General features: G+C 36.1%; 3 protein-coding genes, 2 long non-coding RNA genes and 1 other non-coding gene across 6 annotated transcripts in view; 3 read left to right on the plus strand and 3 right to left on the minus strand.

The window, feature by feature from the left end:
- Positions 1–4,653, plus strand: part of LOC141480330 (uncharacterized) — a 9,117-nt gene extending 4,464 nt beyond the window's left edge. The window contains exon 4 of the long non-coding RNA XR_012464272.1: positions 3,918–4,653. This is a non-coding gene — a long non-coding RNA (uncharacterized lncRNA). The remainder of the gene's footprint in view (positions 1–3,917) is intronic.
- Positions 4,654–42,318: 37,665 nt separating this feature from the next.
- Positions 42,319–45,030, plus strand: LOC141480334 (uncharacterized). Its single transcript, XR_012464273.1, has 2 exons — positions 42,319–43,692; positions 43,781–45,030. It is a non-coding gene; the product is annotated as an uncharacterized lncRNA (long non-coding RNA).
- LOC141480331 (uncharacterized) lies at positions 44,269–65,772 on the minus strand. The gene is made up of 2 exons (XM_074170240.1): positions 60,807–65,772; positions 44,269–59,821 (listed from the first exon to the last, which is right to left on the minus strand). The coding sequence occupies exons 1-2, from the start codon at positions 61,233–61,235 to the stop codon at positions 59,240–59,242; spliced, it is 1,011 nt and encodes a 336-aa protein (XP_074026341.1). The 5' UTR covers positions 61,236–65,772; the 3' UTR covers positions 44,269–59,239.
- On the minus strand, positions 45,263–45,339 carry TRNAK-CUU (transfer RNA lysine (anticodon CUU)). The gene has a single exon. It is a non-coding gene; the product is annotated as a tRNA-Lys (tRNA).
- A 21,515-nt stretch (positions 65,773–87,287) lies between the features above and the next one.
- LOC141480332 (uncharacterized) lies at positions 87,288–89,852 on the plus strand. The gene is made up of 2 exons (XM_074170241.1): positions 87,288–88,120; positions 88,180–89,852. The coding sequence occupies exons 1-2, from the start codon at positions 87,538–87,540 to the stop codon at positions 88,440–88,442; spliced, it is 846 nt and encodes a 281-aa protein (XP_074026342.1). The 5' UTR covers positions 87,288–87,537; the 3' UTR covers positions 88,443–89,852.
- Positions 89,853–96,456: 6,604 nt separating this feature from the next.
- On the minus strand, positions 96,457–116,068 carry LOC141480333 (uncharacterized). Its single transcript, XM_074170242.1, has 2 exons — positions 112,537–116,068; positions 96,457–112,477 (listed from the first exon to the last, which is right to left on the minus strand). The coding sequence occupies exons 1-2, from the start codon at positions 112,549–112,551 to the stop codon at positions 112,073–112,075; spliced, it is 420 nt and encodes a 139-aa protein (XP_074026343.1). The 5' UTR covers positions 112,552–116,068; the 3' UTR covers positions 96,457–112,072.
- Positions 116,069–144,179: the final 28,111 nt, after the last annotated feature.

A 144,179-nucleotide genomic window follows, 5' to 3' on the forward strand; every position in this document is an offset into this window, starting at 1 on the left:
TTATTTCTGTTTTATTTTATTTTGTAACCTATGCTAGGAATTTCTTATACCTAATAATTAGTTTCAGTTTTTACAACTTTTATTTTTGTTAACATTAATTAATTATTAATATTGAAATAAGTATTTAATATGTGTTTTTTCAACATTATTTTTTAGTATTTTGTGGTTTTTAGAAATGCACGTTATCCATATGTTTTTAAACAACAGATAATAAATTAGTTTTCAGTAATATTTTTTATTGGTGTATAAAATACACCACGCGTGTACTTGTTTATAATTTTAGGGCGCGTGTAGTTAAAGGTTAAACCTAATAAACAGACATAAGAAAGTGTAATTTGGCAATGGAAAAAATCAATTTTTCAGTGGGGAGAAAAAAGAAAATCATAAGTAAAATTGGGGAATTGAAACGGATTAAATATTTGATTATCAATATGAAGAATGATAAACAAGGTTCGGGTTTGAAACGTAGCAGCAGAGTGAAATGGGAAAATGTTAATGCAATTTTCAAGGGTCGAGTTAGGACGGGAATCATCATCAATTTGACGCATAAGGAGGTGCGGAAATTTTTAGCTGACGCATATTTCCTTTTCAAATCGAAAGTTTCAAAAATTTTAAATGAGATGCAATGTCTTAAAGTTAATTTCACTTTGTTGGGGGATTTCATAAAGAATTCAAATGAAGGGGAAATATGCGATCGCAAATATTTCAACACCCCTAATGCGGTCATTGATTTGGGGACGGATTTGCCTGCGTGGTTTCAGGAACACGTTGTCGATATTATTCTAAATAAACTTGAAGAATTTCAGGAACGTGATTCGGGTTGGGCGTTGAGTAAAATTCTTCTACTTGAAATTGCCATTAATAAATATGAACTGAGTGGGCATGGTAGAGCATTCATACGACTACCTGAAAAAATTCAAAACAAAGGTGCCTGCATAAATATTGCTAATCAGGCTGATGCTTGTTTTTTCAGAGCAATTGTGAGTGCGTTGTACCCTGCCAAACATAATGTTACACGCTCATCTTCATATCCCCATTATGACACGGTTTTGAATACAAACGGCTTGGAAATTCCCATGAAAATTCCCCAAATAACAAAATTTGAGAAACTAAACAACATTTCAGTCAATGTATAGTTTGGAATTGAATGTCACCAAGGAAAAATCATTTTACGAAGTAGTACCTGCACGATTAACTAAACATAAATTGGATCGTCACGGTAATTTACTTTTAATTCAAAACAAATACTTTCCCAAATTGAATGAATATGATGCTTTACCTTTAGATACAGATAGTTCTGAAATCAAGTATCATTATTGTTGGATAAAAAACATGTCCAGACTTCTTGCAGCACAGGTTAGCAAACATTGCGGAAAAAAATATTTTTGTGATAGATGTCTGAATTATTTTTATAGCGAACAGAAATTGAATGAACATGCAAACAAATGCAAAATTTCCTTTCCGAAATTCGATCACATAGAATTTCGGAATTACGTTTACAAACAAAAGTGTCCTTTTGTTTAATACGCGGATTTCGAATCAGTTCTACAGAATTGTGAGGAGGAAATTTCAGACAAATGTAAAAAATATCAATCACATAAAGCTTTCAGTGCAGGTTACTACTTGAAATGTTCATATGATGACACGCTATCCAGATTCAATAGCCATCGAGGTGAGGATTGCATTCAATGGTTTGCTGATGAAATGGCCCATATCGCCAGATTTGTTGAGTCCAAAATCAAAAATATTGAACCGATGATATGTCCTCTTAATATGGTCACTGCTATGATATGTCATATTTGCGAGAAACCCTTCACGAAAAAAGATATCATTGTAAGGGATCAGTCATTTTACAGGGTTGTTAAGGGGGTGGAGTCATCAAGAGTGCAATCTCATTTAAAAAGCTATTTGTCGTCCCCATGTCATTTCACAATCTGTCAGGCTATGATTCTCATTTCATAATTAGAGATGTCGCTAAAAAAGGGCGTGTAAGCATACTTCCCATCAACAAGGAAAAATACATTTCATTTACCCAATTTGATAGTGAAATTAACATCAAAATCCGGTTTATAGATTCTTTTCGATTCATGGGAGCCAGTCTCGACGAGTTGGTTTCAACATTAAATCCAAACAATTTGAAAATACTCAAAAAAGAATTTGCTTTACTAGATGACGAGAAATTTGCTCTTTTAACAAAAAAGGGTGTATTTCCGTATGATTATATCAATAATATTGAAAAACTCCGCGACACTAAGCTTCCATCAAAGAAAAAATTCTACAATAAACTCAATGACACAGAAATTAATGATGAAAAGTATGCTCATGCGCAAAACGTTTGGCGTCAATTCAGTATCGAAAATTTAGGTCAATACAGCGATTTGTATATGAAAACAGACATTCTTCTTTTGGCTGATGTTTTTGAAAATTTCCGTAAGATTGATTTGAAGACGTATGGGCTGGATCCTGCTTGGTACTACACAATGCTGGGGTACACGTGGAATTGCATGTTGAAATATACCGGTTGCAAATTACAAATTTTAAAGGACGTCGATATGGTTATGTTTGTGGAAAAGGGTATTAGGGGAGGAATTTCAGTTTGTTGCAATAGATATCGGAAGCAAATAACCAGTATATGCCATCATACGATCCCACGAAACTGTCCAAGTATCTCATGTATTTTGACCTCAATAATCTATATGGATGGGCAATGTCAGAGTTCCTACCATATGGAGGTTTGGAATGGACGGATACGAACATTGATGTAACTCAAATTCCTGACGACAACCCCGAAGGCTATATTTTACAAGTTGATTTAGAGTACCCTGCACACCTTCATGATTCACATAAAGATTTCCCTTTTTGCCCCGAACATCGGACACCACCAAACTCGAAATTAAAAAAATTGATGCCAACTCTCCACAATAAATATACTCTTCATTACAGAAATTCAAAGCAGGCTCTAGAACATGGTTTGATACTTGGAAAAATTCATAAAGTTTTGAAATTCAAACAGTCTGCATGGCTGCGTCCTTATATCGAGTTGAATACTCGATTGAGGACTGCAGCTAGTAGTTCTTTTGAAAAGAATCAGTTCAATTTAGCAAATAACGCGATTTTCGGTAAAACAATTGAGAACATCCGGTTACACAGAATAGTAAAATTAGTCACCTCCTACGAGGGTCGATATGGTGCCAAAAATCTCATCGGTAGTCCTCGATTCCATAACCGTACAGTTTTCGATGCCGATTTGATGACTATTGAATTAAAAAAATCCGAACTTGTATTCAATAAACCGATGTATGTGGGAATGGCAGTTTTAGATATATCAAAAATTTGCATGTCCCACCTTGGGGGTGGAGAAATGTAGAGTCCTCTATAGTGATACTGATTCATATATATATATATATATATATATATATATATATATATATATATATGAATTGGTATGTGACGATGCATACAAGGAAATCATCAAAAAACACATTGAGAAATTTGACACATCGGATTATGGCACAGATAACATTTATGGAATCACTCGTGTGAATAAAAAAGTGCCCGGCCTCATGAAAGATGAAGCAAACGGCAAAATCATCACGCACTTTGCGGGGTTGCGTTCAAAAATATACGCCTACAAAGTGCAAGGTGGTAAAGTCATCGAAAAGGCAAAAGGGGTGAAATATGGTGTGGTAAAGAATAAAATCACATTCGATGACTATGTCGACTGTTTGAAAAATTCCAAGCAGAAAAAAAACATTTCTCAATGTACAATAAGATCTTTTGCTCACAACGTGTTCAGTATCGAGCAGGCGAAAGTGGCTTTAAGTCCAGATGATGACAAACGTTATCTCATCCCTGAGTCCTATGAAACCCTGCCGTGGGGGCATTACAGCTTAACTTGAATATTTTTTCATTTCTAGGTGCACACTCTCAGCCATGAATTTGGAGCAGTTGTGCATCAAAGTCATTTGCGAGAATATATCCTCTACGTGGGATTTCATAACATGGTCACCATTGCCATTGAAATTAACAGAAAAAGTGATTCAAAATTTTAGCGACTATAAATGATCTCAAATAAATAAAGTTAAAACTCCATATGATGTGAACATACTTATCGATTTTGAAATTGATACCTCAATTTGTCGAAATATACTTACCAATTTTCGCAAAGCCTTGTTAGATTCTAACAATTTGGAGTCATACCTCAAGTATGACTCATATTGCGTTTGGGAAAAATTTTATGAAAATGAACATTTTAATGTCAGGTTTTGCGAGAGTTGTGCAGACTTGTTTGATATAATGTACGATGTAATGCACAAGTAAAAAACAAAATTTCAAATCAGTTTCTACCATGAAAATTTTCATTCTCATGAGCTACATACTTTGTTTAAGGATAAATCACGATGGTGTCAGAATTGCTTCACCCACGTTTTATTCAAACTCAAAAATCAAAACGATTGTATTTATCATTTACATAGTAGGAAAAGAAAGAAATAATTTTGTTTCTTCACTTCAAGTATCGGCTATCTTTCAACTACGTGCAATAAAATATTCATGTATTTTTGTATTCCTCTTTATGTATTTCTTTATATATTTGCTCATATTTCTCTCCATGTTTTTCTTTATATAGTAGGAAAAGAACAAAATTCTGACAAAAAAAAACTGGGTTTGGTTTTACTCCGTATTCTGCTCTTATTTTAAAAATTCGCATTTACAGGGTTGGATTTCAAGATTAGCTTTTCTTAATCGTTTGAACACTTCGGTTAATCGAGAAATATGGTCTGGTAAGGTTGCAGAATATATTATGATGTCATCCATGTAAACTAGACATCTTTCGTTTTGGATTCCTAGCAGAATGTTATCCATTACACGCTGAAAGGTACTTGGAGAATTTTTTAATCCATACGGGGTTCTAGTAAATTCATAATGTCCGTTTTCTACTGAAAAAGCTGTTTTTGAAATATCTTTTTCATCTACTTCAATTTGGTGGAAACCTGAAGCAAGGTCTAAAGTTGTGAAGTCCTAATTGATCTAATAAGTCACTTATATTCGGCAAAGGATACTTGTCGTCAATAGTTACTTGATTTAGTTTTCTATAGTCAATGACTACTCTCCATTTTTGTTTTCCGGAGGCGTCAAGCTTTTTTGGCACTACCCATACAGGGGATGACCATGGTGAAATTGAGGGTCTTATGATATCTTGTTCAAGCATTTTTGAAATTTGGGACTTTACTTCTTCTTTAGGGACATGAGGATATCGATAGGATTTTGTGAATATTGGTTTTGCGTCTTTAGTATCAATTGTGTGTTTGATCTCATTAGTAAAAGTTAATTTATCACCTTCTAAATAGAAAATATCAGAGAATTCTAAACATAAATTTGTTATTAGTTCTTTCTCTTCGTCATTTAGATGTTCAAGTCTAAGGTTATTTTTTATTTCATGTCTACGATCGATAATAGGTTCATTTTGATATTCATTGAAATGCATTAGTTCAATATGATTTTTTGAATTTTCAATTGGTTCTAATTTTAAATCAGAAAAATCAATTGTTTTCGAAATTGCATTTGGGTTTATTATTGTTGTAAGAAATTCACCTTTTTCATTGATTTTTATTAATGCGTTTGGTAGGCGTACTTTTTCTTTTTCAGAAGCAAGCAGTATTGCTTCGAAATTTTTTAAGTTGGCATTTAATTTGAGAATTTTTTCTGTTCGTGATTCAATTTCAATTATATTCGTTACTTTTGGAATTTGAGTTACAGGGGTATTTATTTGGATTTCATTTTGTTGTTGTTCTGCAATTGGGTCAATTGCTTTTATTAATGGAACGGTTTTATAGCTCAATATTAATTTACGATTTTTTATATCAACAGTTCCTTGATAATGTTCTAGGAAGTCACATCCTAAAATTCCATCAAATTCGATGTCTAAATCACAAATATACACTTTATGTGGATCATTTGGTTGGAAATGAACGAGGGTTGATTCTGTTACAGGAATTTTTTCTTCAGTGATGCCTGAGATTGTTAATTTTTCTGGAATTCGTTCTATGAGTGTTGCGGCTGTTTTAGGTTTTAAAATTGAAATACCTGCTCCCGTATCAATTAGTAATTTGAAAGTTTTTGTTATATAATGAATATAGTATAAATTATTGGGACTAACTGTTTTTATTCTGGTATTTATATTAGGAATTTCTGGGTTATCACTTCTTGTGAGATGTCTTTGTCTGAAGTCTCGCTGGACATTTTGCTGATAGGCGGTTTTATTGATAGGTGGTCTATCTGAAAATCCCGGTATTGTTCATTGTTTTCAGTAGGATAGTCATTAATTGGTTCAAGGTTGGTTTGGAAATAATTAGAAGCGTCATCATATTCTTGTTGATAATATTGTTGTGTGTCATATTGCGTTTCAGATTCATATGATTCTTGATTAGCAGTATAATCAATGCATTCATATTCATAGTTGGGTTGATCATAACTTCGTAATAAGCGTTTTCATTTGTTTCATAATAATTATATTCAGGATTCATACAGTGTGTTTTTTGAATATTGGGTCTTTGAAAATTCGGATTGGGTTGAATGACAGAATTTCTTTGTTGTTGGAAATTCTTGTTGGCTCTTGGTTGAAAGTTTGTTTGTCTTTGTGGTTGTGCATTGTTAGAAAAGTTGGGGTTTACTTGGGGACGTACTTGAGTTTGGAAATTGAGTCGATTTTGATAATTTGTACGTTGAAAATTCATTTGATTTTGAAAATTATTCCGATTTGGACTTTGTGGGAATTGTGTTTGTCTTGAATATTGATTTATTTGTCTTGGAAATTGATTTGATTGTATTGGAAATTGTGACCTGAAGTTTTGATTCGGTCTTTGTTTTTGTGATGGATTGAAATTTGGTTTTGAGGCTTTTTGGGACTCAAAATATGAAAGTTGTGTTTCTCTTTTTATTCTTTGTGCGGCTTCCGTCATGTTTTGAGGGTTGCTTGCACGTATTATTTGTCCAATTCGTGGTTCTAAACCTGTCAAAAGGGTGTTTAATGACATATTATTTATTAATGTAATTTGTGCGTCTTTTTGTTCTAGCGTAAGGTTTGATTTATTAACGCAAGAAATCATTTTAGCATTGTGAGTTTGTATGCGTGAGTGGAAAGCAATACTTGATTCTCCATTGGATTGTTTCATTCGTTGCAAATCTTGAATGAGTGAATTGATATCACGAGAATCACCAAAATGAGTATTTAATAATTGTTTAATAGCAGTATATGTTATAGGATTTTGAGAATTTACCAAAATTGCTGCTTTTCCTTTTAATCTATTTTTGAAATGTGTGATGAGAAGACGTTTCTGATCGTTGGTAGCTAATGCGAATGCTTGATCACATGCATTCAAAAACGTGTTCAATAAAATACTGTCGCCATCATAATCTGGTATTAGTGAAAATAATTCGGACAGTTTGTATGGTTCGACTTCTGGATCTTGATTTGGCATTTTAGAAAGTTTTGTAATATAAAAGTTTCAGATGTTACTTTCACTTTTTTTCAGCAGTATGAAGAAATTTCTTTTTCAGTTGTTTCAGTTGGTTTTGGATGAAATTGGGTGAGAATGGAATGGATAAGAGAACTTCGATTACAATCAATTAAGATGATAATTCAAAGTCACTTACATTTGCGATGTTGGGTTGCTGAAATCTTCTGTCAGGGGCTTCACTGGGTGTTCTTAATCCACAGGAGGTTTCAACAGGGTTTTGACGATTGGGGTTGTCTTGCGATTCGCTGTCAGGGGCTTCACTAGGTGTTCCTAATCCACAGGACTCTCAAGACGGGGTTTTGGTTTGGTTTCTTCTTAATCTATGCGGTTTCGTTTCTTGGGCTTCCCTTCGTTGTGGATGATGAAATCCTACTTCATAAGGCAGAATTCCACTGCGGATGAGTAACGGCTTGCGACTTACACGTGTTTCCTCAGTGTTGAAGAGACCATCCATCCACTTGGGTTGCTTTTTTGGTTCTTTTTTCTTTGAAGATCTGGAGATCACCGTAGGAACTTCTCTGGTGCCTCTCTTCTTTATTGGCTTGGAGTTTCTACGTTTTTAGAAATCCTACCGACTGCGCCACTTTGTTATATTTGGTTTTCAAATATAAGCTTTTCAAAAACACAATTTATTTTGGTTCACAAATACAAATACAATTATTGAGCTTCATGAGCTGAAGTGAATTACACGAGTAATAATAACTTATGAACGCTGGCTTCGAGTCTTGCTTGCTTTTATAGGTAATTCCTACTGGAAGTCATTTGTGTTCTATTTCTAGACTGGTAAACAGGAAATGCTGAGTCTTTGCTGATTTCAAGGTTCTTCTATAACTGCGCCATTAATACGACGTAGTTCTGGATAATGAGCCATTGTATATTTTCATAGAACATGTATGTGGCTTAGTATTTCTATGGTTGTATGGAATTCTAATAACTCCAATATTGGTACAAAGAAAAAGAGGCGCTTGTTAGTAGTTGTTTACAGCTGATTCTCGGCCTCCCCCCACCACTATGACGTATTAATTGATTTTTTTATTGGTTGTTGTTTGGTGAAGTCAAGGTGATGTGACCTTGAAGGGTGTGGTGTATGGATCGTTCAGAAATTTTTTCCCGGTTCTAATCCTCCCCCCACCAATATGACGTGTTATTTGCTTTTTTGTTGTTCAGTGAAGTCAAGGCGTTGTGACCTTGAAGTGTCTGGTGCATGGATCGTTCAGATTTTTTTTTCATATGAGATTTTGTGTGTGTATGTGTGTAAGAGAATGCACGGTACAGGGTTTCATCATGTGCTTGTTTGTCTATGTACAAACATACGTCTGCATACTTCGAAGATCCTCCAAGTAATAAATGCTCCATCTGTGTGAGGGCACCAAGTTAGTAGTGGAGTGACGTCACAGCAATAACCGTTCAACGGCTAGAGAGCGACATGTTCACTCCACGACGTGTGGCAGAGTAATGCGTATTCATCGGTAGACCTGTAGCAAACTGTATGTATTCGGTACTGAGTAACGGGTGCGTCCTCTGGTACCGAGAAACGAAACGTTACTCTCGAATGTATTTGGTTAATCGCACGATTTCGTTCCTCGCATTTATTGTATAATGGATGGGTTCATTGATGGTTCATTGCAAGCATTGCTTGTATTGAAACATTTGCCGTTCGTGTACGTTTGTTACTTAATCTGTGGTTTTACGCATGCGCACCTTGCGCGCTCTTATTCGGTGAATTCAAAACCGTTCGTTACAAGCAAGTTACAATTACAAAATAACGATGTTTGTTTATTATTAGTGAAAGTTAATTGTTTATCCAAGTTATTTCCTTTACTGCTTTTGATAGTTTATTATTTGTGTTTGAAATTTGAATAAGGTAAGAAAATATTGTTTACGAATTATAAGTAACTATATAAAGTTTTGTTTGGTACCTATATAAAGTTTTGTTTAGTTAATATTAGTTTGTTACGATTTTTACATAAGTATTTTCGAATTTTAATGTTTTGTTTTGTTATATAGCGATAATATCTTTGTTCGAATTACCAAATGTACAAAAATGTATTGACTTAGTTCAAAATATAAATAAATTTTCTTAATAACTCGTAAAAACTTTGAATTATAGAGAGGTTCGAAGTTTGAATGAACATGAGTCGACTGTATATTTTATATTATTGAACTCATTAATTGAATATCATCTAAAGTTTGCTAAAAAAATTTAGTTTAAATAAATATAAAACTTAAGCGAAAATTCTACGGCCTCGTTTAAAATTGCTTTTTTGTTACAGAAATATTGATTTATTATTCAAAAGGGCTTACAAATATGATTTATTTGGTGTTTTTATATTATATAATGATACTCGTCGCATGTGCCTACACTTACATTATTATTATTATTTTACAGTATAACTTCACCGGTACATACAATGGATAAGAAAAGAAGTAAACTATGGAGTTTTTTCACGGAGGATAAAGACGATAAGGTAAAATGTGATCTTTGCAAGTCATTGTATTCCGTGAAAGGTGGCTCTACTACAAACTTGAAAAAGCATCTCATAAAAAACATAGACCAACTTATGAATCTATTTTTTTGTGTTCCGCGTCAAATGCAACAGTTCTGGAAGCTCCAATACCATCAACTTCAACAAGCACAGTGTCTAATCCTGTGATTAACAGTAATGAAAAGAATTCAAAGCAGACTGATTTAAATGACTTTATCAAACGTCCAGTGAGTGTAGTAAGAGAAAAGAAAATTAATGATTTAATTTTTAAAATGATAGTTAAAGACATTCAACCTTTTTCTATGGTTGAGGATGCGGGTTTTAAAGACCTTATTAATTTTTTACAACCAGGATATAAAATACCTACACGATATATATTAAGTAATACTTTGTTGGATGCTCACTATTCTGATGTTCAAAAAAAATTAAAAGCAGAATTGGAGAGCGCTAAATATATATCAATCACTACCGATGGCTGGACTTCTAGGGCAACAACGTCCTATCAAGCCGTAACAGCCCATTATCTAATAAATTGGGAGATGAAGTCTGCGTTACTTGGCTGTTTTGAATGCCATGAGCGACACACGGCCGAATACATAAAAAAAGAGCTGCACAATTTGTTCTGCCATTGGGACATACAGAATAAAATATTTGTCTGCGTTACAGATAACGCAGCAAATATGAAGGCTGCTATACGATTGACAAATTATGAGCATTTGCCGTGTATCGCTCACACTCTCAATTTAGTGGTGCGTGCAGGACTCCAAGAAAGTGACCTCGAGGCCCTGATAAAAAAAATAAAAGCTATTGTGGAATATTTCCACAGAAGTCCAATAGCTAACAATAAATTAATAGCCATGCAAGACCAGCTGAGGCCTGGTCAAAAACCATTAAAGTTAAAAATGGATGTAGTGACAAGATGGAATAGCACTTTGGATATGATTGAAAGGATTTATTTCCTTCAAGAAACTTTAGAAGCATCTCTTGGGATCCTACATAATCCAGTAGAAAATCTATCAGAAGGCGAATGGCAGACACTGCCAGAAATAATAAAAATCCTAAAACCATTAAAACTACTCACTGAAGAAATGTCTTCTGAAAAAAAGGTGACTGTTTCAATGATCTTGGCTTCGACGGAAAGTTTGACGGAAATTTTTTGCAATTTGACTTCGAATATTTTAACAGAGACGGGAAAAAAACTGGTTAATAAAATATTAACAGAATTTAAAAGTAGGTTCAGGAATTGTTACAGGCATCCCGTATTATCGAAAGCAGCTCTACTAGACCCGCGTTTCAAAAAGTTGGCATTTCGATTTGATGTGCCAAGTTATGAGTCTGCCAAAGATGCATTGAAAATTGAGCTGCAAAACGAGTTTAACTGCCAACAGCAACTTACAGAACCTACTCAGTCAATGTTAGCTATATCAACTAGCAACACTGACGATGATAACGAAGATTCAATTTGGAAAGGTTTTGACAATCTGGTAATGTCAGCGTCAGCTTCAAACTCCTTAGTTAGCAGCAGTATTATTACTATGAGGCAATATTTAGAGGAAAGAATTATACCTCGAAATGAGTGTCCTTTGAGATGGTGGCAGGCGCGGACATTACTTTACCCGGAGCTCTCAAGCTTGGCTGATAAATATTTATCAGTTATGGCTTCTTCTGTACCATCTGAAAGGACTTTTTCGAAATCGGGCCAAATATTAAGCGAGAGGCGCTGCTCTATTAAGCCAAAGAGAATGGAAAAGCTTTTATTTTTAAATATGAACCAGAGATTTTTCCAATAAACTAGCTATTTGCTTCGCCTCCACAATTACGAACTTTAAAATCATGGCTTCCCTTTTTGTCTATGTCAGATAAAAAAAAGAAAGACTTTTTACTTACGGGCTAGTCTTATTAATTTAATTTTATAATTAGGGAACGATATCATAATTAGGGATAAGGCTTAAAAAAATAGTTTTTGATTTGTTTAACGTTATGTTTTTTATTTAATACGTCTAATTTTAGTTTAAGAACACAAGATTTATTTAAAATATGTTTTATTTAATATGTACCAATTCAGTTTAAGAACAAAAGAGGCTGTTGTTTAATGTTGTTTTTATTTAATATGTCTAATTTTAGTTTCAGAACAAAAGATTCTGTTGTTTAACGTTATGATTTTATTTAATATGTCTATTTTTAGTTTAAGAACAAAAATTTATGTTGTTTAAATGTTTTTATCTAAATTCAGTTTAAAAACAAAATATTCTGTTTTTTAAAATATGTTTTTATTTAATATGTCTCAACTCAGTTTAAGAACAAGAGACTCTGTTGTTTAACGTTGTTTTTATTGAATATGTCTAATTTTAGTTTAAGAACAAAAGATTCTGTTATTTCAAATGTTTTTATTTGTCTGAATTCATTTTAAGAAGAAAATATTCTATTTTTATTTAAAATGTTTTCATTTAATATGTCTAAATTCAGTTTAAGAACAAAAGAATCTGGTGTTATTCTTTAATATGTCTAATTTCAGTTTAAAAATAAAACATTTTTGTTGTCGAAATGTTTTTGTCAATAAATTTCACAGTGTTGCTTTTTCAATGTAATTTAGAGATACTGTCAATACTATTAACTCAATAGTCCATTTGCATTTCTACACTCGTATCAAACGATACAACATACGAATCGATTCGTTTGGTTGGGTTGGGTTATACTGAGGTATCAAAAGTAACGATCAACGTAACGATACGATAGTAACGAGTACTCATTTTCATAGTAACGAATACATACGGGTTCGCTTTTTCTCGTTACTTTTACATCGTTATTCATCGGTCTGCCCTCACCTCTCCCGAAGCGATGAAGGTTGTGACGTAACGCATCGCTCTAGCCCCGCTATCGATGGTGACACCACGGCAGCCGAGGACCGTCTGCCTAACGTCTACCCTCTCCGAGACCGCAACGACCACTGCTTGCTCGTATATCGACATCTGTTATCGCATTCAGTTGGGAGGTAATCTTGGCGCATGTAGTTGAGAAGTGGGGTTGGCTATGACGTCTTGACGGGTCCTGTCAGAGTGTATTTAAGAAGCGTACGAGTGTTGGCTATGTCAGTTTACATCAAGTGAGTTAGTGAGAACTATTATATAAAATGTATTCCTGTGACTGTGGTAAATCTTTCACTCGTAGTGATAATCTTCGTCGGCATCAGCTCCAGAGTTGCCAAGGAGGGCCTGCAGTGAAACGGGTGAGAGTGGATAATGCAACACCTATGTATACGTGCAATTGTTGTAATGTGACAATTCCTATGACCCAAGTGAATTCTCACCGAAGAACCATGAGACATAAAAATAATGCATGTGTTCAATTGTCTGACGGTGTTCAAATTATAACGAATGCATTCAATTGCCGCATTGCTACATACAGGGTGGAGAGTTCGATTGTAACCAGTGACTACATGTCATTTTTCAATGAGATTAGGCAGAAGGTCATTGAATTACTGGAATCAGCCATCAGGATCCATAAAAGCATCAAGGTGAATATGGAAGTTTTTGGGAATTATATTCTTCAGACTGATGATTCGAGGGACACGAAGTCATTTAATTCCCAAAATAAAATAGTGGACCAATCTTCAGATTTGAATGCTGTTTTTGATGGATTCCGTGATGTAATTGTGGCCCAAACGACTGAGTTCCAAGATCGTGACTCAGGTATTTATTTTTTAAAAATTTCAATGAGATTGAATAGTAATTTTTTTTTTCATAATTCAGGTTGGACTTGTGAAAAAATATTGTTTCTCGAGGTCAACATTAATAAATACAGTCCACTGGAAGGACGTTCATATGTGAAGCTGCCTCAATGTATTCAATGGAAGAAAGCTGTTGTGAATGTTCGTAATGAAGATCAATATTGTTTTGCTTGGACTATAACATCAGCATTATATCCTGCAGATAGTCGAGTGTCCGAACTTACGTCATATCCACATTTTTCCACTGTTTTAGATGTCACAGGTATGGATTTTTCGGTTAAAGTTAATAATAAGAGTATTGAAAGATTCGAAGATAGGAATGATATTTCAATTAATGTTTACGGTTTAGAGAGTACATTTGAGAAGGGTAAAATGAAGTATGAAGTGATTGGTCCATTGCGATACTCACAGAGAAGACTCCGGAGACATGTCAATTTGTTGTTTATAACTGATGACTCCGGTAATGGTCACTATTGTTGGATTAAAGATCTTTCAAGATTAGTTTCCAATCAACTATCAGCTCATAGACAGAAAAAATATTTTTGTGACGGATGTTTGATATATTTTTCTGATGAGAGATTGCTTTTACGTCATAATATGTATGATTGTAATCACATTAGTACCACAACACCAACTACTAATTTAAAGATCAATAAATATGGTAGAATGGTTGCGGAAAATAAACTAATGTTTGAAAACTTTGAGAGACAAATGAGGGTGCCATTTGTAGTGTATGCTGATTTTGAATCAGTGCTTAAACCGATTCATGTGAATGAGCCAAATCCTGAAAGTTCATACACGATTAAAACATTCAAACATGCCCCATATTCATTTGCTTATTTGATAAAGTGTTCATATAATGATGATTCGTCAAAATTTGTCACATATAGGAGTGTAAATGCAGCTCAGAAATTTGTGAGTAGCATTGAAGATGATTTGAAAGAGATACATGAAAATCATCTCAGAAACCCTAAACCAATGGATCCACAAACTGTCGAAGAAGAAGAACAGTTTGCTGCAGCCAGAACTTGTGGTATATGTAATAAAGCATTTACTGATGGTGAAGTCAAAGTAAGAGATCATTGTCATGTCACAGGAAAGAAAAGATCACATGCCGCTCACTCGAAATGTAATTTAAATTTCAAAATACCAAACTTCATACCTATCATTTTTCATAATTTAAGTGGTTATGATTGTCATTTATTCATAAAAGAATTGTATAGGAATAAAGAGAAAGTTGATGTTATCCCGCAAACTAAAGAGAAATATATATCTTTCACGAAGCATCTCTTTACACACAGCTATACCGATAAAGATGGTGTGGTTAGGAAGAATTATCTCAAAATGAGATTCATCGATAGTTATAAATTTATGACTAATTCGTTGGAGAAGTTGGGTGCAAACTTGACCTCCGATCAATGTTTGGAGATGCACAAACATTTCCCACAAATTGAGAAATTCAATTTGATGAGACAGAAAGGTGTATTTCCATATAGTTTTGTTGATGACATCGACAAATTGAATTATCCATTACTTCCGACAAAAAATCAGTTTTATGACACACTCAATTGTGAACATATATCGGAAACTGATTATGATAGGGCTAGAAATGTTTGGAATTTATTCGAGTGTCAGAATTTGGGGGAATACTCTGATTTGTATTTGAAGTCGGATGTATTGCTACTATGTGATATTTTTGAAAACTTCCGCACCACAAGTTTAGAGATATATAACTTAGATCCGGCACAATATTACACTGCACCTGGATTATCATGGGATGCCATGTTGAAGTTCACTAATGTTGAATTGGAATTACTAACTGACATTGATATGATTCACTTTTTTCAAAAAGGTATACGAGGTGGAATTAGTTAATGTAGCGAGAGGAAACATATAGCAAATAATAGATTTTTACCGAATTATAATCCCAATGAACCTTCCACATTCATTACATATTTAGATGCAACAAATCTATACGGTCACAGTATATCACAACCTCTACCAACAAGTGAATTTACATGGTTGACACCAAATGAAATTCTTAATCTTGATGTGATGGATGTGAGTACTGATAGTCCGTATGGGTATGTATTTGAAGTGGACATTCATTATCCACAAGAGTTGCATGATAAACATTCTGACCTTCCATTTTTAGTCGAAAAAATTATACCACCTCGTACACAATCGAAAATTCCCAAATTAATTCCAAATTTGAATGATAAAAGAAAATATATTGTTCATTATAGGAATCTACAGCAAGCTGTCAAAAATGGATTGATTGTAATGAATACACATAGAGTATTGAAATTCAAACAATCATGCTGGATGAAACCCTATATAGATCTTAATACTGAAATGCGTAATAGGTCTAACAACAAATCTGTTAAAGATTTCTATAAACCAATGAATAATGCGGTATATGGAAAGACAATGGAGAATGTAGATAATCGAATTGATGTTAGACTCGTTACACATTGGGAAAATATAAAGAAAAATATAGGTGCCAGCACTCTCATAGCCAAACCAAATTTCAAAAATTGTTCAATTTTCACTGATAATTTCGTTGCCATTCAATTGGGTAGAGTGAAGGTTCATTACGATAAACCATTATATTTGGGATTTTCCATATTAGAATTATCTAAAACAGTCATGTATGACTTTTTCTATGGATGCATCAAACAACACTTTGATGAAAATGTCTCTTTACTTTACACAGATACCGACTCGCTCATTCTTAAAGTAAACACAGAAAATTTTTATGAATTCATAAAAACTAACATAAGTAGATTTGATACATCCAATTACAGTATAGTTAACCAATTCAATATTCCAGTAACAAGTTCAGTATTGGGTAACTTCAAAGATGAATTTCCAAATGATCCAATCATGAGTTTTTATGGTACAGGTGCTAAAGCATATTATGTGAAATCTGTTGATGGTGAATTTAAGAAAGCCAAAGGGGTTAAACGATCGGTAATAAAGAATGAATTGACATGCGAAGATTATCAAAAAATCGTCGAACAAGGTGGTATGATATTCAGAAAGATGAATTCATTTAGAAGCGTGTTGCATGATATGTATACTGAATTGAAAAATAAAGTTGCATTATCATATCACGACGATAAACGATTTATCATTCCGAATACTACCCACACTCTTCCTTGGGGTCATAATGATATTGAATTTTATGAAAACGATCCAAATGAGAACATTCGTTGGATAAGTAATATTATTCAACAATCACAATCTCAGGAGACTCCATTGGATCAATTGATTAATTTATTATCTGCCGAGATCAATGATGAAATATCATTCAATATCTTCAAAACCGGAAAATTCAATATTGATATTTATGTAGCCATTTATTATTAATAATATATGACAGAAGTAATGTGATATCAATGTATTATGTATGTATGTATATGTATTACTGTAATGAATATAAAATGATTAAAATTTTATTTGTATTATTTCTATTTCCCTAATCAATTACTGCAATATATAGTATAATGTAAATGACAGAAATATCAGTTTGAAGAGAATCATCGTAGAGTGCACAATGTCTAAAACAATCGATAAGTTTGGTAGAAAAAGAAAATGGGGTGGTAATGTCATTCGAGGTCCTCCCGGGAATGGTTTTAAATTAACAAAAGATGGTCATTATGACATGCAAAGGAAAATATTGAAAAATACAAGTGAACCAATTGACAAGAGTGATTGTGTAACTGTATCATATCTTGAGGGGGAAATTAATGGAGCAAAGGAAGTTATTTATACTTCTAGCCCTACAAGCTGCAATACAATCCACAATAGGCAATATTGCTCGGGACGCCCGGCAAGCATTTGACGATAAAATTGCAGAGGCTCGGATAACTTTCACTCGTAAATTTGACAAACTTACAAGTGATGTAGACATAAAAATGTCTGACATAACAGCGTCTACAAATAAAAAATTTGATGCTATGTCAAACATAACAGGGACTACAATGAAAAAGTATGATGTACTGGAACAGAGAGTTGAAGTATTGGAGAAAAACCATAAAGAAGTTTTGGAGAGAAACTATAAAGTCAGGCCATCATCATCAGGTGGACTGGGATATCCAGGACTGAACATTAATCCAAATCATAGAATAATACAACCAAAACCAAAACCAACTGATGATGTATTAATGGAACCAACATGGTGAATGTATTCCCTCGTTAGGTTAGGTTAATAGTTACGTTAGGTTAGCTGCATAGTTACGTTAGGTTAGGTGTTAGGTTAGTATTCCCTCGTTAGGTTAGGTTAATAGATACGTTAGGTTAGCTGCATACTTACGTTAGGTTAGGTGTTAGGTTAATAGTTACTGTAGGTTAGGATAGGATCATAAATATGTTAGGTTAGGTGTTAGGTTTGCCAGCCCAGAACTTGTGGATCAACTGTGGCTTGAAGATCATCAAATCACTCCACCAAATATCATCGTGGTGGTTGATTCTGCCGAACCTGACATCATCATTATAGATGATGATCAGGTAGGTTAGGTTAGGTTTTCCTCGGAGTGCACATAGTACCTGGTTGGTGCACACGGAATGCTGCGTGGATGGGGCAGCATTCAACCTAACCACTCTATTTGGTAGTAGTGAAAAAAATAGGGCTATATCGGTACACCCTTGCGGTGAAACGTTAGTTGTTTCGCTATAAAACGAAGAAAATGGAAACAGTTAATCATTATCTTTGGATATCTTTGGAACATTATTTTAATAATGTTGATAAAAATTCGTATCATAAAGAAATTTTAAGCAATGTATATTCGGATAAGTAACGAAGGGAAAGGTTGTATAGGCGATCGCGAAGCGATCGCTCAGCAGGCCGCTTCGCGGCCTGGGGCGCTCAACATCCACCACTTGCATCCGGGGCGCGTTTTTTGCGCGACCCCCCCTGTCGCCACCCACTTTTCAGAGACCCCGCCCCTTCTCGAAGCCCCACCCCCTTTTCGAAGCCCCGCCCCTCCCCTCCCCGAAGCCCCGCCCCCCCGACTCCCAACATTTGCGCATGTACACCCCTACCCTCAACGCGCATGTGCGCTCCCACCATTTTCCCACCACTCACGCATCGAAGTCGATACCCTCCGGAGAGCACTCCACAACATTCAGTTCGAGAGCAGTCCACTCCACAACAAGGCAGTACCTTCCAACGACCAACTTGATATTTGAGTAAGTAAATTAAGAATGTTATTTTTTATATCAACTAACTTTGTATTATTTCTTCTTTTTCAGAATGGCAACCAATACACAGGAGGTGAATAATGATGTGGCGTCTATTCTGCCGGTGTCCGCTGACCAGGATGAGGCAGCATCTTCGGGAGTGGTGCCGGGTGACCAGGCAACCACTTCGCGTTCGCGAGTTAGGTGCAGATCTGCTAGCCCTGACTTATTCGAGGAGGAGGAAGTCAGGCCTGTGAAGAAGGTTTGCCAACGACCTGCAGCGAAGGTTGGTCCTATTTCTAAGTACCGAGCTACTTGCAATAGGACTAATCCTTATGCAGGTAGTTGGTCGACCTCTAGTAAGAGGGCCTCCACACCACCACCACCAGCAGCAGCAGTGGAAACTCCGAGGATTCCTTCTCCGGAGTTGGTGATATTGTCTCCGTTGGTGACGCGACTACCACCGCTGCCAGCGACACCGGCGGATCCTGAGGTGTTGGTGCCACAACCTATCGGAGAGGTTAGTGAAAAGTTGAGTGTTTTTCTGCAGAGATGTAAGGAAGCAGAACGAGCTTCCCGATCTAGCGAGGCCGCGTTGGTTACCATGAACCGGCAAATGGCTGAAATGGATAACTGACGGAGGGAACTCCAAAAGGAAATGGCCGAAATAGATCGGAATTATGCATCTCTGCAGGAAAGGTGTAAAGCAGAGACCTCTTCGATAGAGCTGTACAAAAAATTAGTGACAATTATGGACACTTTTTTTGTAGATAAAGTGTAAATATAAGATTAGTTTTAGGTTAGTTCGGAATATTTAATTATGGTAGTTTTAAGTTTATATTTGTAATTTTAGGAACCAAAAAAAATAAAATAAAAAAAAAGTGAAATAAAGGGTGTACATTGTTTTGGTTTGGTACACATTGAACAATGCGATGGTTGGAGCATTTTTCTTCACTTCCTCTTATTATTATTTTTTTTTATTTCAATTCCAAGTTCTTCTAGACAAATACCTCACATCAATTTTTGTGTTCTCTATTTTATCCATTCAAGTATCTCTTTCATTGAATATGTCTTATGTCACTTTGCAATTTACCCCTACTCATTGAATATGTCTTATGTCACACTGCAATTTACCCCTACTCAATGTCCCACTCCTCTCCCACTCCCTCTCAAAAAGTAGGAATCATCTGATGAAACATTCAGTTGATCAGCTAGCATCGAGATGGAACCTGATTCAACTACTGAGCCCTATAGTGTCCCGGTGCCTCAGATGCCTTACTATGCATCTATACAGGAAGGATTCGTGGACTCCACAACGGCACCTCATGACATTCCCTTCGAATTCATGAATAATGACTATAGGGTGCAGGTTCAGCATGTCACTGGGAGTGATGAAGCTGACCTATCGGACGGGGATTATCCGGATCCCTACCAATGGGATGACGAATGGGGTGACCCACCACCTGGAGACACCACAGATGATGATGACGACGACGACGACTCTGGCGACGATGCTGATGACGAGCTTGACGTTAGACGTCCTCCACCATCCCCTACCCTCATCGAGGATAGTCCTCCGCCATCCCCAATCCTGATCGATGATGATGTCCTCAATTCCGATGATGACATATAATCATCTACTCGTCCATCCTTTCCTTCCACGGAGTACACACTTTTTGGTTGGTGTACACGAGGCACTGCGAGGCTGGGGCAGTGTCTTCCTCCCTTCCTCTCCCTCTTATTAGTTTTTTTTTCATAATAATCACTAAGAATTTCTCCTAATAATCGCTCAGAGTTTCATTCTTGATGTTTTCGAATCTCAAACACTGTTCTACATTTACACTTCACCCCCTCCGTTTCATTTCTTCCAATATAAATATAGCAACAATCCCAGTTCTATATCATTCTTCCACAATGTCGAGTACAGGACCCATCCAAATACATGAAATAGATTCAACGTCTGATCATTTGAGTACAACCTTCGCTCAATTTCTGCAGCGAATCTATGATCTTCCTGAAGATTTCGCAGAACGAGTGGAACAAGGTATTCAGGACGACATAGATGCTGTTGACGATAACAATGCGGATGATGTGATTAGTATATCATCTGATTCAGATGATTATGACGACGACGACATCATGAGTATATCATCTGATTCAGATGACTATGAGGATGATATCATTAGTATATCATCTGATTCAGATGACGATACCATAATTATTGTTTCTGATGATGAGGAGCGTTAGTCCATATCATTGCATGGATTAATAAAAAAATAACAGCCCTTTTCAGGGCTACAATTAAAGACTGAAACAATAAAAAAAAATAACTCTTTTCAGAGCTACCATTATACTTTCAAACAGAAACAGATTCATACCATTGTTAACATTATGTTAACTTTATAATCTCAAACGAAATATATGTATGTGAAAGTATTCATCATTATATGCATACAATGATTGACAAAATGCCAACTTCAACTTTCATTTAAAGTAGTACTCATCATATGCATAGATATTCAATGACTATCAAATTCCAAATTTCGACTTTTCAGTCAAAGTAGTAATTTATTTGTCATATAATGAATAGATATTCAAAGACTAACAAATTTCCAACTTGGACTTTTATTAGTCAAAGTATTCATTTGTCATATAATCTATGAATACTAATACAACTAACTACTGTTTGTGTGAATAATGTAGCCCTGAAAAGGGCTGTTGTTTTTTTTTTGACCAGTAGGTCCACGGTTATTGTGCCACAGGTTGGACATTATTACATATAATACATGTAGATACTCGGGTGAAGTTTGTTAGTGGCCTCTCGCAAGCTTCACACCAATTCTGTCCCATTTCCATAATTGAGACAGTGTTGTGAGTGTTGACATGGGCATACCACCCTCCATTATTGTTTCTATGCGAATAAAACCGAAAGCAGCACCAACATAGTTTTTTGTTCGCTCCATCTATTGTGCTGATCAATACGTATGCATCCATTGCACAATACAAATCCAAGGGATCTTCCAGTGTCTCACTGACATTGAGCGTTCGCATACCGATCCTCAAAGCACCATCGCCTTCAGTTGTGTCAGCTTCTATCCCTTCATCATCTCCTTCTTCATCCATGACCCTCTCAAACTCCATCACGTCATCATCTTCGTCGCTTTGGTTGGCCTCGTTTTCAACTTCGTCTATCTTATCTTCATCGACTCCAACATCTGCTTCAACTATCACTTCCTCTAGCGGAACATTGACATCCTCATCATCTGATTCGTCTATCCAATTGTTTTCATCAACAGCAGATATTCTATTTAATGCAGCATTTATTTTTGCAGAATTCATCTTGTTGTTGTTTGCTCACAGTTGTAGAGAGTGAATGAATGCGTTGTGATACATATTCCATGAATTGTTGGAATCATGTATGCAATGCATGTAGAAGTACTTGGGATCTGTGTGAGAAGGTTGGTCAACTCTACCCCAATAGGAGAATCCATTTTTTTCAATGTTGGTGTTTGACGCACGAGCAACAACTATTGAGGAATAGAGTCAAAGAACGTTCCACATCCACAGAGACATATTAACATTTTTCATTTTATATTTTTTATTATCGTTATTGTCCTCTATTATTAATAAATATATATATATATATATATATATATATATATATATATTTTGAATTTATTTGTATTATTTTCTAACATTTAAAAATACATGCATGCAACACAAAGTTTTCCTCTTAAATGACAAAGATTGTTACATGCGTGAATAGTTTAGTGAGAGAGCGCATGTGCCAGTTGATGAAAGAGCGCATGCGCTAGTTTATTTTCTTCTATAAATGGTGAGGTCTCAGTAACATCATCACCTTTCCTATCCACATTCTATTGCTATCACATATCATTCCTCAGACCTTAATAATCATGAGCTCTATGCCGCTATTGATTGCTGAAGATGGTTCACCACTTGTTGATATCGATCAGACTGATTTTGAAAATATTCCAGTATTACATTTATCGAGTCAAGATTCGATAAATGATTTTGATATTAACGACTTCGTTAACTTTGCAGATGTGCCAGAACCAAATGAGCAAATTATTATTGAAAATCCGATCGTTTCGCAATTATCATCACTCAAACACTCTTCATCTACCCTTCCTCTTGGTGTTGATAAGAAATCTAGAACAATCAAGAGGAAGGTTACTAAGGCATCTTCATCGATTGTCACTGACTTTAAAGAAAAGAAAGAATCCAAAAGTGTCGTGCGACAGAAAAAACCCGCAACGAAAAGTGACAGATCGAAGAGGAAGCCAAAAGGTACTCCTAAAGAAATGAAGAGTGATTTGAAAGCTGAACCGCTATCTTCTTTCAGTCCCCTCCATCGGTTTGGGGAAATGAAAAGGAAAGCAAAATGCCGTCTTGTAAAGGCACAGATGACTATTGCTGAACTTGAAAAGAGTGAGCGAGCTATTAATGCTGATAATAAAACTCTTGAAGCATTAGATGCCAAGATTGCATTAGCGAAGGTTGAATTGGCTAGAATGTCTAAAGATGCTGATGAACTCCGTTCAAAAATTGGTAAAGATAAGCAATTCCATCAACGTTCGAGAATGCAAGCTCAGGCTGAGCTTGAGGAGTCGACTAAGCTTTATGAGACAGCATTATCAGTGAGAGATAATTGGCAAAGAGAGTTGGATATTGCATTTCAAAGTGACGGCGATTAGTTTTGGGAATGATAATGTGTTTTCAATATCGTGAGTTGAAAAATATAAGCGGGAATGGAGTATACAATTAATTTGGTTTGGTATACACAGAACATTGCGAATGGCTGGGGCAATGTTTACCGCTGCAATATTTTTCAGTTCACATACTTATAATTGAAATGAAAACAATAATGAACTTTAATATTACTTTATTCATAAAAGTCACTATTATATACATTAAAACCATATTTGATTCATCAATCCAAGAATTTTGTTCGCTAGGAAGGCCTAACCACTTTACATATACTTTATTTTTTCTTCTCTTCAACACCTTCTCAATCAGATATACGTCAGGATTCTCGGTTCGTAATAACTCTTCTTCGTAAAAACATCCTCTAATCGGCTGTTCATTCATATCTTCAAGATTATATGTCGTTGGGAAGGTTTTATTAATTTTAACAATCTTGAATAGCTCCGTGGTAAAATTCGCAGTGTAAGACTTTTCAAAAATATTTTGGTATTTACTTATACGTACAATATCATTCAATTGGAATTTGGGTTTACTTTGTCTTCCTCCAATTCCATTGATACCCTTGAATTTCAATTTTGTTGTTGAATCAACATTGATGGGTGCCATACCTATTGTACGATGAACTTTATTATTATATCTACTAGTTATAATTGGAAGAATATCAAGCCATTTGTGGTGACCTCTCATCGAAAATTCCTTGTAGAGCCATGCCTTTATTGTACGAATCACTCTTTCTGCTATAGCTGCCTTCTTTGTGCTAAATGTTGAATAATGATTGATATTATATTCTCGCATGAGAGATGAGAAGCTTTTATTGAAAAATTCTTTCCCTTGTTGCTTTGTATGTGTTTGGGGGAGTATTTGGCTTCTTTCAGTACATGTTTCATTGCATTAGTTACTGTACTACCTGTTTTATCTTTAACTGCTACAGTCCACAGATATTTGGAGTAACAATCTATCACTACAAGTATATATCGGTATCCTCCATTACTTTTTGCATAAGGTTGCAGTTCAGCTAAATCTATTTGCCATAGATCTGCAAAACCTTCGATGGTGGTTATTCTTCTACGAAAATTATGTCTTGCAGGTTTATGTAATTCATTAACAACTTGTCGTTTGACATCACTTATTTCATTAGTCATTCTATTTCAATATGATTAAAGAGAAAAGGTGATAATGTTACTGCATTGAATGATGATGTGACAGTGATCATTACATGTGAATATGTTAATATATTATACCTTCTTCACGTAATTCTTCAATTATTGAAATTATTTCATTATCATGTCCGGTATGTCCAGCTGACTTTGAAGCTACCAATAGTCGTAGGCGAGCAACTAACTCTTTCGGTGAATTCCAGTACACATAATTCACAGGTTTAGAATTATATATTTTCTCCATTTTCACTCGTTTGAGTGCTCCACCAATTTTACTTCTACTTCTTATTGGATATTGTCGTGAGTCTAATAGAGGTTTGATAACTTCACGAAATTTTTTAGAATTTGTATTTTTAAAACCATTCTTCAGATGATATTGTTTATATGGAGCATTCGTTATTTTCAATATTTTGGAATATACTTGACGAGTTTCTTCATTATCAACATCTTGTGGATTCTTCAAAAAAATCATATCATACAATTCTGGACTACCTGCGCATTCATATTTTTTCACTTTATTAGCATTCCAAAATGAAATGTTTCCATCTTTGAAATGCACCACTACACTTCCCATTTTCAGCTTTTGTGTAATAGGATCCATACGTACGCCAAATGTTCCATCATATGCTGGATTTCTAGATTTTACATTATTCAAATGTTTCATCAAAACATCTTCACCACTTTCATTCATATCAGGTGAGGTGTCAGGATCCGAGGAATCGATGTGGGACGATGATGGTGTTTCGAATAGAGTTGTTCTCATATCGTCTTGAAGTGTGCTCGTGTCACTATTCACAGATGATACACTACCAAAAGATTGTTTTCTTCCTATTGGAGTACTCATGGGATAATTTGAAGTAGATTGAACAGTTCCATGATTTGGTGATAACACTGGTGATTTAGAAATAGCGTTTGATGATAAAACATTCAATGGTTTCATTATGGGCTCATACAATCTTTCAAGTGTCGTACGATTTTCAATATTATCATTCTTGATAGAGTTGAATTTCTGCCTGACAGCTTCTGTTGTCTCTACTAGTTGACGTTTCAAATTCATTTCATTGTTTTTATTTTCAGAATCTTTTTTTGTATTCATAATGCCCTTTTTTGAATTAAAGCTTAATTCGCTGATGAAGTGACCTCTACAATATTCAGTGATCGAATAAGTTCCAAAAACAAGATCATGGGTATATAAAACTATCGAATCCTTTGCGATATCTACCTTCATCTATTTTTCTATCCTTATCAATGACTAGAAATCCATATTGGTCCTCCCAGCATTTAACACACATCAATTGGAATTGTTTGAATGTTACATCGGGTGAAACATGATCTGAATAAATGTGATGTAAATTCGTCTCATCTTGTTTGAACATTATAATGAAATTGGTATTGTCACGCACTAACTGTTTGGGTACCCGTGAATATGTCTGTGCTAGATAAAAACAATCAACATCCTTATGACGTCCCATACAGAAATATGATCTAATAATATCTTGCTTTTCACATATCACATCATCGAGAATGAAAACAGAATTAGGCTTAGCGTCGGAGGGTTCCACTATTTCTGCATTATTGCTGAATGTATAAAACCTAATCCTTTTATAGGTTCCAAAACACTTCGCAAGTACTGATATTTAGGTTGATTGAGTGATTTCGAATAGAGATACACATTTCTAGATCTCAGTCCTTGTGGATGTGTTAATAGTGATATCATTGCATTCGTCTTTCCACAATTTGAAGGTCCTATAATGAGTCCTCGAACTGATGATGGAAGTAGTGGACCATGTCTGAATACCCTTTGTCCATTCAATCCACACCCAAATTTCTTATCTAGATTATCTACAGCAAACTTTTCTTTCTGTTTTACAATGCGCATCGTGCCGTGGTTGGAGACTATATAAATGTTATTAGCTTATTCATTTCAATGTGTACCATCAAACGATACGGACGTATTGAAAGTGATCGTAAATTTAAAAGAGGTTGTGGTTTTGTTAATGATTTAATAAACAAACTTCCTTTCGAATTACATCTACCCGGAGGTTATCAATACTGTGGACCGGGTACAAAATTGAAACAACGTTTAGCTCGTAACGACCCTGGAATCAATAAATTAGATATTGAATGCAAAAAACACGATATTCAATATTCTAAGCATCCATCCGATCTTGCAGCAAGACATTTAGCCGACAAAGAACTTGAATACAGCGCTTGGGATAGGGTTAAATCGAAGGACGCGAGTATTGAGGAAAGAGCAGCTGCATTACTTGTCACCAACATTATGAAAGCGAAAAGACATATGGGCATGGGTTGTAGTACCAATAAGAAAAAATGTAAGAGGAAACAAACGAAGAAAAATAAAATTAAAAAAGTTGCATTTGGTGCTGGGATAGTCCATAAAGTGCGAAATGTATTGAAGAAAGCTGGTGGGAATCAATTTGTGACGAATAATAGCAAAAAAGCTATCACTGTGGCATTGCAGGCGGCACGTAAATACCTTAAAGCTGCCGGTGGAAAGAAGAAAATCCGCACACCACGCATAATTCCTGTTCCCAAGATCGGTGGACTTTTACCATTGATACCAATTTTTGCTGGACTATCCGCACTAGGAAGTTTGGCGGGAGCCGCTGCTGGTATTACCAAGGCCGTGAATTCGGCAAAAGCCAGCAGAGCGGCTTTAATGGAAGCCAATCGTCACAATAAAACCATGGAGGCTGTAGCATTAGGCAAACGCGGAAGTGGAATATATCTCAAACCATACCGTAAAGGTTTAGGACTATATTTAAAACCATACAAAGCCACAAACAAAACAAAAAACTAATTGAACCCCAACCTCAGAGGCCTCTTACTGATCTCGATCTCAGTTATTATGCACAAAAAATGAAAATTCCACATTTTCGTGGTGTTTTTATGCGTGATAGATTACCATCTTCAGGTCCAAAACAAAACGAGACAGCTATTGTTAATTTAGATGGAATAAGTGGACCAGGAACACATTGGGTGACATATAAAAAATGTGGGAAAGAAGTCACATATTTCGATAGTTTTGGAGATCTACCCCCACCATTGGAATTGACTCGATTCTTTCGAAAATGTTCGAATGTAAAAATCAAATATAACTATGATCGACAACAGAAATTTAATAGTTCTCTGTGGTCACTTGTGCTTGCAGTTTCTCTCTAAATAATTTTCCAAATAAAAATGGATTCAACACCAAAACTGGATCGGGAGGCTATCAAGGGAATGAGGTTTTCACTTAGAATGTTTTCAAAATATGGTACCTTGAAAAAAATGGATAAAGTGATGCTTGCAAATATGCCTAAGGAAGTGATACTTGCATGTGTTGCACATGAGATTGCATATGTTTGGGAAAAGTTGCCTAAGCATCTGCAAGATGACATCGATATAATGAAACATAGATATTGTTATGAGCACCACCACCACGATCAAAATTCAGAATCGGATGTTAATGACGGTCCTATACCTCGGAAATCTATGTGTTGTATTTGTAATATAGAGGATGTGAATATTGGTATCAATAAAAATGATACTTATTACAATACAACACCTTCCAAAAAGTGTAAATTGTCTCAAATGTGCTGTTGCTGTGTATAATAATAAATTGAAATGTGTTTCAAAATATTCATCAGTCATGTCACGAAAGTTCGAGCTACAAGCTGTCGGGACAAGTGTCTTGAGTGCGGATTTTTTTCCACCAATTGAATTGGATAGGAACAGTCGTTATGGATTAGGACTTTTGGGATTCTATGGATGCAATACAATCAATAATATAACTGAAGCTAATAACTTAGTTAGTTTTAGAATCAGTAATGACAACTCGTCGATACCCCAAAAGTTGACAATTGAAATTCCATGTGGTGCTTATGAAATAGAAGAGATCAATGCCGTCATACAGAAACATATCATGTTCAGATTGTTTCATGATAAAAAACCAAATGATGTCGTTGCAGATGATATTTTCTATCTACACGCCAATAATAATACATTCAAATGTGAAATGCGATCCAAATATGAAATTGATCTGACACATCCAAATTCAATAGCAGAAATGATGGGGTTCGCTCATGAAATATTTCCACCAAATCAGATACATGAATCATCATTACCAATAAACATTACAACTGTGAGACTTATCCGCTTAGATTGCAATATAATATCTGGTTCATATATAAATGGTGAAGAATCCCACATTCTTTTCTCATTCGATATTGATGTTGAACCTGGCTACAATCTTACTAAAGAACCACACAGTATTATATATATGCCTGTCAGTCCAGAAGGTCGTCAATTGATTCACATTACAGTGCGTATTTTGGATGAAAAAAATAACCTTATCGATTTTGGAAGCGAAAAAGAGATTTTCATTATTTTGGAATTGAAGAAAATCGAATAACTGTTGTTATGGGTTTCATTTATAATAGACAAAATCGCATTGAACAATCCCAAACGAGTTGCACTATCAAAAAGAAAGGTGTGCATAAAAAGAAGCTCATTCCACAAGTGTATGCTAAACAGTTAGCACATAACGCTCTGTCTGTGAGTGATCTTAAATTTTTGAAATCGATTGGATTGAAAGTGAGAAAATAACAATGGTGCTCGAAACAAACAATGAAAAGTTGAATATATTCAATGAACCAGTGCTCGATCATTCTCTCATAAGTTTACATGAGCACACATATAAGCCCTATGGATCACCGCTATTCAGGAATTCGGATGAAATCAGAATTGCAATCAATAATCAAGATGTTATACTAGATATTGCCGAGAGCTTCATTTACATAGAAGGTAAATTCACCCCCAAAGATGTAGCGAAAACATGCTATCTCTCGAATAATGCAATTGCATTTCTCTTTGACGAAATTCGTTATGAAATGGGTGGTGAACAAGTGGCTGTTGTTAGAAAACCTGGGATAACATCTACAATGAAAACCATGATATCATTTGGACAATCTCATGCTAACACATTATTGACATCTGGTTGGGGACTTTCACAATTGAAGCAAGATATCTTGGATACAAACAGTCATGTTTTTAGTGGAAAACTACCACTGAAATATTTGATGGGTTTTGCTGAAGATTACAACAAAAGTATCTTGAATGCCAAACAGGAATTGATTTTGATTATCGCTCGATCATTCAAAAACTCATATATAGGTGAAGTTGATGCTGATTTGGAAATAAATAAAATCGAATGGAAAATAAGACATATTGTACCAGATGATAAACACAAGCTTAAACTTTTGAGTAGAATAAACAAAAGCGGTCTGAATGCCAAAATCAAGTTGGCGTATCGTATGTGGGACCTCTATGAACTACCATCATTACGTGGGACTTCTTCAGACATATGGGCCATCAAAACAACTAACGCATTGGAAACTCCTCGTTTTGTCATCATCGCATTCCAAAGTACTACCACATCTGAAGATAAAACACAAGATATTACAAAATTCACAACTGCTGATATCAATAGTATTCGAGTATACTTGAATTCTGAAGTTTATCCATATGAGCGTTGGAATTTGAATTTCGATAAAAAACTTGATGCTCCTGCTTATTATGCTTTTGAGAGTTTCCAGCGAAGTTATTATGATAAAGATATGAGTGAACCTCTGATGGACATTGGACAATTTAGAGAGAATCCACTATTCGTCATCGATTGTTCCCATCAACCGAATGCAACAAAATCTTCAACTATTGATATAAAGATTGAGTTTGAGACGAGGAAGACCAAGTTTCCAGACAACACTAAAGTATATGCATTAATTTTGCATGATACAGTTTTAACATACAATGCATTGGATGGTTCAGTTCATAGCAGATATTGACACTTTTTTTCACTCTATCATGTATTGTTTTATGATCTTTTTTTTTTCATTTGTAACTGACTTATATCATGTATTGTATTTTATATCATATTTATTGTTTTGTAATCATTTTCTATTGTATTTCATGAGATTTAAATAAATAAAACATGAAAATAATACAAAGTTTTTTATTTGACATTATTTATGATTTACAGGAACATACAGACTATCTAAAATAACTTCTTCCTCATAATCATCATTTTCGCGACCATCTTCAATTTCCTCTCGATTTTCATCATTCAATTCAAAGTGATGAATAATCCATTCTGGCAAGTATGGTTGGAGGCTATACAGAAATCTTCTTAGGTTCAGTTCAATCATAACCTCACAAAGTTGCCACAATTCCAATTCATTATCCAAAAATTTGTTACAAACTTCTGCACCACTCCAATAGTTCTCAGCATCACGAAGGCATAATTCGATTTGTTTTTCATCATAGCATACACTCATATCATAATTGCTTGCATGTTCGGCTCCATCACCCAACACCTTCAATTTAGACGACAAATGTTGAACCGATGATTTGAGATCTACAACATCGACCCAATCTTGACTTGCATACTGCATCCACATCTTTAAATGGTGGAACTGAAATCGAATAAAAAAAACAATAAGCAACCTCCAATTTTTCAGTGATATAATACTCACATTCCCATTTTACTTGTAGTTACAAAGTGAGTGTATTCAACTAAGTTAGTAATGTTTATATTTCCATATAATTATTATCATCTAATATATGAATATTATAAAACAATAAGAAATTCATTATAATTACTATTATTATTCAATCATATTGAATTTGACTAGAGTTAGCGTTTTCACACCAAAAAACTTCGTAAGCTATGACCTAAAGAAATTCACTATAAATTATTACTATTATTCAATCATATTGAATTTGACTAGAGATCGCGTTTTCATGCCAGCAAAACTTTGTTGGCTCTGTCCTAAATACATCATCGTATATTTACCACCTGATGAGTTGATACAAGATATATCGTCATCACTGAATTGCAACGAAATACGTATTTCAACCTCCTGTACAATCAAATTATTAATTTTATTCAAGTCTACTTTTGAAACGGACATGATGAAAATATATATGAAAATATAAACAATTTCCAACAGACAAATACACTCACCGTCTTCCTTCTATTACGAACTGAATAACACTCTACCAATTGCTAACTGCTGCAGATATATTCGTCTACTGATTTCATAGTGTGCCAGGCATTTCTTTTATATTAAACAGTGCGAGTCACCCCCACCATGAAACCGTGAAAGGTTCACATTGCTAGTTGCTATCCACTAGAGATGCCTGACGTCACAGCCAAGCCCATCTCCCAACTTGATGCGATAACAGTTGCCGGTACGAGCAAGCAGTGGTCGTTGCGGTCTCGGAGAGGGTAGACGTTAGGCAGACGGTCCTCGGCTGCCGTGGTGTCACCATCGATAGCGGGGCTAGAGCAATGCGTTACGTCACAACCTTCATCGCTTCGGGAGAGGTGAGGGCAGACCGATGAATACGCATTACTCTGCCACACGTCGTGGAGTGAACATGTCGCTCTCTAGCCGTTGAACGGTTATTGCTGTGACGTCACTCCACTACTAACTTGGTGCCCTCACACCGATGGAGCATTTATTACTTGGAGGATCTTCGAAGTATGCAGACGTATGTTTGTACATAGACAAACAAGCACATGATGAAACCCTGTACCGTGCATTCTCTTACACACACACACACACACATACACACACAAAATCTCATATGAAAAAAAAATCTGAACGATCCATGCACCAGACACTTCAAGGTCACAACGCCTTGACTTCACTGCACAACAAAAAAAGCAAATAACACGTCATATTGGTGGGGGGAGGATTAGAACCGGGAAAAAATTTCTGAACGATCCATACACCACACCCTTCAAGGTCACATCACCTTGACTTCACCAAACAACAACCAATAAAAAAAGCAATTAATACGTCATAGTGGTGGGGGGAGGCCGAGAATCAGCTGTAAACAACTACTCTTGTTTCTGCAAGGTCTAGCATTTGATCTAATAAAGCTCTACTTACAAGTTCGAGGACAGGTACAAAATCTTGCAGTAACATTAAAAACTCGCATTTATGAAATTTGTGGTCATCAAGGGCAAATCCAGGAAAACGAAAGGAGAAACGGCCGCTGTAACTTTTGCAGCACAAAAAACCAGGCGTACTCGATACTTTTGTGTGAACTGCAGTAAATTCATGTGCTTAGATCATTTACAGGCAATTTGCGAAATTTGCAAACAAAATGCTTTTAATTAATAATATTTTGTTGTATACTTAATGCAAGAAATGTTTTTTTAGTTTTTTTTTCAGTGTTTGTAATTTTTTTAGGATAAGGAAAAAGTTCTTAAGTTACATTTTATTTGTCAATAAACATAATGAATTTGAGTTGTCTTATTGCTGCATATTAGTAAAATAGAACCACTCAATAGACAAATTTCGACTGAACTTTCCTAAAAATTTCTAGCGACTAACAAAGGGTTAAATACTTTACTGACAGGATTAGAACCCAAACTAGGTCACATTATACGAGCAAGCAACCCACCAACGATGTTAGAAGCATCAATCAGAATAAAACGTGGGAAACAGCTGTCATATTTTGAAAATCAAAGATTAAATACACGTTTACCCCCAAATCAGAGTCAGAATAGACCAAGACAAATGACAAACATCCAAAATAATTTCCAGAGAAATTATACACAGAATCAAAATCCAGTGAGACCCTTTGGAAATCAAAACCAAAGTTTTCAACAATGTTTTCAAAGACCTCAAAACTACCAACAATCATATATTCCAAGACCAAACTTCCAAGTACAACAACGTACACAACCTAATCAAACGATTCAACTTAGACAACAGAATTACGGTCAACTGCAAAATAGACCCACAGTAATTCAGATAAATCCCCAAAATCCAATAAATAATAACATGAGAACCAGTTATCTCGATTATAATGGCGATGATGAGTATGACAACCAATATCAAGATGAATACAGTTTGGAGGAAAACAATTCTTACAATAAAAAAATTATTATTTTCAAAATCAAAACCCAATATGAAGAAGAGCAATTCTATGAGGATTTTCACAATAAATACCCTGTCTTTAGACAACCCTCTTATAGAGAACCATCCTATAGAGAACCCATGTATACGAACTACCAACAGTCATTCAGACAATATCAATCCCCAATTACGACAAACCCAGTATACAGACAAGTTATTAATAGACCCATCATGCATAGCACAGCCGATAACCGAGAAATTTGCGGCAGTCATCAAAACGAATATCAGTCCCCTGACGAATATCAGTCAGGTATAAAAGAACAACAATTAAAATTAAATTATGGCACAATCCCGCTAATAAAAGCAACAGAAATGATTGATGACCAAAAACCGGAAGAGAAACAAAATCAAAATAAAGTCACTCTTAACCCTGAAACATCAATGGATGAAATAAATGATATTTTTGAGTATGACCCTGATAATTATTTTTTCAAAAGTAAATACGATTATTATAAATACCTAACAACATAAAAATCGAACCAAGAGTAGAAAAAGTATTCAAATTAAAATCGAAACTTAGAAATACAGAAGTTATACTGTTAGTTGCTGAAAAAGATAAAGTCAGACTTCCAAATGCTCTTGTAAAAATAAATGAAAAAGGAGAATTTTTAGTAACAGTTGTAAATGAAGGGCGAAAAATGGCAAGAGTGACTTGAGTCCATAGAAATAAGCTCAAGAACATCCGCCCTGCTAGGGAAAAACGACGTGAGTCCTAGCGCGCCATGGGAAGAACGGCTTCAGTCCTTTTTTACCATTGTCGTATGTGTAAACTACAGTGATCGGCGTGCATCACCCAACATGTTCTTATCAATCCTCTTGTGTTTTGTTCTAGTTCATACGTCGTACCGTAACAATTTCTCTTGAAACTTCACTGTTATTCAAACGTGTGTGATTCTGCAGTATTAAAGTGCAATGGACAGTGACTTTTCTGCGTCCAGTGAAGAAGATAGAGGACCTTCGAGCAGCGGAACGAAAAAAAAAGAAAAAACAGGTAGGGTTAGAGATGTAATGAAAACCTTGCGAGCTACCACCCACGAACTTGGGCCTGACTGCCGGTGTACACGATTTCACTGTTTCACTTTGATTTGTGAGCCAGAACGCCGAAGAATAATTCGCGATTTTAACGATTTGAGGGACACCAATGCTCAAAATGCTTACCTTGCTGGTCTTATTACTGTTCTCCCAGTCATGCGTCGACGTCCACGAAAGAATGAAGATGAGGCACGAATTAATACAGCTTCATTCAGCTATCGGGAATGGGGAAAGGCCATTGACTTCATCAAAAGTCTGAAGGGCCGTAAATCCCATTATTTATTGAAGGATTCGAGGAAAGTATATTTACCTGATACACTAAATATATCTAAGCTACACAGAATATATATTGAGCAAAACCCCGATCATAAAATGCAGTATGAATCGTTCCGCTGCATATTTGAAAATAATTTCAACATTTCATTTGGTTATCCGCGCAAGGATACATGCAGCACCTGCGATACTTTGAAAGCTGACATTTTTTCTGTAACTGAGAAATCGAAATCAAATCTGGATGGTCCCGTCAAAGAGAAGGCACAGAAAGAGCTAGACGTTAAGCTACGAGAAAAAGAACTTCATCTGAGGAGAAGTGAGCGCTTCTATCAGCTGAAGAGTTCCTATCGTAAACGCTGTATGAAATCCAGAAACATGGAAGTGATCACAATGGACTACCAAAAAACCTACCAACACCTAACATAACAACGAACGACGTATACTACAAAGGTCAACTGAATTTTATTAGCTTCAACATCCATGTTTTATCGAGTTCGCAAGCAGTATTCTACACTTACGACGAATCTATTGCTCGAAAAGGAGCTGACGACGTGTGTTCAATGATGTACCACTTCTTTTGCCACATTTTGCCAATGGAGGTTAGAGAGCTGGCAATTTTTTGTGACTCATGTCTGGGCAAAACAAGAACTTCACTGTTATACGATTTTTACACTATATGGTTGTGCAAGAAAAACGATTTGAAACAGTGAAAGTTATATTTCCGATTCGTGGGCATTCCTACCTGGAATACGATCGGAACATGAGTCTCATCAATCAAAAAACATATACAGAGACGCCAGATGAATGAAGGGTAGAATTCAAAAGCTGTCGCTTAAAACCGAACCCTTTCCAAGTAATCGACTGTGTACAAAATAACTTTGAATTTCTGAATTGGACTGCTTTTCTTGTTTCACAATACGATGCTAAATGCCCCTTCCCTACCCGGCCGGTCACAATGCTGAAAGTCGGAAATGAAAACCCCAGTAAGTTTTTCCACAAGGCAACATTCACAGGCATATACCAACAATCTCCGTTATTAGCAAAAAAGTCTACACAAACCACATCAAGAAAGAGAAATAGCGCGGTGATGTTGACCAAATTGTACCATGGCCAGATACCCATCAAGAAGGCAAAGTGGGACGACTTACAAGCGCTTACATCATTCCTCGTAAGACCAGAAGCGAAGGACTTCTACAGACGTTTAACATACATCAACCAACCAGAAGAAAGTGAGGACGAATACGTTGATGATCCACCGATTGACGCCTAAAGCCGGGGAAAAGTGATACCAGTCCGTATATTTCTGAGAATCTTTTGAAATGATTGTGGAAAATAACATCAAAAACTTATTTTGCTTGGTACGAGTGTTAATAAACATATTTTCTGATCAAATGCTGATTTTTGCATATTTTTTTCATGAGTTTGACATATTGTTTTTAGTTGGGAAACTTTGAATTTGATTTTACTCAAATTCCGTCTGATGGGACCAAGGTCGTTTTTCCCCTGGAGTCTTCAATTTTAAACCTCTAAATCAACCGACTCCAATGTCCATAAGAACCAGACTACAACGACAAGGCCCACAAAGAACGAATAATTATTTCACACCTCATTCTAGACCAACATTCAAAACCGAGAAATTATATTAAATAAATAACCCCTCAAATGAAAACGAAACTCTTGACCAAAATATTGATTTTCAAAATATTGTAATATCTGATTACCAAAATATTTTCAATGATGAATATTCAGATCAAAATAGGCAAGACTTTGATGATATGCCATATGATCAAAATTTTACTTATTTTCAAGATATGATATTAGAGCAAGAAGATTCAGAAACTCAAGAAAATATAAATTTTTCGATACAAGCTTCTTCAAGTCAGGTAACTTAGAAATAATGTAATTTTACCCTTCATTACTATAGCACTGCCTGACGGCAAACCCCTACACCTTTTATTAGATTCAGGCAGTCACCTTTCAATAATAAATCCAGCCATAGCAAATAAATACTTTTCCGAATATATTGTCATCAAACCGAACTCTCTCAAAACATCTTGTGGCACACGAAATATGTTGCAATTTTACCAGCCTTTGCAGAATTTCATTCAGGACAGCAGATTTCGTTCAAACTATTCGATTTTCATAAATTCTTTGACGGTATAAGTTTTAAGGATTTGAAAACCACGGGATTTGACTGGAGTATTCAACACGGAATATTATATTGAGATATTACCATTAAAGTTCATCAATGTTCACCTAGCGAGTACTCATCCTACGATTGGAGGTCACGAAATATATCCCACTCAGATACCAGTAAATGCAACTGCAGATGGAACCTATTATACTCCTGAAACAAAATTATTTACAATTGTTTCATTCCAGAATGTATTACCACAATAAAAAATTTCAATGCGGGTGTCGAAATTCATAATTATAATGCTTTTGATGTGCATTTTTCATTACGAGCACCTCTCGAGGTGTATTCAACAGAACATTTGATTGTCTGTAATTACGAGTTAGATAATTCCAACAACTGTTCTTACTCTATACAACTAGAACATTTACTTCGACAAGACCATCTGAATTCTGACGAAAAAACAAGACTAACGCGATTATATATACAATTCCATACTGTTTTTCAAAAACCAGATCAACCTTTATCCTCCACAACTCAAACAACTCATAACATTAACACAACAGACGAAGAACCCGTCTAAAACATATCGATTTTCCCAAATCCATAAAAATGAGGTAGATAAACAAATTGCTCAAATGTTAAACGACGGTATAATTCGAGACAGCACCTCTCCATGGTCTAGCCCAATTTGGGTAGTTCCAAAAAACCGGACGCTAGCTGTACAACAAAATGGAGAATCGTCATTGACTACAAAAAACTTAGCGAAAGAGCTATTACAGAACGCTTCCCGATCCCAAATATAGACGATATTCTTGATAAAATTGGTAGAGCACCTTGGATTTAGCCAGCGGCTTCCACCAAATAAGAATGCATCAAGACAATATTTCGAAAACTGCTTTTTCAACTGACCGAGGACATTATGAATATCTTCGTATACCATTCGGGTTGAAAAACGAACCCTGTATATTCCAAAAAATGATTAGTGAAGTTCTCAAGGAACATATAAACCAGAGATGTTTCGTCTATATGGACGACATCATCATTTTTTCCCCAACGTTGGATGAACATTTACACAGTTTGAAATTAATCTTTCAGAAATTGCTTCAACATAATTTAAAAATCCAACCTGATAAAAGTAATTTCTGAAAAAATCTGTTGTTTTTAGGACATATAATAACAGCTGAAGGCATAAAACCAAATCCAAAAAATTCAATGCAATACAAAATTTTCCAATCCCTAAAATACATAAACAAGTAAAAAGCTTCCTTGGCATTATCGGGTTAAACAGAAAATTTATAAATAACCTCTCAAAGATTACAAAACCATTAACAAATTATATAAGAAAAGGCAAACAAGTTGAACATACACCTGAATTCATAAACGCATTCAACTTATGCACGAAATTACTTTGTAATGAGGAGATTGACTTTATAGTCGACGAAGATGAAAACGAGGCTAACGAAAGCGAGAAGATGAAAACGAGGCTAATGAAAACGACGAAGATGATGACGTGATGGAGCTTGAGAGGGTCGTGGATGGTAAAGGTGATGATGAAGGAGTTGTAGGTGATGATGAAGGAGTTGTAGGTGATGATGAAGGAGTTGTAGCTGATTCATCTGAAGGTGGTGGTGGTTTGAGAATCGGTCTCCGATTGCTCAACATCACCGACAGATTAGAAGATCCCATGGATTTATATTGCGTGATGGACGCGCATGTGCGGATCAGAACAATTGATGACAACATCAAAAAGCTATGTTGGTGTTGTTTTCGTTTTCACTCCATTAGAAACAACAATGGAGGGTGGTATCATCATATCAACACCCACAACACCGTTTCTATGATGGAATTTGGGCAGAATTGGTGCGATGCTTGCGAGAGACCCCTAACAAACTTCACCCAAGTGTCGACATGTATAATATGCAATAATGTCATACCTGTGACATAATAACCGTGGACCTACTGGTCAAAAAAAATAACAGTCCTTCTCAGGGCTACTATATTCATTGCGCGCGCCACTGTAATGGAATAAAGATCGTTCGCTAGTGCTCTCTGATTAAATTAAATATCTCATGGTTAAAAAGTTAATCAAAAGTGAAATATACTACGGATTATCCTTCAATAACTTCTGCAAAATAAACTTTACTTATTGTGTGAATATATCTTTGAATCATCGCATAATTAGTAATTATGTCGTCCTCAAGGAAAAATGTTAAAATGGATGAAGAACTACAAACCATAGTGAAAACATTAGTGATGAAACTGTGAAACTCTGAAGAGTTCGTGAATCAAATTATCTATACAAACATTTGTAAATACATTGAATGACGAGTACGAGGGTAGATTGAAAACTCTGGAAAATGAAAATTCCATATTAATGAAGAAAATAAAACTTATGAATTCGATAAGAAGAAGAAATCATTGAGATTTTTTGGAGTCAAAGAAGTTGAAAATGAAAATTGCTCAGAACGTATTCTTCAAAAAAACTTGCCAAAAATATAAAAGCAAGTATAACATTGACTTCTGCTTCAGAGTTGGACAGCATGCTAACGAAAAAGTACGTCCAATATTTGTGAAATTCACTCAACTTGATATCAAACAAGAAATATATGGTGCAAAAAAGAAATTGAAAGGAACAGGTATTGTGGAAACTAGGAAGAAATGGATCGGTATGGACGAACGGTGGAAATGTATTCGGCAAAATTTATGATAAAATTGTTCGTATTGAAAACAGATGATATCAATAATATTTAATGATAAGATTGAATGAATCTCATTCACACTACACATATCTCAATAGTAAATATACTTTTAGGTTCAATAGTAGTAGACAAGTTTCAAATGTTTTGCTTTTGATTTTGATAAAATTAAAAAAACACTGAAGCGTAGTATTTATACAGATTCTTTTAGGTATCATAACAAAAAAGTTTTTTTAAATATTTCTGCTTTCTGTTCTCTCATTACTTTTTTCTTTTTTACAAAAAGTCGAGAGGGGTTCTTGATCTTCAATTACTCACAAATATTAAAATAAACATTTTATCAGAGTTTATTTAATTTATAGTTTATATTTCACTTGACAGGTTTCAAAATTAGGAACGTTAAACCTACAGGTGATGTGGATAAACGTCGTAAATTGTTGAGAGGACTTTTGAGTCAAGAAAGTTCAAATCGTAGCTTTTCAGGTGGTCCTGTTGCTTGTTATACTCATGCTGTGGATGTTGTAGGAATAAAATAAACGTTGCAAGATTTGAGAGCAAAGATTAATGTTTACACTCATACAAGTAGCTAATATAAAAGACTATCTACAACATTAATACATATATCTGGTAGAATTCATAGATTAGTGGCAGAGGAAGAAAATGAGGGGAAAAAAAAGTAATCTTAATTTGGAACTGATTGAACTTGAATGAGATTTAGCTTCAAAAGTATCAGGAGCTACAAGTGCTCACACATCTACTCCAACAACTTCTAATCAACTTCCTCATTTTGATTTTCCTAAGACAATTCCACCCTACAAGTGGAATATTCATTTTAGTGAAGATTCCCGAAATGAATCATTAGTTTCTTTTCTAGAAAAAGTTGATGCTTTCAGTTTTGCACGTAACTTATCGAAAGATCTATTTTTGTCTGCTGGAGATTTGTTTAAAGATCATGCTTGGACACGGTATAACAATAACAGAAAGAAATTGAAAGATTAGGATGACATAGTTCAAAGGCTCAAAGAAGATTTCTTACCATATCATTATGATGAAGACTTAAAGAGAGAGATTGATAATAGAACTCAGGGTACGTCAGAAAGAATCACCACGTAAATTTATTCAATGAAAGGTATTTTCAATAGGTTAAAAAAGAAACCTAGCGAAAAATAAATGGTAGACATTATACAGAGAAATCTATTACCGTACTACGTTTCTCACCTTTACAAGAAATAAATACAATCTCTGACTTGAATAGATTATGTAAGAGATTAGAGGAATCTCGCGAATGGTCTGATAGATATAAACCACCTCCTACGCGTAAATCAAATCTTTTAAGTTGTCCCGCTTATCAAGTTTGTCATATTGTTTCTTACAAGAAAAACTTCAATTCACAAAGGGAAGTATCTACCGTGAATTCTATTAAATGTTGGAACTGTTCTCGAACTGGTCACTCTTATAGTAAATGCCGCTCTCAAAAAACACTGTTTTGTTATGGTTGTGGAAAAAAAGGAATAACCAACATTAAACGTTTCAAATGTAATCCAAAAATGAAAATCAATATGTTTTAGTAGTTGTAAAAAAATGTTAAATTTTTACCTAGGTATGCTTAAATGGAATAAAAGTATATTTTTTGAGAAAAAAAATGTGTCAGTTTCTGCAAGTCATTCAGCCCCAGAATGAGCAGTAGTCAAAGTGTTGAATAATTTTTATAACCATTTTCACCTGTCTATGATTTCTTCAATTTGTTATGAAACCATCTTACACATTGAGAGTGTTCTTTGTATTATTATTATTATTATTAGTTAAGCGATATTGTCTATTATTTTTGAATTTTTCATCTGTTTCAGGGATCAACAAAACAAAAAGTCCATGTTGTCCATAGTGTTGAGCTTCCTGACATGTACGATATGCTGTGAGGAGTTTTTCAAAAACTCCAGAAATATCCTTCAGTGTATCAACTGGCATTCTCTATGCGAAGAATGTTCTGCGAGAGTAGAGGCATGTCCGGAATGTAGGGTCGCGATGGCTGTAGGGAGAGTTAGGAATTGATCTCTGGAATCTACGAGGGAAGAACTACAGGCCCACTTCCAAACGGTTTGTTCTATTGAGGATGTAAGCCCAAGCGGTTCCGAAACATCGATAATTCTCAATATGGATAATTTCGAAAATAGGGTGGAGTCTGAGTTAGTTTCACAGGCAGAAGTTATTCCGGAGCCTTGAGAGTCAGTCAGAACAGCCCTCCTCTCCCTACAAATGGAGCACCAAACACCGGTCATTTTCGTAGTAGATTGCGAAAGTGACGATGAACCTGAGCATTTATCGTTTAGTCAATTAATGGAACTCGGCACTATGGACAATAGTAGATGTTTACAGCTGATTCTCGGCCTCCGCCCACTGTAACGGTCTAAATTTACTTGTAAATATTGTAGATATTGTTCGTTTATTTACTATGGAATCGACAGAATTGTCATTTATTGATGACGAACTTTTCGTCACAGCTAGGGACACATCTGGTTTGTCAGTGTGCCCGACCTACATTTTCAAAGAAGTTGTTACGTTTCAATTTAGCACTAGATCAAACTGCTCTTATGTGACCTTTCAAAACCACTACCTTACCTTTTAAGATCTTTATTCAGAGGATATTAACAATGTAATTCAGTTACAAGTTCATTTTATTCATTTAACATCATAGTAATGGGAATCTTCCGTTCCATAGAAAACCATACCTGAAATGTATAAGAATAAATGTATGCTCCCTGACTAACTGCTTTGACCAGTACTTACGCATTCTCCTATTGCCAATCGACGTTGGAGATCCGAAATTCCTCGCTAGGTTGAAATAGTTGTTATTGTTTGTTTCTCAGTTTTCTTCACCTATCATTTTTTTTTCAGCCGTTGTCTGCCTTATTCCCTATACCTTTCCGAGAATATTTCTTGCATAGATTGTTATTCATCACTTCCAGAAGGTTTACTGACATATTAGAGCCATATCGCCTGAAAAACAATATTAGTTACCTCTGGGTTTCTGAATACTGTTTGATATTTTCGGTAAATAATCTGAATAATACGAATGCTCTAATATTTGTACTGAAAGGGAAGGATGTGGCGACTTACCTTGTATGTTTCTATTCCATCGCATGAATAAGGATTGGTAAATAGTTGAAAATAGGTTGGAACAATATATTTTGTAAATATTCGTAAACAAGGTAAAGAGACAGCTGTTGGTTGACATCTGCCGAACTTTCGTAGTGTCGTTCCGTCGACTTACACCGAACTAGTTCTACAGTTGTTCACGGGTGAGGGATTGATCGGTTACTCAAGTTGTCAAGGGTTGTTTTAGGGTTGCATTGCTTTGAGAAGGAGTTTTGATGGGTCATGGACTTGTTGATGATGTATCAAGTGGCTGTGGAGGAATTGTTAGATTTATGATGTTGTGCACAGCGCCCCCTTGGTGCTTGTAGTGTAGATTGGATGCACTGTGGCAACAACTGGTTAGCTGTCAGATGTGGCATTCTCTTAGTATTTGGAAGTTAGCTTTCGGTGAGCTTGGTTCGGAGTTCAAAGGGTATCATCAGACTGATTGTAGGATATATTTGGTTGTATTTGTGCCATCCTTCACGGGGATTATTTCTACAAGTCAGGATTGTATAGTGGAAGACTGATTGGTCATTTTGGTGTGGATATTTGCAGTCGGAAACTTAAGCTCTTTTGAGGATTTGTGGTGGATACCGAACTCGTGCCAGGTGGAAGGATTTCCGAAATTAGGTATGTCTGAATCACTGTCGCATCTCTCATGTGATCTTAGCTATGATATCACTTCTTCAATTCTACAACCTTCGTTTCTCGTCTCTAGATTCATAAGAAACAGAAGGCCCTCAGTCACTCATCAAGTCCCAGCAGGACTTCCGTGCAGAACACCGCACACGAAGAATCGTATAGAAAACCCCTTGGCCAGGGTAAGAATTTTACCATTAAATGTGTTTTAAATGATTTTAGTAATTTCTGGTTCCATCGTTATATCTCAACTGAATATTAGTATTGAAGAGAGGTTTCAACACTCATTCAATTTTCTTGATTTTTACGGGTCATATGGTTATACAGGGCACCCAAAAATATACTCTTGTTATCTTGCTACTTTGCTTGATGAAAATATACCAGGGGTATTGATTAGTCAAATAGTCCTATTGAATGGGGGTTGAATCTCACCTTGTTTTTATCTGATTCTGATTGAGAATTTTCTTCCGTAGGGTTTTTCTTCCTGCTTTTTTTCTTCCTGCTTTTTTTCTTCCTGCTTTTTTTTCTTCCTGCTTTTCTTCCTGCTTTTTTTGTCTTCGTCAAGGGTTCCTGTTTTCCTTTATTTTCTTTCTGGATCTTATTTGGTGATCCATTACTGGTCCAGCTTGTCGTGCCCTACAGGGTGATCTATCTTGGTGGTGCTACAGGGTGATCCATCTCCGCCGTACTACAGGGTGATCCACCGGTGCTACAGGGTGATCTATCTTGGTGGTGCTACAGGGTGATCCATCTCCGGTGCTACAGGGTGATCCATCTCCGCCATACTACAGGGTAGCCTAACACCATATACCGGGTGGCCCAAAAGGAGCACGCAAGTTATAATTGATTTAATTGAATATTTGTGATATACTGAGATATTTGAATAATTGTTGCCCTTATGTTTATTGATACCTGTTGATATAGTGTTTGTTTATCGTTTATTGATTAAGAGTTTGTTATTGATACCTGATTGACATAGATATTTGTGAAACGGAAATTGAGGTATATTCTTCCTTTCACGATTGCTGATTGACACCGATGCGCCTACGCCTGAGCTCACGCGACGCAAACGAGTTTGTCTTACCATCCGATACTAGTATTTACGATTTCACCTACTCAATTTTCGTGGTAGTTTACTCGACGTATTGTAGTTTTTTTGAGCGTCGTTACTACCGTAATTTATGGCTGATTGAATTCGTGGTTAGATACACCGCGCTCTTGTATGGACATTTGAACATCGCGTAGTAGTGTGAATATTGCATTGTTGTCTTAGAAGCGTTGTTGGTTAATCCATGTAAGTTAGGATTACTGAATAAATCATATTGGGGATTTTTATCTTTTATTTCCAATATTAATTGGTAAGTTATTGATATTGTGAGTTACTTAGGGTATCTGGAGGATTAAATTTACCTGGCGCCCATTAAGATCTATTTGAAATTTGCTAAGTTGTTTAACCCACTCCCGTCTCCACTGTTTAGCTTAGCCGCGGATACCCATCTGTCTTATTTGTTACCGACAGATGATTTAGTCCCCTCTTGTGGTTTGTGAGGTGACATTTTGGCGCCCAACGTGGGGCTCGAACCCACGACCCTGAGATTAAGAGTCTCATGCTCTACCGACTGAGTTAGCCACTATGACGTATTGATTGCTTATTTTTGTTGGTTTGGTGAAATCAAGGTGATGTGATCTTGAAGTGTCTGGTGCATGGACCATTCAGAATTTTTTCGAGATTTTGTGTGTGTGTGACGTAATGACGTAATTGCATTTGGTTGTTGGGGCATATTTCAAAGATCATCCAAGTAATGAATGTTCCATCGGTGTGAGTCCACCAAGCGGTGTGACGTCACAGCAGGCAAGGTACAGGGTTTATCATGTGCATGGCTGTATACAAACATACGTCTGCATACTTCAAAGATCCTCCAAGTAATGAATGTTCCATCGGTGTGAGCCCACCAAGTTAGTGGTGTGACAGCTGCAACCGTTCAGCAGTAGGAGAGCGAGATGTGCACTCCACGGCGTATGGCTGAGTAATGCGTATTCATCGGTATGTCCTCACCTCTGTCTCGATGCGGTGAAGGCTGTGACGTAATGCATCGCTCTACCCTCACGGTCGATGGTGACACGCAGACGGCGAGGAATGTGTTAACGTCTGCCCTCTTCGAGAGCGCAACGACCACTGCTTGTTCGTATCCTGACCTCTCTCGATGCGGCGATGGCTGTGACGTAATCGCTCTACCCTCGTTGTCGATGTTGACATGCAGGCGGTGAGGACTATGTCGACATCTGTCCTGTACGCAACGCGCAACGCTGTCTGTTCGTATCGGCATCCGTTAATGTGTCCAACTCAGAGATTGAGTTGGTGCATGTAACTGAGAGGTGGGGATGGCTATGTCGTCTTGACGGATACGATCAGAGTGTATTTAAGAAGTGGACCAGTGTAGGTTATGTTAGTTTACATCAAGTGAGTTAGTGAGAACGTATCATAGAAAATGTATTCCTGTGATTGTGGTAAATCTTTCACTATCTTTCACTCGTAGTGATAATCTTCGTCGGCATCAGCTCCAGAGTTGCCAAGGAGGGCCTGCAGTGAAACGGGTGAGAGTGGATAATGCATCACCTATGTATACGTGCAATTGTTGTAATGTGACAATTCCTATGACCCAAGTGAATTCTCACCGAAGAACCATGAGTCATAAAAATAATGCATGTGTTCAATTGTCTGACGGTGTTCAAATTATAACGAATGCATTCAATTGCCGCATTGCTACATACAGGGTGGAGAGTTCGATTGTAGCCACTGACTACATATCATTTTTCAATGTGATTAGACAGAAGGTCGTTGAATTACTGGAATCGGCCATCAGGATCCATAAAAGCATCAAGATGAATATGGAAGTTTTTGGGAATTATATTCTTCAGACTCAAGATATGAGGGACACGAAGTCATTTAATTCCCGAAATAAAATAGTGGACCAATCTTCCGATTTGAATGACGTTTTTGATGGATTCCGCGATGTAATTGTGGCTCAAACGACTGAATTCCAGGAATGTGACTCAGGTATTTATTTTTTAAAAAATTCAATAAGATTGAATAGTAATATATTTTTTTTATAATTCAGGTTGGACTTGTGAAAAAATATTGTTTCTCGAGGTCAACATTAATAAATACAGTCCACTGGAAGGACGTTCATATGTGAAGCTGCCTGAATGTATTCAATGAAAGAAAGCTGTTGTGAATGTTCGTAATGGAGATCAATATTGTTTTGCTTGGGCTATAACATCAGCATTATATCCTGCAGATAGTTGAATGTCCGAACTTACGTCATATCCACATTTTTCCACTGTTTTAGATGTCACAGGTATGGATTTTCCGGTTAAAGTTAATAATAAGAGTATTGAAAGATTCGAAGATAGGAATGATATTTCAATTAATGTTTACGGTTTAGAGAGTACATTTGAGAAGGGTGAAATGAAGTATGAAGTGATTGGTCCATTGCGATACTCACAGAGAAGACTCCGGAGACATGTCAATTTGTTGCTTATAACTGATGACTCCGGTAATGGTCACTATTGTTGGATCAAAGATCTTTCAAGATTAGTTTCCAATCAACTATCAGCTCATAGACAGAAAAAATATTTTTGTGACGGATGTTTGATATATTTTTCTGATGAGAGATTGCTTTTACGTCATAATATGTATGATTGTAATCACATTAGTACCACAACACCAACTACTAATTTAAAGATCAATAAATATGGTAGAATGGTTGCGGAAAATAAACTAATGTTTGAAAACTTTGAGAGACAAATGAGGGTGCCATTTGTAGTGTATGCTGATTTTGAATCAGTGCTTAACACGTTAAGCGCCACAATAGAATAGGATTTTCCGGTCCCATAGGCCATGCTAATATTATTCACTAATTCAATTTCTTTTATCATCAGTATAATATTTACAACAAACATTTTCAAAAATCTATTATTATTTTTGTTTATTTCCGTTAAATTTTTGAGGTACTCGTTATATGTCGCGCGGCCCACTAAGCCAAATAAACATTCAAGGGCCACGCGACACATACGTTGTGTCGCATATTTTGCGAGTACGGACTTGTTTAGCATCTCTTTCTGTTGCGTTATTCCGAATGTAATACGTTAGTATGAATTTTGTTTCTGTTGATAGAGGTGCTCTGCAACTTTTATAATGTCTTACGAAGCTGAGCAAAAAAAGCTTGAAAACTATTGGAATGAGTTATTATCCGATGAAGAAAGTGAGTTTGGCGATGTATATCTGTCCGATGCTTACTCACCGAGTGATATTTGTTCTTCAGACAGTAATTCTGAAAATAATTTTGTCCAGTCTAAGCGTACGAAAGTTGACCTTTCAAAGAGAGAACTGCCGGTTCAACATGATGGTGCTTCAACCAGTGCACAAAAAAATATTAGACCAACTAATGAACTCAATAGAATGGATCAAGTGATAGAAGATGTTATTTTGCAGTACACTGTAGATAGCTCCGATAGTGAAAAAGAAAACGATCAATACGAAGCCAAGAACGATGACCTTTCTGCTTTGAAATGGTGCTCTGTTGATGGTTCGTCTCTAAAGCAGTTTAGATTTTTGGTTCAAAATGTTGGAATTGATACTATACTATATGAAAAGTTCTATAATAAAAGGCCGATTGATATTTTCAAACTATTTGTGACAGATGATATAATTAGTCATATGGTAGTGGAGACTAATCGTTATGCAGAACAATGTTTAGCCAAACACAATAAGCCAAAATCTCGTATAAAGAAGTGGATTCCTACAAATAATTTAGAAATGGAAAAAATGTTGGGTATTCTTTTATGGATGGGTTTGGTCAAATATCCTTCACTGAGGTCATACTGGAAACAAAGTTCTTTATATTCTAACGAGATTTCTAAAATTTTATCTCGTAATCGATTTGAACTGCTTTTGGCTTTAGTGATAATGAGGATGTTTCGCTTGCGAACGATAGACTGCAAAAATTGACTCCATTGCTTACTCAACTCGTAGAAAGATTCCAAATATTTTATACTCCCGGCTTACAAGGGTGCGTAGATGAAACCATGGTTCCATTTCGTGGACGTCTCCACTTCAGACAGTATATCAAAAATAAGAAACATAAGTTTGGTATAAAAGTGTATAAGTTGTGCTGTGCAGGTGGCTATACGTACAATTTCAAAGTTTATTGTGGTAATGATACTGCCCAAGGTGGACAGGCGTCTGCGAATGTAGTATCTTATCTCATGGAAGGACTTTTCAACTGTGGTCGCAGACTATACACAAACAATTATTACACGAGTGTTTCTTTGGCTACTGAGTTGCTGACTAAAAAAACTCACTTGATTGGAACACTCCGTAGTAATCGCAAATACAATCCCAAAGAAGTAGTACAAAAAAAACTGAAACCCAAGAAGTAATTGCACAGGAAAGTGGTACGGGAATAGTGGTCATGAAATGGCGTGACAAGAGAGATGTTCTCATGCTGAGTACGGTTCACACAGATAATCTAAAGACCGCACTGAATCGAGGTGGCCAAACTGAAAAACCTGAAGCTGTTCTGGATTACAATCAAGCAAAATCTTTCATTGATCTTTCGGACCAAATAAAAGCATATTCGCATTGTTTGCGTAGGGGTACTAAATGGTACAGGAAACTTGCTGTGGAGTTGTTATTAGGTTCAGGCGTCGTGAATGCTCATTTAGTTTATAAGGAAGTTACTCAAGATAAAATATCTATTACAAATTTTCGGGAGCAACTTTGCTCATCACTTTTGGGACTAACGGATACTCATTTATTTTCTAATCAGCCCGATGTAGAACATAATATAAACATATTTTAGTGGAACATGATTCACGGTTACGTTGTGTAGTGTGCTACCGTAACCTGAAAGAAAAAGAGGGGCGCAAAATTGCACTAAATAAAGCAGTGCGTTCGAAATGGCATTGTTCTGTATGTACTAAACCTTACTGCATTTCTTGTTTTCTCGTAGATCATAATGCAATCAAAAGTTGAAAAGTTTTGCTCAGAATATTCTCTATTTTTCTTTTTATATAAAGAAGTTTTATAATGTTTCTTTTATTTTGTGGTTTTTCAAAATTTTCCTAAAATGACCCGCTGTATTTCAGAATGTCATTGTGTACAACCACAGTTATACTTTGTATTCATGCTGTAGTAGCCATTATTTTTGGTAATAAATTTGTTATACCACTGAAAATGTTTTATTTTCATTCCAAAAATATAGGATGATGAAAAAGGGCTTATAAAAATCATATATAAAAAAAATAATGGGCCAACATAAAGATGAGGTTCGCCAGGCCACACTATTTCGATTTCCATAAGCAAAGCGTATCAACGAGGTATATACGGTGTACCACATTTCCAAATAGAACTGCCTTCTATGCGACATAGCATGTGTGTCGCGCGGCCCAGAAAGCAAAATGAGGTGCGACATGCGCATTATACCTCATGGCGCTCAACGTGTTAAACCGATTCGTGTGAATGAGCCAAATCCTGAAAGTTCATACACGATTAAAACATTCAAACATGCCCCATATTCATTTGCTTATTTGATAAAGTGTTCATATAATGATGATTTGTCAAAATTTGTTACATATAGGGGTGTAGATGCTGCTCAGAAATTTGTGAGTAGCATTGAAGATGATTTGAAAGAGATACATGAAAATCATCTCAGATACCCTAAAGTTTAGGGCCTAAACCAATGGATACACAAACTGTCGAAGAAGAAGGACAGTTTGCTGCAGCCAGAACTTGTGGTATATGTAATAAAGCATTTATTGATGGTGAAGTCAAAGTTAGAGATCATTGTCATGTCACAGGAAAGAAAAGATCACATGCCGCTCACTCGAAATGTAATTTAAATTTCAAAATACCAAATTTCATACCTATCATTTTTCATATTTTAAGTGGTTATGATTGTCATTTATTCATAAAAGAATTGTATAGGAATAAAGAGAAAGTTGATGTTATCCCGCAAACTGAAGAAAAATATATATCTTTCACGAAGCATCTCTTTACACACAGATATACCGATAAAGATGGTGTGCTTAGGAAGAATTATCTCAAAATGAGATTTATCGATAGTTATAAATTTATGACTAATTCCTTGGAGAAGTTGGGTGCAAACTTGACCTCCGATCAATGTTTGGAGATGCACAAACATTTCCCACAAATTGAGAAATTCAATTTGATGAGACAGAAAGGTGTATTTCCATATAGTTTTGTTGGTGACATCGACAAATTGAATTATCCATTACTTCCGACAAAAAATCAGTTTTATGACACACTCAATTGTGAACATATATCGGAAACTGATTATGATAGGGCTAGAAATGTTTGGAATTTATTCGAGTGTCAGAATTTGGGGGAATACTCTGATTTGTATTTGAAGTCGGATGTATTGCTACTATGTGACATTTTTGAAAACTTCCGCACCACAAGTTTAGAGATATATAACTTACATCTGGCACAATATTACACTGCACCTGTATCATCATGGGATGCCATGTTGAAGTTCACTAATGTTGAATTGAAATTACTAACTGACATTGATATGATTCACTTTTTTCAAAAAGGTATACGAGGTGGAATTAGTCAATGTAGCGAGAGGAAACATATAGCAAATAATAGATTTTTACCGAATTATAATCCCAATGAACCTTCCACATTCATTACATATTTAGATGCAACAAATCTATACGGTCACAGTATGTCACAACCTCTACCAACAAGTGAATTTACATGGTTGACACCAACTGAAATTCTTAATCTTGATGTGATGGATGTGAGTACTGATAGTCCGTATGGGTATGTGTTTGAAGTGGACATTCATTATCCACAAGAGTTGCATGATAAACATTCTGATCTTCCATTTTTAGTCGAAAAAATAATACCACCTCGTACACAATCGAAAATTCCCAAATTAATTCCAAATTTGAATGATAAAAGAAAATATATAGTTCATTATAGAAATCTACAGCAAGCTGTCAAAAATGGATTGATTGTAATGAATACACATAGAGTATTGAAATTCAAACAATCATGCTGGATGAAACCCTATATAGATCTTAATACTGAAATGCGTAATAGGTCTAACAACAAATCTGTTAAAGATTTCTGTAAACTAATGAATAATGCGGTATATGGAAAGACAATGGAGAATGTAGATAATCGAATTGATGTTAGACTCGTTACACATTGGGAAAATATAAAGAAAAATATGGGTGCCAGCACTCTCATAGCCAAACCAAATTTCAAAAATTGTTCAATTTTCACTGATAATTTCGTTGCCATTCAATTGGGTCGAGTTAAGGTTCATTACGATAAACCATTTTATATGGCATTTTCCATTTTAGAATTATCTAAAACAGTCATGTATGACTTTTTCTATGGATGCATCAAACAACACTTTGATGAAAATGTCTCTTTACACAGATACCGACTCGCTCATTCTTAAAGTAAACACAGAAAATTTTTATGAATTCATGAAAACTAACATAAGTAGATTTGATACATCCAATTACAGTATAGTTAACCAATTCAATATTCCAGTAACAAGTTCAGTCTTGGGTAACTTCAAAGATGAATTTCCAAATGATCCAATCATGAGTTTTTATGGTACAGGTGCTAAAGCATATTATGTGAAATCTGTTGATGGTGAATTTAAGAAAGCCAATGGGGTTAAACGATCGGTAATAAAGAATGAATTGACATGCGAAGATTATCAAAAAATCGTCGAACAAGGTGGTATGATATTCAGAAAGATGAATTCATTTAGAAGCGTGTTGCATGATATGTATACTGAATTGAAAAATAAAGTTGCATTATCATATCACGACGATAAACGATTTATCATTCCGAATACTACCCACACTCTTCCTTGGGGTCATAATGATATTGAATTTTATGAAAACGATCCAAATGAGAACATTCGTTGGATAAGTAATATTATTCAACAATCACAATCTCAGGAGACTCCATTGGATCAATTGATTAATTTATTATCTGCCGAGATCAATGATTGAAATATCATTCAATATCTTCAAAACCGGAACATTCAATATTGATATTTATGTAGCCATTTATAATTAATAATATATGACAGAAGTAATGTGATATTAATGTATTATGTATGTATGTATATGTATTACTGTAATGAATATAAAATGATTAAAATTTTATTTGTATTATTTCTATTTCCCTAATCAATTACTGCAATATATAGTATAATGTAAATGACAGAAATAGCAGTTTGAAGAGAATCATCCTAGAGTGCACAATGTCTAAAACAATCGATAAGTTTGGTAAGTAATTCGTTGGATAAGTAATATTATTCAACAATCACAATCTCAGGAGAGTCCACTGGATCAATTGATTAATTTATATTCTGCCGAGATCAATGACTGAAATACCATTCAATATCATTAAAATCGGAAAAATTCAATATCATTAAAATCGGAAAAATTCAATATCTTCAAAACTGGAAAATTCAATATTGATGTTTATGTAATGTGATATTATTGTATTATTATTGTATATGTATTTCTTTAATGAATATAAAATGATGAAAATTTTATTTGTTTTATTTCTATTTTCCTAATCAACTAATGTATATAGTATAATGTAAATGAAAGAAATATCAGTTTGAAAAGAATCATCGTGGGTGCACAATGTCTAAAACAATCGATAAATTTGGCAGAAAAAGAAAATGGGGAGGTAATGTCATTCGAGGCCCACCCGGCAATGGATTCAAATTAACAAAAGATGGTCATTATGACATGCAAAAAAAATATTGACAAATACAAGCGAACCAATTGAAAAGAGTGATTGTGTAACTGTATCATATCTTGAGGGAGAAATTAATGCAACAAAGGAAGTCATACTTCAGGCCCTACAAGCTGCAATACAATCCACAATACTACATGGATCAATAAGTCCCGAGACTAACCCAGAGATGGCGCTCTTAGTAAACCAGTAACCACGTCTTTCTAGAGTACTAACCTTTGCTTGAAACGTGTCGAAATTTTAAGTCGATCGGACCAGAAACAGCTGAGTTATCGAGGTTAGAGTAAAGTCGTTTTGTAGTTTGTTTAAAAAATGGAAAAAACCGAGTTTCGTGTTCTGATAAAACATTGTTTTTTAATGGGTAAAAACACCGTGCAAGCGAAAGAATGGATTGAAAAATGTTACCCGGACTCTTGTCCATCAAAAGCAACGATTTGTCGGTGGTTTGCCGAGTTTAAACGTGGTCGTACCGACACAAATGACGCAGAACGCTCGGGTAGACCTGTGGAAGCTGTTACACCGGAAAATGTGAGTGAAGTGACAAAAATTGTAATGAAAGATCGTAAAGTGAAGCTCCGTGAGATTGCTGAGATGACACAGATATCATATGGAAGTGTATTTACTATCTTTCATGAAAAATTGAGCATGAAAAAGGTTTTTTCTAAGTGGGTGCCGCGATTGCTTTCGATGGAACAAAAACAGCAACGAGTCGATGATTCAGAAAGCTGTTTATCGCTATTTACTCGCAACAAAAAAGATTTCTTGCGTCGTTACGTGACCATGGTCGAAACATGGATACATCACTACACTCCAGAGTCAAAGCGGCAGTCATCTGAGTGGCGCACAGCTGGCGAAAGCCGTCCGAAACGTCCGAAAACGCAGCAGTCAGCTGGCAAAGTGATGGCGTCAGTTTTTTGGGATGCGCATGGCGTGATTTTCATTGACTACCTCAAAAAAGGCAAATCGATCAACAGTGATTATTATATTGACTTACTGGTACGTTTGAAGGAGGAAATCGCAAAAAAACGACCGCACATGCAGAGAAAAAAAATCCTTTTTCACCAAGACAATGCACCTTGCCACAGGTCGATGAAAACAATGGCAAAATTAAACGAATTGGGCTTTGATCTGCTTCCCCGCCCCCCATACTCACCAGATTTAGCCCCCAGTGACTACTGGCTCTTTGCTGATCTTAAAAAAATGCTCCAGGGAAAAAGATTTGGCTCAAATGAGGAGGTCATCGCTGAAACTGAAACTTATTTTGAAGCGAAAGATACATTTTTTTATAAACATGGTATTGAAAAATTGGAAAAGCGTTGGAACCATTGTATCACCCTAAAAGGAGATTATGTTGATGAATAAAAAAAATTTGTTAAAAAAAATGTTGTTTTCATTGTTAGTCTCGGAACTTATTGATCCATGTGTTAGGTAATGTTGCTCGCGATGCACGTCAAGCATTTGACGACAAAATTGCAGAGGCTCGGGTAACTTTGAGCCGTAAATACGATAGTCTTAAAAGTGATGTAAAAATGAAAATTTCCGATATAACAACATCTACGGCATCTACAGTGAAAAAATATGATTATTTGGAGCAGAGAGTTGTAGTTCTGGAGAAAACATAAAATTAATTCAGGTAGTTCAAGTAGTGCACATGGTCCGTTACTGTGGTATCCAGGAATGGACATAAACCCAAATGTCAGAGTATTAGAACCAAAACTAAAAGCAACAGATGACGTATTAATTGAACCTACATGGTGAATTGTGAAGTGGAATAGCCTGCCTGGGTAGGTTTATCAACAACTATTATTATATATATATTACATTTCCATGTCCCAGAACCGGCATTAGTGATCTACTTGAATTCTGACTTGAAATTTTCCCAAATGCTAAAATTTGAAGAAAAAAAATTTAAATTCGAAAAACAAATTTAAATTTGAAAAAAAAATTAAATTTCAAAAATCTATTTTTTTTACATGTCTATACCCCCCTCTTTCATATTATGTTTTCTAGTTTTTTTCTAGTTTTGCCATTCGTTTCACCAAGATTCGAACTTGGATAGTCTGCGTGGTAGGATAATACCTCAACATTCACGCTGCCACAGGCCCACTTATAATGGGTGTTTTTTATAGAGGTATAGAACTTTAAGTTGGCATTACTTTTCAAGATGGCGACCGATTCAACAGCTGTCAGGTGATTTATTCTCAGTTTGGTTTGGCAATTCATCATGAATAGACTCACGCCTGAACAACGCTTGCAAATAGTGCAATTTTATTTCGAAAATAATAGTTCTGTGCGGAAAACGTATCGCGCACTACGTCCATTTTATCGTCGACAAAATCGTCCATCAGAGCAGTTAATTCGATTAACCATGGAACGTTTTCGCACCACGTTTACTCTTATTGATAACTCGCATCCCCAGAGACGCCGTACGGTGCGTACAGAAGAAACTCTTGCTGCTGTACAGCGTAGCATTGAGGAAGACCCGGAGGAGTCCATCCGCCATCGAGCACAGGAATTGGATCTGTGTCCATCCACTTTATGGAAGATTTTGCGGAAGGATCTTGGTTTGCGTGCTTACAAAATCCAACTCGTGCAAGAATTGAAGCCAAACGATCATCAAGTAAGGCGTAGATTCGTCAAATGGGCCCAAAACGAGATTACCGTTGTTCCCAATTTTCATAAGCAAATTTTGTTTAGCGATGAAGCGCACTTCTGGTTGAATGGCTACGTCAACAAACAAAACTGTCGCATTTGGAGTAAAGGTAATCCTCAAGTGTATGTCAAAACACCGTTACATCCACAAAAACTGACTGTTTGGTGCGCTTTATGGGCTGGTGGAATCATTGGTCCGTACTTTTTCAAAAACGATGGTGGCCAGAACGTTACAGTCAATGGTGATCGGTATAGAGCCATGATTACTAACTTTTTCATTCCTGAATTGAATAACCATGATGTCCAGGAGATGTGGTTTCAACAAGACGGTGCAACATGCCACACAGCTCGTGCCACAATAGATTTATTGAAAGACACGTTTGGTGACCGCCTAATTTCACGTTTTGGACCTGTGAATTGGCCTCCAAGATCTTGTGATTTAACACCTCTAGACTACTTTCTGTGGGGCTATGTAAAGTCATTGGTCTATGCGGATAAGCCACAAACGCTTGACCATTTGGAAGACAACATTCGCCGTGTTATTGCCGATATACGGCCACAAATGTTGGAAAAAGTCATCGAAAATTGGATGTCCAGATTGGACTACATCCGCGCCAGCCGTGGCGGTCATATGCCAGAAATCATATTTAAAATGTAATGCCACAAGATTATCTTTCGGATAAATAAAATTCGTGTCAATCGAATAATCCATCGTTGTTTTATTGCAACTTAAAGTTCTATACCTCTATAAAAAACACGCTTTACTAACAGTTTAAATTCTATTTAAATCACAAAGAATAATGGTGAGAAATAAATAAAAAATTTTTGGTTACACGGATTTGAACTCATCTCATACGTCTTCATAGGCTAGACTGGTGTTAATAACATTTATTATTCTATATAAGATATGAAAGCTTCATTTATATAAAAATAATTGATTTTTTTATGGGTAATCCGGGATTTGAACCACTAATATCAATATTTTACTTTTTTATGAATTATTAAAGGTTTATAATAAAAAAAAATTTGATCGTCAAGATTCGAAATCTTTCTCGAGATTACAACCCGTTCTTTTCTCGAAAAATATCGATCCTACGAAAAAATTAATAGAGACCAAATTTGTTGGAAATTGAATTCTCTACAACTTTTGTCATTACTATTTTTTGTGTAAAATTGAAAATAAGTAATAAATTTAATATTACATAATGAGATTACAACCCGTTCTTTTCTCGAAAAATATCAATCCTACCAAAAAATTAATAGAGACCAAATTTGTTGGAAATTGAATTCTCTACAACTTTTGTCATTACTATTTTTCGTGTAAAATTGAAAATAAGTGTAATAAATTTAATATTACATAATGAGATTACAACCCGCTCTTTTCTCGAAAAATATCAATCCTACCAAAAAATTAATAGAGATCAAATTTGTTGGAAATTGAATTCTCTGCAACTTTTGTCATTACTATTTTTTGTGTAAAATTGAAAATAAGTGTAATAAATTCAATATTATAATAATGAGATTCCACCACTTATTTCTCAAAAAATATCGATTCTACATACACACTGATTATTAAATACCCCCATTATTGATTTTAATAATATAGATTTACAAAAAATAAAAGATTTTTTTCTCCAGTCACAATTTAAGTAGATGACAAATGCCGGTTCTATGACTGAAAATTTTTAATTTTGTTTCATTAAAAAACAATTTTTAACAACACACTGTAGTCCCCGCCCACTCTCCTCCACTTTTAGCCCCGCCCCCTTCCCACCATTGCTCGCCTCACCCCACCATTGCGCATGCGCGCCCCCACCTCACTCCCACTTCTGCCTACACCCCGAGGAGCGCACTTCTCGGCATTCAGTACGACAAGTCTTCTCATCGAGTGCAGTCCAGCTACAGCAGTCTACTACAGCAGTCTTCTACAGTCTACAACAAGCGAATTTTGAGTAAGTTATCAATGTTACTTTTTTATAACAACTAACTTTGTATTATTTTACATTTTCAGAATGGAAAACTACACGCAGGAAATCGACAACGCTGTAGCATCGATCATACCTGTGAATGTTGAGGTGGAGCGACCAGGCAGCCCTGACAAAGCCAAGCGGCAACCTGCAGCAAAGGTTGGTCCCATTCAAAGGTATAGGAGTAAATGCAATAGGACTAACCCTTATGCAGGTAGTTGGCCGACCGCCAAAAGGAATCCTCCGAGACGTCCCGCACCGCTCGCATTGACAGTGGAAAGACGGAGGGTATATAAGCCGGTGCCGAGGATGCCATCTCCAGGTGAAATCCTCACCCAATTCGCATCATTAGCGATGTTGACCACCCATGGAACTTACACCGGTGCCAGAGCCTGCCATGGAGGTCGTGCCACCAGTGTCGAAGCCTGCCGGGGAGATCGCGCCACAAGTGCCACCAGTGCCGGAGCCTATCGGAGAGGTTAACCCCCAGGAGATGGAAACTTTCCTACAGAGGTGTAGGGATGTTGCACTCGCTTCACGAAATAGTGAGGCCGCGTTGGCTAGCATTTCCCGGGAGGAGAATGAAATTGATAGCCGACGGCGCGAGTTGTTAATGGAGATGGTCGAGCTAGATCGAAGGACTACATCTCTGAAGGAAAGGCGGAAGGCAGAGACCTCTTCGATAGAGCTCAATAATGAACTCAACATATTTTTTAGGATAATGGTAGTTTTAGGTTTGTAATTATAATTTTAGGAATAAAAAAAACAAAAAAAACAAATGAAAAAGAAGTGAAATAAAGGGTGTACATTGTTTTGGTTCACATTGAACAATGCGATGGTTGGAGCATTTTCTTCACTTCGTCTTTTCATTATTTTTCTTTTTTTCAATTTCAATTCCAAGTTCTTTCATCCCCACTACTCCCCACTCCCTTTCAAAAGTATAAAAGTAGGAATTATCTGTTGGAATATTCAGTTGATCAGCCACCTCCAGCATGGAACCTGATTCAACTACTGAGCCCTATAGTGTCCCGGAGCCTCAGATGCCTTACTATGCATCTATACAGGAAAGATTCGTGCACTCCACAACGGCACCTCATGACATTCCCTTCGAATTCATGAATAACGACTTTACTATGTTCTCTGGCTCCAGATTGATTTGAGTATGGAATATGCGAAATCTGGAAGCTAGTATTCCAAACGCATTCTCGACAACGTGCCTTGCCCTGGAAACTCGGTAGTTGTAGATTTCTCTTACAGCTGAATCTAGTTGTGCTTGTCTGAAAGGTTTCATCATGTTAATTGACAGGGGAAATGCGTCATCTACCACAAACACGTAAGGCACCTCTTTGAAATGTTCAGTAACATTGCATGGTTTTGGGATCTCAAGTTCATCACTCTGTAACTTTTCATAAAACTTAGTTCTTTGAAGAACACCTCCGTCAGAAACACGCCCATTGGTCCCAAAATCCACTAAAAGGAACCGATATTTAGCATCCACTATTGCTAAAAGTACCATACTGTGTCTGCCTTTATAGTTGTAGTAATATGATCCGGAATCCGCTGAAGGAACTATGTCTATATGTTTGCCGTCCATGGCACCGAGGCAGTGGGGAAAATTCCATCTCTCTTCAAACTGTTCAGCATTCACTTCCCATTTCTCAGTGGTGTTAGGAAACTGGAACAAAATAAAATTCATAACAACTTTTCTCAACGTGAGTAAACAATGTTTAAATTAGGGGTTTAAAAATCAAGGATAAACCATTAAATCAACAATTTCCAAACCAATGTAAAAAAGAGTATTTGGTTTTGTAAAAATTGGATGGGTACACCTAGTACATAATTTTTTTTTCAGGAGGACGTTGGTGAAGCAGCTACAACACCGAGCAGAGAGAAACATCAATCAATAGCGAGGTCCCTTCGCCTGTGGTCCCAATACCCAACTCAGATACACGTGCGGTAAGCCTATCTCCTTATTCCCGACCTAATTCGGCCAAAAAAAAAAAGAAAGTTGAAGACTTGACAACTGGTGTCTTAGTCTCTGTCAGAGACCACTTTCAGAAACCATCACGCCAAGACGACAGATATAATATACTGGGCAAATCCATTGCAATGCGAATTAGGGCATTAGAGAAACGCCAGGCTTTGATCGTAGAAAACAGAATCAACGACATCCTTTTTGAGGCTGAAATGAGTACGTTTGGCGTACCTAATACTGGCACGTACTACTACGAATCTTTGACCAACACCCCTGGGTCAAGCAGGAGCACAACGAGTCCTGTAGCAGCTGTATCTTATGGCCAATATCCACAACAAACTTCAACAGCTGAAATTGTTAGCAATGACGTGATTCCACATCATCAATCAGTGGCAGATTACTTTGCTAATTATGAAAAAAAACAATAGTCTGTTTTGTTTCCTTATTTATATTCAATGTCACTACTAAACATTTCTGTTTTACCAAACAGTTCTTTTTTATGTTCTACCCACTATCAAATATCATGTCTCTGTACTCAGTTAAACATTCCCTTTAAAAACTGTAAACTGTAACGTTGCTATGAAATAAAGTATAAATGTTTAATAACATGTGTATATTTCAATTGTAACCTACCTTGACATTTACAACATCCATAAAACATTCTGTGCAATATTGCTTGACGTACCTGTAAGACGTTTTTCAGCACTTTATAGATGGCTTCACACGTCTCTGGAATTATTTTGCCTAGAGCTTGTGGTGATATCAACGTAGAATACTTGAGACACTCGTACGATCGGCCCGTTGCAAGGAACCTCAAAGTCGCAATTAATCTCTCATAGGGAGAAATCGATTTCCTCATAACCGTGTCTTTCTTTTCAATTAATGGAGTCACGAGTAACAACAGCTGTTTATAGGCGTCTTCATCCATCCGCAAATAATTACGGAAGTCTGAAGGCTCACCAACCAAGTCTTTCAATAATCTTGTATGAGTGTATTCATTTCTTTTAGTAAGCCACTTTTTACTCCACATTTTACGTTTACACTTCTTCTTCTTGTTTAAAACCACACACAATCCGACTAAAGCTATCATATCATCTTCATCTTGGCTCGCCATCTCTCAACTGAGCTAAACGTACGGTATACCGTTACGTGTGTGGACTCTAGTTTGCACAGGTATACATGACAGGTAAACCTGCGCAGGTTTACCTGTCATGTATACCGTTACGTGTGTGGCCAGCCTAAAGGAGGAAAGGAACATGCGGCAAATGTTGTGTTGCATCTGATGGAAGGTAAACTGAATTGTGGCCATTCCCTTTTCTTGGACAACTTTTACAACAGTTGTGACTTAGCAGAAACTTTACTACAAAAACAGATTTATTGTACTGGGACACTTCGTGCCGATCGAAAAAATAATCCAAAGGAAGTTGTTAAAGCAAAACTGGGAAAAGGCGAGACTATATCCAAATATTCAAAGAAAATATTGGTGGGAAAGTGGAAAGACAGGAGGGATGTTCTTTACATATCAACAGAGTTTGAAAATGAAATGATTGAACATACAGATAAAAGAAATAGAGCACGACTAAAGCCTCTGCCTGTTCTTGAATATAACAGGTTCATGGGGGGTGTGGATAGACAGGATCAAATGTCCTCGTATTACCCAGGTGAAAGAAAGACGCTTCGGTGGTACAGGAAATTAGCTCTACATATTATTCAGCTAATGCTATTGAATGGATATTAATTGCATGGAAAATATTCTTCACAGCAAAAAATGTCATTGTATGATTTTAGGCTGGCGGTTATAGAAGAGCTATTGAAAATGAAGACAAAAGCCACTCCGGATTTCAAAAACACAACATTTGTTTCTCATCACCCAACAAAAATTCCTGACGTTTTTACTAAAAATGAAACCAAGAGAAAGAGGTGTAGGGTATGCTCGCAAAATAGGATTAGGAAAAGCACTATATATCACTGCGAGAAATGTCCTGATGCGCCTGGCTTGTGTCCGGGAAAATGTTTTGTAATATACCATGTCAAATAATGCTTTTTATTTTGGGAAAAAATATTTTTCATGTTTACTTTGCATTTTTTATTAATGTATTTTATGTTTGACGTTTTTATGTTCAATATATTTGTGTTCTACAATAATTCGTTGATTTTTTTATGGGAATGTAGATTGCATTTTTACCACCTACAAGAAGGAAAAACAATAGAAGACCGACACGGATCCGTGTCGGTCAGCAAAAAGCAAGAAAAATTTTGCTATATGCTCATGACACGGATCCGTGCCATGCTTGAGAAGTTCACAAGCGCTAGATATATGTCGATCTAAATAGTGAATTTACATTTACAACAAGAACATAAAAGAAGAACATTGAAAAAAAAATAGCACCTAGGTTCAGCAAGCTTAAAAAAATCCGCAGCGAAAGTGTTAAAAATGGTAGAATTGAATATGAAGTTGTGGGCCCGTTACACCATTCTAAACGTAGATTATAGTCATGTTAATCTGATTATTATTATTATTACAGATGATTCTGGTAATAGTCATTATTGTTGGATCAAGGATTTATCGAGACTAGTATCATCACAAATATCTGCCCGTGGTCATAAAAAGTATTTTTGTGATGGTTGTTTATTGTACTTTGATAATGAACGAACTTTATTGCGACATCAGTTGAATGATTGTAATCACATATCGACAACGACACCATCCACAAATTTCAGGGTTGATAAATTTGGTAAAAGGGTACCTGAGAATATTTTGAAATTTGAAAATATCGAGAAACAGTTGCGGGTTCCATTCGTTGTATATGCTGATTTCGAATCTATTCTGAAACCAGTGCATACTAATGAGCCAAATCCTGCTAACTCTTATACAAATCGAACATATCTTCATGAACCATATGCTTTTTTTACCTCATAAAGTGCTCTTTTGATGATTCTATATCTAAATTTGTACTATATAGAGGTGCTGATGCAGCTAAAGTGTTTGTGTCAAACTTGGAGGCTGATGTCACCAATATTTATCACAAATATTTGAAGAATGTCATTCCAATGAGTCCATTGACTGATGAGGAAGAGCATGATTTCAATATTGCCGCCACATGTGGTATATGTGGAGAACCATTTGGTGATGGTGATATTAAGGTGCGTGGCCACTGCCATCTAAGGGGGAAAAAAGAAATGGAGCTGCACATAGTATTTGTAACCTCAATTTCAAATTGCCCAACTTTGTACCCATAATTTTTCATAATCTCAGTGGGTATGACTATGACTGTCATTTGTTCATAAAAGAGTTATGCACAAACAAAACAAAAGTTGACGTCATTGCTCAAACTAAACATATAATTATGGAGAGAATAGTAGATCACAATGGAGTGATGAAAAATAAGTTTTTGAAATTAAGGTTCATAGATAGTTTTAAATTTATGGATGCTTCCCTTCAAGGGTTAGGTGACAATTTAGATGAAAAACATTTTGTGGAAACAAGAAAATATTTTCCGGAACAGGATAAATTCAAACTTATGAGGCAGAAAGGTGTTTTTCCGTACAGTTTTATCGATTCTTTAAATAAATTAGATTATTCTAGTATACCATCAAAGGTGGACTTTTATGATAAATTAAATGAAAAACATCTTTCTGATGAGGATTATGATAGAGTAAAGCAGGTATGGAACACATTCAATTGTCAAGATTTGGGTGAATATTCCGACATATACCTAAAATCTGATGTTCTACTGTTGTGCGATATTTTTGAAAATTTTATAAATACGAGTTTAGATACATATAATTTGGATCCTGCTCACTATTTCACTTCTCCAGGTCTTTCTTGGGATGCTATGTTGAAGTATACGGGTGTCAACTTGGAATTATTAACTGATATCGATATGGTGCATTTTCTCCAAAACGGTATACGTGGTGGTGTAAGCCAGTGTTCGGAGAGAAAGCATATTGCAAACAATCAGTTTCTTCCAAATTATAATCCGGTAGAACCTTCATCTTTCATAATGTATTTGGATGCAACAAATCTGTATGGTCATAGCATGTCTCAATCATTACCTTTTGGTGGGTTCACTTGGTTGACCGCCAGTGAAATATGTCAGTTGGATATCAATAGTATTCCAGATGATAGCCCCCAAAGATACATATTTGAAGTAGATGTGCATTACCCTGTCGAGTTACACGATCTACATTCGGATTTACCATTTTTGGTTGAAAGTATTATACCACCTGGTTCAAAGTCCAAAATACCCAAACTTATTCCTAATTTGAATGATAAAAAGAAATATATCGTTCATTATAGGAATTTGAAACAAGCGGTCCGTAATGGTTCGATGGTGATGAAAACTCATAGAATTCTCAGATTCAATCAGTCACCGTGGCTGAAAAAATATATCGATTTGGAAACAAATTTGAGAAATAAGGCTACCAATAAGTTTGAGAAGGGTTACTTCAAATTGAATATAAATTCCATATACGGCAAAACGATGGAAAATGTAAACAATAGAAGAGACATTCGAATTGTCACACATTGGGAATCCATAAGAAGAGCTATGGGTGCCAATGCTTTGATAGCTCGTCCCAATTTCAAAACATTATCCATATTTTCGGAAGACTTCGTCGTCATACATATGGATAAAGTTAAGGTTTGTTATAATAAACCATTGTATTTGGGGTTCAGTATATTGGATATGTCGAAAACAGTCATTTATGATTTTTTTCTATGATGTCATCAAAAAACATTACGGACCACAAGCTTCTCTTCTCTATACCGATACGGATTCTTCGATACTGAAAATAATGACGGATAATTTTTATAATTTTATGATTGCAAATGTTGATAAATTTGACACTTCTAACTATAGGTTGGGTAATAAATTCAATGTGCCAGTTAGCAAATCGGTGATTGGAAATATGAAGGATGAACTTCCGAATGATCCCATCATCAGTTTCCATGGCACCGGTGCGAAAGCATATCATGTACAAAGTGTGTCTGATGAAATAAAAGCAAAAGGTATTAAAAAATCCGTTATAAAAAATCAAATTTCAATTGAAGATTACATTAGGATTGTTGAAACAGGCGGTACAATATTTAGAAAGATGAATGTATTCAGGAGTGATTTACATGATATTTACACGTTGATGTGCAATAAAGTCGCGCTGTCACATAATGATGATAAGCGATTCATCATTCCTAATACCACCAAGACATTACCTTGGGGCCACAACGATATTGAATTCTATCAGACGAGTTCCGAACAAAATTTAAGAATTCTTTTGAATGTACTGAAAGATGAAAACAGTATAAGTGACAAGAAATTAAATCTACTCATTGCCTTATTGGAAGAGCAATCGAGTAATTGAATTTTTTCACCCATTATCTGGTTTGTTCAACAAATTGTAAAATTCATACTTGTCGAATATTTCAAACGAATTATCCTACCCCACTTCCACCACCCACTCCCATTCCCACCCGAAGTGGTAGGGAGCATATGGCTATAAAACATAAGGAGGAGGCCACAGTTCATAATTCGATTGCAGTCTTCCTTCGAAAGAAGCAGCCAACCCGAGATACCTGCCAGCCAACTTAGTTGAAGTTAAAAATTCAAAGCAGCTTGATGCACACTTCCATACTATTTATATTATATTGTCTAATATTTTCATTTTCTCTTTCTAGAATCATGTCTTTTCTAAGGAATGCTCTATTGACCCCGAGTACCCCTCTCAATGAAAGACAGTTGGAGGATGTAGAGCGGAGGAGGGTGGTTGTCCTACAAGACATCATGATACAACCACCAGCTGCACCACCAGCTGCAGCTCCCATTCCACCACCGAGGATGACTTCCACCCAGGAAGTGGCGGCTCCCATTCCACCACCGGGGATGACTTCCACCCAGGAAGTGGCGGCTCCTGACTTGAAGTTCTTTTTCGAGGACTACAAACCAACCCCCGAGGAGGAGATTGACCCCCCACTGCCACCAACTTTGTCGACATTTAGGCGACCAACTTCTTCGTCAGCACCCTCCATCGAAGATTTACCGAGTGTCTACAACCCGGACCTGGACAAGTCTCTGACGGATTTATCACAGCTTCAAAGTTTATTATCGCCCATCGAATTATTATCGCCCATCGATTCAGGGGATGAGTTCGAGAAACCGGTCAAGAGGGCCAAGAAGGTGAAGAAGTCCGGACCTGTGAAGGCATCCAAAGCCAAAGGTAGGAGGGGTGGTAAGTTGAGTACTTTTCGCAAAAAGTGTGAAAAGAACTCACCTTACGTTGGTTGGCCTACAGCACCCCTTCCAGTGATGGAGGTGCAGAACTTGGTGGAAGTCGTCGCCCAGGTCCATCGGGATGCGTCGCCCCCTCCAGTCACCCCCCAGGTACGTGTTGAGCATTCCGAACAAGAGGTTGCCCCGGAAAATGTCCTTTCACAGACTGTGGTAGAGGGTAATAATCTCAAAGAGTCTATATCCTATGCGAAGTCTGTGAAAAAGAGATATTTGGAGGAAAAGGAGGTCGTGGATGGTTCTGATTCCAGAAAAGGGGCCTTGATGGCGGAAATTTCCACCATCGAGGCCCAGAAACTGGAATTAGAGAAGCGACTCTCTTTGCTTAGGGCGAAACTTCAAGAAGAAGATTCGCAACAAGGAAAGAGTTTGGCTTACATCCAAAAACATGGACCTCTTGTTCAGGAATGGGATGCCATCTGCCAGGGGTTCCTTAATACCTGACCCCTTTTGTAAATATAATTTTGTTTAGTTTAAGTTAGATGTATGTTTAGAATAAAAAAAATTGTAATTTTAAGAATATAATAATTCAAATTGTACAAATAATAAAAACTTGCATGTTAATTTTAAGGTTATTTAATAAAGTCTATGTTATGAATGAAAAAATAAAATAAGGAATATTGGAGTGCATATCTATTTTGGTTGTTGCACAAAAATACTGCGTGGTTGGGGCAGTATTTATTCCTTCATTCTAGTCATTTTCTAGTCACATGTAGTATATAGAATAAAATTAGTTAAATAGAATAATTGTATAGAATTTCCATCATTTGAAAGTGTGTGAATTGTAAAATAGTTATTTTTTCTAGAGAATAAATAAAGGTGATTCTAGTAATGCTCTGAGTATAATTCCAAAACCTTTTGACACTTCTCACATCATTATTCAAATAAATGAATTTTGATATTGCCAAACAAATAGTATTGGTAAATGTGGGGAAAAAGGATATAGTTAATAAGCAATCAGTATTAAAAAAAAATTGATACTTCTTACAGCGTCATTCAAACAAATAACTGCGATATTATCAAACAAATAGCATTGAGAAAAGTAAAAAGAAAATGAATGGTGTTTGTAATGAGCAATGTCATTCAATGAAAAAAAAATTTGATACTTCTCTCAACATTATTCAATCAAATATTATTTATGTGAATGTGTAAAAATAAAATCATGAATCTAATGAATATTATATTGGATTTATTCCTCAATTCTCACAGCAATACTTAAATATATAACCTAGTGGGTCTTTATTTTTCACATATCCCCCCTCCCTTACTCTACCCCACTTTCTTCAAATCATATAAATAAGATTGTATTCTCAATATTCCTCAACTTGTTCGTTCATCATGAATCAAGCAACACAAATTATTCGGGAAGCTGATTCCACCAGTGAACCTCATTTTGCCCCACCTGAGAATTGGTCCTATGGTGACATTCAAGTTGCTGTAGTTGATTCAACATCTCCCGATGATGAATTCGATGGGTATTCAGATACAACAATAGATCTGAATGAAGAACAAGATGTAACCTCAGACGAAGATGAGTTTGAACATGATGAATTTGCCAGCCCAGAACTTGTGGATCGACTGTGGCCTGAAGATCATCAAATCGCTCCACCAAATATCATCGTGGTGGTTGATTCTCCCGAACCGGACATTATGGAAGCGGATAACCCGGTCGCATCTGACATCATCATTATAGATGATGATGATCAGGTAGGTTAGGTTAGGTTTTCCTCGGAGTGCACATAGTACCTGGTTGGTGCACACGGAATGCTGCGTGGATGGGGCAGCATTCAACCTAACCACTCTATTTGGTAGTAGTGAAAAAAATAGGGCTATATCGGTACGACCTTGCGGTGAAACGTTAGTTGCTTCGCTCTAAAACGAATGAATTAGAAAATGGAAACAGTTAATCAATATCTTTGGATATCTTTGGAACATTGTTTTAATAATGTTGATAAAAATTCGTACCATAAAGAAATTTTAAGCAATGTATATTCGGGTAAGTAACGAAGGGAAAGGTTGTATAGGCGATCGCTTCGCGATCGCTCAGCAGGCCGCTTCGCGGCCTGGGGCGCTCAACATCCACCACTTGCATCCGGGGCGCGATTTTTGTGACCCCCGCCTCCTCCACTCCACCTCCCACTCTAGCCCCCCCCACTCCGCCTCCCACTAGACCCCCTCCTGTGCAAGAGTATAAATGTAGGAGTTCCTCAATGTAATCTTCAGTTGAGTAGCTATCGTCAGCATATCAACATAACAGGAAGCCGATTCCACGACCGGACCCCAGGCAGAAGAACCTACAGCGCCACTCCCGGATCTTCAGTTGGAGGATTCCGATATGGAGACCGATTCAACCACCACGCCACATCACCCTTCCACATCTTCGGTCCAGGTACTGCATGTGACCAGTACCGAAGACCACTCCGAAGACTCGAGCAGCTCGGATGATGATGACGATCTCTGGGACGACGACGCATTTGCGGAGGAAATGGCGGTTTCTGAGGGTTCGGTGATGTGGCAGTACTTCCCCCGACCCGATGATAGCGACGACGACTTGTAATCCTTTCCTTTTTTTTCCCTATTTTTTTCCCTATTTCACCCATCCTTTATCCTTTCCTTCCTCGGAGTACACATTTTGTTTGGTTGGTGTACACGAGACACTGCGTGGTTGGGGCAGTGTTTACCTCCCTCTCTCCTTTCCACCTTTGAAATGAATATTCTGAATTACAATACCAATTACTCTTATTGACTACTCTGAATAAACACCCCTCGAATTTGAAATAGTGTCTTATGTATTCTTGTGGTGATACTTGAATACTGACTGAAGTTTACAATCACTCACCGATTTTTATATGATTTTTGACAGTGGTGCTGGTGGTGGTAGCTCCCTCCACTCTACCCCACTCTTCACGGTACCTGTTTATAAGAGGGAAACATGGGGGCGTGAGAGTGTAGTTAAATTCATCGATTGAATATTTGTTGTTTCTCGCACATAACATCATCAAAAATGAATATCGAATCAGGTTTGGCGTCTGAAGGCTCTACTATTTCACCTGCATTATTGGCAAAAGTTTAAAAACCCAACCCTTCGATTGGAGATAATACTTCACGTAAATACTCGTATTTAGGTTGATAAAGAGACTTTGAATAAAGATAAACATTTGCGAATCGTAATCCTAGAGGATGCGTTAGCAAAGAAATCATAACATTTGTCTTGCCACAGTTAGAAGGTCCAATAATCAGGCCGCGAATAGAAAGTGGAAGTAAAGATCCGTGACGTTGTTTGACACCGCTTCCCGATCCACCACCTACTTTTTCATCGAAATTATCGATGGAAAATTGCTGCTTCTGCTTCAATATGCGCATTGTATGACAGTTGGAGACTATATAAGCAGGGTTCCACATCGATTCCTTTATTTAAATAGGGGTTATGAGTCGATGCAGATCTACTGAATTGCATTCAAATAAAACTGGTAGAGGATTGATCAATTCCCTCATCAATAATCTACCATTTGAATTACACTTACCTGGCTATCAGTATTGCGGTCCGGGCACCAAATTGCAGAAAAGATTGTTGAGAGGTGATTCGGGTGTCAATCAACTGGATTTTGCATGCAAAAAATACGATATTGCATATTCACAGAACCCCGATAATCTTGCAGCTAGACACATAGCGGATAAGGAGCTTGCAGAAAGTGCTTGGAATCGTGTCAAAGCAAAAGACGCTACTATTGGAGAAAAAGGAGCTGCTTGGCTAGTTACGAATATAATGAAAGGGAAACGCCGATTTGGTATGGGTTGTGACTCTTCATCCAAGCAGTCACACATACCGAAGAAAAAGCGTTCTATTATTATTAAGAAAAAAAAAAGTTAAAAAAATATTGAAAGCTTCTAAGGTGATAGCTTTTGGTTCTGGGATCGTTCAGAAAGTGCGTGATGTTCTACACAAAGCGGGTGGAAGTGAATTTTATGTCAAAAATTCTAAAAGAGCAGCTGAAATTGCACTCAAAGCAGCACGCAAATATATGAGGGCTGCAGGTGGGAAAAAGAAAATTCGCACACCGCGAATCATACCGATTCCTAAAATTGGTGGAATACTACCACTAATTCCAATTTTTGATGGTTTATCAGCACTAGTTAGTTTAGCCGGTGCCACTGTTGGTATAACGAAAGCAGTTCAAGCAGCAAAAGCGAGTAGGGAGCAGTTGAGCGAGACAAATCGCCATAATAAACACATGGAGGCAATTGCTATAGGTAAACAAGGAAGTGGTATCTACTTGAAGCCTTACCGCAAAGGATTAGGAGTCTATTTGAAACCTCAAAATTCAAAAAACTCATAAATTTGCTACTTAAAAGAGCTCTCTCCAATATCGACCTCAACTATCACGCTAAGAAAATGACGATTCCATATTTTCGGGGGGTATATATGCGTGAAGATTTGCCAAAATCAGGACCACTCCGATATAAATCTGCCATAGTAAATTTGGATAGTCGACATGGTCAAGGGACACATTGGGTAGCATATAGAAAAAGGGGAACTTCGATAAAATACAGGGTGTCCCTGGACTTCCTCTTTTCCTCTCGGGAATGTATAGATGGGGTCAAAATATCACCAGTACTTCATATAACTTTTTTTCCTAGAAGTCTCCGTAACCAAGTTACGGGGCCTCGAAGTTACAAAATGAAAAATGTTTTTCTTTGATAACTTTTCAAGTGAATATTCAAAATCATCCAAATTTTGGTAATTGACTAAACAAATGAATTCCGTCGATGAGCTTTCATGCAGGAGTCAGTTGTTTTGCTACAAAGTCAGGAACGGACTACCCCCGATGGTCCACACCCCAAAACTTTGAAATGACAGATATTTTTCAATATTTTTCAACAAAATAAGGTTACTTGGACAATTTTATGAATAAAAGTGCTCGTGTGGAAAGTCGATCGGAGCAACGAGTCTTGATAAAAATGTAGTTCTACTCGACGACAAAAACCCGTTCGTCCACCATTATTTGAAATGAATAATTATCAAAGCAGAAATAATAATGATAACGTTAATTCAACAACATTTATAACAGGAATAATACAAAGTATGCTAAAATGAAGTCGTAAACAAAAAGTACAGTACCTATATGGAAGTTTAAGTCACAATTGTGATAGCAGATATTTTTTCAAAAGAAATATCAAGTTCTGTAGATTCGTGGTGTTTTTAAACTAACAAGCTACTCTACTATGAAATATCGAATTCATTCCATATTTTGTATGTACATAATACGTGTGGAATAATCACGTTTCGTGTTGATCAGTTATCTGAATCTCATGAAACTCAACATTCGAATGTTTCAAATTCTTCTTCACAGCTAAACTGTTGAGGAGTTTCACAGATAATTATAATTTTATGGGAGAAATTCTTTAACACGAATCTAAATTTAGCTGAAAAAAACGCACATGGGTCAATCCATATCAAGTGATCAAATCCCAATTACCTCACAATTTTTTTCTGGGTTGATATTGCTACATTAGTTACACCGGTGAAAAGGAAACTTAAATATGAAAAAGAAAAAAATATATCTCTTTTAGTTTTTTCAAAATCTTATTCCAAAGTTTAAAAAAAAAACGTTTTCGTACTTACACGAATTTACGTTTTAATTAATATCTCTTGATTGGATTAAGATAGAAAGGTAAAATAAAAGAAATTCTGTTTAGAATTGAATTAGCTTTAATTTGATATACAACATGATAGTATTCAAAACATTTAATATTTTCAACTTAAACTCAAAATTTCAAAACCAAATTCCAAAAAATGCATATGATTGAAAATTTTCAAAAAAATACTGTATATTCCTCATGTTATTACTAAGATGTATACAAAATTTCAGGTTGGGATCTTAATGGAATCATATCCAAAACTGAAATTGTTTATATTAAAACGCACAGTGTTCAAGATTGTTTAAATCAAACTTGACTTTTTTGTGATTTATGGAACTCTTAATGCTTGTTACTAAACAGATTTTATTAATAGGTGATTTTAATTGTAATCAAATATTATTAACCATTAGGCCTAATTACAGTGTGTTATACTTTTATATAAAATCAGTCTGCATAATTTGAATTATCTGAATATCTTTACAGCAATATTACTTTTGTTCAATGTCATTTATTACAAACTAATTTTTATTTAGAATAGGCCCTTAGTTTCAGATCCACAGAAAACAAATTTACTGTTTAATACTGATAAATGTGATTATTTATTTGTTTGTTGTAAAACAATGTGGGATGAGTCAGAGGAGTGTGGGAGATCTTTTCATGTCTCTACATGAACTTAACTTGTAGAGACAGGAACTCTCTGCCATTCAAGTTGTACTTCAGTTACAGCAGTCAGTATTCTTATGCACTAGTGAGGAGTGAGTTGTGATTGTGAAAGTAAAGTGAATATTAAGTTTTACAGTTTTAATTCTTAATAATTATTAGTAACTATGAATTAATTAGTTGTTAATTAATGCCACACCTAAGATGGAAATGATACACAACAAATCTGATACAAGGTTTACAACAATTTATTGTTGTAATCCATTTGAAAAATCTAATCATAAAGTTATAAAAAGTCTGAGACCTGTACAAGGATGGATGTTTGAAATAAATCGTGTGGTAAGGCCAGGGATGAAAATTTGTGACAGTTGTCGTAAGCAGCTATTAAGAGAAAAAAATTATTTAGATACTGTAGCGTTAAATAAACCATCATCTTCCCAAATGGATCCAAACTTTACTGACCCTGATTTGTCTTTAGAATATTTAAACAAATCTCTTTCAATTATTGAAGAATCGCCTATTACAAAGAAAAGGTTGCACTCACCTGGTTACTGCAGAAAAAAAGTAGAAAAAGTCACTAAAAAGCTCACTAACGAGTTGGTAGGAGATACAAGCTTCCCTGAGAATGATGAGCCAGTTGATCCGGATTCGGAAATGATTGTGCAATTAAAAGAAAAATTCCAGAAAACTACAAAAAATACTGAAAAATTCTTGATCCTCACAACATTACCTAAAAGTTGGACTGTAAAAAAAGTTGAAACTGAGTTCGGTGTCAGTAACAGGATGGCCCGAAAAGCTAAATCGCTCGTTAAGGAGAAGGGAATAATGTGTTGTCCAGATCCAAAGCCAGGAAAAACTTTAGACCAGATTGTAGTGGATAAAGTAAAAGATTTTTACAACTCGGATGATGTGAGTCGACTTATGCCAGTGTAGGAAAGATTTTGTTGCAATGATAGTAAATGGAAAGAAGGAACATGTGCAAAAGAGACTGGTTTTAATGAATTTAAAAGAATCTTATGAACTATTCAAAAAAAACTGAATCTGCTGCAAAAATTGGCTTTTCAAAGTTTGCAGAGTTAAGACCGAAGAATTGTATCTTGGCTGGAGGGAATGGAACCCACTCTGTATGCGTATGCACAACGCACCAGAATGTCAAACTCATGATTGTCGGAGGAAAACTAAAAGAGGTGAAGATTGATGAAGCTAGTGATCTTGGAGATTACAAACAATGTATGTCACAAATAATGTGCCAAGAAAAAACCACTGACTGCTACCTCAACAAATGTGAAACATGTCCAGAAGTTTCAAATCTGAAAAAAGTACTTCTGAATCACTTTGATGAAGGTATGATAGAAGCAATCACATACAAACAATGGGTTTCTGTTGACAGATGCACATTCGAGACATTTTGCAAGACTGTGGAAGAATTCATAGAGAGTTTTTGCGAACAACTTGTTGCACTAAAGAAACATTCATTTATATCTACACAGCAATCCAAGTACTACAAAGACTTAAAAGAACAAATCCAAGAAAATGAAGCAGTTGTAAGTTTGGACTTTTCAGAAAACTATTCTTTCGTAGTGCAAGACGAGGCACAGTCCTTCCACTAGAACAATGATCAAGCTACTGTGCACCCTTTTGCTGTGTATTACAATGAAAAGGAAGAAATCAAATACACAAGCTTTGTAATTATTTCAGAATGCTTGATTCATGACTCGATAGCTGTCCATTTATTTCAAAGAAAATTGATATCATTTTTGAAAAGTAATGTTCTACCTAGTTTGAAAAAGATTTATTATTTCTCAGATGGATCTGCAGCGCAATACAAGAATCGAAAAAACTTTATTAATATCTGCAGTCATGAACAAGATTTTGGAATCAAAACAGAGTGGCATTTTTTCGCAACTGCCCATGGCAAAGGAACCTGTGACGGACTGGGAGGGACAGTCAAACGGCTTGCTGCAAAAGCAAGCTTACAGAGACCCTACGACAAACATATTATGACTCCTCTGCAACTATTTCAATGGAGTGAAGAAAACATTACCAGTATTAAATTCGAATATTGCTCAAACTTGGAGTATTCAGAGGAAGAATCTTTGTTGAAATACCGTATAAAAGAAGCTGAAACTATTAAAGGTACTCAACAATTTCACACTTTCATTCCTCTAAGTTTGACTGAATTAAAGTGTAAAATATTTTCCTCAAGTGATGAATCAAGCATACAAGGAATTGTGGAAGGTGGTAAATCATTGACATTGGATGAAGTTTCAGGTTATGTCACATGTGAGTATGATAGGCGTTGGTGGCTGGCAAGTGTTTTATCAAAAGACAACAACAGTGAAGATGTAGATTTGACATTTTTACATCCTTCTGGCCCTGCTCCCTCATTTGTTTTTCCACACAAACCTGATATCTTGAAAGTGAAAATAAGCCAGATATTAACTAAAGTGAATCCCAAAACAGCTACAGGAAGGACATATGTGATTTCTCAAAACGAAGCAGTTGCAGCTACAAAGAGCCTAACTTCAAGACTGCGATTCACCAGCATCTAATCATCAGCTCATTCAGTACCGGTACATAGTCATTAACTATTTCATATGTACGCCTGTTATATTTATAGTGTTTACATGTAAAATTCGAATTTTATAAACTGTTAGATTTTTATTGCCATTACATAATTTTGACATTTGTTCAACTAAACTAATTTACGCATATCTATACCATTGGACTCTGATGTATTTTAATTTACTTTAATATGATCCCATAATGATCCCACCTTAAAATTTGGATCACAACCTAAAGATAGTATCAGAAGTTCATGGTATTTTTAAAGAAAATTTTTCATCATATGCGTTTTTTGGAATTTGCTCTTGAATCTTGAACATTGTGCGTTTTAATATAAACAATTTCAGTTTTGGGTATGATCCCATTAAGATCCCAACCTAAAATTTTGTGTACATCTTAGTAATAACATGAGGAATATACAGTATTTTTTTGAAAATTTTCAATCATATGCATTTTTTGAATTTGGTTTTGAAATTTTGAGTTTTTAAGTTGAAAATATTAAATGTTTTGAATACTATCATGTTGTATATCAAATTAAAGCTAATTCAATTCTGAACCGAATGGCTTTTATTTTACCTTTCTATCTTAATCCAATCAAGAGATATTAATCAAAACGTAAATTTGTACACACGCAAAAATAAGTTTTTTCCAAATTTTGGAGAAAAATTTTGGAAAAACCAAAAGAGATGAAAAAATTTTTCCTCCAAATTTTTATTTTGTTTTATGTGATAATTCATTAAACCAAAAACTATAGTGAAATAAAAACATGAAGGAAAATTTTATTTTTAATTTTGATCACTTGATATGGATTGACCCACATCGGAAAAAATATTTACTATACTAATAAAAAGCAAACGAATGAACTACAAAAACGGCTGCACATGATCAGGTGAAAAATATCCAGGGAATAATTATGTTCCATTTCTTTCACAGATGTTGACAAAAAAATCTTTTAGAAAGTTTTGATAAAGAATGAGAAACTGGAATGCGATTTTGTTTTGTTGAGTGGTGCGTTGTCATATGACTATCATTGTATTGTCAATATTCTATAGGATATTTTGAATTTTTTTGATATGGCCGAACAGTTTACATTCAATGAATATGCAGATATGCATGTATTTTATGGACGAGCATTTTGTAATGCTGCAGAAGCTCGTCGTCTGTATTCCGAGCATTTTTCCAATCGAACGGTACCGTCAAGAGAAACATTCGAGCGTGTCGATCGCAGCTTGAGGGAGACAGGTATGTAATAATTGATAATTAATTTGAACACGTTGTTTTATTTCGATATTATTGTAGGTACAGTTTTGCCAAAACGAGGTGGTGAGGGCGCTCCTAGGACTGTACGTACCGTTGTATTGGAGGAAAATATTTTGGAAGCCGTCGCTGATGATCCTTCAATGAGAATCAGAAATCTATCAGAACAGTTCCATACATCCAAGTCCACTATTCATAGAATAATCAGGGAACAACTGCTCCACCCATTTCACATCCAGAAGGTACATGCCATGACACCTCAAGATTTTCCAGCACGACTGGAATATGCCAATTGGTTCATGGATAGGCAAAGAGAGGATATGACTTTTGTTAATCGAGTTTTATTCACTGATGAAGCAGGTTTCAGTAGAGATGGAGTTATCAACTCTCATAATCTCCATATATGGGCCGAAGAAAATCCCCATGGGATATTGCAAACCAAACACCAACGGAAATTCAACGTGAATGTTTGGGCTGGTATCATAGGAAACCATCTTATAGGACCATTCGTTCTACAGGACCGATTGAATGGAGAACGTTATTTGGAGTTCATTCAGAACGATTTGAATGGACTTTTGGAACATGTTCCATTGCAAACCCGAAGAGATATGTGGTTTATGCATGATGGCGCTCCTCCTCATTTTAGTTTGATTGTGCGTGACCATCTGAACCATATTTCCCACAATAGATGGATTGGTAGAGGTGGGCCATATTCATGGCCATCGCGGTCTCCGGATTTAAATCCATTGGATTTCTTTCTGTGCGGGCATCTAAAAAGCCTTGTTTACGCTACACCTATTCACACAAGAGATGCATTGTTGAATGGAATAACATTACATTGTGAAGCCATACGAAACGACCCTGGAATGCTATTTCAAGTACAGAGACGGTGTCTTCGCAGACTAAGAAAATGTATAGAGAGAGAAGGTGGTCATATCGAGCAGTTTCTGTAGCGGATTTTTCATTTCTGTTTGCTCTTGAGGCTCTTGAGTTTCGTTAGTTAAACGTGTTTGCATTATAAAAATTCGTTATGAACATTTTACCTATCATTTCCATTTTCCTTAAAAACTAATATTTTCGAATAATGGTAGACATCTCAGGATAAATATTGTTGAATTAACGTTATCATTATTATTTCTGCTTTGATAATTATTCATTTCAAATAATGGTGGACGAACGGGTTTGATGTCGTCGAGTGAAACTACATTTTTATCAAGACTCGTTGCTCCGATCGACTTTCCACACGAGTACTTTTATTCATAAAATTGTCCAAGTAACCTTAATTTGTTGAAAAATATTGAGAAATATCTGTCATTTCAAAGTTTTGGGGTGTGGACCATCGGGGGTAGTCCGTTCCTGACTTTGTAGCAAAACAACTGACTCCTGCATGAAAGCTCATCGAAGGAATTCATTTGTTAAGTCAATTACCAAAATTTGGATGATTTTGAATATTCACTTGAAAAGTTATCAAAGAAAAACATTTTTCATTTTGTAACTTCGAGGGCCCGTTACTTGGTAACGAAGGATTTTAGGAAAAAAAGTTATATGAAGTACTGGTGATATTTTGACCCCATCTATACATTCCCGAGAGGAAAAGAGGAAGTCCAGGGACACCCTGTATACCATAACAAATATAAAATAACACCAATACATTTCACATCTGTTATTCTGAAAGAGAATCATGTATCTTGCGATTTCCAGACACAACCAAAAATTGTATTTCAGTGTGACCGACATATTCCATTTCATAAGACAGTGTTTTATCTCGTAACGGATATTACGATTCAGCAAACTTCACATGTTTTCCTCAAAAATATTTGTGGTCTTTGCAATTTGAAGACACGTTCAATATTAATATGAAATATAAAGGATATAATGCTTTTCTTATCAGCTCTCTTGACAGAATTCAAAACATAAATTGTTTTGTGTTCTATATCCTATTTAGACAAAGTTATGGAGAAGAAAACTCAAGTTCATAATACTTGATGAAAGTGGTCACATTCAGTGCACTGAGAGAAAACTGAAAATATGGAACAAGTTACCAGTTTACCTGAAGTCTGAATTTGATGGAAATGAAGACAAGAAATATATAACAAAAAATTTTGATTAGGAAACAAATATTGATGAACCAAAATATAAATGATTATATTAACCTCCGCATATAGAAAATGAAAACACAAATACACTCACCGGCATAAGTATTGCATTAGACCAAAATTTTATGAAGAATCAGATTTCAAAGGTACGTTTAGACCAGAGATTTATTTTTTGAAAGATGTCTCCGCAATAAACTATATCGGGTGTAAACCTTAGCGATAGATCTATCAGAGATTCATTCATATCGCTCAAAATAAAACACAGAAGTTCAGAGATGCTAAGAACAAAGAAACGGATAACACCATAATGAGTGGAATATTTGCTAGACTGAAGGTTTCTGACCCGACCAGTGTCCCCAGCATACCCATTGCCAACGAAATCCACCCAGCTACGGTTCCAATTACAATATTCAAATTATGCCTCATCAACTGTATCGTGTATTTATGGATGATAATGCCCCACCACATCCAACACTGACTGCAAAACGCTCTGGAGGAAAAAGGAATTGAAAGGATGGATTGGCCACCGAACTCACCAGACAGGAATCTGATAGAACATGTTTGGAGTTACATTTCGAAGAGGTTGCATACCAGAAATGATCCACCTGACAGCTTAGAACAGCTTCAAAATGCTATTTTGGAAGAGTGGAACAATGTTTCTCAGCATGTTATCGACAGCCTCATCTGTTCTTCTGAAAGACACATATATCTTGCGATTTTTAGACACAATCAAGAAATTGTATTTCAGTATAACCAACATACTTTATTGTACAAGATAGAGTGTTATATACCATAATAAATATAAAATAACACCAATACATTTCACATCTGTTCTTCTGAAAGAGAATCATATATCTTGCGATTTCCAGACACAACCAAAAGTTTTATTTCAGTGTGACCAACATATACCATTTTATAACATCGAGTGTTATATTTCATAACAAGTATAAAATGACAGCAATCCATTTCGAATCTATTTTACTGGAAGAGAATCGTGTATCTTGGGATTTTGAGACACAATCCAGAAATTGTATTTCAGTATGACCAGCATATTCCATTTTATAAGATCGAGTGTTATATTTCATAACAATTATAAAATAACAGCAATACATTTCACATCCATTATCTGCAAGAGAATCATATATTTTGCGATTTTTACACAATCAAGAAATTGTATTTCAGTATAACCAACTGCTTTATTGTACTAGATAGAGAGTTGTATACCATAACAAATATAAAATAACACCAATACATTTCACATCTGTTCTTCAGAAAGAGAATCATGTATCTTGCGATTTCCAGACACAACCAAAAGTTTTATTTCAGTGTGACCAACATATACCATTTTATAACATCGAGTGTTATATTTCATAACAAGTATAAAATGACAGCAATCCATTTCGAATCTATTTTACTGGAAGAGAATCGTGTATCTTGGGATTTTGAGACACAATCCAGAAATTGTATTTCAGTATGACCAGCATATTCCATTTTATAAGATCGAGTGTTACATTTCATAACAATTATAAAATAACACCAATACATTTCACATCTGTTCTTCTGAAAGAGAATCATGTATCTTGCGATTTCCAGACACAACCAAAAGTTTTATTTCAGTGTGACCAACATATACCATTTTATAACATCGAGTGTTATATTTCATAACAAGTATAAAATGACAGCAATCAATTTCGAATCTATTTTACTGGAAGAGAATCATGTATCTTGCGATTTCCAGACACAACCAAAAGTTTTATTTCAGTGTGACCAACATATATCATTTTATAACATCGAGTGTTATATTTCATAACGATTATAAAATAACAGCAATACATTTCACATCCATTATCTGCAAGAAAATCATATATTTTGCGATTTTTAGACACAATCAAAAAATTGTATTTCAGTATAACCAACATACTTTATTGTACAAGATAGTGTTACATATATACCATAACAAATATAAAATAACACCAATACATTTCACATCTGTTATTCTGAAAGAGAATCATGTATCTTGCGATTTCCAGACACAACCAAAAATTGTATTTCAGTGTGACCAACATATTCCATTTCATAAGACAGTGTTTTATCTCGTAACGGATATTACGATTCAGCAAACTTTCACATGTTTTCCTTAACCCTTTGAGACCTGATGTGCATAATTATGTACACATCTTTCATGAATTATTTTTGGTTTCAAACATAAATTGTGTGACGTTCAGACTGGTGCTACATAATTATGCACATCACTTTTGCAATATGCCAGACTAGTATCGCCATCCTGTGAGAATTTTCAGAATTATCACATTTTGACAGTTCAGTTGTTTCCATGATGGAGCGTACACAAGGTAAGTGGAAACTAATCTTTCATCATCGATGAACCCTCAATGAAAAATTAAGAAATAATTGTATAATTTTGCAAACGAAGCTTAGAAGTATACATATAAATGAATATTTCGTCAAGATCTTTCATTCAGTTGTAATAAAATGGCGCTATTTTATATGAGGCATAATTATGCACAATTGGTCATGACAGAAGTTCACCACAAAATATGACTAATTATCAGGATCCATAATTCTGCTCAATTGGTAATAATAGGTATTTGCTTTTTTGCAGGACGAAGATATAATCCAGAAAATGAAGAAGATGCTGAAGTTTTATTAGATTTTCTAGAAAATTGTTCTGATTTGGAGTTGAGCGATGATGAGTTTGGGGAAGAAGAAAACGATTTCCAAGCTCCCACTACAAACATCGTACGTATAGGAGCGGACAAAGTAGGACCAAAAACAGTCGAAATTCAAGAATCTCATTGGGATGATGAAGATGATTTGCCTCTATCCGTATTTAGAGAGACAGCGGGGGAATCAATATTCAAAGATATCATAACTCAAAAAAAGGATATCAAATGGTGTAAGCGCAATTTTCATACTCCTGATACAGTGTGACCCATTTAAAATGGAACCACCCCTGTAGAATGTGCATTTTTCAATCAATCTCAATTTTTTTTTATTGAAATATTAAGCATGAAAAACTGTATCTTGACACTAACTTTCACAATTTTAGTTTGATTTCCAAGGCACTCTATGGTTTTTTTTGTTTGTCAAAAACGGCAAAAGTTCATTAGGCAATTTTTGTTTTCAAATTTGACTACACCACTGGATTCGTAGTCGTTATAAATCAAAACTGTCAAATTTTCATTAAAAAATATTTGTTAACAACGAAGTTACAACAACTTCAATTTTGGAAACAAAGTATTGGTTTGTAATTTTTATTCAGATTATAGACATATTTGAGATCTGACAACACTGTCATTACCAAGTAGAACACCAGTGAATTTGTACAGTGAAAATCCGAAGTCAACAGCTCAATGCGTTCTACAGTTATAACTCCTGAAAATATGGTAATGTGAGAGATTTGTGGTGCAAGCGTTTTGTAATAAAAATCTGACTACGCCACTGGATTTGTGGATAATATTCCCTTAAAATCATTCATTTGAGTGTAGGTTACGAGAAGTGTATTCTAGAATAACAGAAAATTAAAAATTCATTTTCAAGTTATGCAGTACTTAGTACATTCTTCCGCATAGCCGCTAAAATCAAATTGATTTAAAGCATGGAAATCATTTATTCAATAATAAAACAGAGAGCAGGACAAAAATTGTTCCCTGTAAATTCTTCATAACTCAGCTAAAACAATCTTTTAGAGGAGATATCAATAATTTGAGGAAGCTGAACTCATTATGCAAAGGTTTTATAATAAATCAACAGTAGGCTGTGATTTTGACAGTTAATCATAAATAAAATAATAGTTGTTAGTTACGTGCATTTAATAATGGCTTTGCAATTATCATTAGAAGAAAGAATTGAAATTGTGAGAATTTCTGGGGACAATTATCATAGTGAAAGAGAAGCAGCTAGGATATTTAATCACAGACATCCAAATCGACTTCCCATTGACAGAAGCACCGTCAGTAAAATTAACAAAACATTTAAAGAAACCGGTGCAGTCAGCAAACATATTTTAAAAAATAATCACCGAAGAAGAAATTTAAACGAAGGTGCTGTTTTAGATTATTTTAGAAACCACCCAAACAGAAGTTTACGAGTCGCCAGTTTGGATTTAAACTTACCGAGAGAGACTATTCGACGATGTCTTAAACAAAACAAAATGAGAGCATTTAAATCTAAATTTCTTCACTCTTTAAAGGCAGGTGATGAAGTGAAACGTATGGAATTTTGTTTGTGGGCACAAGGCGAGTACCTGAATACAAGAAATTTTTTAAACTGCATAATGTTTAGTGATGAAGCTTCTTTCAGCACCAATGGGGTAGTTTCATCGCAAAATGCTCGGTATTGGGCTACGGAAAATCCGCACTGGATCATAAATTGTAAAAGTCAATATTCCGAAAAAGTCAACGTTTGGTGTGGTATAGTACAAAATAGAATAATAGGTCCATATTTTTTTGATGGAAACATAAACGGGCAAAATTTTTTGGAATTTCTAAATTATCGGACGAAATAGATGAAATGCCTCTTGCGGAACAAGTAAATTTATATTTTCAGCTCGACGGCTGTTCCGTGCACAATTCGAGGATTGTTAAAGAGTGGCTAAATAACCAGTTTCCAAATCATTGGATAGGACGAGGTAGTGACTTAATTGAATGGCCACCTAGATCGCCTGATCTAACAATATTAGACTTTTTTCTGTGGGGTATTCTGACACAAAAAGTATACAGAACAAGACCAACGAATCGAGCTGAACTCATGCAAAGGATACGACAAGCTTGTGCCGAAATTACAGTTCAACAAATAAGAAATAGTGTAAACAATATTCGGAAGAGATACGATAAATGTATTGAACTTAATGGAGGTTTGGTAGAAGCCACAAAAATTTGAATGTTTAGTTTTAAATCAATGTTTATTTTAGTATCAGTTTTTTCTTAATGGCAATTAATTGTTGAATAAATACTTTGAAACTTGTTTGTATACATTTTGTTTTCATCAGCTATAGAAGAAGGTAGAGTAAGTTCAGAATCTCATAAAATGTGATTTTTCAGGTGCGCTGTTACAAAAGTACTATTATTTATTATTGGGAAACTTCCAAAAAGCTTACAAGTATGACCATTAATACTTCAAGATTCTATCAAGATTTGGTAAAAGCGCAATTGGGAGATCCCATGACATGAGATTCTGAACTTGGTCTACTACTGCGTAACTTGAAAATGAACTTTTAATTTTCTGTTATTCAATTATTCAATTTTCATTTTTATTTTCACTTCTCGTAACCTACACTTAAATGAATGATTTTAAGGGAATATTATCCACAAATCCAGTGGCGTAGTCAGATTTTTATTACAAAACGCTTGCACCACAAATCTCTCACATTACCATATTTTCAGGAGTTATAACTGTAGAACGCATTGAGCTGTTGACTTCGGATTTTCACTGTACAAATTCGCTGGTGTTCTACTTGGTGATGACAGTGTTGTCAGATCTCAAATATGTATATAATCTGAATAAAAATTACAAACAAATACTTTGTTTCCAAAATTGAAGTTGTTGTAACTTCGTTAACAAATATTTTTTAATGAAAATTTGACAGTTTTGATTTATAACGACTACGAATCCAGTGGTGTAGTCAAATTTGAAAACAAAAATTGCCTAATAAACTTTTGCCGTTTTTGACAAACCAAAAAAACCATAGAGTGCATTGGAAATAAAACTAAAATTGTGAAAGTTAGTGTCAAGATACAGTTTTTCATGCTTAATATTTCAATAAAAAAAAATTGAGATTGATTGAAAAATGCACATTCTACAGGGGTGGTTCCATTTTAAATGGGTCACACTGTATAATCTGGAATGAATTAGATCAAAGCAGTGAGGAGTTTGTAGTACTAAACCCTTTGGATTATTTCCAGAAATATATAAATGATGCCGAATTTGAAAATATGGCAAATTTCACAAATATCTATGCCCATCAAAAAAATGTTCGATTCAAACCAACTAATTCTGCAGAAATCCGAAGTTTATTTGGGTTACACATTGCTATTAGATGTCTAAAATTTCCAAGTCCGCCTGTTCTGGGATAAAACACTATACATACATCTTTTTCGTGAAACAATGAGTAGGGATAGATTTTTCCAGCTCCGGAATAATTTACATTGTGTAAATAATTTGGACATACCAGTAAACTGTGAGGATAACTTATAACGGGTGATTTTTTTGAGGTTAGGATTTTCATGCATTAGTATTTGACAGATCACGCAGGATTTCAGACATGGTGCAAAGAGAAAGATGCTCAGTATGCTTTGACATTTCATCATGAATAGACTTACTAACGAGCAACGCTTGCAAATCATTGAATTTTATTACCAAAATCAGTGTTCGGTTCGAAATGTGTTTCGCGCTTTACGCCCGATTTATGGTCTACATAATCGACCAAGTGAGCAAACAATTAAAGCGATTGTGACCAAGTTTCGCACTCAGTTTACTTTATTGGACATTAAACCAACCACACGAATGCGTACAGTGCGTACAGAAGAGAATATTGCGTCTGTTTCTGAGAGTGTTGCTGAAGACCGTGAAATGTCGATTCGTCGCCGTTCGCAGCAATTTTGTGTTATTCGACCACATGGAAGATTTTACGCAAAGATCTTGGTGTAAAACCGTATAAAATACAGCTCCTGCAAGAACTGAAGCCGAATGATCTGCCACAACGTCGAATTTTCAGTGAATGGGCCCTAGAAAAGTTGGCAGAAAATCCGCTTTTTTATCGACAACTTTTGTTCAGCGATGAGGCTCATTTCTGGTTGAATGGCTACGTAAATAAGCAAAATTGCCGCATTTGGAGTGAAGAGCAACCAGAAGCCGTTCAAGAACTGCCCATGCATCCCGAAAAATGCACTGTTTGGTGTGGTTTGTACGCTGGTGGAATCATTGGACCGTATTTTTTCAAAGATGCTGTTGGACGCAACGTTACGGTGAATGGCGATCGCTATCGTTCGATGCTAACAAACTTATTGTTGCCAAAAATGGAAGAACTGAACTTGGTTGACATGTGGTTTCAACAAGATGGCGCTACATGCCACACAGCTCGCGATTCTATGGCCATTTTGAGGGAAAACTTCGGAGAACAATTCATCTCAAGAAATGGACCGGTAAGTTGGCCACCAAGATCATGCGATTTGACGCCTTTAGACTATTTTTTGTGGGGCTACGTCAAGTCTAAAGTCTACAGAAATAAGCCAGCAACTATTCCAGCTTTGGAAGACAACATTTCCGAAGAAATTCGGGCTATTCCGGCCGAAATGCTCGAAAAAGTTGCCCAAAATTGGACTTTCCGAATGGACCACCTAAGACGCAGCCGCGGTCAACATTTAAATGAAATTATCTTCAAAAAGTAAATGTCATGGACCAATCTAACGTTTCAAATAAAGAACCGATAAGATTTTGCAAATTTTATGCGTTTTTTTTTTTTTAAGTTCTCAAGATCTTAAAAAATCACCCGTTACAAGGTACGCCCTCTCTATGATGCAATTAGGAATCGTTGCACTGAGTTACATTTAGAAGAGAATTTATGCATTGACGAGCAAATTGTCCCATTTAGGGGTTATCTGTCAATAAAACAATATGTGAAAGGTAAACCAACCCCTTGGGGTGTGAAAATATTTGTTTTATGCGGCAGATCCGGAATGGCATACGATTTTGTGATTTACCAAGGAGCGTCTACTGGCTTGAACTTAGAAAACCTGAAAACATTTGGCCTTGGAGCAACAGTTATCCTTCTCCTTTCAGAAAGAATACAAGAAGATGGACATAAATTGTATTTTGACAATTATTTTTCCTCATTTCAACTTCTCCAAGTCTTGAGGCATAAAAACATATATTCCGCTGGAACAGTGAGAGTAAACAGATTCAGCAAGCCACCAATACTGGATGACAAACAGTTGAAACGAACAGGTAGGGGTTCTTATGATGAAGTGACAACTGAAAAGGGGGATGTTGTATTAGTGAAGTGGATGGACAATCGTTCAGTAGTCCTTGCTTCAAATTTTGTTGGTGTTGGCCAACAAGACGTAGTTTCAAGATGGGATAAAAGCGAAAAGAAATGCGTAAACGTTACCCGACCAGAGATTGTGAAATTATATAATCACTCTATGGGGGGCGTTGATTTACTTGATCAGATGATCGGACTATATCAGTAGTTAGTTTAAGCCGATTTCAGAACCTCCCCCCACCACTTTCAACCTTGAAATGACCTCTACGTCACACGAAGTTTCGAAGGTGACTTTGAGGAGGTGTTATGAGTTTGACCTTGAACGACCTTGGCATGCGTCATACGGCAACGCAGACAAGGTGACTTTGAGGTGCTGTTTTGGGTTTAACCTTGAATGACCTTCATTCTTTTCCCATATTTTCGACAAGGTGACTTTGACTTCCAATGAATTCGAGCCAGTTTTGCACCTACACGATTTAACGCAACCAAGGTGACTTTGAACGATTGTTTTGAGTTTGCCCTTGAACGACCTTGATCAACGTTACACAAGGCAGGCAAGGTGACTTTGAGGCAGTGCCTTTGAACGACCCTGACACACATCACGCGACAAAAGCAAGGTGACTTTGAGGTAATGTTTCAAGTTTGACCTTGAACGACCCTAATTGATCCACGTTGTTATTTAGAATATTCGACTTTGAACGACCTTCAGCCGCATGGACGAAGAGACTTTTGGAGTGCGTTTTCAGTTTGACTTTGAGTGACCTTCTACAATATCATGTGTCTTTGCTGATGTAAATTTGAGGGCGCTCGTGTATTCTCCTTCCCTCCCCCACTTTTTGAATGAACATATAAAAGAGGTGCTACTCATTCACAGGAGTTAGTTTGATATCGCGCGTATTGAATATATCTACAAATATGTTTCACTGTGATAGGTGTGGTAAAAGTTTCAGCCGTAAAGATAACATGCGTCGTCATCAAATGCAGTCCTGCAGGCCGGATAATGATGCAGGTCCTCCAGCAAAACGGCCCAGAGTGGATTCTGCCCAACCAAGTGCAGTTCAGGAATTGTGCAACTATTGCAATAGAATGGTACCTGTGAATAGGATGAATTCACACCTCAAAACATTGGAGCATAGAACAAATTCCTGTACGGAATTTGAGGATGGTGTGAAAATCATCAACAGCGCATTTAAATATAGGATTGTTAGCTACAGGGTCGAAAGTAAGAATCCACATTCAGACTATCAATCTTTCTTTAATGAAGTGAGGCATAAAGTTGTGACTTTGATTGATCGAATGGTGCAAGTTCATAACACCTTGAAAGTGAACATGGAGTTGTTTGGGAGGTACGTACTTCAGACGCAGGAAATATTAGAGGTGAAGTCTTTCAACAGCCAAAACCAAATTGTTGATCAATCAAACAACCTTGAAGAGGTTTATAGGACATTCGTCGGCACGTTGTCTGCAAAAGCTGTGGAATTTCAAGAACGCGACTCAGGTATATTATCTACATAAATATGAAAGATTTCAGTCATTAAACGAATAATGTGTTTACAGGTTGGACTCTGGAGAAAGTTGTTTTTATCGAAGTAAACATCAACAAATATAGTCCTCTCAGTGGATCCTCCTACATCAAGCTTCCAGAATTCATCGCTTTGAAGAGGGCAGTAGTTAATGTGAGAAATGAAGACCATTTTTGCTTCGCTTGGGCGGTGACATCAGCTCTGCGACCAGCGCAAACTAGAACTTCTGAAGTAGGCTCATATCCAGACTTCAGAGATGTACTTAATGTTGAAGGTATAGATTTTCCCATGAAATGACGTGATATTCCACAATTTGAGAATATGAATGATTGTTCAGTCAATGTTTATGGGTTAGAAACAACTTTTGAAAACAACAAACCGAAATATGAAATTGTGGGTCCTCTTTATTACGCACGGCGGAAACTCGGTCGCCATGTAAATTTATTGAACATCACCGATGAATCTAGTAATAGCCACTATTGCTGGATAAAGGATCTATCAAGGTTAGTTTCATCACAAATTTCATCCCACGGGCATAGAATGTATTTTTGTGATGGTTGTTTGATGTATTTTTCAGACGAACGCAAATTATTACGACATCAGTTGAATGATTGCAATTTTATTTGTACCACCATTCCCACAACGCAAATCAAAATTGATAAATGTGGTAGGGCCATACCGGAAAATATATTAAAATTTGAAAATTTTGAAAGGCAGTTGAAAGTCCCCTTCGTGGTATACGCTGATTTTGAATCAATTCTGAAGCCTATACATACAAATGAACCGGATCCAATACGTTCCTTTACAAATAAATCATTTATTCACGAGCCATACTCATTCTCATACCGAATTCGTTGTTCTTTCGATGATTCAGCCTCCAAATTTGTTCTTTATCGTGGGGAGGACGCTGCCAAAGTATTTGTAGCCAGGCTGGAGTCTGACCTGAGGGCCATCTACTATACATATTTGAATCGTATCGTGCCAATGAAGCCATTAACAGCATCAGAGGAGAATGAATTTTTAACTGCTGATAGTTGCGGTATTTGTGAGAAACCCTTCGAATTGGGTGACGTCAAAGTGAGAGATCATTGTCACTTGACGGGAAAGAAAAGATATGGAGCTGCACATTCTCGATGTAATTTGAATTACAAGTTACCGAATTTCGTTCCAATAATTTTCCATAACTTGAGCGGCTATGACTGCCACTTGTTCATAAAAGAGTTATGCACTAATAAGAACAAGGTGGAGGTTATCGGTCAAACAAAGGAAAATTACATTTCTTTCACTAAGCATCTATTGATGGGTACCACAATAGATAAATTTGGTAAATTGAAAAAACAATTCCTAAAGCTGAGATTTATCGATAGCTTTAGATTCATGGCGTCATCACTGCAGCAGTTAGGGGAGAGCTTGTCAGATGAGCAATGTTATGAAACACGAAAGTGTTTTCCGGAAAATGAAAAATTTCTTTTGATGAGACAGAAAGGAGTTTTTCCCTACAGTTTTGTTAAAAATTTGACCACGTTAGATTGTACTGAGCTACCATCAAAATCCGATTTTTATGATCAATTGAACGAGAAACACATATCTGAGGATGATTATGAGAGGGCAAAACGTGTATGGTCCTTGTTCGAGTGTGAAACGTTAGGAGACTATTCAGATTTGTATTTGAAATCAGATGTATTGATTTTAAGTGATATTTTCGAAAATTTCCGTAATATATGTCTGGATAAATATAAATTAGATCCAGCCCACTATTTTACTTCTCCTGGCCATTCTTGGGATGCCATGCTCAAATACACCGGTGTAGAGCTGGAATTGCTTACGGATATTGACATGATAACTTTTTTCCAAAAGGGTATTCGTGGGGGTATTAGTCAGTGTTCTGAAAGAAAGCATGTTGCTAATAATCGTTTTCTACCCGATTATGATGAAAATGAAGCATCATCATTCATCACTTATTTGGACGCTACGAACCTCTATGGTCACAGTATGTCCCAACCATTACCGACAGATGGGTTTACATGGCTATCCGAACAAGAAATTCTTCAACTAGATATCATGGGTGTTCCAGACGATGGTCCTAAGGGTTATGTTCTGGAAGTAGATGTCCATTACCCTGAAGAACTTCACGATGCACATTCGGATCTGCCATTCCTTGTAGAGAGCGTAATTCCACCCGGTTCAAATTCAAAAATACCCAAATTAATACCTAATCTGAATGATAAGAGAAAATACATTGTTCATTATAGGGCTTTGAGGCAGGCAATTGAAAATGGACTGATAGTGATGAGGACTCACAGAGTTCTCTCATTCAATCAATCACCATGGTTGAAGAAATTTGTAGACCTTAATACCCTAATGAGAAATCAAGCTACAAATGTTCATCATAAAAATATTTTCAAGACAAGAACAAATGCTGTCTTTGGAAAAACAATGGAAAACGTTGATAATAGAAATGACATTCGGCTTGTGACTCATTGGGAGTCTATAAAGCGTACAACTGGTGCAAATGCTCTCATCGCTCGGCCAAATTTTAAAACGCTTTCAATTTTCTCAGAGGACTTTGTCGCCATTCATATGGGTAAAGTGAAAATAAATTACAATAAACCGCTATATCTTGGATTCAGTATTCTTGATTTATCTAAAACAGTTATGTATGAGTTTTTTTATAAATTCATAAAAAAACATTATGGGTCAAATGCTTCTCTCCTCTACACCGATACCGACTCTCTCATTCTTAAAATTTTCACGGAGAACTTTTATGATTTCATGAGGGACAATGTAGAGAAATTCGATACATCCAACTACAAAGTTGAAAATCAGTTTGCTCTGCCTATAACTGAACCAATATTGGGAAATATGAAAGACGAATTTCCTAATGATCCAATTATCAGTTTTTATGGTACCGGCGCAAAAGCATATCATGTCAAGTCCGTTAGTGATGAATTGAAGAAGGCAAAAGGGATAAAAAAGTCGGTCATACAAAATCAAATGTCACTTGACGATTATAGGAAAATAGTCGAATCAGGTGGTACCATATTGCGTAAGATGAGCACTTTTCGAAGTGAGTTACACGATGTGTATACTCTAATGTGTAATAAAGTTGCGCTATCATACAAGGATGATAAGCGATTCATCATCCCCAATACCACAAAAACATTACCGTGGGGGCATAAGGATATTGAGTTGTACCAAACCAGCCCTGAGGTAAATTTCAAATTCCTTATCGACGCCCTCAAAACTATGCCTAATCATGAGGCGGATTCTGATGAAAAATTGGATCAACTCATAAGATTATTGGAGGAACAATCAGATGATTAGTTAGTTCAATGTGGTAAATCTATACCTACGAAGCTCTGAAATTATAATATATATTATTCCCATTGTAAATATCAATTATGATATAGATTATGAAATAAAATATATCAGTGATACATCTTGTTTCATTACAATTCCAACACAAAGTATTGAAGAGGTATAAACTATTTTTCATAATATTGGAATATATAATATCAAGCTATCCACATAATCTGCGAGAATATAATATAACAGTGTTGCCAGACTCATCATTTAGTCCCCGTATTAGATAAAGTGGAGGTGGTAAGTGGAGGGGGGTTGAGGAGGAGTGGCTTAGGTAACAAAAGCGGGACTGCTCAGGAGCACTCATCATTCGAACTGCTTCTTCTAGCCTTAGAATATCTACCGAATTTAGTTGGGTCTCTAGCTGTGTTCATCTTCTTCGAATAAAAACTGTGAGTATATAAGTAATGTTGATTATTATGCTTTATTCTAATATTTTGTGAATTTCTAGTGTGCAGTATGTCTTCAATCATTGACGCTGATAAATCCGTGGAGGGTAAGGTCAACATCCTGCAGGACGTGGTGGTGCAGCAATCGGAGCTACCACAGGATATAGTGGACTTCTTGACTGAATTCCAACTTGGACCTCCACTTAGCCCCCTTCCAGAAGAAGTTGTGTTGGTAACGGCGGATCCAAGACCCGGAAGCAGCTGGATGGAGGATGTTCCTTCGACCACCCCTTCTTCTGAAACGAAGAGCACCGCCAAAGTTGCGAAGAAGGGGTCGAAGATTGTCGGTAAGAGAGCGGCTCCGAGCGGTAGTGATGAGGACTTTGCTGCTCCCGAACCCGTTAAGAAGAGGAGGCCCTCCGCTAAGCCAAAACAGGTGGCGTCGTCGGTGAAGCCAAAGCAGACGGAGCTGCAGAAGTACATGAAGATGTGGGACGAGTCCAACCCCTATCGACGGCCGCCTATGACCTCGACCCTCTGGCGGGCCCCTTCCACGTCAGATACTACCATCTCGACGTCTAAGGCGACCAAGACGAGAAAGCAGTCACCGACGGCTCCGCAGATGTTAACTGCTGCGGGCGACATTGAGCCAGCCATCACGGCATCTTCGGAGGCCACGACCGAGCCATCTCATCAGCCACCAGCCGGCCCCATAGCACCTCCGCCACCGACGCCAAGTGTTCAGCAGGTAACTTCTGCCCAACCCTCTGGCCGCCACCTGGAGTTACCGTCATCGCAGAGAACCTCTAGCTTAGTCGAGGACGTGCTTGAGCTTGACAGAATATGCCAAGAGAGGAAGGTGAAGCTGGTGACGATCCAGGGCAGCGATGCAAAATTGGCGGAAATTGCATCACGTAAACGACGATTTGAAGTTCGACAGGCGCAGCTAGTCGAACAGAAACGGCGTTTGTTGGCTGAAATTGCTGAGGTGGAAATCAGCATCAATGGGGTCGATGAGGAGTACCGTGTTGAGGCAGATTCAACAAATCGGTACCGCATGGAGGTCGACGAAATGGCCGAGCGTGTTAAGGCTCTCAGGGAGCGGATCAGGAAGAAAGTTGACGTTGTTGGGACATAACCTCCATCTATTTCCTTTCCCTAGATCCTTTTTTTTTCATGGAGTACACGTGAGTTGGTTGGTGTACACAGGGCACTGCGTGGTTGGGGCAGTGTCCACTTCCCTCTCTTCTTTTCATCCCGGAAAAAATATCTTATGAACGCTTCATTCCACATCATCCCCACTCCTCCCCCACTCCTTCCCACTCCCTCTCGAAAGTATAAAAGTAGAGAGTCTCCGATGGAACATTCAGTTGCTAAGCTATCTTCAACATGGCAGTTACTTATCAACAAGCGGATTCCACCACCGAGCCACACGCATTTTTGGAGCCCAGAAGGTCACCTGACAACTGGACCGTCGAAGAAGGTGAGGTACATTCCACCACAGGGCATCATCACTACGAGCAGCCCGGAGCATGGCACGATACCAGACTGCAGGTGATGCAAGTTACCAGCACCGATGATGCGGACGTCTCCGAAAACGAGTTCCTGGATCCCAACGTGGATACTGATTCTGACGCTGACCTGTATGATGGCCTGTGGGATGACGACGAGGTGGACTATGACGCGCCATCAGTGATGTGGGACCTATTTCCTAGGGAGACGGATGATTCTGATTCGGACGATGAAGATATTCCTCCTGACCCACCAATCCCCATCGAGGATAGTCCACCACCATCCCCTATCCTTATAGAATAATCCTAATTTCTATTCCTCATTCCTATTCCTTTCCTAGGAGTACACATACTGTTGGTTGGTGTACACAGGGCACTGCGTGGTTGGGGCAGTGTCTACTCTTCCCTAAATCTCATCATTCACAAATAATTGTACAATCACACAGACGATGGTCATCCTATCTTCATCGCTCATTCTCTTGAAGTATACATACTGAAGCCTATTCAAAATTGTTGTAAATATTTTGCTTTATTTGAAAATATATACTCTGGTTGCTATATACGGGTTGTGGCAGCATTTATACTTCCAACCCAATCATGTTCTAGTCATATTCAATATGTAGAATAAATTATATTTTTAGTTTAAAATTGATTTCGAAATGTTATATCTGTATTTGAAAATGTAATGAAAATAATAATAATTTGTTTGTTTGTTTTTTCTAATTTAAAAAATAAATTCTGACAAAAAAAATTCTGCTCCTGTTTTTTTCCAACTATTATGCTGACATAACTACAAATTAGTCTGTTTGAAATGAAATACCTATCAGGTATTCACCTTTCAATTATAGTAGAACGCACATTTATGTGGTTAGCTGATCAAAGCAAAATTTTCCTCCTGAGTTGCCTGCAAAGAGAACCAATTGATGATGGTTCATAGAGAAGATAGACTTGCAATTATAGTGTATTTCACTTTATATATATGTGACGGATGATATCTGAGAGTGATAATACTAATGCGTGATGATAGAATCTGAGTAGTAATCTCAAGTTAGGAGTAATCTTTATATCTCCAACTTCTAAGGCACCTACAATTGAGCGGTTGGGCTTCAAGCTATGATATCTGGGAATGAACTACATATCCTCAACTTCTAAGGTATTGTTAACTGAGCGGTTGAAATTTTTCGACCCGCGAATCAAATTAATTCGCGGCCGCGAATTAAAATAATCCGCGGATTAAATCGCGGATTCGCGGCCGCGGCCGCGAATCCGCGGATAATCCGCGGATAAAACCGCGAATCCGCGGCCATGGCCGCGGATCCGCGGTTTTATCTGCGAATTATCCGCGGATCCGCGACCGTGACCGCGAATCCGCGATTTAATCCGCAGAATAATTTCAACGGCGGTCACGAATTAATTCAATTCGCGTGTCGAAAAATTTTTGAAGCGGAGCGGAGCGAAGCGGACCACATCTGTTTCCTATCTTCATCCCGCGAATTATGATTCATTCAACGGATTGAGTCGTGATTCATTCCGCCGCAGTCGCGGATCCGCGGTTGAAACCGCGTCATAACTTTAAAACAGAGTGTATTTAATTTCTCACCTACATCGTAAACTTTCATCTATTCCGCGGATTATCATGGATCCGCTTACTATTCGCGGGCCCGCGACAGTGGCGATTAATCCGTGGATCAATTTATTTATTCTGTCACAGCCGTTGATTCGCGGTTGCTGCTTCATTATTTCAGTGGCAGCCGTGTAATTTGCTACGCGGATCATGATATTTGGGGCAGGGTGTAGTTGATATTCATTCTCAATTGTAAAAAATCCAATTTCATACAACTTTCGTCATAACTTTTTTCCGTGTAAAATCGAAAATATACTAGTTATTCAATGAAAATGTATATTTTCAGCTGTAAACCAGTTTCATATCCTACTACTAAGTGGAAATTTTCCAACTTTCAGACCTGAGAAGAAGAATCTCATGTCGCGAGACGATATTCCCCGGTGTACTACTACTACTACTGTTTGTATGAATAATGTAGCCCTGAAAAGGGCTGTTTTTTTTTGACCAGAAGGCCCACGGTTAGTGTGTCACAGGTTTGACACTATTGCATATTATGCATGCTGATACTCTTGTGAAATTTGTGAGCGGCCTTTCACATGCCTCACACCAATACTGACCCAGCTGCATCATAGAGACCGTATCATGGGTGTTTACATGTTGATACCAGCCACCGTTATTGTTACGTATCGAGTAAAATCGAAAACAGCACCAACATAACTTCTGGATACCGCCATCGATCGTTCTGATATTTACGTGGGCATCTGTCACACAATACAGATCCAGTCGATCTTCTAATGTGTCGGTGACGTTGAGCCATCGGACGCCGATCATTAAGGCACCATCATCTTCAGATGAATCAGCCACAATACCTTCATCACTCAGGTCATCCTCGATGACATCCCCTTCAACAATCTCCTCGTGCTCCAAATCATTAGCATCTTCGTCGACTACAATATTTGCCTCGCCTCCAATAATTTCAACTTCCTCTTCTACAATTCCCTCTATGTTGGGAGCCATTTCATCCCCATTCAATGACTCTTCATCCGTCCAATTATTCTCATCATCAAGTGATATCCTAGCTAATACAGCGGCAATTTTTTCGGAATTCATCTCGATATGCTCTCATATACTGAGTGAGGTTCAGGATCGGGACTCGACTTTTATATGATTCGGTTGTGGTCGTAGTAGCGCCCCCCACACTACTCCCACTTCTCGCTCTATACGATTAAGAGAGGGGCATATGGCAGCCCAGTCGAATTCACGAGAGGTGCAGATCAGGAGACGAGGAATCCATGGTAATCGTACATCGACATACACCCAGATAGGCCCTGGGCAGACCTGTTGATTTAAACTCCATTTTGTTCATGTAAATCATTTTAGTGTATGTTGATTTATAAAATAAATAAATCCATTGCTACAATATTACTTGTATAATTTTTGGTATTTCGAAACTATTTATACAGCGAAGAATAAAAGATTCCACAGTTTTAGAAAATGTATAATGAAATTCAAATTTATTACATTCCACTTTATTTTTCATCAAGTACAATAATAATGCTATTACACTAATGAATTTTCATTGATCCACGAGTTGTGATTTTCGGAGAATCCGAGCCATTTTACATATAAACGACGTCCTTTTCGTTTCAAAACTCGCTCCACCAAATATGTATTGGGATCATGGGTTTTATTCAATTCCATACCATAGAAGGAACCTTTAATTGGCTGTCCGTTCACATCTTCGAGCGCATAAGTTATAGGATACGTTCTATTTACTTTTACAACTTTGAAAAGCTCAGTTGTAAAGTTTGCCGTATAACCTTTTTCGAATACGCCTTTAAACTTACTGATTCGCACCATATCTCCAATTTTAAATTCTTTTTTTTCGCGTTTTCCACGCTGCTTCTTTGATCTTGCATAAACTGTCAATTTTGTGGATGGTTTTACGTCTGCAGGCTTCATGCCAATGGTACGATGAACTTTGTTGTTATATTGACTGGTAATTATAGGAAGAATATTCAACCAACTGTAATTGCCTTGAAGTGAAAATTGTCTATGAAGCCAACTTTTCAACGTCCTGATGACTCTTTCCGCAATTGCAGCTTTTTTTGTACTAAATGTTGAGTAATGATTGATACGGTGCTCTCTCATTAGCGATGAAAATTTTGAATTATAAAACTCGGTACCGTGATCAGATTGTAAGTTCCTTGGGACATACTTCGCATCTTTCAACACACTCGCCATAGCTGCAGTAACTGAATCAGCTGTTTTATTTCTCAGCGGTCTTGACCATACATACTTTGAGTAACAGTTGATTACTATGAGGATGTACCTATAACCATTATTTTCTTTAGCATATGGTTGCATTTCCATCAGATCCATCTGCCACAAGTCATAAAATCCCTTTATTATTGTCATTCGACGGGGAAAATTTCGACGCGCCGACTTATGTATTTCCTTCACAACCTGCCATTTTGCATCACTCATACTACTGCTGTATGGCTTCTTCGAAATGATGAAGTTGAGGATTCAGTTCGCTACTGTTCACGTGCAGGTTTAACGACTGACTGTTCAACTTCAATAACTCGCTCAGTAAAAGTATCAACCAACTCGGTTACAACACCAATTCGCTTTTCCACATTACTCAACCGATCAGCTAATGCTGAAGTGATGAGTGCATTTTTGTCAATGATGATTCGCAGTTCGGTATTTTTTGAATCAATGTTTTTTCTGACGTATCGTAGCGCTGGTGAAATGAATTCTTGGAAATAGTTCAGGGTTGATTCCTTGGCTTCTTTAATGTGATTGTCAACATATCTTTTAGTGACAGAGTCTTCATCGTCTACAGGTTCACCAATATTCTGTAGCCGCTTATTCTGAATGTCATAATCACCATGTGGTGTGAGAATGAATCCAACACCCGATCTTCCAACAAGTGGTTTACCAACACCACCCCTTCTACGCCCAAATTTATCAATTGTGGTATGCATAGTTAGATCGTCTGTGAGTAACTGAGTCAGCTTCATACATTGTGTTCATTATATTACGGTCAATAGACTAATCCTTCTTCACGTAACTCCTCAATTATGGCCAATATTTCATTATCGTGCCCGGTATGACCAGCCATTCGTGAACTCCAAAGCAATCGAAGGCGATCAACCAGTTCTTCGAGTTTATTCCAATAAACATAATCTATATGCTTATTTCTGATATATTTCTTTTGAGTGGGTATTTTTATTATGCCGGCACCTTCTCTACTGGGGTTCTGCAGTGGGTCTCCATTGGATAATAGTGGTAGGATTATTTCTCGATATTTCTTCCAATTATTTGATAATAGACCCTGTTTTCTTTCATTGTATTTATATGCTGCCTTCGTTAATTTGAGTATATCACCATAAGTGATCATATCGGAAGAGGGGATATTTCCCGACGGTACTTTCATGAATAATAATTTATATAGTTTTGGGGTACCCTGATAAGTGGCAATAGTTTTACCATTTTTCTTGAACACAATTTTCTCATTGATGAACTCCACATCAGCTACACCCATTTGTAAATTTCCCGTTTCAGTGTTCATGTGTACTCCAAAGACGGTATCGTATGAGGGATTTCCTGATAGTAACTTTTGTATGTGCTTTTGTACCTATCACCATTATCAAGCACATTAGATGATTCTAAATCTGAAGTTGTCGATAAAGAAGCTTGAAGATCCTTCGAAAAAGCCTCTTCAAATTTCGGTTTTAGCTCACTTTTAACTATATTTTTGGCGGTGAATGGTGTAGCACTCTTTGTTGTCTGTATCACCTGATTTATTTGAGATGCTCCTTCAGTATTGGCAGACATTGCTTTCAAAGGAGTTATTATTGGCTCATATATTCTTTCGAGTGCTGATTGATCACCTAAGCGACTATTCTTGATATAATTAAATTTCTTCCGAACGGCATCTGTTGCTTCTATCAACTTTCTTTTCAAACACATTTCATCATCATTTTTTCTCTCCATAATGTATTCACTTCAAATGTGTGTGCAATGAAGTGTCGTCCACACTATCTAGCACTCGAATGATTCAATTGTTTCAAGAACGTCAAGGATATATGAAAGCATCAAATCCTTTTCGATAACGTCCATCTAGCACCTCTCGATCCTTATCAATTACTAAAAATCCATATTTATTCTCCCAACATCTCGCACACATATCTTTAAATTACTTGTATGTCACATCTGGTGACACGTGGTCAGAAAAAATATGATTGAGATTCATATCATCTTGTTTGAACAGCACAATAAAATTTGCATTATCTCGAATCAATTGTTTCGGGACTCGTGAATATGTTTGGGCTAGATAGAAGCAATCCACATTTTTATGACGTCCCATACTGAAATATGATCGTATAACATCCTGTTTCTCACACATCACATCATCGAAAATGAATATTGAATCGGTTCTGGCATCCGAAGGCTCTACTATTTCAGTTGCATTATTGGCGAAAGTGTAAAATCCCAACCCTTCAATTGGAGCTTATACTTCACGTAAATACTCATATTTGGGTTGATAAAGGGACTTTGAATAAAGATAAACATTTGCAAATCGTAATCCTAGAGGGTGAGTCAGTAGAGAAATCATAACATTTGTCTTGCCGCAATTGGAAGGTCCGATAATCAGACCGCGAATGGATAGTGGAAGTAAGGATCCATGACGCTGTTTCACACCGCTTTCAGATCCGCTACCCACTTTTTCATCGAAATTATCGATGGAAAATTGGTGCTTCTGCTTTAGTATGCGCATTGTATGACAGTTGGAGACTATATAAGCACGTCTCCAAATCGATTCCTTTATTTAAATGGGGGTTATGAGACGATGCAGATCTCCTAAGCGGCATTCAAATAAAGCTGGTACGGGATTGGTCAATTCCCTCATCAATAGTCTACCTTTCGAATTACATTTACCTGGCTATCAGTATTGCGGCCCTGGCACCAAATTGCAGAAAAGATTGGCGAGAGGTGATCCGGGTGTGAATCAACTGGATTCTGCATGCCGAAAACACGATATTGCATATTCACAGGATCCTAACAATCTTCCAGCTAGACACAGAGCAGATCAAGAGCTTGCAGAAAGTGCTTGGAATCGATTCAAGGCAAAAGACGCATCTATTGGAGAGAAAGGAGCCGCTTGGCTAATTACGAATATAATGAAGGGAAAACGACGATTTGGTATGGGTTCAGCGTTGCCACATCTAGTAGATTTCTACTTTTTTGGTAGATTTGCACCCTTTTTCAGAAAATTTTAGTAGGCACATTTTCTTCAGTAGATTTTGGTAGATTTTAATACATAACTTTCAATAATGTGAAAATGCCATTAACAATATAATTACTATAAAAAATAATTGAATCCAGCATTTACTTTAATTTCTATGTTGGTAGACGTGTAACTAATTTGATATTTTTATTCATTTGGATGCTTCGCCTGCGTTTTTGTCGGTGATTCCCCCTCATGCTTTATAGTTTCACCGTTGTATTTCCCCGACAAGTGACAACTGTGTAAAATTGCTTTTTTCGTGAAAGTGAAAATTATGAAGCGAGCTTATGAGCAATCCTATCGGACAGAATGGGAACAGAACCCATTATTTTCTACTTGCAGCTGACACCACAAATGTCATGTTTGGAGATAACAATGGCATTGTTGCTAAAATACGTGAAATAAATCCTAACTGCATATTTGTTAAATGCGTTTGCCATTCGGTAGCATTAGCTGTAAGCCATGCTTGTAAAGTTCTTCCACGATCATTAGAACAGCTTGTTAAAGATGTCTATAATTACTTTTCCCAGAGTAGCAAGCGCCAAAGAGAATTTCAAGAATTTACTGCTTCAGAAAAACATAAAATTTTAAGACACTATGACATAAGGTGGCTATCTTTACACAATTGTGTAAATAGAATTCTAGAGCAATGGATACCCTTGAAACTGTTTTTCCAAGGGCAATACTTGACAGACAAACAGCAAAATGTTTCTTGTGAGTTTTTATATAATTCATTTAATGATAATTTAATTTTACTCTATTTCTATTTTCTTGATTTTGTTTTACCTATAGTTAATAAATTTAACATCATTTTTCAAGGAGACTATCCAGTTACTCACACATTTTTTAAAGGCATGTCGAGTTTCTTTAGGTCAATTTTAAGTTGCTTTATGAAAAGTACTTATGTTAAGGCTACTAATCTCTCTGATTTGGATCCTGATGCCTCAATGCACTACTTACCTCTTAACGAGATGTACTTAGGAGTGAATGTTGCAAAAAATCTGTATAAAATACAGGGAAATCAAACAATTGCTCATGACTTTTTTAAACGATGTCAGCTTTTTTTTATTAATTTGAGTAATCAATTAAAATCTAGATTGCCCTTAGATAAAGAATTGTTTAAAGAACTACAATTTTTAGATCCTCAGGTAGTTGTATACCAAGAGTTTTCTAGTCTCATAAATCTTCTTTCAAAGTTTCCGAATATAGTACCAGAAGAAGTTATTCAAGACATTGATAATGAATACAGGGAAATGAAACTAGATTTAGATGTATCTAACTTGCTTTCTAGCGGTAGCAGCAATATAAATAATTCCTTCAATGTTGAAGAATTTTGGCATAAAATAAGCTGTTTAAAGGACAACAATAATAAACTTAAATACGAAAATATTTCCAAATTCGCAAAACAAATGCTTTCTTTGCCTGTGTCGAATGTAAAATGTGAAAGGATTTTCTCCGAATTCAATCGAATCAAAACCGACGATCGAAACAAATTTCATAACAAAAACGTTTCTGCGTTAATTCATGCCAAAGAGGGTCTGAGAGATGTTGGGTCTTGCCCAAATTTTCAACCCGATGTAAGAATGATAAAGTTAATGGACGATAAAACTTTATATAAAAATCTGAAGTATAAAGATGACGAAATTTAATTCTTTTATTTCTGGTTTTAAGAACAAAATGTTTGTTTAAAAAATAAGATGAGAGTCAGTTCCGTTTTCTTTGTTGTGCTCGTTTTGAAATTTATATGTTTAGGTTTAGTCAATAAATAAATAAATAATTAAACCAATTAACCATTTCATTAATCCCCAACCTCCAAATCCGTTCTTATTTTAAGCTTTTTTTGAAAAGTAGATTTTTGGTATTTTTGAAAAAATATTTAGTAGATTTTAGTAGATTCAAGCAAAAATAAAAGTAGATTCGCCAAAATAAATGTGGCAACGCTGTATGGGTTGCGAATTAGCAGCCAAGCAGTCACGAATACAGAAAAAAAAGGGTCCTACCAAGAAAAAAAAATCAAAAAACTATTGAAAGATTCTAAGGTGACAGCTTTTGGTTCTGGAATCGTTAAGAAAGTGCGTGATGTTCTACACAAAGCGGGCGGAAGTGAATTTGTTGTCAAAAATTCTAAAAGAGCAGCTGAAATTGCACTAAAAGCAGCACGCAAATATACGAGGGCTGCGGGTGGGAAAAAGAAAATTCGCACACCGCGAATCATACCAATTCCTAAAATTGGTGGAATACTACCACTCATTCCAATTTTTGCTGGTTTATCGGCGCTAGGTAGTTTAGCTGGTGCTACAGATGGCATAACAAAAGCAGCGAAAGCGAGTAGGGAACAATTGAGTGAGGCCAATCGACATAATAAAAATATGGAGGCAATCGCTCTAGGTAAACGAGGAAGCGGTATCTATTTGAAGCCTTACCGTAAAGGATTAGGAGTCTATTTGAAACCTCAAATTTCAAAAAACTCATAGATTTGCTACCTCAAAGAGCTCTCTCCAACATCGACCTCAACTATCATGCTAAGAAAATGATGATTCCATATTTTCGGGGGGTATATATGCGTGACGATTTGCCAAAATCGGGACCACTCCGATATGAATCTGCCGTAGTAAATTTGGATAGTCGACATGGTCAAGGGACGCATTGGGTAGCATACAGAAAAAGCAGCACTTCTGTGAAATATTTCGATAGTTTCGGTGATTTACCCCCTCCAAAAGAATTGATTCACTATTTTCATAGGGGTTCAAATCCTACCACTATCATCACATATAACTATGAGCGTAAACAACAATTCAACACAGTATGGTGTGGTCATTTGTGTTTGGAATTTCTACAGAGCAAGACATGGAGATTGTAGAACGCCGCCCCTGTCTAGTTAAGTAAGAGGTGTTTCGCGCAGTGTATGTGGTCACCACGGGACTATTTCGCAGAGGTGACGGGAAGAAGGGAAGAGACAATAAGGTCAGTCGGGAGAGCGATGAACTGGAAGGTGGTCGATGCTCGACGACAATTTAAATAAAAAGTTCCGACAAGTGGATGTTTACGTATCGAGGTTTTATAACCACGTTAGTTTTGGCGTTGGCTGATTATCCGTGGCTCTACGTATAGTAGATTTAGACGGATTTCTCCCTGAAAGGTGTTGGCTTCTGTCTCAATTTTCAACCTTGGAGAGCTCCATCGTGGGACCGGACAACGGTGAGTGATACTCGAATATTGTGGGCCCAGACTTTATGAATCGATCCTTGCTCGTTAGTGTACCGTTTAAGTTTTATTTGTTCGTTTGTTTAGGCTATTGCTGTCCTCGTGGACGAAAGAATTTATTATAATTTTTTACTGAACCGACAATCTCTGATTTGTAACCCAACCCTATTAAATAAAACAAACAGTTTCTCTCTTGTTAAAGAGTGTTGAAACGTTTCATTTGGCGCCCAGCGAGTGGACAAATCAGTTTTAGTCGGGGACAGTAATTTAGTTGAATATATATTTTATCCATTCTCATCATGGGACGGAATAAGGGAAAAGATGTTAGGATGTCTACATCATATGATGATAATTTAAATTCAAGCGTAGGGGAAACGGCTGAAAACCGGGTTTCTGGTATGGACGAGTTTATGGAGGGGATCAGTAAAAGTCTGAGTGGAACGGTTGATAAATGCCTGACTACTGCTTTTGAAAATTTCAATTCATGTTTACAGAGTGGGTTGTTACAGTTATCGGCAAGGCTTGAGCAAAGTAAAATAAATACTAGCAGGGTAGAGGAAAGTAAAATATCTGATAAACCAGCTATCGATACAGGTGTTGAATCGAAAAATGTTGACCCTAACAAAAATTACATATCAGTATGGAAAGATGTGGGGGGTACGAATTTGCACTTTTCACCTAATGGAGGTATTCATCCGGTATTATTCATTAAGAAATTGAATAATTTGTTTCAAGAAGCAGGTGTGCCAGAAGATAAAAAGAATTTTTTTGCTATAAATTGTTTAAAGGGTTCGGCACAGGACTGGGCGGAGATCAAAGAGTTCGAAGATTTTAGGACATTCAAGGAGAGTTTTTTAGCTCGATATTGGAGCATAGAGTGTGAGAGGGAGACGTTGTTGAGGGTGAAGTACGGGGTGTATGAAAGCGGATCTAGGGCGGATTATTTCTTGCGCGTTCTTAAAGAAGCCAAATATTTAACTCAACCTCTGCAAGACGTGGAATTAATAAGTATGGTTATTAACCATTTTCCACCTGAAGTCAAGCGAGGAATATTCAATTCGGGTTTTCAAACGATCGACGAAATTGAGGCGCATTTGAGGAAAATAGATTCAACTTTCAATAGTGTAGGGCATTCCGGAGGTAGAAATGTTGGTAATTCGCGGCCCCAAAATAATCGGCCTGTTAACAATCCAAATTCGAATAGTAGTCCGGGACACTCGGGACAGGGACAGTCTAATAGGGGCGATTGGAGAAGAAATGAAATGGATCGTCAGGGCTCAGGGGTAACGCCTGTCAATACGATATTCAATGGGAGTCATGAAGACTTTTTAGAGGAACCGGAGACTGGAGAAGTGAAAGCCGTAGCAGTGGCACCTACCGTGGAGGTAGTCTTGGGAAACTCGGTTCGAGCAAGAGGTCTAATTGACTCAGGCTCTCAGATAACCGGGGTATCAGAAGCATTTTGGAATCAGTTGGTAGCAGTAAATCCGGCAATCCCTCGTATACCTTGCAGGAGTGTAGCATTGGTAGGGGCGTGGGGTAATAGAAGCACCACCGTTAAAGAGCAAGTCCTGTTAACCATCAAAATGGGGGCCCTTGAGTTTGATTATTCGTTTTTAGTAGTGCCTAATTTGGTACGTGATGTTATCTTTGGCTGTGATTGGATGAGGGATTACGGTGTGTCCATTAATTTCTCTGATAATACATTGAGTGGAAATTTTGAGGGTGTTGTAAGAAAGGTATCATTTTTGGGGCAGTCGGATCTTGGGGTGAATATCGCGATTAGCGAGATTAATGATGAAGAGTCATTGTATGGTAGTTCTTGTGCAAGAAAATTGTATTCAGAAGACGAAATATTCGAAACTGCTGCAAAAGCAGAAAGTTTTGATGAAGACCATAGGCTGAGCCTGGAAAAGTTGTTGTTGGAGTATAGAAGTATATTTTCCAACCAGCCAGGGTTGATTAAGGGATACGTTCACGAGATTAAGCTGAAGGATTATGCTCCCTTCTATCGCCATCAATATTCCATTCCACACGCTTTCCGGGAGGAAGCACGAAAGCAAATCAAGGAAATGGAGGAGTGGGGGGTTATTGAAATGAGACAAACAGAGTTTGTCAGCCCGTTAGTCGTAGTGAAGAAAAAAGATAATACAGGTCGTGTATGTTTAGATGCAGGGTTCATTAATGCTCGGATGGAAAAAGATCGGGTGGTTCCACCTAATCCGTCGGAATTATTATATGATTTTGTACAAGGGCAGTGCTTGAGTACTATTGACTTGACGGCCTCCTACTGGCAGGTAGAAGTTGCTGAAGAGCATCAGAAATATTTAGGGTTCTCTTTTGAGGGACACACGTATGTTTTTAAGAGATTACCATTTGGTCTTAGTACATCAGTGGGAAGTTTTATCCGGGCACTGTACCAAGTATTGGGTTCAGATGTCGATAAGTGGGTTATTCCATACGTGGATGATTTATTGATTTATTCAGAGAATGCTAGTGTTCATTTAGAACATTTGAGGATCATTTTTGAGAAGTTTCTAAAGGCCGGGATAACCATAAAATTGAAGAAATGCTTTTTTGCCCGAAATTCCGTGAATTTTTTGGGACACATCATTTCCTCTTCTGGGGTGGCTATGGACCCGGAACGTGTTGCTGCAATTCAAAAATTTCCAGTTCCTCGGAACATTCATCACTTAAGGTCCTTCTTAGGCTTATGTAATTTTGACAGACGGTTTGTTAGTCATTTTGCAGATATATCGTTGCCCTTGAACTCGTTATTGAAAAAAGGGGAACTTTGGCATTGGGGAGAGAGGGAATCTTCAGCTTTTCAGAAAATGAAAGAGGTCTTTTTGGATGTTACGTTGTTAAGACATCCAAATATGAATGAACGGTTTTATATATACAGTGATGCATCTGGGTATGCTTTAGGGGCATGTTTATTCCAGAAGATGGGTGATGACAAAAAGGGAATTATAGCTTTTGCCAGTAGGTCTTTGCATGGCCCGGAACTCCGCTATTCCGTCACGGAAAAGGAGGCTTTGGCAGTAATATTTGCTTTACAAAAATGGAGAGTATTTGTGCTGGGGCAACAGTTAACTGTCATCAGCGATCACAAGTCTCTCACGTTTATCAAGTCCTGTAGATTGTTAAATGCTAGGTTGACTAGGTGGGTATTGTATATTCAAGAATACGACATACATTTTGAATATTGTCGGGGAAAGGATAATCAGATTGCTGATGCATTATCCCGATATCCCGTTGCCCAACCTAATCAATGCATAGAAGTGCCAGAGAAAAATGATATTGAAGTCCTCACGGTGAAGTACTCGGAGCTGTTTAGGGCTGTCAAGAGAAATTTTCAGAGTATTCTGAGGTCTCAAAAGGATGATTCGTTTTGTAAAAGGGTGCGGATGGACCTGGATGACAATTTGCCAAGGGCCACTAAGTGGTATAGGATTCATGAGGACATTTTATTCAGAATGGGATCGCAGAATAGTCCCAACTATAAAATATGTATTCCTTTAGAGCACATTTTTCAACTGGTCCTTCAAGAACATGAAGATAATGGCCATTTTGGCTCGGAGAAGTGTTTTAAGTCCTTACAAGGATTTTACTACTTCCCGAAGATGCGTAAAAGGATACGTCATATTGTGGCAGGATGTATAGTATGCCAGAAAACGAAGATATCTCGTCACTCTGTTGGAGGGATGAGTTCCGTACTCCCTTCGTCTATAAACGAAATCTTATGTGTGGATCTTATTGGTCCGTTACCGAAGGCAAGAGCGGGAGCCACGTTCTTATTGGTATTGGTAGACGCTTTCAGTAAGCTCGTGAGGCTCTTCGCATTGAAACGCGCTACTAGTATTGCAATAGTTCGATATCTAAAGAAATACGTTGATGAAGTGGGCAAGCCACGAGTCATTTTGTCTGACAATGGTAGCCAGTTCACCAGTGCTGTATGGTCTGAATCTCTGGATAAAATGGGTATAAAAGCTGCGCATACGTCGGTTTATTATCCGCAGGGCAATATGACTGAAAGAGTGAATAGAGAAATAGGAAGGTTACTGAGGACACTTTGTTTTGACAAACATACAAGGTGGGTGAATGTTATAGGTGAAGTGGAGATATATTTAAATAACGTCCTCCACGATAGTACAGGATACAGTCCTAATCAACTCCATTTTGGAACCGTGAGAATGAGCCCTTTTCTTAAAGATGTTCCCAGTCCTTTACCGAATTTTCCTGACGTAAGTAAAGACCAAATGATATTTCTGGCCCACGAGCGTTTAGTTACAAAGGCCCAAAAGCGAAAAATTCGTCACGACAAGGGAAAAAGGTTAATTGAATTCAATGTTGGGGATAAGGTGTTGGTTCGTACCCACCCTCAATCTGATGCTGAATGCAAGGAAATAAAGAAATTTTTCCTTCTCTATAAGGGACCGTGTACCGTAACGTCGAAAAAGGGGCCCAACTCATATGAGTTGATGAATGATGAGGATGGATCTTATGTAGGTGTGCATAATGTTTATAACTTGAAAGGCTATGTACCACCCTTACGTTCTTTGTAGTGTTAATTTTGTATGTACCAAAATCAACAGGGGGGTAATGTAGAACGCCGCCCCTGTCTAGTTAAGTAAGAGGTGTTTCGCGCAGTGTATGTGGTCACCACGGGACTATTTCGCAGAGGTGACGGGAAGAAGGGGAAGAGACAATAAGGTCAGTCGGGAGAGCGATGAACTGGAAGGTGGTCGATGCTCGACGACAATTTAAATAAAAAGTTCCGACAAGTGGATGTTTACGTATCGAGGTTTTATAACCACGTTAGTTTTGGCGTTGGCTGATTATCCGTGGCTCTACGTATAGTAGATTTAGACGGATTTCTCCCTGAAAGGTGTTGGCTTCTGTCTCAATTTTCAACCTTGGAGAGCTCCATCGTGGGACCGGACAACGGTGAGTGATACTCGAATATTGTGGGCCCAGACTTTATGAATCGATCCTTGCTCGTTAGTGTACCGTTTAAGTTTTATTTGTTCGTTTGTTTAGGCTATTGCTGTCCTCGTGGACGAAAGAATTTATTATAATTTTTTACTGAACCGACAATCTCTGATTTGTAACCCAACCCTATTAAATAAAACAAACAGTTTCTCTCTTGTTAAAGAGTGTTGAAACGTTTCAAGATAACACCAGCGCAGGACAGGGAAAGTATCAAGAGGATGAGTAATTCATTGATCGCATATTCCAGAGTACGCACTTTACGAGAAATGAGTAAAGAACAACTCGCTAATATGCCGAAAGAGGTGTTGATTGGGTGTGCATCGCATGAAATTGCATCTGTATGGGATAAGTTACCACAAAATCTACAAAATGATATTGATGTCTTAAAGTATCAGTACTGCCAAGACCATCAGAATGATTCCAGCGGCAACAGCAATAATTCCGATGTGAATGATGGGCCACCTACAAGAAAAATTTTCTGTTGTTATTGTAAAGTGAATGATGTGAATGTAGTCACACATAATGGGATGGATCATCTGGACAGACCACCTAAAAAACGACGATTACTCCACAATTTCTGCTGCCAGCAATAAATTGACATGAGTCAGTGAAAATTCATCAGTCATGTCACGCACGTTTTCATTGTCGGGACACTCTAGCGAGTTGAGCGCCAACTTCTACCCACCCATCGAATTGGATAGTGGCGCTAATTATGGTCTGGGCTTACACGGTTTCTATTCCTACAACTCCATGTTCAATGTGGATGTGAAAAATAATATTATCGCCTATTCTAAAGAAGCTAACTCACCTCCTATCATTATAAAAATTCCACCTGGAGCATATGAAATTGATGAAATCAATAAGGTGATTCAAAAATTCATCAAATCCAAAGAAATGCAATTGGAAAATGGAGCTGAGGAGAATATCGATGGAGTATTTCTCCTACACGCAAACAACAACACTCTGAAATGTGAAATGAGGTCGAAATATTACATCCATCTCAAACATGAAAACACTATTGCCGAACTTTTAGGGTTCGAAGCCGATGTGTTTGGCATCGATGAAACTCATGAATCAACATTGCCCGTAAATATCAATAAGGTGAGAATTATTCGTGTGGATTGTAATGTCACAGCTGGAGCATATTCAAATGGTGATGAAATCCATAGCATCTTTGAATTTGATATTGATGTAGAGCCCGGTTACAAACCCACCAAGGAACCGCAAAATATTATTTATATGCCAATCCAGCCTGGCGGTCGTAAGTACCTCGACAATATCACTTTACGCATATTGGATGATAATGGTAATCTAATCAATTTCAATGGTGAAAAAATAATAGTTAAATTGGAATTGATTAGGATATAACGATCATCATTTCTCATATGTTGATTCACAACATCGACGACCGTCATAAGTGTATCACAAAAATGAGTGGTGGAAGCATCGATAAGTTTGGTCGTAGAAGTAAGGCAGTTTCAAATACTGTTTTGCGAGGACAACCTGGAGTTGGTTTCAAATTGACTTCCGATGGAAACTTTGATATGGAAAATAAACGTTTGAAAAATGTAGCCGAGCCTAAAGAGAGTACGGATTGTGTTAATCGAGAATATGTTGGTTTTTACATCTCAAAGATCAGAGGAGAATTAGATTCTGATATTGATAAAATCAATTTGAGATTAGATGGAGTAGAAAAATATTCCGCATCAGTCAGGGAAGATCTCATTACGCTTGGGCTGAAATTAGTGGAAATTGTAAAAAAGTGTGAACATATGGAGAAGGATATCAAATCGATGCAATCTGATATGAAAAAACAACCCTCGATAAGCATTCAAACAATTGAGCAAAAACGATGGTGAGCGATGATCATCTGTGAAAAAAAACAGTATAAAGCAGGAGCTGAAGAAATTTTAACTCAGTATTTATCATTTCATAACGCTGAGCAGATGATTATAATTGATAAGGCTATTGATTTCACCATAATTTTTTCTAAAAAATGGGGTTGTGCTTTAAAAGCCAGCGATTACAGCAGCGGCAGCAGTTGAATCAGCGTAATGTATCAGGTGGAGACTATGATAATGTGCATTTAAAGAAGAGAAAATCTAAAAGTCGATTCATTCCACGTATGCCCGCCAAACGGTCAAGATATAGACTAAGCGCTAGTAGTTTACACTTTCTCAAATCTATTGGCTTGAAGGTGCGATATAAAAAATAGTAATAACATGGCGACCATAACCACAAGTGATAAGCTGGAGGTATTCGAGGAGCCCATCTTTGATCATCCCCTAATCAGCCTTCACGAGCATACATATAAACCGTATGGATCACCATATTACAAAAATTCAGATGAAATCCGAATTCCAATCAATTTTCAAGACCTTATACTCGATATTGCAGACAGTTACATTTATATCGAGGGGAAGTTCACACCATCTGATGACACGAAGCAGTGCTACCTATCCAATAACGCCCTCGCCTTCCTCTTCGACGAAATTCGCTATGAAATGGGTGGAGAGCAAGTGGCCGTTGTTCGAAAACCCGGCATAACTACCACAATGAAAACGATGATATCATTTGGACAAACACATGCAAATTCCCTACTACCAATAGGATGGGGTCTTGATGTGAACAAACAAGATATATTGGATTCCGTCAGCAATGTATTCAGCGGTTAATTACCCTTGAAGTATCTCATGGGTTTTGCTGAAGATTACAACAGAGGAGTATTGAATGTCAAGCAAGAGCTCATTTTGATTATTGCACGCTCATTCAAAAATTCGTTTATTGGAGAAGTCGATGCTCATTTGGAAATCAACAAAATAGAATGGAGAATCAGACACATCGTGCCGGAAGATCGTCAGAAACTGAAGCTATTGAACCGCATCAATAAAAATGCGAATAATGCAAAAGTAAAGGTGGCTTATCGTATATGGGACCTTTATGAATTACCCACACTTCGTGATACATCCTCAGATATTTGGGCCGTGAAGACAACCAACAGCCTCGAAAGACCTCGATACATCATCATCGGCTTTCAAAGCACCGACCAATCTGAAAATATATCAAAAGATGTGACGAAATTCATACATGCGAATATTAATAATATTCGACTATCTCTAAACTCTGAAGTATACCCATATGAGCGTTGGAATCTAGATTTTGACAAAAAGTTAGACTCGTCAGCCTACTATGCATATGAAAACTTCCAACGCAGCTACTACGATAAAGCTATGAGTGAGCCCATGATGGATATTGGTAGCTTTCGCAACAATCCACTATTTATCATCGACTGCTCTCACCAACCCGATGCTATGAAGTCATCTACTGTCGACATCAAAATAGAATTCGAAACACGCAAGGTGAAGTTTCCAGCAAACACCAAAGTATATGCACTCATCCTACACGATGCTGTTTTGTCCTATAATGCCCTAAATGGCTCTGTTCAGACTGGATTGTAATAAGATTGACATGTAATTCACCATGGAGTATTCGATATTGATAAATAATAAAACACTCAATAATTATCTTCTGCCTTTTATTTACCAAACAATCAGATATAGACAAGCATGGATTGAAACATGATTTTATAATGTATACAATAGATTTCAAATATTCACAACACCATTATTTGAAGATTCTTCCGGTTGTGGGTTGGGATTCTGTGGCTCCAATTGATATTTCTCTATGATATTCTGTGGTAGGTAAACGGATATGCTGTGAAGGAAATGCTTCAAGTCTGCTTCAATCATTAGCTCACAGAACTCATCCAAATTTCCGCTTCCATACGAATATTTATGGCACAGTGCCACACCAAGTTCATATTTCTCACTGAGCTCCAAAAGTTTTCGTACCTCTTCAGCATCATAACATACACTTAAATCATAGTTTGATGAGTGAAGAGCGTCAAAACTCAAGTCGGCTAATTCCCAAGCCAACCTCCTTATTGCATAATCCAAATTGACTGCTTCCGGCCACTCTTCGGCTGAATATTGCATCCACATGCTTGTACTCTGAAAATACACAAAATGCATTCATTAGTTTGGAAATTATGCTGCAAAAAAACACTCACTTGAAATTTTATCATGTTTGAAGCGCGGGAGCTAATCCATATTTTACATTAATATACCATATTTCTACTATTTACAAAGATATTGAAGTTATATTCAATCTAAAATATCGAATTTGACTAGTGAGCGTGTTTTAGCACCAGGATAATCCTGAGAACTTTGACCGATATATGTAAAAATGAATTTGGCTTTGGATGAATTCACTTCGTGAATCATTTCTTCCGTAAAATGTTCTGAGACACGTTTTGGAAGCCATAATTTAAAAGAAGTATTATTTTCCTCGTCCAACAAAACTACTTGAATGGATTTACCATATCGTGTGGATAGCATCGACATCTTTTCAATTTTATAACCTTTATCGATAGTCAAAGATATTAAAGGCTTCTGCTCCATAGCCACAGTTTGTTGAATTATTGCAGAATTGATCTTTTCGATATTAAATTTCAAATGATCCATTTCGAATATAGTGGAATTATGGTATACAAATATAAAATATGTTCACCTGGATTGCTGTGTATACTCCTGACGTAATACTCTCTGTCACTTTGCAGCACTACTTTCACTCATCTATTCGAGTACGTTGGGTTATTCAAACTGAATGTGAAATGGTGATCCTCCGAACATTTATAGAACGTGGTTGAAGAAGAGGGGGTACTTCTTCACCACAAGCTGGGTGTCCGAAAACACTACTCCAAAATAATATTGTCTTTATCGCGTGACGTAGTTGCAGGTCATTCAAAGTCAGACGCAAAACACTCCTTCAAAGTCACCTTGGCTATGTTGTGTTGTGTAGGTTCAAAACTTCAAGAAAGCCTTGTTGAAAATATGGGAAGTGAATGAAAGTCATTCAAAGTCAAACCCAAAACACTGCCTCATCAAAGTCACCTTGTCTGCGTTGAGTGACGTTGATCAAGGTCGTTCAAGGGCAAACTCAAAACAATCGTTCAAAGTCACCTTGGTTATGTTAGATCGTGTGGGTGCCAAACTGGCTCGAATTCATTGGAAGTCAAAGTCACCCTGTCGAAAATATGGGAAAAGAATGAAGGTCATTCAAGGTTAAACCCAAAACAGCACCTCAAAGTCACCTTGTCTGCGTTGCCGTATGACGCATGTCAAGGTCGTTCAAGGACAAACTCATAACACCTCCTCAAAGTCACCTTCGCAACTTCGTGTGACGTAGAGGTCATTTCAAGGTTGAAAGTGGTGGGGGGAGGTTCTGAAATCGGCTTAAACTAACTACTACTATACATACATCTTTTTCGTGAAACAATGAGTAGGGATAGATTTTTCCAGCTCCGGAATAATTTACATTGTGTAAATAATTTGGACATACCAGTAAACTGTGAGGATAACTTATAACGGGTGATTTTTTTGAGGTTAGGATTTTCATGCATTAGTATTTGACAGATCACGCAGGATTTCAGACATGGTGCAAAGAGAAAGATGCTCAGTATGCTTTGACATTTCATCATGAATAGACTTACTAACGAGCAACGCTTGCAAATCATTGAATTTTATTACCAAAATCAGTGTTCGGTTCGAAATGTGTTTCGCGCTTTACGCCCGATTTATGGTCTACATAATCGACCAAGTGAGCAAACAATTAAAGCGATTGTGACCAAGTTTCGCACTCGTTTACTTTATTGGACATTAAACCAACCACACGAATGCGTACAGTGCGTACAGAAGAGAATATTGCGTCTGTTTCTGAGAGTGTTGCTGAAGACCGTGAAATGTCGATTCGTCGCCGTTCGCAGCAATTGGGTTTGTGTTATTCGACCACATGGAAGATTTTACGCAAAGATCTTGGTGTAAAACCGTATAAAATACAGCTCCTGCAAGAACTGAAGCCGAATGATCTGCCACAACGTCGAATTTTCAGTGAATGGGCCCTAGAAAAGTTGGCAGAAAATCCGCTTTTTTATCGACAAATTTTGTTCAGCGATGAGGCTCATTTCTGGTTGAATGGCTACGTAAATAATCAAAATTGCCGCATTTGGAGTGAAGAGCAACCAGAAGCCGTTCAAGAACTGCCCATGCATCCCGAAAAATGCACTGTTTGGTGTGGTTTGTACGCTGGTGGAATCATTGGACCGTATTTTTTCAAAGATGCTGTTGGACGCAACGTTACGGTGAATGGCGATCGCTATCGTTCGATGCTAACAAACTTTTTGTTGCCAAAAATGGAAGAACTGAACTTGGTTGACATGTGGTTTCAACAAGATGGCGCTACATGCCACACAGCTCGCGATTCTATGGCCATTTTGAGGGAAAACTTCGGAGAACAATTCATCTCAAGAAATGGACCGGTAAGTTGGCCACCAAGATCATGCGATTTGACGCCTTTAGACTATTTTTTGTGGGGCTACGTCAAGTCTAAAGTCTACAGAAATAAGCCAGCAACTATTCCAGCTTTGGAAGACAACATTTCCGAAGAAATTCGGGCTATTCCGGCCGAAATGCTCGAAAAAGTTGCCCAAAATTGGACTTTCCGAATGCACCACCTAAGACGCAGCCGCGGTCAACATTTAAATGAAATTATCTTCAAAAAGTAAATGTCATGGACCTATCTAACGTTTCAAATAAAGAACCGATAAGATTTTGCAAATTTTATGCGTTTTTTTTAAAGTTCTCAAGCTCTTAAAAAATCACCCGTTACAAGGTACGCCCTCTCTATGATGCAATTAGGAATCGTTGCACTGAGTTACATTTAGAAGAGAATTTATGCATTGACGAGCAAATTGTCCCATTTAGGGGTCATCTGTCAATAAAACAATATGTGAAAGGTAAACCAACCCCTTGGGGTGTGAAAATATTTGTTTTATGCGGCAGATCCGGAATGGCATACGATTTTGTGATTTACCAAGGAGCGTCTACTGGCTTGAACTTAGAAAACCTGAAAACATTTGGCCTTGGAGCAACAGTTATCCTTCTCCTTTCAGAAAGAATACAAGAAGATGGACATAAATTGTATTTTGACAATTATTTTTCCTCATTTCAACTTCTCCAAGTCTTGAGGCATAAAAACATATATTCCGCTGGAACAGTGAGAGTAAACAGATTCAGCAAGCCACCAATACTGGATGACAAACAGTTGAAACGAACAGGTAGGGGTTCTTATGATGAAGTGACAACTGAAAAGGGGGATGTTGTATTAGTGAAGTGGATGGACAATCGTTCAGTAGTCCTTGCTTCAAATTTTGTTGGTGTTGGCCAACAAGACGTAGTTTCAAGATGGGATAAAAGCGAAAAGAAATACGTAAACGTTACCCGACCAGAGATTGTGAAATTATACAGTGCTAGTCAAAAGTCCCCTCCCCCCCTCGTATCTTTGGAACGGGTATACTTATAATAATGAAATTTGGAGGGTGGAAATAAACGGATGTAGGCTTCTTAACTGGTCATAACAGGTGACGCAATAGTCATAAATGACGTCACAAGGCCACTGTGACCAAAAATTTTAAATGGGACCCTATGGCAAGTGACAGCTCGTTTGAAAGGTATTGAAAATACCTATTCAGTCATACCAATTTCGTTTGGGTTTCGGCTGATTTTGATTGATAAATTGAAGAAATACGAAAATTATTGTTTCGCATTTAATTAATAAAGATTTTAAAGTACGCCTCTGGTTCATTGTCAAAAAGGTTGACGTGTTTGAATTATCTACTTGTCAAAAGTGTTTATACCTTGAAAATTTACCTAAGCTATTGTTTAACGAGACGTTTAAGTGTTTACATAGGCAAAATGGTACGTAATGTAGCCGACAAAGTAGCAGCTATCTTAATAATTGGTGAATGTAGAAACAATTTCCATGCAGCGGAACGACTGTTTAATGAGAGGTACCCCGATCGCCCTATATCGAGGGTTTATTTGAGGGAGCTTCTTCGGAAGTTTGAAGCATCAGGTAGTGTTCAAGATGCCAAACGATCTGGTCGACCAACAATTAGTGATGACAAAAAAATTGACATACTTGGAGAAATGGTAGTGAACCCTACTTCTTCCACAGCCCAAGTTGCGTCTATCTGTGAAGTCAGTCAAAGGACAGTACATAGGGTGTTGGCTAAAAACAAATTTCATCCATACAAATTAAAAATGGTGCACCAACTTTCAGATGATGACCCCGACCGAAGACTAGAATTCTGTGAAACTATGTCCGATAAAATGAACCAACAACCAGGCTACATACAGACAATTTGTTTTAGTGACGAAAGTACTTTCTTTCTCAATGGAAATGTTAACACTCAAAATGTGAGGTATTGGAGTGACACAAATCCTCACATCTTTCGTGAAAAACATACTCAATTTCCAGAAAAAGTAAATGTTTGGGCAGGTATTTTGGGAAACCACATAGTTGGGCCTCTTTTTCTCAATGCTAACTTAACCGGTGAATTGTATCTGGAGATGTTACAAACTGTTATTGAGGCGTTAATTCTTGAAATTCTAGAAGATAATCCAGATGAATTCGACAACTTGGAAATAACGTTTCAACAAGATGATGCTCCTGCACACTATTACGGTGCAGTAAGACGTTACCTAGATGAAGAATATCGTGGTAGATGGATTGGACGACGAGGTTCAATCGAATGGCCAGCTCGGTCACCGGACCTTACACCATTAGATTTTTTTCTATGGGGGTACTTGAAATCTAAGGTTTACGCTACAGCACCTGACAGTATTGCCATTCTGAAACAACGAATTGTTGAAGAATGTAGGGCAATTTCCGCTGACACACTGGGACGAGTACGACAAGAGTTTAGCAATAGGAAGCATTACTGCCAGGAAGTAGATGGAGCACATTTTGAACACTTATTATAAGAACTGGTTCTTAAATCTTTATTAATTAAATGCGAAACTATAATTTTCGTATTTCTTCAATTTATCAATTAAAATCAGCCGAAACCCAAACAAAATTGGTATGACTGAATAGGTATTTTCAATACCTTTCAAACGAACTGTCACTTGCCATAGGGTCCCATTTAAAATTTTTGTCACAGTGGCCTTGTGACATCATTTATGACTATTGCGTCACCTGTTATGACCAGTTAAGAAGCCTACATCCGTTTATTTCCACACTCCAAATTTCATTATTATAAGTATACCCGTTCAAAAGATACGAGGGGGGAGGGGACTTTTGACTAGCACTGTATAATCACTCTATGGGGGGCGTTGATTTACTTGATCAGATCGGACTATATCGGATATACATACGTTCCAGAAAGTGGACACTTCGGCTTATATTTCATGCCGTTGACTTGGCTGTTGCCAACAGTTGGTTTGAATACAGAAGAGACTGCAATCGGCCACAAATACCAACAAAATCTCAGATGCAACTTCTAGATTTTCGACTACGTTTGGCAGAATGTTTGGTAAAAGTAGGAAAACCAGTACATCAAAGTAAGAGGGGAAGACAGAGCAGCGGTACACCTGAGGTGACAATGTCAAAAATTCCGAAAAGAAATGAAGAAATCAGGCCATGTCCGGAAGTACAACATGATTCCATAGATCATCTTCCTCATCTAGATGGTAGTAAGGAAGGCAAGCGTTGCAAAAATTCTAAGTGTAATAAAAAAACGCATTTCTTTTGTGATAAATGTAAAATACATTTATGTATCAAAAAAGAAAGGAATTGTTTTGTAATGTACCATAGAAGATAATATGAGTAACTATTGTTTTGTAAGCTTCCCTCTATACTTTTTTAGAAAATACATATAAAACATGATTGAATTTGTTTGAATTGAGAGTAGATGTTATACATTTTTTCAACTTCACTTGAAACGTTCTGTGCACAATTATGGACATTGCATTTTTCTCAAAAAATTAAGATAAATTTATAAGATATCCTAACAGAAGTCTTCATAAGAACACAATGAATGATTACTTACACAGAAATAATTTTATTGCTGTTTTTAAAAAATCAGGTCCCAAGGGGTTAAAAATATTTGTGGTCCTTGCAATTTGAAGACACGTTCAATATTAATATGAATTATAAAGGATATATTTTTTTTCTTATCAGCTCTCTTGACAGAATTCAAAACAAATTGTTTTGTATTCTATATCCTATTTAGACAAAGTTATGGAGAAGAAAACTCAAGTTCATAATACTTGATGAAAGTGGTCACATTCAGTGCACTGAGAGAAAACTGAAAATATGGAACAAGTTACCAGTTTACCTGAAGTCTGAATTTGATGGAAATGAAGACAAGAAATATATAACAAAAATTCTGATTAGGAAACAAATATTGATGAACCAAAATATAAATGATTATATTAACCTCCGCATATAGAAAATGAAAACACAAATACACTCGCCGGCATAAGTATTGCATTAGACCAAAATTTTATGAAGAATCAGATTTTAAAGGTACGTTTAGACCAGAGATTTATTTTTTGAAAGATGTCTCCGCAATAAACTATATCGGGTGTAAACCTTAGCGATAGATCTATCAGAGATTTATTCATATCGCTCAAAATAAAACACAGAAGTTCAGAGATGCTAAGAACAAAGAAACGGATAACACCATAATGAGTGGAATATTTGCTAGACTGAAGGTTTCTGACCCGACCAGTGTCCCCAGTATACCCATTGCCAACGAAATCCACCCAGCTACGGTTCCAATTACAATATTCAAATTATGCCTCATCAACTGTATCGTGTATTTATGGATGATAATGCCCCACCACATCGAACACTGACTGTGCAAAACGCTCTGGAGGAAAAAGGAATTGAAAGGATGGATTGGCCACCGAACTCACCAGACAGGAATCTGATAGAACATGTTTGGTGTTACATTTCGAAGAGGTTGCATACCAGAAATGATCCACCTGACAGCTTAGAACAGCTTCAAAATGCTATTTTGGAAGAGTGGAACAATGTTCCTCAGCATGTTATCGACAGCCACATCTGTTCTTCTGAAAGACACATATATCTTGCGATTTTTAGACACAATCAAGAAATTGTATTTCAGTATAACCAACATACTTTATTGTACAAGATAGAGTGTTATATACCATAACAAATATAAAATAACACCAATACATGTCACATCTGTTCTTCTGAAAGAGAATCATGTATCTTGCGATTTCCAGACACAACCAAAAGTTTTATTTCAGTGTGACCAACATATACCATTTTATAACATCGAGTGTTATATTTCATAACATATAAAATGACAGCAATCCATTTCGAATCTATTTTACTGGAAGAGAATCGTGTATCTTGGGATTTTGAGACACAATCCAGAAATTGTATTTCAGTATGACCAGCATATTCCATTTTATAAGATCGAGTGTTATATTTCATAACAATTATAAAATAACAGCAATACATTTCACATCCATTATCTGCAAGAGAATCATATATTTTTCGATTTTTACACAATCAAGAAATTGTATTTCAGTATAACCAACTACTTTATTGTACAAGATAGAGTGTTGTATACCATAACAAATATAAAATAACACCAATACATTTCACATCTGTTCTTCTGAAAGAGAATCATGTATCTTGCGATTTCCAGACACAACCAAAAGTTTTATTTCAGTGTGACCAACATATACCATTTTATAACATCGAGTGTTATATTTCATAACAAGTATAAAATGACAGCAATCCATTTCGAATCTATTTTACTGGAAGAGAATCGTGTATCTTGGAATTTTGAGACACAATCCAGAAATTGTATTTCAGTATGACCAGCATATTCCATTTTAAAAGATCGAGTGTTATATTTCATAACAATTATAAAATAACAGCAATACATTTCACATCCATTATCTGCAAGAGAATCATATATTTTGCGATTTTTACACAATCAAGAAATTGTATTTCAGTATAACCAACTACTTTATTGTACAAGATAGAGTGTTGTATACCAAAACAAATATAAAATAACACCATTACATTTCACATCTGTTCTTCTGAAAGAGAATCATGTATCTTGCTATTTCCAGACACAACCAAAAGTTTTATTTCAGTGTGACCAACATATACCATTTTATAACATCGAGTGTTATATTTCATAACAAGTATAAAATGACAGCAATCCATTTCGAATCTATTTTACTGGAAGAGAATCGTGTATCTTGGGATTTTGAGACACAATCCAGAAATTGTATTTCAGTATGACCAGCATATTCCATTTTATAAGATCGAGTGTTATATTTCATAACAATTATAAAATAACAGCAATACATTTTACATCCATTATCTGCAAGAGAATCCTATATTTTGCGATTTTTACACAATCAAGAAATTGTATTTCAGTATAACCAACTACTTTATTGTACAAGATAGAGTGTTGTATACCATAACAAATATAAAATAACACCAATACATTTCACATCTGTTCTTCTGAAAGAGAATCATGTATCTTGCGATTTCCAGACACAACCAAAAGTTTTATTTCAGTGTGACCAACATATACCATTTTATAACATCGAGTGTTATATTTCATAACAAGTATAAAATGACAGCAATCCATTTCGAATCTATTTTCCCGGAAGAGAATCGTGTATCTTGGGATTTTGAGACACAATCCAGAAATTGTATTTCAGTATGACCAGCATATTCCATTTAATAAGATCGAGTGTTATATTTCATAACGATTATAAAATAACAGCAATACATTTCACATCCATTATCTGCAAGAGAATCATATATTTTGGGATTTTTAGACACAATCAAGAAATTGTATTTCAGTATAACCAACATACTTTATTGTACAAGATAGAGTGTTATATACCATAACAAATATAAAATAACACCAATATATTTCACATCTGTTATTCTGAAAGAGAATCATGTATCTTGCGATTTCCAGACACAACCAAAAATTGTATTTCAATGTGACCAACATATTCCATTTCATAAGACAGTGTTTTATCTCGTAACGGATATTACGATTCAGCAAACTTTCACATGTTTTCCTTAAAAATATTTGTGGTCCTTGCAATTTGAAGACACGTTCAATATTAATATCAAATATAAAGGATATAATTCTTTTCTTATCAGCTCTCTTGACAGAATTCAAAACATAAATTGTTTTGTGTTCTATATCCTATTTAGACAAAGTTATGGAGAAGAAAACTCAAGTTCATAATACTTGATGAAAGTGGTCACATTCAGTACACTGAGAGAAAACTGAAAATATGGAACAAGTTACCAGTTTACCTGAAGTCTGAATTTGATGGAAATGAAGACAAGAAATATATAACAAAAAATTCTGATTAGGAAACAAATATTGATGAATCAAAATATAAATGATTATATTAACCTCCGCATATAGAAAATGAAAACACAAATACACTCACCGGCATAAGTATTGCATTAGACCAAAATTTTATGAAGAATCAGATTTTAAAGGTACGTTTAGACCAGAGATTTATTTTTTGAAAGATATCTCCGCAATAAACTATATCGGGTGTGAACCTTAGCGATAGATCTATCAGAGATTTATTCATATCGCTCAAAATAAAACACAGAAGTTCAGAGATGCTAAGAACAAAGAAACGGATAACACCATAATGAGTGGAATATTTGCTAGACTGAAGGTTTCCGACCCGACCAGTGTCCCCAGCATACCCATTGCCAACGAAATCCACCCAGCTACGGTTCCAATTACAATATTCAAATTATGCCTCATCAACTGTATCGTGTATTTATGGATGATAACGCCCCACCACATCGAACACTGACTGTGCAAAACGCTCTGGAGGAAAAAGGAATTGAAAGGATAGATTGGCCACCGAACTCACCAGACAGGAATCTGATAGAACATGTTTGGAGTTACATTTCGAAGAGGTTGCATACCAGAAATGATCCACCTGACAGCTTAGAACAGCTTCAAAATGCTATTTTGAAGAGTGAAACCCTGCAGAAGGGCTAGGGGAGGCAATACATCCTATTGAAGAAAGTAGAAAAACTATTATGTACACTTTTCGTTCATTTGACATTCTGTTATTTTCTTTCATTTTATGGATTCTCATAATAATTTCATTTGTCTTCTTATATAAATTATTGAAAAATACAATATCTTTTGTTTGTTACATTTATCGATTTTTATTAACCACTAGATAATTTGAAAAAGAAACTGAAGTTTCAGAAACACATACTAATGCACTCATTCATTACGCCTGTGTTTGTTACTGATATAATTTTTTTTAACAACATTGAATTACATACATCTAAAGCCATTTTGAAAATGATATAAATGAAACTTCTGGCTTCAAAAACTTATGGAAACATAATTGTAATGGGTGAATTTTGCATTTCAAAATTTTGGAAAAATAACATTAGCTCTACAAACAGGTAAAACAATGACAAATTATCCTTTATCAATAATTTCTCTCATAGTACAGAATCAAATTGCACACGTAAGAATCCCTCCAACAACTCCCACAAAGGAGGATATTAGGCATGTATTAGCTGTGACAATATTGGTCCTCAGAGGGGTATTATAAGATCAATATCCTTCTGTGTGGGATGTACTGACTTCCAAACAAACTCATGTATTTTTATTTCAATCATTTACATGGGAAAATGTCGCACTAAGATCGAGATAAAATATTTACAACAATGAAAATAGAAATTACATTCCAAGTTACTCATCTGCATTCTTGATATACTACCACCTACTGCATCCAGAAGTGTATCTCCATGTTGGTGTTTCATTCTGTATTATAGACCCACAATGTCATCACTTCTTTTGTAGGAATTCTGAAAAAAAAAACAAATTTAAATTCAATTTATTACACTGAAAATAAGTCCTGTAAACATTTTTGGGTTTTCACTCCCCCCTCCCCTAAAATAAAAATCGCAGGTAAAACCTTTATGGGGGAAAATACTAAATTTGAATAAAAATGTTACCGTTATGACATAGTACAGATAAAAAAGATACACTACATACACAATTCTCATTGAAAATTCTTCCTGAATAATATATGTTTAAAATGTGTTTCTGTTAACCAGTTTCGCACCCCTACGAACAACAACCCTCGAAGAACTAACGAGATCTTAACTCTTGATGTGTGATTCCTAACACGAGTTGGACGATAGCAAGTGGAATGGGTGTCATGAGAAGATGGGAGAATGAACGCAATAAGCCCTAGAGGCTGCAGTGTTTTCTGGAGACTTGGACTAAATGGACAAACCAGGCAGCTCCCAACGGACCCAAAAAAAAGTGAAAATCGATCGTTCAGCCTGCGGCTTGAACCACCGACTCACACATCGGTCGATTGAGAGAGTGAACAAAGCACCCACGTCGAACTGCCCGGCTACCGACCTACGATTTTTCCACTGATATAATAGACAAACTAATAGCAAATATCCCACCCACAAGTAAAACAGGGTCAGATCTATTAAAACTATCTGTTAAAGATTCAGTTTTCTCAAGACCAACAAATAAAATAGAAGTCTCAAATGTCATTTCTTGTCTAAGAAACTCTAAAAGTATGGACCCATACAACATTAGCCCAACAATAATCAAAATAGTTGGTGATGAGATGATTAAACATTTGATAAATGTATGTTTCTCCAAGGGTGAGTTTCCAGATTTTCAAAAGATTTATAGAGCTACACCCATCCACAAACAAGGTGATAAAAAGACTGACCTGACCTAACCTAACCATTACAATAACCCCGGTATTGTCAACCGTTATCGAAATTATGTTAAAAGACAGGCTCGCTGATCATCTTGAAGCAGGAGGAAATATCAACGAATGGCTTCAGAAAGTTACACTTATCTGCTCAAGCAGTAACGGGCATTATTCATATTATAGCAAAAAATTAAAAAAACTCAGGAATATTAACCAGGGCTGTGTTTGTCAAAAGCTTTTGATAGTGTATGCCACGACATGCTTCTGAATAAGCTGGAAAAATACGAAATAACAGGTTTAGCTTTAAAACTGTTGCAATCTTTCCTAACCAGAAGACAATATATTATTCATAACATATCATCTAATATTCAAAATATCATCATGGAGTTCTCCAAGGATCCGTGTTAGGTCCTCTTCTGTTTATTTTGTATATAAATGATTTGCCATTATATGTCGACATTGCGGACACATTTCTTTATGCAGATGATTCCTCATTTATAGTTGCATCAAGAAATTACAGTATATTAGGAGAAATAACAAAAGAAACACAAGAAAAATGTGAACAATATTTCAATTCGAATGTGTTGAGTTTGAACAAAGATAAAACAAAAAATATATATTTTAACAAACGAACTAATAATGAAAATGTCAATAGTGTGCACCTACTAAGTTTTCATATAGACAGCAATCTAAACTGGTCCTGTTGGTCATTCAAAAGAGAATTTGAATACTCGCCTTTATTGATTATTTGATCATACCCAAAAAAATTCAAGAAATTCAAAACGAGAATTGTAGAACATAAAAAAGGTTTTGAACTAAAGAAAATAACTCTACCTATGCCTAGCACCATTGTGCTAAAAAGGGCAGTGATCAGTAAATAAGAAATTAGCTCCTTATGATGTACTGTTTGGAACCTTTGGTATAGTAATGAATATTACTGGAGTTTTTTCACAACACCAAATCGTTATTTTTACACCTCGACACGTGTTTCGATCACCAAGTGATCATCTTCAAATTTATTTTTCTTCAGTTTTATCTTCCTCTTGAAGATGATCACTTGGTTATCGAAACACGTGTCGAGGTGTGAAAATAACGATTTGGTGTTGGGAAAAAACTCCAGTAATATAAATTAGCTCCTGTTAAAAGTGAAGTTTTTGACGAGTCAAAGTCGAAGTTAAATATCGGATTTTCAACACAAAAATTCACATAATTCAGTGCATCAAACAACAATAAATGTGGACCAGCTCATCAGTTTGAAAGTGATATAAACGTTATAAAGTATAACAATTGAAACACATTCCAGTGGTAAGGACTGAAAAAAAAATGACCAAGTAGAAACATCAGTGATTAGAAGTTAAGGGAATAAAAACAGTAAACAGCAAAAAGTAGTTCACCTGAAAATTTTAGAGAGGGGTACTATTTCCATAATGGCAGTCTTCTGTTCCACAATTGACTATGAAAATGATGATTTTCTTCGATGCGACAATTGCAGAATTACTTTTCACATGACTAAAACTTGCTCCAAACTAACTGCTTCGGAATTGAAAGTTCTTGAGTTGCAAAAACGGTCTATGTTCTTTTTTTGTGATGATTGTACAACTTCCTTCAAACAAGTACCACAATTATTAAGAGAAATTTCCTTATATGAAGGTGAAATAACAAAACTGAAAGAAGAAGTCGAAACACTTAAATCTAAGGAGGTAGATTCCACAGGACTTGAAAAAGAAGATACAATTTGCGAAATGATAAGACAGACAAAACCGAGCCAAAAATATTATTCTCTATAACATCGAAGAATGCGCCTTACGAAATAAGGATGAAAGCGTTGCTGAGGAGAAGAAAATAATCACTAATGTACTTCAAAATTTTAACTTGAACATGGATAACATAAAATTTTTCAGATTGAGTAAATCCATGCCTAACAAGAACAGGCCCATAAAGGTTATTCTGGAATCACCAGATGTCGCTAAACACGTCCTCAAAAATAGAAAATTGATGAGCAATTCTAACATCAAGATCTCTGAAGACCAAACCATTTCCCAAAGAGATTATTACCGTAAAATTAAAACAAAACTGGAAACTATTGTTGCAAGTGGAGATAATACAAAAACTATTAAATTTATAAATAACAAGCCAACAATTGTCGATAAAAATAATATTCAAATTCAAAGAAAACTTGTAAGAAATCCTGATTTACAGTTAAGCTCTGATGTTATTTACATGAATGCACAAAGTGTAATCAAACACAAGGATGAAATTCATGATGTATTGTTCCGATACAAACCTAAAGTATTACTGCTAAGTGAAATTAGGACAACACTGGATATTGAAGATTCAGAAATAATAATGGATCAGTATAATTGTACGCATTGTGACTCAAATAGTCATTACACTGGAGGAGTAGTTCTATATATTCAAAGAAATATTAATTTTTCTAGTTATGAATCGTTTGTGCTCGATGGTAATTTTTGGTGAACAATTCTAAAAATTGATTTCAAATCTTCAAAATGGCTTATTGGCTGTTTATATCATTCCCCGTCGAGTTCAGATGCTACTTTTTTGGAACATCTTGAAGAGATCATTGATGACATTATGTTAAACAAATAATCGTTTTTTACTAGCGGGAGATTTTAATTTGAATTTTTCAGAAAATGCATTCTATGTAAATGTAAATAAACTCATGATTTTATTCTCAACATATGGATTGAAGCAATTTGTAACCGAACCAACACGTATCACATTAGAATCTGAAACATTAATTGATTATGTTATATCAAATCAAAATGATATTAAAACAAACGTTCACTTATCTCCCAATATCACAGATCATATGGTAATATCAGTCAACTTCCTATTAAAGCCATTGAAACAAAACAATATTACAAAAAAATATAGAAATTTTTGTGAGAGTAATCTTGATAAAATAAAAACTAATTTGATTCCATGCGAATGGGCATTGAGTTCAGTAGATGTAAATTTTATTCATCAAGAAATCATTGATAATTGTTCTGCAGTTATCAACAATATAGCACCATTAAGAATATGTCAATTTAAAAATAGTTTACCATGGATTGATAATGAAGTAAATAGTAAAATCAATGAAAGAGATAAAGCATATTTTTTGAAATGTCGGCTCCGGTAAAATAATTTGATTGTTTGCCAATCTTTGATATAACATTTAGAATAGAATAGAATAGAATTTATTCATCATTAAAATATCATACACATATTACATATACATTACTGGTTCACTATTTATCAGACTAGTCACACAAACTGAAGAAAAAGCAGCTTATACATTCAAATCTAAAGAGTCTTCAACATTGTAAAAGGCACTTTCTAGGAGCTCTATTAAAGCTTTTTTGAATGTATTATAATTTTCAATATTTCCTAGTAACCTAGTTGCTTTGTTATAACATATGACTCCTTGATAGCTTGCCGAGTCTTGTCCAAGGGCTAATCGTGAGTAAGGTAGTCTCAGTTCAAATCAACTACATGGAACAGTATCTAGAGATACTGGAACAGTATCTAGAGATACTGTTCCAGTATCTAGAGATACTGTTCCATGTAGCAGACTCTACTCAGTTTTGTTATTAGATAATCTGTGTGTTTTCGCCAAGTTAACTTCTGATCAATTACTAATCCTAAAGTCTATCCAAATCCAAGATAGAGTAAAACAAAACAATACCGAAGAGTGATGTTCACGTGATCGCCTAGTGTCAGATGGAAAGGGCAGCGTTCATTGGTGAATTCGTCTTCTTGGTACGAGTTCGGTACCAGCACAGGGTTGTAATCAGTCGTTTGCGTGTTTGTGTGGCGTGCGTTATAGTATATTGTTTAAAATTGTTTTCCAAGATGTCCAGTATAGACACTGCTGATGACACTGTGAGCTATCCTCTGAGTCCAGCCATGAAACGATCCAAAAAAAGACATTTGAGTGTTGAGATGAAAGAAGTGGTTTTAAATGTGTTCAAGAAAGAGATGGAAGAAATTGAGACATCGACTGTCGACGAAGTCGTATCGAAAGTTTCCGATAAAATTGGAGTGTGTTGCGCTTCGATTTATAATGTTTTACGGGAATATAAAAAATCATACATTTTCCATACCGAATACAAATCAGAATCGTCAAACCATTATAAAATCAATAGATGATGCTGATAAACATGCAATCAGGAGGAAAGTGCATGAGTACTTTTTCAGAAATGAAATGAAAGACGCACGATAGACAAAGTACTCACAGAAATAAATAAAGATGTTTTATTGCCAAGTTTTAAGCGGTCAACATTCCATAAAGTATTGAACATTTTAATTTTGTATGGAAAAAACGAGGGCGCAATAGTTTATTATTGGATAGAGCGGAAATTGTGTTATGGAGGAGACAGTATTTGACCAAAATTAAATTTTATAGGGAACAGAGAAAAATTTATTATATGGATGGAACCTGGGTTAATGCTGGTGTTCTACCCCTAAAGTATGGGTCGATGAAACTGTGACCTCATCTAGGAGGGCCTTTCTAGATGGACTATCCACCGGATTAACAAATCCATCAAGTAAACTTATATTTATATTAAGACCTGCCTCAATCTCAATACATAAAAAGTAATTCTCGTATTTGTTTTATTTACTTACATAACTCTTCATAATTTCAGGTAAAGGAAAACGGCTCATTATTTGTCACATCGGCAATGAGAATGGGTTTATTGCTGAAGGGCTATGGTGTTTCGAATTGAAGAAAACTGGAGATTATCACGAAGAAATGAACGGTGAATCTTTCGAACAGTGGTTTTCCACTACCCCATCTGGAGGATAATGCTGTGATTGTAATGGACAATGCACCTTATCATTCGCGACGGTTAGAGAAGATTCCGACAACGTCTTCAAAGAAGGTTGAAATCCAAAATTGGCTGCGATCAAAGAATATTAGCTTTGAAGACTCAATGCTAAGAGTACAGCTACTAAAAATTGTCAAGGAGCGCAAGCTTGAATACCAAAAATATATAGTCGATGAGATGGCAGCAGGCCAAAACAAAATTGACCTTTGCCTGCCTCCATACCACCGCGAGCTCAATCCCATCGAGTTAATATGGGCGGATGTGAAGAATTTTGTAGCTCAGCATAACACCACGTTCAAATTTGATAACATAATAGAGGCACAAATCGAGCCACTGATAATTCAGATTGGTGAGGATGACACTACTGATGAAGAGACAAATTCATCCAGTCGAATAATTTTGATTAATATTCCTTTGAATTTTACATAAAATAAAAATTATCAATAAAGAAATAATTACGTCTCTTGAGTGCGCTGTGAAAAATCCAATCAAAATCTTTTTATATTAAACATATTATCTGCATTTTTCCCGTTAAACTGCAAAACTTGTGCATTTCACTCGTTATTATAAAAAAGTTTTCCTAAGTATGATATAACATTGGCGATCAACAAGATGTTTGTTCTGAATACGACCCTGGCCAATTCTTGGGATTTTCAATATCACGTGCTTAGGGCATGTCAATGTTTACATCCACTCTATCTTGGATTTGAATTTGCTTTAGACACTTATATTGATTCACCTGCTCTATAGATCTGTTATGTATTTTTATTAGTAAACAATGATCATTAGTAAGATTCTTCTGTTGATAATTCATGAAAACAGTTTTATTTACATTAACAACTAGACAGTTATTTGTGCACCATTGTGAAAATTCATCAGCAGTTTTATTTGCAGCTTGAACAGAGAGGAGAAGTTCATTTTCACTCATAAATATTATAAAGAGGAGCGGAGCCAATGTTGAGCCTTGTGGAACTCCTTATGAGACAGAAGCCGGTTATGATTTTATTACATCTATTACTATTTGCAACCTTTGACATAAATATGATGCTACCCATTCATTGGCTACTCCTCTTATTCCCATTCTATGCAGTTTCTCAAGTAATAAACTGTGGTCAACTGTATCGAATGCCCGGGATAGATCAAAAAAAAAAACAATTGGAAATTTCTTATCATTGAGGTTTTTGTAGATGTCACACATTTTGAATACGGCAGATGATTACTATTATGCACAATGCGCTCATCTTCACTCACTCACTCACACACGCATGCATGCATGCATCCTACATATATACATCTTCCTAATATTGCTACTAAATTCAAGCGTTATGGAAAACCACAGATCTCTTAGAATTTTGTTTTTTGGAACACTGAAAAACTTTTTGTCTGGTATGGATGACCTGTTTCAACAACTAGGTATAAAACATATTTTAACTATTTTGGTGTTAGTAATGGTAAAATTCAATCCAAAAGTAACCTGAAAAAATATTTTTTGAAATACAAACTAATGGCACGGAATATATCAGAGTTAACTTAAAATATACTGACATCTTACTTTTTGCAGATGATTTAAAAATGTTCAAGACAATTCAAACACCAGATGATTGCTTAGTATTACAGACAGATTTAAACCGATTTAGTGAATGGTGTTCACAAAATGATATGAATCTCAACGTGAATAAATGTAAATGTATGACGTACTATCGAGTACTTACACCTGTAAACTATGATTAGTACATATCGGGAGAACATTTAACACGTGTCAAAGTTGTAACTGATTTAGGAGTAGTGATGGATAAAAAACTGGACTTTCACCTACATTATAATTATTGGGAAAGAAAGTTTTTGGCTTTCTACTACTCCATCTTGATACAAAAAATGGGATGAAGGAATCTTTCAAAGAAAGGAAGGAAGTAATCAATTTGAAAATAAGTAACTCTATACATGGATGTGTAGATCATGCAAATAAGTAACTTTCAGACACAAACTGAAAGAAAGTCCTCCTGAAACAGCTACTTTCATATAAACATTGAATTACACGAATGAAAAAAATTCTTTCGAAACAAATACTTCTATATGAACACTGAATTATACAGAAAATACTTTACTCAGTTTGTATTTCAAACATTCGTTGTAGAATAAAAATCAGATATCATTCATATTTCAGATATTTCAAGTGCAATTTTATTACCATTCATTCAAAGTAGAACTAATGTGAATTTTATCTGTATAATTCAGTGTTCATATAGAAGTATTTGTTTCGAAATAATTTTTTTCTTTCGTGTAATTCAATGTTTATATGAAAGTAGCTGTTTCAGGAGGACTTTCTTTCAGTTTGTGTCTGAAAGTTACTTCTTTGCATGATCTACACATTCATGTATAGAGTTACTTATTTTCAAATTGATTACTTCCTTTCTTTCTTTGGAAGATTCCCTCATCCCCTTTTTTTGTATCAAAATGGAGTAGTAGAAAGCCAAAAACTTTCTTTCCTAAAAATTAATCACTCCTAAAAATATAACCCCTTCAATTCAAATTATAATTATATTATAAACAAAGCAACAAAAATGCTTGGCTTCATTTGTCGTACTTCCAAGGACTTCTGTAATATTGAATGTATAAAAATGCTGTATTTCACCCTGATAAGATCAGTTTTAGATTATTGCAGTTCCATATGGTCACCCACCTATGAAATTCCTGCACTTAACATTGATCGGGTACAAAACAAATTTCTTAAATTTTTGACGTTCAAGTTGAAAATGCCCTTGAAGGACCATTCATCACACGATATTCGTAGGGTTGCAGATATAATGAAGCTAAGTAGTCGTAGAGTTGAAACTGACTTAAAACTCTTATTCCAATTATTAAATTCTCTGATTAACTGCCCTGCATTGCTAGCACAAATTGGCTTATATGTTCCTTCTAGAAGTACAAGGAATACAGAAACATTTGCAATAGATTTTCATCGTTGTAACTACGGTAAACATTCTCCCCTGTCTAGAGTTGCTATTGGTGGTAATAAAGTCGATCAGGACTTCTTTTCATAGAACGAAACAAAATTTGACTTTGCATTACGCTCGCTCAGAAATAAAGTATAAATGGTAATAAATATAAACAAAAACATCCTCAATTATTGAATTTTCCTTATCTTAAACATTCATTTATTTAATTAATATTTCAATTCAGAAAATTTATTTTCTCACTTATTTTTTTTTATTAATAAATTAGTTTTACTTTTAGCAAGTAAGTTAGATGTAATTATTTGTTGTATTCATATAATTTATTGTGAAATCTCTTAAACTTAATTGGGTGTTACCTGTTAATGAATAAATAAATAAATAAATAAAAATAGACACCCGTTTTTCAATTAGAAAACTGTAACAAACAAATCGGATTATAACAGCTGTATTCACACAGGGTTGACAACAATAACAACAATATTTTAGTTCTGTGATTGGATATTAAAAATCAATACACTTGGCAACACCGCTGTAGACACGATCAATTTTATTGGTCAACAGACACGGACAATTTAAACTTTTGCTTTTCGAATTGTTCTTTTTTCTGCAAATATAAAGAGATCTTGGAACCAATTAGGCTTGATAAGTATAATATACCCCTAACTCTTCAGTCCATAAGCAAAGCAGTATCATTTTCCATAGCATGAAACAAGCCCATTACCAAATCCATGTTTGCTAGTTTTTTAAGAATATCTAAAGTGACAGTGCCATGCAGTTGTTAATTAACAAAACAAACACCGACTAATTTGGATACTAGATTGTTTATATGATTTTTTAGGTAAGTTTATGATCCTCATAAATTCCTCATTAATGGTCTGTATTATTGGTGTCTGGATTATGCAGCTCCAATCAGAATCTTCATGTGACCATTGAAATGGAAACAATGAATTGTCATTAGCAGTTTGAGGTCAATACTAGCTTATTTTTCTCAAACAATTTTTCTATTTAGAGAATGATACCTTGAGAACCGAAATGAAAGATGGATAGAAAAGTTGAAATTGTTGTTAAACTTCTGCTTATTGAACAAAATGGAAGAATCTCACTGGAAAAATTAGAACTTTGTGATAGAATAGAATAGAAGTTTATTCATCACTAAAGTTCACATATACAACATAAAAAAAGTGTAAATACATTAAACTTATTGGACTAGTCACAAAGAGAGCTTAAAAGTAAAAGATATCAACATATTTCAGGTATTTGGGAAGCTTTTAAGAATCATCTGAGGTACAGAATGAGAGTGAAAATTGCTTTCATTCGTGCTAAAAAAAATTTGTTAATATGATAACAATGAAATAACTGAAACTCAGAATTATTGAAAAAAGGGTAAATTTCACGACAAAATATGAACATTACCAATCAACAATTTGCTACCAAAAATACAGGTTCCCATTATCCCAGTATAGTAAAAATTGCCGTAGATCTCCAGTTCATATTGATTCAAATGAAGATACAGCAAAAACTAGAATTTAAACTTAGTGTGTTACCGTATAGAAATCCTCAACCACACACTCAAAATCAAATAGAACTGTATATTTTTCCAAATTTTGTTATTCATGATACAAGAGTTGTATTGTTTGGAACAATTTGATCTGACCAAGATGAGAAATCTGTTATAATTTGTTTTTCTGTTGACCAGCTTGCTTGATCTGAGAATATTACCAATCAAAATGAAAGTCTTTGTAAAAATCGAATTGTTTGCAGAATTTCAAAATAATTGAAAAAATTATTGACTAGAACTAAAAGAGACAATTCAACAGTATATTTCTCCATACATCTGAAAATTGTTCCAGATACTTCAAAAATGTTTTTTTCTATCTTGCTTAATACAAGAACCTGAATATAAAACTCGGCACTTGAAGCTGTACGGTTACATAGTTACAGAGTAATGTACAAAACATTTTTATTTTCAACTATTTCAAATACTTTTGTTAAATTTTCCCCTTCAAATTCATAACTGAAGCCATACCTCAAACAAACGTACAAATTCAAATTCAATTTTCTAGTAAAATAGTTTACATGACTGACGAAATTATTAACTAGTTACCTTCTGAAATTGAAGAATAAACGATTCCGTCGATGATCTAATGGACAGCTCTCCAATTACAACTAACTGCCCTATGAATAAATCCATTCATCCACATCAGAATGTAAGCAGTACACAGTACATCTTCAAATTTGGGAGGCAAGTTACCTGAAAAATAATATTGGACATAAATATGCTGATCAAAATTAATATAACTGATAAATTCATTTGATGTGATCATCAATATGATCATTATGTTTGAATTGAAGGGGTTATATTTTTAGGAGTGATTAATTTTTGGGAAAGAAAGTTTTTGGCTTTCTACTACTCCATCTGATACATCTTTGGAAGATTCTCAAATCAGATGGAGTAGTAGAAAGCCAAAAACTTTCTTTCCCAAAAATCATTATGTTATAAAATGACAAAAACCCACCATTTCTAGGCATGAGTTGAAATAAATATATAACATTCATCAAATATCAGAATAATTTTGGAATTCCTAGACGTCAGAGTATATCACACGAATTAGAAGGAGACACTGATTGTTGATGGCTAATAGGACACACCTACATAGTGAAAATCTCTCTTTAATGGAATTATTTCTAATGAAACCCCTTATTATCTAAACAGAAAAACTTTACTTTTTCTATTTTTATACCTTTTATTCTGAAAATTAATCGCAATATCTATATGTAAAATCAATACAGAGGCTTCATGAAAATTGAGTGGAAGAACAGTTTGTTATAGAGGCCTGTTTTTACAAAAAGTATATTCCGGCATTCATTTATACTGAATTATCAAAATAAAATAATATCTAATAAGTGGAAATAATGAAGACGTTAATTATTATCATTACTTTGTCTTATCTTAGGAGATATTTATCTGCTGAACCACCTCTGATCATGTTTACAGAGGAACGGTGAAAATTTCAAGATTTCAAGCAACCGGACTATTGATTTTTTGATCATACAGCTCCTTTTTTTTTGTACCTTGGGAGCTGTTTGATTTGTCCATTTAGTCCAAGTCTCCAGAAAACACTGCACCCTCTTGGGCTTATTGCGTTTATTCTCCCATCTTCTCATGACACCCATTCCATCAGTCTCGTTCCTTGTACCAATTTGTACAGGTTCCGTGTTGGATGTTTGTCATATTCTTCTGGGCGTATTTTGTACGTCCATATATTGCCTGCCTCCTGTGATTCAGTGCCTCACTTTCGCATATGTGTAGAGCTGTTTCTGTCCCTTCGTTGCATAATCTGCAGCTGAGCTCTCCGTTGTACAGCCCTATTTTATTTAGGGGTCCTCTAAGCGGACAATGACCGGTTAGTAACCCTGTAATTATTCTAAGCTGATCCCTACTATATTGAAGTAGTTCTTCGGTTCTTTTCTCGGACGGTTCCCTAATGAAGGTTCTACTGTGTTTGTTGCCAGGTACTTTTGTCCAGTACTCTGTGTGCTTCTCATTGGTCCATGTCCTAATCTGGTTTTGTACCAATGATTTTGGTACCCCCAGAGCTGGTTCAGGACCTATATATAAAGTTGATGATCTGCGTCTAGGCATTCATCAGCTTTATCATTACCTGTGATTCCTGAATGCCCTGGCACCCAGCACAAAGTTAATTTGTTCCTGTTTGCAAGTTCATTCAGTTCTTCATGGCATTCCCAGACCAGTTTTGATATCACCTTCGGGTTTGTCAGAGTCCCTAGTGTGCTCTTGCTGTCTGTAAAAATATTGATCCGCTCATTTCTTTGAGGTCTCAATTTATTGAGCCTTATAGACTGCAAGATAGCATACACTTCCGCCTGAAAGACGGATGTGTATAGTCCTCGCGGATAGCTGTAGTTTAGATTTATATCCGCTCGGTATAATCCAGCTCCCGTTCCATGTTTGGTCTTCGATCCATCTGTATACCAGGTGTTTTTTCCAAACATGTGGTCTGTGCACATATTCAATATGTGCTCCTCCACATGTTCCGAAATTTCTGTTCGGTCCGATCTTTTATAGTTCGGTGAGTTTTTCAGTCTGTGTTGGCCCATCCTGTCCTTCCGCCATACAGCTCATCAAGTATTACGAGGATTGCCTTTAAAGTTTTTATAAACGTTAGATGGTACAACTGAATGTGACTTCACAATATTGGTAACATTTACCTTTTTGTGAAATCAAGATATTGGTAACATTCACCTTTTAGCTGAACCTTTACTTATTTATCACAACAAAACTTACATTCAAAGTCATGAACGCAACATAAAAACAATCCAGATTCTCAATTTGAAGAAAAAACTGATAATTTTGGTTCATAAAATGACAATTGTTATAATTCTGTAATTCTCCACTTTAACGGCCTGTATCTCGAAAACTATAGTGAGAAAATAGTTATATTTGACGAGGAAAATTGTTAGAATACCGATTGTTCATGGTTTTTTTACTTTTCTCAAATCAGAATACCTTCCTTAGTATAAACAAACCACCTTGAATATTTTGGAGATTAGAGCCACACCTTGTAAATATAAATATTTTTATTATTATATAGCCACTAATTTATTAAGAGTACATGTAGTGAATGTCTATATCGTGGGCGTATAAGCAGAACCCTCTAAGTCCACTTTTTTCGAAAATCAAGAATGTATCACGTATAAGTCTATATTAGGGTAACGCTCCAGGCAAAGAAACATTCTAGTCCATTTTGCGTTTGTTACTGGACATACACCCATATCTAACTTTGTCATAATTTCAACATGCAGAATCGGTCAAGTGCACTTAAATGATTTTCAGTTTCTACTGACCAATAAGCGACAAGTCTGAACAGGAAAAAACCTGTAAGTCTGTCATTTGGTGTTTATTGTTTCGTGGTGTAGGATCCTAAGAGTTTATCCATATTGCATAAATGTCTTCCAGAGGCAAAAATATTGTTTTTTTTAGCATGCAATGAACAAGTGAGCCATGTTATCGATAAAAATAGTGTCACTTTTAAAACATCTATGAACAATCATGAAAACTTGATATGTGGAACATCATGTGCAAGACCACCTAAAAAACCCCGAACGGTCAATTGTGAAAAATGTCGTTTCAAATGTCAGACTAAATTCTCAGGTGCTGAAAGGGAAGCTATTTGTTCACAATATTGGGAAATGGACAATTTCAAAAGACACACTATTCTCGTAAAACTACGAAGAAAGATTACCTGGACAGTAAATTATCCATTTCAAAGATGTGCAGCCTCTACAAAGACAAATGTGAAGCAGAAGAAAAACAATTCGTGACATTTATAACGTATAAGAGAATTTTTGGAGAGCACTATAACTTATCATTTTTTAAACCTAAAAAAGATTTATGTCAAATTTGTGAGAGGCATAAAACAGCTGAAAATGAGGCAAACAATAATGAGAATTATGGAAGTCATATAAGGCGGAAAAAAGATTGCTACATAGCTGAAGATAAGGACAAAGTACGAGCTACTAATAATGAAAGTTTTGTTTCATCAACTTTCGATTTGCAGGCAGTACTTCAAATTCCCTGCTCGGATGTTAGCCCCTTGTACTACTCAAGGAAAATTTGCGTGTACAACCTCACAATTTACAATTCAGCCCCACCGAATGATGCCTATTGTTATTGCTGGTCGGAATTGAATGGAAAAAGAGGCAGTTCCAAAATAGGTTCCTGTTTATATTTACACCTGACAAAAAATTTGCCTTCACATTTAAAGGAAGTGTCACTATGGTCTGACACATGTAGAGGACAAAATCGAAATCGGCATGTTGCCGCACTGCTTATCTATGTGGTACAGTTTTCACAGCTTGAAACTATTCAGCACAACTGTTTGGAAAGTGGACATTCCTATATGGAAGCGGATTCCATGCATAGTGCTATTGAACATGCTAAAAAATTTGTACCAGTTTATACAATCAATGATTGTCTCAATATATTTAGACTGGCAAGATCAGAACGGAATAAAAACAAAAAAAAAGAGCCCTACAACGTACAAGAATTAAAGTTCACAGACTTACGATTTAAAAGCATTGTCAAAAATTTTTATCAGAAACAAATCGAAAGACTCGGAAGGACACACTGTAAACTGGTTACTTATCAAGAGCTTAAAGTATTCGAAAGGAAATCCAGGCGTTATCGAATACAAATACATACACGATGGTCTGTTCAAATGTATCAATGTTTTTGGAAGAGGAAAGAGACCCACATTTCCTAGGCAGCTGAAGAAACTCTACAATAAACCATTACTAATAAGTGTAAAAAAAACAAGATCTTCTCAAATTATGCGGAAGTGAATCCATTCCCATCAATTCCATGGATGGTACAAATCATTACCTACCTCGACAAATGCGGTAGATCAATCTGCTGAGCCATGTGTAGATGATAGCGAAGTAGACGACATAAGTGACTCTGATGATAAACTGCCACTAGTTCACTTAGTCCAAAAAAGTTAACATATGGAAGAGGAAGAAAACCTTAAGTACAGACTTGTGAAAAAACTGAAATAAAAAACTCTTTTTTTTTTGTAAATGTTTGTTTGATTGAATTATGTGCCTTAAGAAATAGCATACAAACTCTCCTTTGGTGATCAAAATCATTTATTCATGAAAACAAATTTTACAGGTGGATTTGAACATTCAATTGTGATTTTCTCGTTATTCACTTTCATGGACTTACATAATTCTGCTTGTACGCCCACGATATGCAAAAGAAATCCAATCAAATTTTGAACTGAAAAAAATTAATCCGAAAAACTGGGCAATTTTCAAATTCAACACTCCATATCTGGTTGGGGCCATTGATACTTTTGATTACCAGATTGAGCACAACACATACCAAACATTCAGAAATTTTGACCAGTCACCACTTTACATGAACCAAAGTAAGGTGTCCTTTTTGTTTGTGCACTCTTATTTCAGAAACTGCTTGAGCGATTAGTTGTGACTTTCACTAAAATAATGCTCATATTTTGTGTTTTATTGATTTCAGTCAGCAAGTAGATAATAAGGTTATGCCAATTTACAGAATTTACAGAATGGAAAGAAAAAAATATCTAATGAGTTTGCCTGAAACACTTTATAATTTGTGAAAATGGTTTTTTTATTAATCGAATATAGACAAATGAATTCAACATTTTGCCATTGAAAAATTTATGAAAATCCAACACAATGAATGAATAAGAGAGGTGACATTTCCTCTTATGAAGACGCTATCTGTCGGATAGACAAATATCCACGAATATAGAAGATAAAAGAGGTAACCCAAGGCAGTCGAGCTGCAAAACTGAGCTACAACATTCAACTGCAGAACATGATTCTTCCTCGTTCACTTCAAGGCAACTGATTGAAACCAGAGTCCAAAAACAAAGCATTCATGATCCAACCTTAGACGTTGCTGTTTCGACCCGCATGTATATCATTAGTGGTGTTGGGAGTGAAACAAAAATACATTACTAGACTGAACTCTTCTTGAAAGACAAATATGAATAAGTAAAGGTGATTCCATTTCCCTCTTCGTTCTCAAATGCTTTGTTTTTTCATTCAGGTTTCGAACTAATTAACTTACAATTGAAAACGGAAGACAAAGCTTGCTCAGGAATCAATGTCGAAGCTTTGCTGCACAAGTGACCGACTTGACGAGTATTCTTTTACTTTAGTTTTCTGGGTCTTTTTAGTTGTTCCTCGAATCTTATGTAACTACTTTTATAATCTTTGGACAATTTGTATTAAATGAGCTATAACTTAAAAGCTACTGAGCTAAAAAGACAAATTAAATCTATTAAAAATCCAGTTCAACGTATAAAACAGATTTTTTTTCTTGAAAAAAAGTGGTTAATAGAATGAATAAAATATAAGCATAAGGTCATTTTCGATTTTCAACAGCACATCTTTTCAAATACTCTGCATTTTTAAAAGAAAATGAGAAATGAATACAATATACACTTCAACTTTTTTCCTCGTGGTACAGGAACATGGTTTTTTGAAAAATGCATAGTTGAAATAAAAAAAATTGCTGCCTTCTGTATTCAAATCAAATACCATCTCTAGTTACTGAAAAATTTACCCCACCTTACCTTTGGGTAAAAATCCATTGTTGAAGTTGTTGTGAAATTTCCGAAAATAACTTCTGATCTTCCAGATCAGATCCCATATATTCTATTTAAACTTATCAAAAAAAAAATAGGACATGTTGAATAAATATGAAATTTAGTTTGAAAATCAAAATGCACTTACACTGGAAACCAAAAACCAAGATGTCTGCAAGTCTGCAATGCAATAGGCATACGTGGCATAGAACAGTGCCACACCATAGGAGCTGTCCTGTGACAGTGACAGTGCTTTCTTACCGTGCGTTCCACTAAGCGTCATTTATGACGTCATTCCTTTCGCTCACAACAAGCTCACAACTCACAACAATCCATCTGAGGAGGTGGTCAAAGTGGACGTTGGGAATATTTCGGAGCAATTTTTGAAACTAACTAATACACTCCATTGTATGATTTTTATTACGAAGGGTTTTACAAAAACCGATGGCGGTTTTCGTAAAACCCTTCATAGTGAAAATCGTATAATAAAGTGAAGAAAAGAGAATTAGAACTTTCTATGTTTTTAACCACTTTTATTTGTAACTAACGGTACTAAAATTTCGTCCTATAAGGACATTTTCAAACTTGTACATTTAACTCATACATTATATGCAAAATGTTATAATGAATTATATGTTATAACTCTTATTAGTTTGAAAATGTCCTTATAAGACAAAGCTGAGATGCCTAGAAACCCTGGTGCATGCAACGATTAGATTTTGTTTAGAACTTTTTGAAGGAACCACCTGTTGCTTTAAACACTACTCACCAGAGTTTTTCCAAGATGGTGCTATTCTGAATTGTTCGAGTCCTCGCTGAATCAGTCAAATTAATTATTATCTGTCATTGTCAAAGAGTATTTTCAACTTTTGGTGTTGGAGTTCCGTGCTGGCCGTGGTAGTGGACGGACGTGCTGATAACGTCCGCCCACAAAGAAGGTACGCTGATGCCATGTGCTATCGTGGGACTCCTTTTTGTGTTGTGTTAATTACAGAAATATGTGATATCTTTAAAAAAAAGTGATGAATAAAGGGCCCCTTTTATTCACGCCGAGATGGTTTCGATAACCACGTAAAGGGGGCTGTATATGTGGAAAAACAACCAAAAGGTCTCCCAAGCAGAAGGCGACTTCATAAAAATAAAATTGTTTTTATAATAAAAAAAAGGGTGGCAGCATTGGTGTGTGCAAGACCGCTGCGCCCCCAAGCGAAGCTCCTGTCAACCAACAGGAGGAGCATTGGTCATATGCTCAGAGTAACAAAAGACAATACTCTGACGTCATATGCGCCTGAAGATAGAAAGCAACGACCCCATCCAAAATAGAGAGAGAGAGAGGGAACTTTTGATATATGATGGAATCGGCCGATACTTGATGAAAATCCATAACTAACGTATTCTAAAAACACTATATTGTGCGATTTTCACTAGATATTTTGACTGAGAGACCCTGTTAATCTATATTTCTCCAGTCGCTAAGATTATCCACTTATATATATAAAGAGAGATTTTATCGAGTGGGTATGATATAAAAATCAAAAATGGAAACAATTACTAGACACAACACTCCAAAAGTGGGGAAAACCGCGGACACGTGTTTCTGGCTATTGGCCTCATCAGCGTGGTGCAGCCAAGTGTAAAGATGGGAAAGCAGGAAACAACACATATGCACGGAGTCAACAACAGGAGCCAATCGCACATTTGTGGTTCCAGTTAGAAGACCTAGAATTCCCAGGCTACATCTAACATGACCACGTAGGCAGCTATAGCTACCTGCGTGACATCCGGGTCCAGGATATAAATACAAAGAGAGATTTTATCGAGTGGGTATGATATAAAAATCAAAAATGAAAACAATTAGTAGACACTCGAAAAGTGGGGCAAACCGTGGACACGTGTTTCTGGCTATTTGCCTCATCAGCGCGGTGCAGCTAAGTGTAAAGATGGGCAACACTTGTTTGCCGAAAGCAGGATACAACACATATGCACGGAGTCAAAAACAGGAGCCAACCGCACATTTGTGGTTCCAGTTAGAAGACCTAGAATTCCCAGGCTACATCTAACATGACCACGTAGGCAGCTATAGCTACCTGCTTTCGGCAAACAAGTGTTGCCCATCTTTGAACTTAAATGCAACCTCGATATTATTTTGTAACAGTGGTCGAGTTACCATCAGTGAGAATGGGGAAGATCTTTCTTCGACTACTGACCAAGCAATATTTGAGAATAAACTGAGTGAAGACACACGAGCGTTGGATTTTCTCCATTCTTCTGCTTGGTGTTTAACATATTATGTTAATGATATTGTCTGTTATATGGCGGGTTATGTGTCGAGGAACCTGGAAAATATTGTTTTATGTTTTAGATGTAAATCACTTTTATTTGACGGAAATGATGAGACTACCTCTACACTGCTTATAAGAAAGGAATATCGAAACCTCACTAAAGCATCAAAGTTAGTAGTAGAAGTTTGTGTTGTTGCTGAAAAGTATTTTAGATTTTTTCCATAAAACTAACAACATATTCAGTAATAGAATAAAAAACCTAATGAATGTTTTGGTGAATAATACTCTGAAAAACATGCCACCAAAACTATATGATTATTTTGGTGATCACTTGTATGATGAAGATGCCATTGGTGGTCATTCATTGCAGCTATTGAAACTGATTTTAAATAAATATTTCAACATTAGAATTCATCATGAAACATCCTCTCTAGATTAGATTCATCAACAAAACGAGTTAGGAGTATATTGACAAAAACTGTTTTGTTTCGAAATCAATAAAACTCTTAGAAACTTTGGGGAAGATGAAAACCCAAACACCAAACTGGAATACTCGCACTCGAGTGCGAGTGATTCCAGTTTCCAGTTAGCGCTAACTTGCACTCGCACTTGAGTGCAAGTTAGCGCTAACTTGGTTAGCGAAACGTATGTAGAGTGCGAGATTCCAGTTTGCTGTTTGGGTTTTCATCTTCTTCGAAGTTTCTAATTTCAAACAACTATTTCTGAAAAATATTTCCATTCATATTATCGAGTGGGTTATTTATCAAAATTATTGGGTAGTTGTTTCAATATGATTATATAATACTATATAATTGTAAAAGGTTAATTTTTAATTGACTCGAATTTTTCATTTTTGAATTGATGAATGAAGAAGTATAAATACACAACTGTGAAGTGAACGTCCGAGTCAACATGTGCTCCCGCAATATTTCCTTTAAATGCTGTAAAACTAAATCATTCATTCACTATATATGCACAAACTGCTCTGGTGTTTATCATCAGAGCTGCCTTTCTATATTCAGAAACAAAATCGGATGCATTGAAGAAAATAAAATAGTTTGCTGTGAGAGTGACAAAATCTGAGAATCAATGAACAGGTAAGCCTATTAGAACAAACTATAAATGAGCTCTCAAACGACGGACTTATGAAAGACAATTTCACAACAAAATTGCGAAAAGACAGGGAATTGTTTGTGAATGAGGCATTGAAACTGGAAACAGAAACAACTATTTAAATTGAACAACATAAAAAGAAAATGGAGGAAATGAAAAAAGAAATACAATTGGAAAAAAGGATACATTAACAATCGGTACCCAAACTGATTTGCTCATAAAAAATTTCAATCAACCGTAACTGAAGTGAATTCTATAGTCAGTGGCGCCAAAAAAGGAGGGTTCGAAAACATTAAAATTGACAAGGAGACTCAAACAACTTCAACTCCGAGACAAAAAAAAGTCAAACCAATGTATATATCAGGTAATAGACAGTCCAGTACAGAAGGAAAAATAAAATTGTTTTAGTAGCAGGACATAGGGAAAGGGATCTCGTGCGAATGTTATTAATGCAAATGAACGAAGAAGTTATAATCCAGTCAATCCTGAAGCCTCATTGTAGCGATGAAGAACTTATTAAACAATGAGTGAACATTCTCGTAAACTGTCTAAAAACGACTTAGTCATTTTTTGGCCAGACAGAGTTCGATGTAATTTGAATAATATACATCTACAGCTAAAACATAAAAACTGCATTATACTAACTGAACCATATCGATTCTCCGAAATCGATTCGAACTCTGAAGTTTATGAAAGAAATCTTGATTTACTGAAAACTT

Source organism: Leptinotarsa decemlineata, unplaced genomic scaffold, assembly GCF_025532065.1.
Source record: "Leptinotarsa decemlineata unplaced genomic scaffold, Ldec_3_MD MMD2_P_RNA_scaffold_7, whole genome shotgun sequence".
Taxonomy (NCBI): Eukaryota; Metazoa; Arthropoda; class Insecta; order Coleoptera; family Chrysomelidae; genus Leptinotarsa; species Leptinotarsa decemlineata.

Bases quoted from the DNA above. Each gene is read 5' to 3' on its own strand.
- LOC141480332 (XM_074170241.1), top strand. From the start codon at position 87,538: ATGTTTCACTGTGATAGGTGTGGTAAAAGTTTCAGCCGTAAAGATAAC. The intron at 88,121-88,179 runs GTATATTATCTA...ATGTGTTTACAG, and splicing joins ATTTCAAGAACGCGACTCAG to GTTGGACTCTGGAGAAAGTT.
- LOC141480331 (XM_074170240.1), bottom strand. From the start codon at position 61,235: ATGGCGAGCCAAGATGAAGATGATATGATAGCTTTAGTCGGATTGTGT. The intron at 59,822-60,806 runs GTACGTCAAGCA...ATTTTGTTCCAG, and splicing joins TGCTGAAAAACGTCTTACAG to TTTCCTAACACCACTGAGAA.